The sequence below is a fragment of the Nyctereutes procyonoides genome, unplaced genomic scaffold, assembly GCF_905146905.1.
Source record: "Nyctereutes procyonoides isolate TBG_1078 unplaced genomic scaffold, NYPRO_anot_genome, whole genome shotgun sequence".
Taxonomy (NCBI): domain Eukaryota; kingdom Metazoa; phylum Chordata; class Mammalia; order Carnivora; family Canidae; genus Nyctereutes; species Nyctereutes procyonoides.
In genome coordinates this window covers 9,512,097-9,656,275 of record NW_026575141.1, presented here as the reverse complement: position 1 = coordinate 9,656,275, position 144,179 = coordinate 9,512,097, and the positions used below count along the sequence as shown (strand labels likewise).

General features: G+C 39.1%; 3 protein-coding genes across 14 annotated transcripts; 2 read left to right on the top strand and 1 right to left on the bottom strand.

The window, feature by feature from the left end:
• Positions 1-47,430: 47,430 nt before the first annotated feature.
• On the bottom strand, positions 47,431-60,850 carry NDUFA5 (NADH:ubiquinone oxidoreductase subunit A5). 2 transcript variants are annotated; one of them, XM_055307331.1, is made up of 5 exons: positions 60,766-60,850; positions 60,389-60,433; positions 57,412-57,528; positions 51,727-51,792; positions 47,431-48,636 (listed from the first exon to the last, which is right to left on the bottom strand). In XM_055307331.1, the coding sequence occupies exons 1-5, from the start codon at positions 60,784-60,786 to the stop codon at positions 48,535-48,537; spliced, it is 351 nt and encodes a 116-aa protein (XP_055163306.1). In that variant the 5' UTR covers positions 60,787-60,850; the 3' UTR covers positions 47,431-48,534. The 2 variants fall into 2 exon arrangements, with proteins under 2 accessions (XP_055163306.1, XP_055163307.1); XM_055307332.1 differs by lacking the exon at positions 57,412-57,528.
• Positions 60,851-60,999: 149 nt separating this feature from the next.
• On the top strand, positions 61,000-120,740 carry ASB15 (ankyrin repeat and SOCS box containing 15). Of its 11 annotated transcripts, none has more exons than XM_055307328.1 (15): positions 61,000-61,723; positions 69,293-69,385; positions 87,679-87,885; positions 89,598-89,689; positions 92,422-92,557; positions 94,693-94,765; positions 100,754-100,862; positions 102,467-102,519; positions 102,603-102,734; positions 104,180-104,338; positions 107,812-108,057; positions 109,957-110,128; positions 111,731-112,301; positions 112,821-112,974; positions 118,094-120,740. In XM_055307328.1, the coding sequence occupies exons 7-15, from the start codon at positions 100,756-100,758 to the stop codon at positions 118,264-118,266; spliced, it is 1,767 nt and encodes a 588-aa protein (XP_055163303.1). In that variant the 5' UTR covers positions 61,000-61,723; positions 69,293-69,385; positions 87,679-87,885; positions 89,598-89,689; positions 92,422-92,557; positions 94,693-94,765; positions 100,754-100,755; the 3' UTR covers positions 118,267-120,740. The 11 variants fall into 11 exon arrangements, with proteins under 11 accessions (XP_055163303.1, XP_055163296.1, XP_055163297.1 ...); XM_055307321.1 differs by having other exon boundaries at positions 100,726-100,862; XM_055307322.1 differs by lacking the exon at positions 92,422-92,557 and having other exon boundaries at positions 94,698-94,765; positions 100,726-100,862.
• A 12,739-nt stretch (positions 120,741-133,479) lies between these two features.
• LMOD2 (leiomodin 2) lies at positions 133,480-141,615 on the top strand. Its single transcript, XM_055307250.1, is given in 5 exon segments — positions 133,480-133,898; positions 139,090-139,286; positions 139,340-140,217; positions 140,220-140,500; positions 141,243-141,615. Coding segments are annotated over 5 exon segments (1,656 nt in total). The 5' UTR covers positions 133,480-133,625; the 3' UTR covers positions 141,270-141,615.
• Positions 141,616-144,179: the final 2,564 nt, after the last annotated feature.

The window sequence follows — 144,179 nt, the reverse complement described above, 5'->3', positions numbered from 1 at the left end:
AGGTTGTAGGTGTCTTTCTGTCTAAAATGAGTCTCTTGTAGACAGCAAATAGATGGGTCCTGTTTTTTTATCCAGTCTGAAACCCTGCGCCTTTTGATGGGGTCATTAAGCCCATTCACGTTCAGAGTTACTATTGACAGATATGAGTTTAGTGTCATCATGATATCTATTTAGTCCTTGTTTTTGTGGATTGTTCCACTGAACTTCTTCTTAAAGGGGGATTTTAAGAGTCCCCCTTAAAATTTCTTGCAGAGCTGGTTTGGAGGTCACATATTCTTTCAGTTCCTGCCTGTCTTGGAAGCTCTTTATCTCTCCTTCCATTTTGAATGAGAGCCTTGCTGGATAAAGTATTCTTGGTTGCATGTTCTTCTCATTTAGGACCCTGAATATATCCTGCCAGCCCTTTCTGGCCTGCCACGTCTCTGTGGAGAGGTCTGCTGTTACCCTAATACTCCTCCCCATGAAAGTCAGGGACTTCTTGTCTCTTGCTGCTTTAAGGATCTTCTCTTTATCTTTGGAATTTGCAAGCTTCACTATTAGATGTCGAGGTGTTGAACGGTTTTTATTGATTTTAGGGGGGGATCTCTCTATTTCCTGGATCTGAATGCCTGTTTCCCTTCCCAGATTGGGAAAGTTTTCAGCTAGGATTTGTTCAAATACATATTCTGGCCCTCTGGCCCTTTTGGCGCCCTCGGGAACCCCAATTAAACGTAGGTTTTTCTTCCTTAGACTGTCATTTATTTCCCTTAATCTGTCTTCATGGTTCTTTAATTGTTTATCTCTTTTTTCCTCAGTTTCCCTCTTTGCCATTAACTTGTCTTCTATGTCACTCACTTGTTCTTCCACCTCGTTAACCCTCGTCGTTAGGACTTCTAGTTTGGATTGCATCTCATTCAATTGATTTTTAATTTCTGCCTGATTGGATCTAAATTCTGCAGTCATGAAGTCTCGTGAGGCCTTAATGCTTTTTTCTAGAGCCACCAGTAGCTGTATAATGGTGCTTCTGAATTGGCTTTCTGACATTGAAGTGTAATCCAGATTTTGTAACTCTGTGGGAAAGAGGGCTGTTTCTGATTCTTTCTTTTGAAGTGAGGTTTTCCTTCTAGTCATTTTGCTCAGTGCAGAGTGGCCAAAAACAAGTTGTACTGGAACACGGGGGAGTATCACTGGTCCGTCCAGCTGGTCTTCTGGGGGAGGGGCCTGTTGCGCTGATTTTCAGGTGTTAGCACTTGGGGGAGCTGCTCTGCCCCTGCCTGCTGCAGGGCTCAGCGGGGCTTGTTTACCCCGTGGGGCCCCAGGAGGAACAGCCGCAGTTGCTATGGCAACTCTGGAAGCCTGGATTCAGCCTCCGCAGGAACTACGGGGCTCGGGGCTCTCGGCTCTCCGTCCGCAGGGCCTGGAGGCTCCGGGTCGGGGTCGCTGATCTGCTCAGCTCGGGGCAGGAGCGTCCTTGCTGTCCTGGGCCCTCCCGGCCTCTGCCTGTCCCGGGGGAGGCCGGATCCTGGGCTGTGTCCCGGCGCCCTGTGCTCCGGGGCCTGCGCTGTTGGATTCGAGCTCCCGCCCCGCAGCCCCCTCCGCGGAGCCGCCGCCCGAGCCCCTCCGAGCTGCTCCGGCCCCGCCGTGCGCGCTGCAGCCCTTAGGGAGCTCGGAGCACTCTCCCGGGCGCAGGTGTCTGTTAGTGTCCCCGGGAGCCCGAGGGCATCCCCGCCCTCCTGGGTCCTGCTCCAACTCCCTGCGAGCCCCTTTCCGCCCGCCCGGGAAGGTTGGTGCAGCTCCTGCTCCTCCGGGACGGGGCTCTCCTGTCCTGGGGACACTCGCCCCGGCCTCAGCCCGGCTCCTCGCGGGGCCCCTCCCCCTCGGAGGCCTTTTGTTCCTTTATTTCTTTTTCCCCGTCTTCCTACCTTGATAGAAGCGCGGACTCTTCTCACTGTATCATTCCAGCTGGTCTCTCTTTACATCTCAGGCCGAATTTGTAGATTTTCAGGATGGTTTGAAGGTTATCTAGGTAATTTGGTGGGGACAGGTGACTCGGGGACCCTGCTCTTCCGCCATCTTGCCCCTCCTCCCACAATAAAGCAATTTGACAAACTTTAGAGGAACATTGGGAAGGGGCTCTGGAGCCCAGATCTGCAGCTGCCAAGGGAGACAGGGCAGGGCAGGGCTCTCTGAGAAGCTGACATTTAATCTGAGATCTGACAGTTAAGTAAAAGCTGAAGTAACATGGTCAGATTTATGTTTTAGACAGATGACTCTGGCAGAAGGAAAAAAAAGGATCTCTCTCTCCATGGTCTCAGGAAACAAAGCTCATTAAATCAACTTGCTGACAAGGAAAGGAATTATACAGGGTTGCATACCAAGGTGACCTTGTCATCTTCAATCAGCCTTGACTTATTTGCATCTTAGAGCAATAAAAAATCAGCCTTTACCCATATAGCATTTTAGAGTTTATAATGCATTCTCAACTACAGTAACATATTTACCTTCTAAGCATTACTTTGAGAGGGTCAAAGCAGGAACTCTGTCACCATTTCACAAGATACTGGGGCTAACAGAGACTGTGTCATTTACCCCAATACATAGATGTAAGACTTTCTCCCCACTAGGCAACTCTATTATCAAGTGCATATAACTAAGTAGGAAACTGCCACATTTGTCCAAAATCATGGTTTTCCCCTGTGACTCTTGTTCCATGGAATCAGTAGGAATGTGAAGCTGGCTGCTTTTCTTTCAGTATGTCTCAGCTTAGCAATGGGACTCCAAAACCTTAATAATCTCTTCCCCCGAAAACCCATATGTTTGTCCAAATATTTTTTTGAATCTGTTAAGAAAAAAAAAAGACTTTTTTCTCCAGGGCAACAGATTCTGGAAGCTCATTCTATTTCAGGCATGTGTCTTAATGCATAAGAATGGCCTCCACACCCTCTCATTTCCTGCACATCTTGATTTGTGTACCAAATGTTACCTCAGAATCATTCAGGGAGTTTCTTGAAATTTCAGCTCACTGGACCTCTCCCCAGACCCAGGATTTGTGGATTTGTGGTCCTTTGTGGGAAAGGGAGACATATACAGAGTTCTTGTGCTGGGCTAAGCTGGCACCTAAGCTGCTCTGCTATGAAGACTGAAGATTGATATATTTATTTGAGCAATTCTCCACTAGATGACAGTAAAGTTCCATTTAACTTCTGAAAGGAGCCTCGTTCTTATAAAACCTGCATTATTACCACAGTTTTACAACAGGTAAAGGCAAAATGTGTCTGAGGAAGTGGCAACTTTTTTTTTTCTAATTTGCACTGTTATTTTATGAGCCAGTGGTTACCTCAGGCTTATGTCTTAGGACAAAGTGTTGGTGAAAAACTCCCACACCTACATTTCTAAGAATATGTTTGTTTTGAAGAACACAAGTTCCATAGGATGCTAATACGTTTATGAACAAAGTTTGTGTCATCAAATGTATTTCACTCTGAAGACTCCTGAAGCAAATATGACAAGTTGTGAGACTCAATTTGGCCAATGTGCTTCGTGCGGCAATCAGCATTTCCAGCTACCAGCCTGCTGCCCAGAATTCTCTTTGGGAAGCACTGTAAGAGTTTGATTCTATTGAACTGCTGGGAGGAAGTCGCTGTGGAACTATGTTGACTGCAGGGGGACTAATTTAAGACAGCGTCCTTTGCACTTCAGATCTCTTTAGTTCCCAAGTTCCAAGAGTGAGAATTTGGATAGCAAGTTCAAGTAGGAAAGCCTAGCACCTGACTGATCTGAGTCTGTTTGGTTCCTGAGTTTTCAGAGAGCGAGCTCATCTAGGGAGGGATATACCTGGTATGTTTGGCTCCCGAGTCGTGATGGTCAGAGGTGGCAGAGTGAGGGGAACCTGTATTCTGAAGGGAAAAGGAGCTGTGCTCCTCTAAGAACCTCATTTTGTGGATGTTCAAAACACAGTCTAGGAAGATGGAGAAAGCTGCTAATAAGAGGGCTTCCTTCCATCCTTCCCAAGGACAGCAAGCTTCCTTAGAAACAGAGGGAAGGAGAATGAACTATGTAGAAAGAATGAACTATGTAGAAAGCCCTGAGAGGAATGACCTAACATATTAGCAACCACCTTGCAGATGCCTCATCTGGGAAGAGGTCTGAGACACACAGGAGAGAGGCAGAGAGGGAGAGGGGAAGAAGGATGGAAGAAGAGGGAGGAACAGAGAAGGGGAGAGAGAGAGACTTCACAGCCCGAAGTATAAGCAGAAACAAAGCAGCAAGGGCTGAGGTCTTTAGTTCAGGCTTGGAAGACAGGGTGCTGGAGGAGAGTCATGATAAACAAGTTGGCCCCACGAAGGGGAGATCAGAGGCCCTGGTCTAAAGACAGCATCTAACAAGGAGGCCTGTGAGCACCCCCGCCCCATCTGTCTGTCTGGGCGGAGGGGTATTACCCTACAAGGAGCATCCATTAGTAAGCCCTCTTCCTTCTGAAGCTGACTATGAGTAGCTTGTCTGGCTCTCCCTCTGATTTCTTATGAATGACAAGCATACACAACATATTCGAACACATAACAGTGCAATTTTATTCACAGGACTGAATATAGAGGGGCCCGAGCCTACCACACGTGTTGCAAATGACCGCTTGTCATTTGTGAGGCGATTTTTAGGACAGGCAATTGTACAAAATTTAATAGTTGCAATATATTTTAATGTGAATTTAAAAGATCTGAGAACTTTGACTTTTTCCTTTTTCCTTTTTATCATAAAGCCTATCACTTTTTGAATTGAGTCAAATATTGAAGAAGTGGTTTGATTTAAAGTCAGTTAAATAATTTTTTCTAGGTAAGTGAGAGTAGAGAGTATACAAAGATATGGACAAAATTGTGAAGGTGGTTTGCAAGTGGATGTAGTTTGGGAAAAACCAGAGTGGGGGGAAGGCCTGGTCTCTGAAGCCTGATGAGTCTGACTTGCGTTACTTGTCAGCTATGTGACCTTGCACAAATTATTTAACTTCTCTGTCTCTGTTGCCATGTCTGGAAACACTAAAGGCTATTTGATATTGACTTCCTGCCAAGTAACAGGCCCTGTTATGTTTGGGGGTCCCCAGGGAATGTTTCAGATGTGCTTACAACTTGTCCTGTCTGGGGATTGCCCTTTAGGTTTTGATGGGGGAACAGGAGCAGAAGGCAGTGCCCTGGCCATGCTCTTGGCTACAGAGCTGCACTGCTGTTGTGCCATGCAGATCCCAGCCCCTTCAGACACAGCTTCTGAGGCACAGGTAGAAGTTAGCTCTATGGCTGCTACACATCCAGGTTCTACCTCTTGGAGGCTATCCCAGGGATGTGACTTCCCTACCTGGTGGTCTACCTTGGTGCATGACTGTGCTTGCTGTTCTTGTCTGTGAGAATGACTCATGTCACCTCCATGAAGAACATGGTTATATTGAGTGAGGCCGATTAGACTGACATTAGGAGATAGTGGTTTTATCATGTTTTAGTGTAGTTTTGGGTATGAAATACAGCCAGTCACTCAACAGCACTTAGTAGCTATATCACTTGAATAAGAGACCTACCTAAGGTTCATATATATATATATATATATATATATATATATATATATATATATACTTTTTTATTGGTGTTCAATTTGCCAACATATAGAATAACACCCAGTGCTCATCCCATCAAGTGCCCCCCTCAGTGCCCATCACCCAGTCACCCCCACCCCCCACCCACCTCCCTTTCTACCACCCCTAGTTCATTTCCCAGAGTTAGGAGTCTCTCATGTTCTGTTTCCCTTTCTGATATTTCCCACTTATTTTTCCTTCTTTCCCCTTTATTCCCTTCCACTATTTTTTATATTCCCCAAATGAATGAGACCATATAATGTTTGTCCTTCTCTGATTGACTTATTTCACTCAGCATAATACTCTCCAGTTCCATCCACGTTGAAGCAAATGGTGGGTATTTGTCGTTTCTAATGGCTGAGTAATATTGTGAAAATGTCAATGTTACCCAGGGCAATTTACACGTTTAATGCAATCCTTATCAAAATACCACGGACTTTCTTCAGAGAGTTGGAACAAATTATTTTAAGATTTGTGTGGAATCGGAAAAGACCCCGAATAGCCAGGGGAATATTAAAAAAGAAAACCGTATCTGGGGGCATCACAATGCTAGATTTCAGGTTGTACTACAAAGCTGTGGTCATCAAGACAGTGTGGTACTGGCACAAAAACAGACACATAGATCAATGGAACAGAATAGAGAACCCAGAAGTGGACCCTCAACTTTATGGTCAAATAATATTCGAGGAAAGAAGGAAAGACTATCCACTGGAAAAAAGACAGTCTAAGGTTCTTCTTAATGCCCATTGCCCACTTACCTTATCCCCCGCCCACTGCCCCTCCAGCAACCCTCAATTTGTTCCCTATAGTTAAGAGTCTCTTAGGAGAGCCCCTCTCTCTACTTTTATCTTACTTTATTTTTCCTTCCTTTTCCCCGTGTTCATCTGTTTAGTTTCTTAAATTCCACATATGAGTGAAATCATATGGTATTTTGTCTTTCTCTGACTATCACTTAGCTCTAGTTCCATACACATCATTGCAAATGGCAAGATTTCATTCTTTTTTTAAAAAAAAGATTGTATATATTTATTTGTAAAAGAAAAAGGGGCAAAGACATAGGCAGAGGGTGAAGCAGCCTCCCCATGGGGAGCCTGATGGTTCCCATGGGGAACTCCCGTTCAGCAGCAGTGAAGTTAATCACTTGAGTCCAAGAGAAGTCACCACGATGCTGCAGACCGACTCGATCCCAGGAGCCCAGGATCATGCCCTGAGCCAAAGGCAGACACTCAGTCACTGAGCCACCCAGGTATGTGCAAGATTTAATTCTTTTTGGTGGCTGAGTAGTATTCCACTATCTATATCTATCTATACCTGTATCTATATCTATATCTATATACCTCTATATATATATCACAATATCACATCATATATATTTTTATATATAAATATATATCACATCTCCTTTAGCCATCTATCCATTGATGGACATCTCAGCTCTTTCCATAGTTGGCTATTGTGGACACTGCTGTTATCAACATTAGCGTGCATTGTGCCCCCTTTGAATCACTGTTTGTAGGCTTTGGATAAAGACATAGTAGTGCAATTTCTGGGTTGTAGGGTAGCTCTATTTTTAACTTTTTGAGGAAACTCCATCCTCTTTTCCAGAGTGGTCTACCAGCTTGCATTCTCTTCAACAGTGTAAGAGGATTCCCCTTTTTCCTCATCTTCACCAACATCTGTATTTCCTGACTTGTTCATTTTAGCCATTTTGATAAGTGTGAGGTGGTATCTCATTGTGGTTTTAATTTGTACTTCTCTGATGCCACGTGATGTGGGGCATTTTTTCATGTGTCTGTTAGCCATTTGCATGTCTTCTTTGGAGAAATATCTCTTCATGTTTCCTGCCCATTTCTTGACTGCATTTTTTGGGGGGTGTTGAATTTGATAAGTTCTTTATAGATTTTGATACTAACCTTTTATCTGATATGTCATTTGTAAATATCTTCTCCCATTTTGTAGGTTGTCTTTTGGTTTTGTTGATTCTTTTTGCTGTGAAAAAGCTTTTTATCTTTAGCTAAAGTCCCAATAGTTCATTTTTGGCTTTGCTTCCTTTGCCTTTGGAGATACATCTTGCAAAATATTGTTGCAACTGAGGTCAAAGAGGTTGCTACCTGTGTTCTCATCTAGGATTTTGATGGATTCCTGTCTCACATTTAGGTCCTTCATCCATTTTGAGTTTATTTTTGTATATGGTTTAATAAAGTGGTCCAGTTTCATTCTTCTGCATGTGGCTGCCCTGTTTTCCCATCACCATTTGTTGAAGAGACTGTCCTTCTTCCATTGGATATCCTTTCCTTAGTCGAAGATTAGTTGATCATAGAGTTGAGGGTTCATTTGGGGTTCTTTATTCTGTTCCATTGATCTATAAATCTGTTTTTGAGCTAATACCATACTGTCTTGATGATTACAACTTTGAAATATAGCTTTAAATCCAGCTTTATGATGCCTCCAGTTTTGGTTTTCTTTTTCAATATTACTTTGGTTATTTGGAGTCTTTTGTGGTTCCACACAAATTTTAGGATTATTTGTTCCAGCTCTGTGAAAAACGCTAGTGTCATTTTGGTAGGGATGCATTGAATGTGTAGATTGCTTGGGTAGTATAGACATCTTAACAAGGTTTGTTCTTCCAATCCATGAGCATGAAATGTTTTTTGAATTCTTTGCATCATCTTCAATTTCTTTCATAGGTGTTCTATAGTTTCAGAGTACAGATCTTTTACCTCTTTAGTTAGGTTTATTCCTAGGTATCTTATGGTTTTTGGTACAGTTGTAAATGGAGAAATCGATTCCTTAATTTTTCTGTCTGCTGCTTCATTATTAGCACTATAGAAATGAAACAGACTTCTGTGTGTTGAGTTTATATCCTACGACTCAGCTGAATTTACGTATCAGTTCTAGCAATTTATGGCAGATTCTTTTGGGTTTTCTATGTAGACATCATGTCTGGGAAAAGTGAAAATTTGACTTTTTCTTTGCTGATTTGGATGCCTTTTATTTCTCTTCATTGTCTGCTAAGGCTAAGACTTCTAGTACTATGTTGTACAACAGTGGTGAGGGTGGACAATCCTGACCTTAGGGGAAAACTGTCAGTTTTTCCCCATTGATGATGATATTAGGTGTTCTGAGTTTTGTTTGCTTGTTTGTTTTGGTTTTGGTGTTGTTGGTGGTGTTTTTTTTTGTTTTGTTTTGTTTTTTGTTTTTTTGTATATGGCCTTTATGATGTTGAGGTATATTCCCTCTTTCCGTATACTGCAGAGAGTTTTTATCAAGAAAGGATGCTGCATTTTGTCAAATTCTTTTTCTGTATCTATTGAGAGGATCATATGGTTCTTATTCTTTCTTTTATTAATTTATTAATATGGTGTATGACACTGATTTGCAGATGTTGAACCACCCTTGCAGCTCAGGAATAAATCTCACTTGGTTGTGTGGAATGACCTTTTTGAAATACTAATGGATCCAATAGCAAGTATGTTGGTGAGAATTTTTGCATCCATGTTCATTAGGGTTACTGGTTGTTATTCTCCTTTTGAGTGGGGTCTTTGGTTTTGCGATCAAGGTAATACTGGCCTTATAGAATGAATCTGGAAGTTTTCCTTCCATTTCTATTTTTTTGGAACAGTTTCGGAAGAATAGATATGACTTCTTCTTAATTTTATTTTCTATTTTTTAAAAGATTTTATTTATTTATTCATGAGAGACATACAGAGAGAGGCAGAGACACAGGCAGAGGGAGAGGTAGGCTCCTCGGAGGAAGCTTGATGTGGTACTTGTTCCCTGGACCCGGGATCATGCCCTGAGCTGAATGCAGATACTCAACCAATGAGCCACCCGGATGTCCCTGAATTCTTCTTTATTTTTTTAAATAATAAATTTATTTTTTATTGGTGTTCAATTTGCCAACATACAGAATAACACTCAGTGCTTTAAATGTTTGGTAGAATTCCTCTGGGAAGCCATCTGGCCCAGAACTCTTGTTTGTTAGGAGATTTTTGATTACTGATTCTATTTCTTTGCTGCTTATGAGTCTGTACAGGTTTTATATTTCTTCCCACTTCAGTTTTGATAGTTTTTATGTTTCTAGGAATGTATCCATTTCTTCTAGATTGTCTAATATGTTGGCATGTAATTGCTCATAATATTCTCTTATAATTATTTGTATTTCTCGGGTGTTCATTGTGATCTCTCCTCCTTCATTCACAGTTATTTATTTGGGTCCCTTTTCTTTTCTTTTTGATAAGTCTTTCTAGGGGTTTATCAATCTTGTTAATTCTTTCAAAGAACCAGCTCTTAGTTTTGTTGATCTGTTCTTTTTTTAAATTTCTGTATTATTTATTTCTGCTCTAATATTTATCATTTCTCTTCTTCCGCTGTAGTTAGTTTTATTTGCTATTCTTTTTCCAGCTCCTTTAGGTGTAAGATTAGGTTGTGTATTTGAGACTTCTCGTGGAAGGCCTGTATTGCTATGTACTTCCCTCTTATGACCGCCTTTGCTGCATCCCAAAGGTTTTGATTTTTTTTTCACTTTCATTTGCTTCGATGTATTTTTAAAATTCTTTAATTTCCTGGTTGACCTATTGATTCTTCAGTAGGATGTTCCTTAACCTCTACCTATTTGTGGTTCTTCCAAATTTTTTATTCTGATTGTCTTGAAGGTTCATATCATTGTGATCTGAAAATATACAGGGTATGATCACAATCTTTTTGTACTGAGTTCTGGAGAATGTTCCATGTACACTCGAGAAGAAGATGTATTCTGTTGCTTTAGGATGAGATGCTCTGAATATATCCGTGAAGTCCATCTGGTCCAGCCTTCGTTTCCTTGTTGATCTTTTGCTAACATGATCTGTCCATTGCTGTAAGTGGTGTGTTAGAGTCCCCTGCTATTATTTTATTATTGTCAATGAGTTTCTTTAAGTTTGCTAATAATTGATTTATATATTTGGCTGCTCCCACATTAGGGGCATAAACATTTACAATTGTTAGCTCTTCTTGTTGGATAGACGACAAGTCTATTATGACATAGTGTCCTTCTTTATCTCTTATTACAGTCTTTAGCTCAAAATCTAGCTTATCTGATATAGGGATGGCTACTTCACCTTTCTTTTGATGTCCATCAGCATGATAAATTGTTCTCCACCCCCTCACTTTCAATCTGGACGTTTCTTTGCATCTGAAGTGAGTCTCTTATAAGAAGCATATTGATGAGTTTTGTTTTTTATTTTTAATCCATTTTGATACCCTTTGTCTTTGGATTGGAGCATGTATTCGATTTACATTCAGAGCAATTATTGAACAATATGAATTTAGTGGCATTGTAATACATTGTAAAGTTACTGTTCCTATATGGTGTCTTTGTTCCTTTCTAGTCATTGTTACATTTGGTCTCCCTTTCCACTCAAAGGGTCCCTTCAATATATATATTGCAGGGCTGATTTAGTGTTCATGAATGCTTTTAGTTTAGTTTAGTTTTGTTTTGTTTTTTGTCTTGGAAACTCTTTATCTCCTTCTATTCTGAATGACAGCCTTGTTGAGTAAAGTATTCTTGCCTGCATATTATTCCCATTTAGTACATTCATATTGTACAATATTCATATATTATTCCAGCCTTTTCTGGCCCCCTGGTCTCTTTGGATAAGTCTGCTGCCAGCCTTATGTGTCTACTCTTGTAGATTAAGGACCTACAAGGACCTTTCAGAATTCTCTCTTTATCTTTGTATTTTGTAAGTTTCATCATAATATGTCATGGTGCTGACCTGTTTTTGTTTATTTTGAGAGTTCTCTGTGCCTCTTGGACTTGGATGCCTGTTTCCTTCCCCAGATTAGAGAAGTTCTCAGCTATAATTTGTTCAAATAAATCTTCCCCCGTTCCCCACTTTTCTTCTTCTGGGACTCCTATGATACAGATATTAGTTGGCTTTGTGGAATTGCTGAGTTCCCTAAATATGCCTTCATGATATAATAGTTTTCTTTCTCTCTTCTTTTCAGTTACATTATTTTCCATAATTTTATGTTTTATATCACCTGTCCTCTCCTCTGTTCTTTCAGCCCTCATAGTGAATATATCCAGTCTGTTTTGCATCTCAGTTATAACATTTTTTATTTCAGCCTGACTAGTTTTTAGGTATTTTATCTCTGTAGCAGGATTTCTCTGGTATCTTCTATACTTCTTTCAAGTCTAGCTAGTATGCTTATAACTGTTGTTATAAATTCTTGTTCAGAAATATTGCTTATATCTGCTTTGAGCAAGTACCTGTGATATCTTCCTGACCTTTCTTTTGGGGAGAATTCCTCTATCTTGTCATTTTTGCTAAGTTTTTATCTTTTGTCTATTATAAAATCTTATTATGTTTCCTGCACCTCAGAATAATGCTATATTAAACAGAGGTCATATACTGTCCAGGGCCTGGCACTTCAGGAAGTGTTTTTGGTATATGCTCTGTGTACTGTTCTACTGTGTTTTGGCTGCTCTTTCCCACAGGTCAGTCTTCTGCAGAGTTCCTCCTCACTTGCAGTGGAAAATGTTTGGTCCTTTCAGTAGGTATGCTTTGATTTGTTTGTTGAAAAAAAAAAGCCAGTAGAAATAAAGAAAGAAAAGAGAGAGAAAAAGAAAAGGAAAACCCCCCACATCTGATCCAAAAATAAGGGAAGAGGGAAAAGAATTAAAAAACCCCAGACAATCGGAAAAAAACTATAAGCTTGATTCCAAAGAAAAAGTGAAGAAAATAATAAAGGAAGAGAAAAAAGAAAAGAAACCTGGGGTGCCTGGTTGTTTCACTTGGTTAAGTGTCAAACTCTTGGTTTTGGCTGAGGTCATGAGCTCATTCTCTGTGGGACTGAGCCCTGCATAGGGTTCTGTGCTCAGTGGGGAGTCTGCTTGAAGATTCTCTCCCTCTACACACCACCCCATTCAAAATAAATAAATAAATCTTTTTTTTTTAAAAAAAAAGGAAGTCTGATCCAGAAAGAGAGAGTGAGAGACAGATAAAAGAAGTGAAAAAGAAAACCCCTAACAAAGAGCTATAATTCTGATCCTAAAGAAAAAGAAAAGGAAAAAAAAAGAATAAAAGAAAAAAAATACAGTCTGGTCCTATTTCCACCAGAATTGAAGGGGCCATGGAACACTCTATAATCAGTAGACTCGGTGCATGAGGTGTGCTGCTGGTGTTGCTCTTCTAGGAAATAAACCTGCTGCACTGGCTCAGAGTCAGTCCTGCTCCAGTAGAAAAAGCATTTGCTAAGCAGAGGAGGATGTGATTTAATGTAAGTGGATTCCACCTCCGCTGGGGACCACTGTGTTGCTCTCCAATGTCGACAACTGTATTGGTAGTGAAGGTAAAATGGTGACAGCTCACTCTCTCATCCCTAGACAGGGGATCTCATACCCACACTGTTCAGGAAGCCCTCACAGATAGCGAGAGTCATCATTTCTGCTCCCACAACTCTCCTGCATTTAGCTCTGGCATGGCTGGGATTCAAAACTCCAAATCTTAACATAGCACCACTCAGATCCACTCCTTCCTTGGGTTAGAGGCCCCCTGAAATCTGACTAGTTCTCTTTCTCCCAGAAAAACAGTTCTCTGCTTGCATAATTCACAGATTCTATGCTTTGGCAACACGAAAAGCAGTGATCAGATTATCCAGCCTGTGGACACAACTTTGTTCACCGCTAATGAAAGGCTGTTTGCTGGTGCCTGCAGGATCTTTTGTCCTTGAAAAGGATATTTACCCTTTTCCAAATGTACTCAGAGGAGGAGAATTATATCTCCCTGTGCAACCCCTGAGATCCCTATACCACTTGTGTGTACTCCTTGGCCAGAGCTGCCTTTCTTTCCAGGAGTACATGGTATAGCAACTCTCCTGGGAAAGTCACACACTTCCAAAAGCTGAGTTTGAAGGACACTTGGGTGTCTTGGGGGTTGAAGATCTGCCTTTGATTAAGGTTGTGATCCCTGGGTCAGGAGAACAAGTCCCACATTGGGCTCTCTGCAGAGAACCTACTTCTCCCTCTGCCTGTGTCTCTGACTCTTAGTGTCTCTCATGAATAAACAAAACCATTTAAAAAAGCTCAGAGCTTGAACCACTCTATTTGCAAAAATCCTGCTCCACTCAATTGCGCAGCTCCCCAGTCTATGGTCCAAGAGGTTTCTTCTTGTGTGAACTGGATTTTTATTGGAGTTTGATTTGCCAACATATAGTATAACACCGAGTGCTCATCCCGTCAAGTGCCCTCCTCAGTGCCCGTCACCCAGTCACCCCAACCCTTTGCTCAACTCCCCTTCCACTACCCCTTCTTCATTTCCCAGTGTTAGGAGTGTCTTATGTTTTGTCACTCTCTCTAATTTGTTTTTAAGTTTGATTTGCAAACATATAGTATAACACCTAGTGCTCATCCCATTAGGTACCCTCCTCAGTGCCTGTCACCAGTTATCACAAACCCCTGACCAACTCCCCTTCGGCATTATTTTGTTTGTTTCCCAGAGTTAGGATTCCCCCTAATTTTTCCCACTCAGTTCCCATTCTTTTCCTTATAATCCCTTTCACTATGTCTTATATTCCCCATATGAGTGAAACCATATGATGATTGTCCTTCTCAGATTGACTTACTTCACTCAGCATAATACCCTCCTGTTCCATTCATGTCAAAGCAAATGGTGGGTATCATCTTTTCTAATGGCTGAGTAATATTCCATTGTATATATAGACCACATCTTCTTTACCCATTCATCTTTCAAAGGATACCGAGACTCCCTCCACAGTTTGGCTATTGTGGACATTGCTGATATGAACATTGAGGTGCAGGTGTACCGGTGTTTCACTACATCTGTATCTTTAGGGTAAATACCCAGCAGTGCAATTGCTGGGTTGTAGGGTAGCTCTATTTTTAACTCTTTGAGGAATGTCCACACTATTTTCCAGAATGGCTGTACCAGTCTGCATTCCCACCAACAGTGCAAGAGGGTTCTCTTTCCTCCACAACATCTTCAGCATTTGTTGTTTCCGGTCTTGTAAATTTTCATCATTCTCACTGGTGTGAGGTGATATCTCATTGTGGTCTTGATTTGTATTCCCCCGATGGCCAGTGATGCGGAGCATTTTCTCATGTGCTTGTTAGCCATGTGTATGTCTTCTTTGGTGAAATTATTGTTCATGTCTTCTGCCCATTTCACGATTGAATTTTTTCAATTGGGTGTTGAGTTTAATAAGTTCTTTATAGATCTTGGATACTAGCCCTTTATCTGATAGGTCATTTGCAAATATTTTCTCCCATTCTATAGGTTGTCTTTTAGTTTTGTTGACTGTTTCTTTTGTTGTACAGAAGCTTTTTACCTTAAGTCCCAATAATTCATTTTTGTTTTTGTTTCCCTTGCCTTCATAGATGTATCTTGCAAGAAATTGCTGTGGCCATGCTCAAAAAGGGTGTTGCCTGTGCTCTTCTCTAGGATTTTGACGGATTCTTATCTCACATTTAGATCTTTCATCCATTTTGAGTTTATCTTTGTGTATGGTATAAGAGAATGATCTAGTTTCATTCTTCTGCACATGGCTGTCCAATTTTCCCAGCACCATTTTTTGAAGACTCTGTCCTTTTACCAGTGGATAATCTTTCCTGCTTTATTGAATATTAGTTGACATAGAGTTGAGGGTTCATTTCTGTGTTCTCTATCCTGTTCCACTGATCTGTGTCTGTTTTTGTGCCAGTATCATACTGTCTTGATGATCACAGTTTTGTAATACAGCTTGAAATCCAGCATTGTGATGCCACCGGCATTGGTTTTCTTTTTCAATATTGCCATGGCTATTCGGGGTCTTTTCTGAGTCCATACAAATCTTAAGATTATTTATTCCAACTCTGTGAAGAAAGTCCATGGTATTTTATAGGGATTGCATCGAATGTGTAAATTGCCCTGGGTAGCATAGACATTTTCAAATATTTACTTTTCCAATCCATGAGCATGGCCATCCATGAGATATTTTTCCGTCTCTTTGTGTCTTTCTCAATTTCTTTCAGAAGTGTTCTGTAATTTTTAGGGTATAGATCTTTGACCTCTTTCGTTAGGTTTATTCCTAAGCATCTTAGTCTTTTGGGTGCAGCTGTAAATGGAATTGATTCCTTAATTTCTCTTTCTTCAGTCTCATTGTTAGTGTATAGAAATGCCACTCAATTCTGTGCATTGATTTTGTATCCTGCCACATGGCTGAATTGCTGTATGAGTTCTAGCAATCTTGGGGTGCAGTCTTTTGGGTTTTCTATGTACAGTATCATGTCAACTGCGAAGAGGGAGAGTTTGACTTCTTCTCTCCAAATTCGACTGCCATTTATTTCTTTTTGTTGTCTGATTGCTGGGGCTAGGACTTCTAGTAATATGCTGAATAACAGTGGAGTGAGTGAACATCCCTATTGTGTTCTTTACCTTTGGGGAAAGGCTCTCAGTGTTTCCCAATTGAGAATGATATTCGCTGTGGGCTTTTCATAAATGGCTTTTAAGATATTGAGAAATGTTCTCTCTATCCCTACACTTTGGATCAGGAATAGATGCTGTATATTGTCAAATACTTTCACTGTATTTATTGACAGGGTCATATTGTCATTTTTTTCTCTTATTGATGTGACCGATTATGTTGATTGTTTTACGAATGTTGAACCACCCTTGCATCCTGGGGATAAATCCCACTTGGTCGTGGTGAATAATCCTCCTAACGTACTGTTGGATCCTATTGGCTAGGATCTTGTTGAGAATTTTTGCATCATCTTCATCAGGGATATTGGTCTATAATTCTCCGTTTTGGTGGGATCTTTGTCTGGTTTTGGAATCAAGTTAATTCTGGCCTCATAAAAAAGAGTATGGATGTATTCCCTCCCTTTATATCCTTTGGAACAGCTTTAGTAGAATAGGTATTATTTCTTCTTTAAATGTTTGATAGAATTCCCCTGGGAAGCCACCTGGCCCTGGACTTTTGTGTCTTGGGAAGTTTTTGATGACTGCTTCAATTTCCTTACTGGTTATTGGCCTGTTCAGGTTTTCTATTTCTTCCTGTTCCAGTTTTGGTAATTTGTGGGTTTCCAGAAATGCATCCATTTCTTCTAGATTGCCTAGTTTGTTGGCATATAACTGCTCATTATATGTTTTTAAAATCATTTGTATTTCCTTTGTATTGGTTATGATCTCTCCTCTTTCATTCATGAATTTATTAATTTGAGTCTTTTCTCTTTTCTTTTTAATAAGGCTGGCTAGGGAGTTACCTATCTTATTAATTATTTCAAAGAACCAGTTCCTGGTTTTGCTGATCTTTTCTACACTTCTTCTGGTCTCTATTTCATTGAGTTCTGCTCTAATCTTTATTGTCTCTCTTCTTCCATTTGGTGTAGGCTTTATTTGCTGTTCTTTCTCCATTTCCTTTAGGTGCAAGGTTGGCTTGTATATTTGAGTTTTTTTTCCAATTTTTTGAGGGATGCTTGTATTGCGATGTATTTCCCTTTTAGGACTGCTTTTGCTGTATCCCAAAGATTTTGAATGGTTGTATCTTCATTTTCATTAGTTTCCATGAATCTTTTTAATTCTTTTCTGATTTCCTGGTTGACCCATTCATCTTTTAGTAGGATGCTCTTTAATCTTTATGTGTTTGAGTTTCTTTCAAATTTCTTCTTGTGACTGAATTCTAGTTTCAAAACACTGCCTGAAAATATACAGGGGATAATCTCAATCTTTTTGTATCGATTGAGACCTGATTTGTGACCCAATATATGGTCTTTTCTGGAGAAAATCTCATGTGCACTTGAGAAGAATGTGTATTCAGTTGCATTACCCCTTCATTTTCAGGCTGGAGGTGTCCTTAGGTCTAAAATTAGTCTCTTGTAGACAGCAAATATATGGGTCTTGCTTTTTTATCCAGTCTGAAACCCTGCATCTTTTGATGGGATCATTTAGCCCATTCACGTTCATAGTAACTATTGAAAGATATGAATGTAGTATCATCATATTATTCAGTCCCTGTTTTTGTGAACTGTTTCCTTGGGCCTCCTCTTTCTTTTACAGGGTCCCCCTTAATATTTCTTGCAGAGCTGGTTTGGTGGTCACATATTCTTTCAGTTTCTGCCTATCTTGGAAGCTCTTTATCTCTCCTTCTATTCTGAATGACAGCCTTGCTGGAAAAAGTATTCTTGACTGCATGTTCTTCTCATTCAGGACCCTGAATATATCCTGCCATCCCTTTCTGGCCTGCCAGGTCTGTGGAGAGGTCTGCTGTTAACCTGATATTTCTCCCCATGTAAGTTAGGGATCTCTTGTCTCACACTGCTTTAAATTTTTTTTCTTTATCTTTGAAATTTGCAAGTTTCACTATTGAATGACAAGTTGTTGAACCTTTTTTTTATTGATTTTTTGGTGTGTGTAGGGTCCTTTCTATCTCTTGAGTCTGAATGCCTATTTCCTTCTGCAGATTTGGGAAGTTCTCAGCTATGATTTGTTCAAATATACTTTGTGGTCCTCTCTCTTTCTCAGCCTCTTCTGGAATCCCAATTAGATGTATATTCTTCCTTCTCAAGCTATCATCTATTTCCCTAAGCCTTTTCTCATGGGCTCATAATTGTTTTTATCTTGTTTTGTGCCATCAACTTGTCTTCTATGTTACTCACTCTTTCTTCCACCTCATTAACCCTAGCAGTTAGAACATCCAGTTTGAATAGCATCTCATTTAATCTATTTTTAATTTCGACCTGATTAGATCTCAATTCTGGGTAACAAAATCTCTAGAGTCCTTTATACTTTTTTCCAGAGCCAACAGTAACTTTATAATTGTACTTCTGAATTGAACTTCTGACATTATATTTAAATCCATATTCTGTAACTCTGTGGCAGAGAGTATTATTTCTGGTTCTTTCTTTTGTGGTGAATACTTCCTTCTAGCCATTTTTTCCAGTGCAGAATGGTTTTATGGCAGACTGAGTCAAAAATATTAACCACGACTTAAGTAAAATACAGTGATTCTGAAGAGTTTGGAGACAGGAAAATAAAAGAAAAAGAACAGAATGAAATAAAACAAAAGGACCACTAAAGTGAAAAAAAATTTAAACAAAGTAGTAAAGGAAAACATCAAAAACCAAAAACAAAGAATGAGAAAATGAAAAAAAAAAAAAGGTTAAAAAAGAGAGAGAGAGAAAACGGGTGGGGGGGGATGGTGGTGTTGAGGAAGTGGTAGTGGAGAGAGAATGTAGTATACATGAGGGGGCCTAGAGGGTGATCCTCTTGGTTCTGAGTGTATTTTGTTCTGTATGTTAGAAGATGATCAATCCCAAATTTATATAAGCCAGCAATACTTATATAAAGCCCCAACATTGACCACAAAAAACATAAACAAGATAAAAGAGAGGGGGGCAAAAAGGGAATTAAGAGAGAATATAATCTCACAGAATGAATCAACATGGTGTTCTACTTGGTTCTGGGTGTATTTTGTGTTTTAGAGGGTACTAACTTCCATCAATATAAAACAAAACAAGGCATAAAAAACAAACAAAAAATACCCATATCTAGTCTATCTATCAAAATTAAATTGAATATGTTGAAGGGAATCCGGAAGTGAAAAATATATCTAGGACATGCAATTGTCAAAATATGAAAGTCAAAAAGGAAAAAAACTTATAAATGAAGAGTTGTTAAAATATTGTATTTAAGGTGAGAAAAGAGAAAAAATATTGGAAATTTTTAGTCTGTTATAAAAATAAGTCAGAATGGAAAAAGAAAAAAAGGGGGGCCCTCTAGTTCTATAGACTATTTTCCCTCAGTCCTGGAGCTTTCCAGTGCTGCTTCTTCAGTAAACTTGTTTTTCCCTTGTTCTTCTAGCAGTTCTTCTGTGGGGAGGGTCTGCTGTGCCGATTCTCAGGTGTCTGTACCTGGGCAGAGATGCCCCACCCCCTGCCAGGAGCTGGGCTTTGTTTGTTTATCCTGTGAGGCCTTTGTTCCCTAGAGGCCCTGCCCTTCCTGGGTACAAAGTGAAACAAAGAGGGAAAAAAATGGCAGTGGCCAGATTTCCAGCTCTGGAGTCGAGCTGCCTGAGAGTAACTAACCACAGTCTCCCGGTCTTCACTGGCCCAGATGCTCCTGGGGCCAGGCATGGGTGCACTGATCAGCACAGCTTGTGGGGCACCCAGCAGCAGGAGAGTTTTCCCTTTCATGTGCCCTCCCCACTTCCGCCTGTCCCAGGGGGAACAGAAGATTGCAGGCTTGGTCTATTTGGGCGCCCTGGGATCCGAGGCCCTGTGCTGCTTGACCCATGCTCCTGGGAACTGCCTCTTCCGAAGGGAACAGGGCACAGCCACCTCCATCTGTTGCCGGCCTCTAGGGTAAAGGCAACTCCAGAGCCAGCCCGCCTAACCAACTAGCTTCTCCCAAATGCCCCAGAGGGCTGCGGTGCTCCAACCCTTTACCGATCAGCCTGTGAGCTTTCCTCCAGGCGCCCTTCCTCCTGTAGTGACTCCCGAAATCTTGAGGTTTAGTGAAGAGGCTTATTGCCCCTCCTGCAGGTCTGCCCAATTTCCCTGCTAAGCACTTTCCCGTCAGGGAAAACTCAGGTGCAGATTTTTAAATTTCTCGCTTCTCCAGGGCTGGGCTTTCCTGCCCCAGAGTCTTTTTCTGTTCCAGTTTAGCCCTGCTAGTCATAGTTCCCCTCCCCCATTTTATTCTCTCTCTCTTTTTTTTTCACCTTCCTACTTTCTTAGAAGCAAAACTTTTCTCTCCGTAGCATTCCAGCTCTCTTTAAATCTCAGGCCAAATTCATAGGTGTTCAGGATTTTTTGAAAGTTATCTTGGTAAGTTGGTGGGGCCAGATGAGGTGAGGACCCCTACTCTTCCACCATCTTTTCCCTCCCTCTTGTTTATCTCTTCTTTCTTCTGAACATCTTCCTTAGATACCCATTCTTTGTTACTTTCTGGTTGTCTGTGATCAGTTCTCCCTTTATTTAGATCAGGGCTTGACAAACTTTTTCTGTAAATGGTGAGAGAGTAAATAATTAGGTCTTCGTGGGCCATACAGTCTTTGTTGAAACTATTCAACTCTGACCTGTAGCACAAAAGCAGCCACAGTCAATACCTGAATGAATGAGTGTGGCTGTGTTCTAGCTAAATTCATTTGCAAAAACATGGTGATATTTGGCTTGTGGGCTGGTAGTTTGTCAAGCCCCGATTCAGATGTCAACTAGTAGAAGCTTAGTTGCTATTTTTTCAGGTTATCCATTTGTCTCCTTCTGAGGTATTGGATAGATGAAGACTTGACCCAACAAACAGAAACTTTTCTAATGCTTGTGTTATCATGAATCAATAATGTATCTATTATCTATGTCTCATTTCTGTTATGGTGTTGCATTTTTTTTCTTTCTAGGCGGGAAAGTGCTTACTTTCTGGTTTACATGAAAATTGAGTCCTAGTGGATGTAAACCTTTAGAGACTTACAAAGTTTCATTTTCCTTTCTATCCCTGGATTTGCTGACTCTTTCAAGAGATTTTGCAGTGAGAATAAATCTCATTGTCAAATTGTGTAAACTTTATAATCAGGGGTGATTATCAAAATATTTAACAGTAACTTTGCATGGGTCTTGATCAACCAGAATAGAGACTTCCATTTGTGGACCCTGGCCATATGGCTGGAGCAGGGACCTGAATGCTGCCGTGGAAGACATTAATTCCTTAGTTAGGGAAGTGCAGGAGTCCACATCCTCCCAGAGGAAGAGGAACCAGGCCAACAATGGTACTGGGAGGCCTTAAGGTGACAAGGGGAAGTGATAGGGAAGTATTTCAGTATTTTACAGCTAGTGTGACTCTACTGGTAGGTACTAGAAGAATATTTCATTTGTTTATAATAATTTAACATAATTTTAGAACCCATATCAGCTCCATGAAAGTCAAGTGTTTTGTAATTGTTATTCATTTATTTGACAAATATGCATTGATCACCTACTCTCCATAAGATGGTGTGCTAGGCACCATAGTGAATAAAGTTCTTTTTCTCATAAGGAGTTTGCAGTTTAATGGGGGGGGAGGTTGATTACACTACATAAAATACTGAGGGTCTGTGCTACAGGAATTCAAAGCACAGTGAAATACTCCTACTGTGGGTGGAAAGAGAGACAGGATGGAAGATAATCCATTTACAATGGGTAAGCATACACAATGACATAGCTGAAAAAGGCAAGGATCAAGATTCAAAGATTATCCACAAACCTGGCTTCCCTCTACCAAGGAAGCAGTAGAGATTGCTAAGGCTGGTTGGTAGGTGGCATCCAAAATGGAGAACGTCTTGTCCTAGTAAGAAGTTTGGATCTAACGTAATAGGTAACAAGGAAATATTGAAGGGGTTCAAAAAGGAAAACATTTAGTGGTGTTTTGGTAAAATAAATCTGCTGGGGGCTGGTGACATGAATTAGAGACAGAGATGATAGTGTGAATGGAAAGGTGATAATAGTCACTAGAACTTTAGAGGAAAGATGGATGTGGACAGTGAGAGAAAAAGGGCCCGGTGCGGGGAGGGTTGGACTCTAGTACCAACCAGGAATGTGAGGAGGATAGATGTTACTATCCCTATTTCACAAAAGAAGGAACTGAAACATTCAAATGTTTAATGCTTGCTCAAGACTTCATACTTGATAAACGGCAGAGTCAAAACTTCCAACATAAAATGTGGATAATTTATTTTTATTGGCAAAAAGTTAGCCATGCAATAATAAGCTCTCACTGTAAGATGTTCAAGCATATAGAAATATGTAGAATCTCTTCCTTAGAGACAACCATTGTTAAACAGCTGTATAATTGGCTTCCTAGAACTACCATAACACATTATGACAAAATGAGTGGCTTAAAACAATAGGATTTTTTTTCTTTCACACAGTTCAGGAGGCCAGAAGTTCAAAGTGAGGTATTGGCAAAGTTGGTTCCTTGTGGTGCCTCTGAGGAAGAATCTGTTCCATGCTTCTCTCCTAGTTTCTGGTGGTTGCCAGCAGGCCTTGCCTTTCATTGACTGGAAGCTAATGTCACACTCTGTCTCCATATTCACATGGCCATTTCCCTGTATGTCTTCATATGACCTTTGTATACCAGGCATTGAATTGAGGGCCCACCCTAATTCACTGTGACCTCATTTTTACTTGTCTAACTATATCTGTGAAGACTATATTTCCATATAAGTTCACATTTTAGAGTTCTAAAAAGACATAATTTTTCTGGGAAACTATTCAATGCAGTACAAGATGTGTGTGTCACCAGGCTGTTTTCTATACATTAGCATACATATATCACTTATGATTTTTACATAATAAATTATTCAATAAACAGTGTCTTAGAAAATCCTCTTAGAAAATTTGTGTTTCATTCCATGGATAGATATATTTTTAGATTCCCATCCTTTGGGGAATGTTAAGGGCATTTCCATTTCTCCAGTATTTAAAAAATTGCAGAGTGAATGACCACTTTTAGACATTAATTGTGCATGTAAAAATATTTCTGTAGGTACCAAGAAGTGAAATTATTTAGGTCAGGGACATGAGCATCTAAAAATAGTAGACACCTCCAAATTGACTGCAATTAACATCAGTTATGTTTTTAGACTTATTTTTTAGAAGGTAGGCTCCAGCCCAGCAATGGAGCCCATTAGGGTGCTTGAACTCATAACACCGAGATCAAGAGCTGGGCTTAGAAAAGAGTCAGATGCTTAACCAACTGAGCCAAGCAGATGATGGTGAACATCTTTTTTTCAAAGCTTTTATTTAAAATTCAGTTAACATGAGGAGAAGCCCAATTGGTGAAACAGGAGGGGGGTCCTCATTTCACCTACTCCCCTTATTTTAGCTAGATAATTATCAAACCATCCTGTACACATATGAATTCAACCTGAGATGTAAGGAAAGAAAGGATGGAACTTTAAAAATAGAAAAGTGACCACTTTTCACAATATAGGAGGGAAAAGTAGATAAATGGGAATTGTATCAGAAAACATACAGTAAGGGGAAAGAGCCTTTGTATGCTGGTTACAAATTGATATAGCCCTGGAAAAAATTGGGACCTGAAGATTCTGCTCCTGTAACAGATACCTAGAAAAATAAAGGAATTACTAGAATGCAGCTTTTCACTAGCATATACAATAATGGAGCTATAGCCTATCTCAAAATGACACTTGAAGACACAAGGGAAATGACAGCTACTTCAATCTGAGAAACAAGTGTGGCAAGAATGCAGACTTCATATAGCAGCAAACATAAGGGTGTTAGACCCTGTCACAAAAGGTTGAGGGAAGGCACCAGGGCAATGAGGGCTACTAAAATTTGTGAAATAAGCATTGCTCGAATGTAGCTCTCAACTAGACTCTAACGCAAGGAAGTTAGCACCTATCTCCAAAGTATGTGTGATGGCACAATTGTTCTCTCTGAACGTAACTCTTAGAAGCTAGCCTTACTAGAACAAAGCTTACAACTGGCATCTTCTTTGTGCAAGTTAGAAGCTATTTCAAATGTTATGTGTGAAAGCATGTGGCACATGCCATTTACTTAACTCTGAGCAAAGAGCATTTCTGGAATGCAGCATTCAAATAGCAGCTACAGTAAGGCAAGTATAACCCATCTCAAAAGTGTGTGTGAAGGCCAAATGGTAAGGCTATATGGGCAACAATTAGAAACAAACATTCACTAGAATGCAGGTTACCCCCAAGATCTTCCTTGTGGATATTAAAACCTATTTGAAAAGTAGGCATGAGGGCATATGGCAAATGCCATTTACTTTCCTCTGAGAGACAGCATTGGTACACAAATGCAGCTTTCAAGTAGCATCTACTATTATATGGGTGTAACAACCTAGCTCCAAACTAGGTATGAGGGACTAAGCCAAAGGAACTACACTTCACTCTGAAAAACAAGTATTAGGCAAAAGCAGCTCCCAGTTGGCATCTTCTTTGGGGAAGTTAGACACTATGACATGTGGATGCATGTGGGCAGGTGGCAAATGCCAACTGCCCTGAAAAAAGCTTTAGTAGAATGTAGCTTTCAATTAGCATCTAGTAGTAGCGATTTATCGCTTTGCTCAACAGGATGTGCGGAGACACAAGGACGATGAGGTAGACTTCACTCTGAGAAACACGCATTGGTGCAATGCGCCTTCAAGTCGCAACCAACGTAAGGCAGTTAGAACCTACCACCAAAGGTTGTGTGAAGGCATCAGGGAAATGAGGTGTACCTACCTCGGAGAAAACAAGAATTACTAGGATGCAGTTTGCAAATAGCATCTGCTCTAGGGAAGTTAGAAGTTTTCTCAAAATTATGTGTGAAGGCCCAATGGAAATGCTACTTAATTATCACTGAGACACAAGCTTTACTTGAGTGCAGCTTTCAACTACTGACTACTATAAGGAGTAAGGAGCTTCATCAACAGTAGGTGTGCAAAAATAAAAAAAAAACAGGTGTGCAGAGCTAAACAAAATGACAACTACTTAATGCTGAGAATCAAGTGTTCCTCGGAGGCAGCTTTCAACCTGCATCTACTCTAATGAAGTTACAGGCTGGACCAAGAGTCCGTGTGACAGCATAAGGGAAATGCTACATACCTCACTCTGATTTACAAGTGTTCCAGGAATGTGGCCTATGACTAGCATGTTCATTGCGGAAGACAGACGCTATTACAAATGGATGTGTGAATGCATTCGGGAACTGTCATTTACTCTTCTCTGAGAAGACAGCATTTCTAGAATGCAGCTTTCTACTAGCATCTCCTATAAGGGAGCTCTAGCCTATCTCAGAAGGATGCGTGAAGACACAAGAGAAACATGACAGGTACTTCACTCTGAGAAACAAGTGTGGTGAGATTGCAGACTTCATGTAGCAGCCAACAGAAGGGAGTCAAACCCCGTCACACAAGGTTGTGGGAGGGCACCAGGGAAATGAGGGCTACTGAACTTTGCAGAACAAGCATTGCTCCAACGTAGCTTTCAGCTAGCATCTAACATAAGGAAGCTAGCACGTATCTCCAAAGTATGTGTGACGGCCCAGTGGCTCTCTCTGCACATAACTCTCAGAAGCTAGCCTTACTAGAACAAAGCTTACAACTGACATCTTCTTTGTGCAAGTTAGAAGCTATTTCAAATGTTATGTGTGAAAGCATGTGGCACATGCCATTTACTTAACTCTGAGCAAAGAGCATTTCTGGAATGCAGCGTTCAAATAGCACCTCCAGTAAGGCTTGTATAACCCATCTCTAAAGTACGTGTGAAGGCCCAATGGTAATGCTGTGCACTTCAATCTGAGAAACAAGCATCACTAGAAAGCAGCTTACAAAGCACACATTCTTTGAGGAAGTTAGAAGCTCTTTCAAGGGTATGTGTGAAGGCATAGGGCAATGGAATGTCAGTGCTGATCTCTGAGTCAAAGAGTTACTCAAATGCAGCTTCCAACCATCATTTTATATAATGAGCTTATAAACTCGACCAAGATTATGTGTGACAGCATAAGTAAAATGCTATATACTTAACTATGATTAACATGTGTTACAAGAATTTGGCTTACTAGTAGCATGTTTATTGGGGGAAGATAGAAGCTATTCTGAATGGATGTGTGAATGCTTTTGTGACATGTCATTTACTTAACTCTGAGAAGAAAGCATCACTATAACGTAGCTTTCCACTAGCATCTACTATACGGCAGTTACAGCCTACCTCAAAAGTAGTGTGAAGCCACAAGGGAAATCACATGTACTTCACCCTGATAAACAAGTGTCACATGAATGCAGACTTCAAGTAGCATCAAACATAAGTGAGTTAGAACCCATCACAAAAGGTTGTGGGACGACACCAGAGAAATGAGGGATACTGAACTTTGCGAAACAAGCATTACTGGAACGTAGCTTTCAACTAGCATCTATCATAAGGAATTTAGCACCTATCTCAAAAGTATGTGTGAAGGCTAGAAGGTTCTCAATACACATAACTCTTAGAAACTAGCCTTACTGGAACACAGCTTACTACTAGCACTTCTTTTATACAACTTAGAAGCTATTTCAAATGTATGTGAAAGCACATGGTACATGCCATTTACTTAAGTCTGAGCAAAGAGCATTACCAGAATGCAGCTTTCAAACAGCATCTGCAGCAAGGACATTATAACTGATCTCAAAAGTATATGTGAAGGCACAATGGTAATGCTGTACACTCCAATCTGAGAAACAAGCATTTCTAGAAAGCAGCTTACAAATTGCACGTTCTTTGTGGAAGTTAGAATGTATTTCAAGTGTATGTGTGAAAGCATATGGCAAAGGAATCCCATTACTTATCTCTGAGATAGAGTTTCTCAAATGTACCTTTCAACCAGCATCTGATAAAATGATGTTATAAGCCTGACCAAGAGTATGTGTGACAGCAGAAGGGAAATGCTACATACTTAACTATGATTTACAAGTGTTAGAAGAATGTTAAAAAAAAAAAAGACTTGAAGGAGGCAGTTAGCCTCGTAGATATTACGAGGAAGAGGATTTTAGGTGGACGCTGCACTAGTATAGGAGCGTACCTGTGTTCAAACAAGAAAGAGGGTGCCATGGGGTGAGCAAGGATTTTGAGATGTGGAAACCATTAGAGGGTTATGTCTCCAAAGGTTCACTCTGGCTACGGTGGAGTGAATAGACTGATGGGAGGCAAGTCTGGAAGCAGGAAGACCACTTAGGAGGCTGGATTTTCAAAGGGGTAAAGTGGAGAGGAGCACCAGGGCCTCGTGTTGGGGCACTTCCTTATTTACTTGGGAGAGGAAGAGTGGGCATGGAGTCTAAGGATTTAGTGACTAGAGGCAGGAAGAAAACAGAATGTCTCAGAAGCCACAGAAAGAACTAATGTAAAAGATTAGAGAGGAATCCAATGTGTCAAATAAAATGTGGACTAGGAAGTGACCATCAGAATTAACATAGATTACGTCTTGTTGGTAACCCTGACAAGTGGTTTTTGTGGAAGTAGGAGGAGGCACAGTAGTGTAGGAGAGTGAGCTTAGGAGCGAATGGGGAGTGAGTGTTGGAGATAGTGAGTTTGCTGCCAAATGTAGTGGGTCTTTGGTGGTGGGAGAAGTTACTGCCTGTTTACATGGCCATAGGAATCATCTGGAAAAGGAAAATCTGATTATGTAAAAGAAGGGAATTGGCAGAGCAATGCCTTTACAAAAATAGGAGAAGCCAGGATCCAATGTACAGTGGAAGGAAATGATTCGAGAGGCAGGACCATGGATAATTCCTCTGTATTAGCAGGTGGGAAGGCAGAATGTGTGGGTACATGTAGTGGTAAGAAGCTGGGGAGGTTGTCTTTTCAGTGCTCAGGGTCTCTCAGTTCAGTAGGAGCCATGACATCCACTCAGGGTAGAGGAGGAGTAGGGAGGTGTAAACGTCATGGGAGTGTGGGAGAATGAGAATGAGGGAAATAGTGGCCTGTCAGACAGCATCAGGAGTCCCACTTGAGGGATCATGGACTAAATCCATGATCATGATCATGGATTTAGTGTGATTGTGATGTTTCTCAAACCCCATTCAGCTACAGGGGTGCTGGCAAGGTACGAGGGGAGAGTTGGCTTTAACTAGGCTTGTGGTTTGATGAAAGCAGTGAGGGATAAGGCAGTTGAGGGTGTGTGATGATCGGCCACGGGATTTAAGTTAAGGAAGAGGTGAGGATAGCAGAGGGCAAGGGAGTGTGAGATGCGGTAGTATGAGTGGATTAGGGGCTTGGGTTGTGTCAAAGGATTACAGAGTTCATGTATTAAGGCAGATGACATGAGGGGTCATAGGTGATTCCAGGCTAGCAGGCTTTAGTAAGGGTGATCTGAGATAAGATTATAGAATTATAATCCCATTAATAAGAACACTTTATTAGTGATACCGTCCTTTTTTTATCCTGTTCAGTGGCTTCTAACCTTAAATTCTGCTTTATATGTTAGTATTGGTACCCTTGCTTTTTTGTATTTTGTATTTGCTTGTTATCCCCTTTTCCATCTCATTTACATTTTTCTTTATCATTTGTTTAGAAGGTTGCTAATAAATAGTATGTAGGTAGGTTTTACTTTTTTTTTTTTTTTAAGATTTTATCCATTTGAAAGAGAGTGTGCCAGCCCACACAAGTGGTGGTGGGGGAGGCAGTTGGGGGAGAAGCAAAAGAGGAGGGAGAGGGACGAGTTGATTCCATGCGGAGCATAGAACCTGATGTGGGGCTTGATCTCATGACTGATATCATGACCTGAGCCAAAATCAAGAGTTGGACACTCAACGGACTTAGCCACCCAAGACTCCATACGTTTTTACTTTTTAATGTAATCTGGTAGTCTGTTTTTTGGATGAACTAGTTAATCACTTAACACTTAATGTAATGGTTAATAGTCTTGATTTTTAAAATATTTACTTCATTTAATATTTACATTATTTTTATCATTTTCAAAAAATGTTTTAAAGATTTTATTTATTGAGAGAGACAGTGCCAGAGAGAGTGCATGAATGGAGAGGAGGGGTAGAGGCTGAAGCAGGCTCCTAACTAAGCAAGGAGCCTGATGCTGGCCTCTATCCCAGCACCCTGAGATCATGACCCGAGCAGAAAGAAGACCCTTAACCGACTAGGCCACCCAGGCGCCCCTTCAAAAAAATTTTTTAAGATTTTATTTATTTATTCATCAGAGATAGGGAGAGAGAGAGAGAGAGAGAGAGAGAGAGAGAGAGAGGCAAAGACACAGACAGAGAGAGAAGCAGGCTCCATGCAGGGAGCCCAATGTGGGACTCAATCCTGGGTCTCTAGGATCACACTCTGGGTTGAAGGCAGGCGCTAAACCGCTGAGCCACCCAGGCACCCCAAAGTTTTTATTGTACTATATATCCCTGCTCTCCCCATCTCCCTTCCGTCTTCCCTTCTTAAGCATTTGGAATTTCTTTGATTTTTTTAAAATTTATTATAAGATGAACATTTTTCGTATTTTAACACTTCTGAAATCAATATGTATCATAGTTACTATATATCATAGTTTAATGTTCTCTTTCTTAGTGGCACATAAAATAATGGTGTCTTAAAAATCAATGTTTAGATCCTATGAGGGATGCTGTTTTTCCATTATTTGGAGGGCATTTTTTCTCTTCCTTAATTCATTTTAAGACACGTTCTTCAGCCATTATTTGAGATGACATCGGCATGTTCCCACCAGGGTACTTTGTTGTCTTTTTGTTTCTCTTAGATGCCAGTAAGATGGGACTTTTAAATAATTTTTTAAATTTTTAAAAATATTTACGAGAGAGAGAGAGAGAGAGAAACAAGCATGAGGAGTTGCAGAGGGAGAAGGAGAAGCAGACTCTCTACTGACCAGGGAACCCAAGGTGGGGCTTGATCCCAGGACCCCGGGATCATGACCTGTGATGAAGGCAGATGGCTGAACCAACTGAGGCATCCAGTCGCTCTCAAATAATTTCATTATCTCCTTTTGAAACCCCACCTCCTAAGAGAACTTTGGGTTGCTTTTCCTTTTTCCTTTCTCCTCCCATTTCCTAACTCAAGTGTTGCTGGGAGAGTTACACTGTCAGAATTTAACAAAAACCTATTTTGTGTTTAGCTTTAAAAACTATCAAAGCAGTTGCATTTGTCTTTGTATTATTTATTATTATTGATTAGATCACAGCAAGGAAGCTCCTCTGCTATGGAGGGAACCCCAGCTCAGAAGCAGGTCATCTACGAAATGGTTAGTACCCAGTTTCCCAGGGACAGCGCATATGTGTGGGTTTGACAGGATGGCCTTTGAGGCTGAATGACAATGCGGGGACATGAGACCTCATGTCTCATGAAACCTCATGAGACCTCATGTCCCCGCATTGTCATTCAGCCTGGATGGGATTCTGACATAGAGGCTTGCAGTCATAATCCCACAGATGCTAGCTTGGCCCCACTGGCTCCTTAGCCAAGCACATAAAGGGTTCACTTGCATTCCATCAGTAAGCAAGGTGACTCTGGAGACTATCACCTGGCTGCATCCTTTATTCCATACTGTTTTAAGTAGCTTTACTGAGGACATAGCTAGTTGGCAGCATTCTGACATTTCTTTTTTATTTTTAAATTGAAGTATAGCAGATACACAAGATTATATTGATTTCAGGTGTACAACATAGTGATTCGACAATTATATATGTCATGATATGTTCACCTGATACTTGTAGTTGCCCTCTGTCGCCATACAAAGTTAGTACAATATTACTGTATCCTCTGTGCAGTACTTTTTACCCCTGTGACTTGCTTATTTTATAGCTGGAAGTCTGTACTTCTTAAACCCCTTCACCTGTTTTACCCAACATCCCTTTACCCTCTTCCCATCTGGCAATTACCAGTTTGTTCTCTGTATTTATGAGTCTGTTTCTATTTTATTCATTGGTTTTGTTTTTTAAATTCCATGAAGAAGTGAAATCATATGGTATTCGTCTTTTTCTGCGTGACTTATTTTACTCAGCACAATGCCCCCTGGATCCAATCATATTGTCACAAATGGCAAAGTCCTTCTTCTCTACAGCTGAGTAACAATCCTGTGTGTGCAAGTCTGTATGCCAAATCTTCATTATCCATTCATCTATTGATGGACACTTGAGTTGCTCCCATATCTTGGTTATTTTAAAAAATGCTGCAGTAAACATGGAGGGTGTATGTATCTTTTTGAATTAATATTTTAATTTTCTTTGAATAAATGCCCAGCATTGGGATGGCTGAATTGTATGGTATTTCTATTTTTAGTTTTTTGAGGAACTTTCATACTATTTTCCATAGGGCCTGCACCAATTTACATTCCCACCCAACAGTACACATGTATTCCCTTTTCTCCATATCCTCACCAACACTTGTTTCTTGTGTGTTTTTTTTTTTTATTTTAGCTATTCTGACGGGTATAAGGTGATGTCTCATTGTGGTTTTGATTTGCATTTCCCTAATGATGAATGATGTTGAGCACCTTTTCATGTGTCTGTTGACCATCTAGATGTTGTCTTTGGAGAAAATGTCTGTTCATGTCTTCTTCACATTTTTTACTGTTTGAGTTTTTTTACTGTTGAGTTTTATGAATTCTTTATATATTTTGGATATTAACACCTTTTGGATATATGACTTATTTATACTTTCACTTATTTAGTAGATTCCTTTTGCATTTTGTTGATGTTTTCCTTCACAGTGCAAAAGCCATTTAGTTTCATGTACTCCCAATTGTTTATTTTTGCTTTGATTTCCTTTGCCTAAGGAGATAGATCCAGAATAATACTGATAAGGCTAAAGTCTAAGAGATTATTGCTGATTTTTTCTTCTAGGAGTTTTATGCTTTCAGGACTTATATTTAGGTCTTTAATTTGTTTCGAGTTGATTTTTGTATATGGTGAAAGCAAGTGGTCCAATTTCATTCTTCTGTATGTAGCCATCCAGTTTTTTCTTTTTTTTTTATTTTTATTTATTTATGATAGTAACAGAGAGAGAGAGAGAGGCAGAGACACAGGCAGAGGGAGAAGCAGGCTCCATGCACCGGGAGCCCGACGTGGGATTCGATCCCGGGTCTCCCGGATCGCGCCCTGGGCCAAGGCAGGCGCTAAACCGCTGGGCCACCCAGGGATCCCCCCCATCCAGTTTTTTCTAACAGAGTTTACTGAAGAAATTGTTTTTCCCCATTGTATAGTCTTGCCTCTTTTGTCATTGATTAATTAACCATATAAGTGTGGGTTTATTTCTGGACTTCCTATTCTGTTCCATTGATCTCTGTGTTTATTTTTGTGCCAGTACCATAACTGTTCTTTTAAAAAAAATTTAAGATTTCATTTTTAAGTATTCTTGACACCTAATGTGGGGCTTGAACTCACAACCCAGAGATCCAGGGTCTCATGCTCTACTTGAGCTAGCTGGGTGCCCTGTAACTCTTTTGATTACTATGCTTTGTAGCATACTTTGACATCTGGTATGATGATACCTCCAGCATTGTTCTTTTTATTTATTGTTTTAATTTTAATTAAATTCAGTTAGTTAATATATAATGCATTATTAGTTTCAGAGATAGAGTTCAGTGACTTACCAGTCTTATACCCAGTGCTCATTACCTCACTTGCCCTCCTTAATGTCCATCACCCAGTTATCACATCCTGCCATGCCCCTCCCCTCAGTTTGTTTCCTATGGTTAAGTCTCTTATGGTTTGTCTCCATCTCTGATTTTGTCTTGTTTTATTTTTTCCTCTCTTCCCCTATGATCCTTTGTTTTGTTTCTTAAATTCCACATATGAGTGAGATCATATAATTATCTTTCTCTGATTGACTTATTTCACTCAGCATAATACCCTCTAGTTCCACACGTCTTTGCAAATGACAAGGTTTCTTTTTTTCTTTCTTTCTTTCTTTCTTTCTTTCTTTCTTTCTTTCTTTCTTTTTCTTTCTTCTTTCTTCTTTCTTTCTATGACTGAGTAGGAGTCCATTGTTTATATATACACGACTTCTTTATTCATCTGTCAATGGACATCTGGGCTCTTTGCATGTTTTGGCTATCGTGGACATTGCTGCCATAAACACTGGGATGCAGGTGTCCCTTCAGATCACTACATTTTTATCTTTGGTGTAAATACCTAGTAGTGCAATGGCTGTGTTATAGGGTAACTCTTTTCAACTTTTTGAGGAACTTCCATCCTGTTTTCCAGAGTGGCTGCATCAGACTGCATTCCCATCAACAGTGCAAGAGGGTTCCCTTTCTCCACATCTTCACCAAACCTCTGTCGTTTCCTGACTTGTTAATATTAGCCATTCTCACTGGTGTGAGGTGGTATCTCTTTGTGGTTTTGATTTGTATTTCCCGGATACTGAGTGATGTTGAGCATTCTTTCATGTGTTGGTCATTTGTCTGTCTGCTTTGGAGAAATGTCTGTTCATGTCTTCTGTCCATTTCTCAATTGGATTATTTGTTCTTTGGGTGTTGAGTTTGATAAGTTCTTTGTAGGTTTTGGATACTTGCCATTTATCTGATGTGTCATTTGCAAATATCTTCTCCCATTCTGTTGATTGTCTTTTGTTTTTGTCGATGTTTCCTTTGCTTTGCAAAAGCTTTTTATCTTAATGAAGTCCCAAAGTTTCATTTTTGCCTTTGTTTCCCTTGCCTTTGGAGACACGTGTCTAGCAAGAAGTTGCTGTGGCTGAGGTCACAAAAGTTGCTGCCGGTGTTCTCCTCTGGGATTTTGATGGATTCCTGTCTCACATTTAGATCTTTCATCCATTTCCAGCTTTGTTCTTTCTCATGATTGCTTTGGCTATTTGGAGTCTCTTGTGGTTCCATACAAATTTTAGGATTGTTTGTTCTAGTTCTGGGGAAAATATTATTGGCATTTTGATAGATCTTATATTAAATCTGTGGATTGCTTTGGGTAGTATGGAAATTTTAACAATATTATTCCAGTTCATGATTTATCTTTCCATTTTTCTAGGTTGTCTTCAGTTTCTTTCATCAGTGTCTTACAGTTTTCAAAGTATAGATCTTTTACTTCCTTGGTTAAATTTATTCCTTGGTATTTTATTCCTTTCTTTAAAAAAAAAAGATTTTATTTATTAATTCATGAGAGACAAACAGTGAGAGGCAGAGACACAGGCAGAGGGAGAAGCAGGCTCCCCGGGGGGAGCCTGATGTAGGACTCGATCCTGGTACTCCAGGATCATGCCCTGAGCCAAAGGCAGACACTCAACTGCTGAGTCACCCCAGCGTCCTGTATTCTATTCTTTTTGATGATATTGTAAATAGGACTTTTAAAAAATCTCTTTTTCTACTTCATTATTAGTGTATGGAAATATAACAAATTTCTGTATTTTAATTTTGTTTCCTGAAACTTTACTCAATTTATTAGTCTTAATAGTTTCTTGGTGGAATCTTAGAGTTTTCTATTTGTAGTAGTATGTGCTAGTAGCAACAGTTTTCCATCTCTTTTAATTTGGATGCCTTTTATTTCATTCTTGCCTAATTGCTGGGCTAGGCCTTCCAATACTATGTTGGATAAAAGCAGTGAGAATGGATAGCTTTGTCTTTTTCCTGATCTCAGAGGAAAAGGTTTCAGCTTTTCACCATTGGGTAGGATTCATTTGGGGGTTTGTCATTCATGGCCTTTATTATGTTGTGGTGTGTTCCCACTACACTCACTTTTGGAGTTGTTTTTTTTTTTTTTAATCATGAATGGATATTGAAATATGTAAAATATTTTTTCTGCATCTATTGAGATGATTGTATGATTTTTAGCCTTCATTTTGGTAATTACCTTGTTGATTGATTTATGAATATTGAAATATCCTTCCATACCTGGAATAAATCCCACCTGATCATGGTAGATGATCATTTTAATGTGTTGTTGAATATTGTTTGCTAATGTTTTGTTAGAGATTTTTCTACCCTTTTTTATCAGGGATATGGGTCTATAACTTTGGTGTCAGGTTAATGTTGATCTTGTGGAATGAATTTGGAAGCATTACTTCATCTAGTTTTTTGAAGTAGTTTAGGAAAAATAATTGTTAACTCTTCTTTAAGTGTTTGGTAGAATTCACCAATGAAGTCAACTGGTCTGTATTTTTGTTTGTTGGGAGTTATTTGATTAATGATTAATTTGTTAGTCTTCATCAGTCTACTTTGATTTTCTATTTCTTACTGATTCAGTCTTGGAAGATTGTATGTTTCTAGAAATGAATTCATTTCTTCCACGTTGTCCAAATTGTTGGTTTATAATTTTTCATAATATTCTCTTATAATCCATTGTATTTCTGTGGTGTGGGTTGTAACTACTTTCATTTCTGATTTTATTTATTTGATTCTCTCTTTATCTTGATAAGCTTCTCTAAAGATTTGCCAGTTTTGTTTATCTTTTCAGAGAACCAAATCGTAGTTTCATTTATCTTATCTATTGTTTGTTTAATCTCTATTTCACTCTGTTTTTTTTTTTAATTTTGCTGGCATTATGTGTCAAAAATAGATATCTGTTTTTAAATGGCATTTGTTTCCTTGTCTTTTTTCTTTTTGAATATTCAGACTTTAACTGTTGTTTTTTATAAACTTCTATGTCAAGAGGTATTTTGATTCTTACATATTTTATTTCTTTACTTATTTGGCACAAACTATAGATAATTATTTTCTCATACTTCTAGAAAAGTCTGAGATTAAAGTTTCAGCAGGGTTGGTTTCTCTTTGTGCTTCTCTCCTTGCTTTATGCATTTTGGGCTTTTTCTTTTTTTTTTTTTTTAAGGATTTTATTTATTTATTCATGAGAGACACAATGAGAGAGGCAGAGACATAGGCAGAAGGAGAAGCAGGCTCTCTGCAGGGAGCCTAATGTGGTACTTGATCCCGGGACCCTCGGATCACAGTCCTAGCCAAAGGCAACCATTGGGCCACCCAGGTGCCCTGCATTTTAGGTTTTAATGTTCGTATTTGTTTCTTAAGGGTGCTGGAACAAATTACAAAATTTGGTAACCTGCAATAATTGGAATTTATTCTCAAAGTTCTAGAAGTCAAAAGTTGGAAATTGACATATTGGAAGGGCTAAACTCCCTCCAAAGGCTCCTTTCTTACCTCTTTCAGCATCTGGTGCCTCCTGGTTTTCCTTAGCTTGTGGCAGTATCACTTGAATATTTGCCTCCATCTTCACATGGCCTTTTTCTCAGTGTCCCTGTGTCCTGCTGAATCTTTTTTCTCTTATGAGGACATTGCTTATTAGCTTAAAGGCCCATTCTAAATCCAGGATGATTTTATTTCAGATCCTTAACTTAGGTTTGCAAAGATACTTTTCCAAATAATTATGGTCACAATTTACAGGACCTGTAAATTTAAAACCAAGAAAATTTTAACCCACAGGAGTGTGATACATAGATGTTATTTATTAACATACTAAAACTATTCAACTGTATTTTCTCCCAGCACTTTTGCATCTAAATCTGTAAGCCATCTGGAATTGATTTTGATTTAAGATAGGATATAAGTTTGGATTTTTGTTTTGTTTTGTTTTTGTATAACATTATTGGAATACAAAATAAGTGCTGGCACTAGGATTTAAACCTGACCTTTTTTTTTTTTTTTTCAAAGTAAGCATCTTTTCTTTTATGTAGAACTACCTGATTTTAGTATTTTAACTTTAAAAAAACTTTGTCTGTTAGGTTGTTTTTGTCATCATACATCTCACAACAGAAAAGGCTACTCTTACAGAATTTATTGGTGCTTGAAATTATGATGGTACCTGACCGTTCAAAAAGAGTTTTGTAGGCACTTGGGCCCTTTTTCAGCAGTTGTTATTCTAGGAAAGAAGAAATGCCAATTGGGAAAGTATGTTGGAGACTATGGTTTGAGATGCTGGCTTAATTTCCTGTGTCTGACGTAGTTGTTATTGGACACCTCATGGGCATCTGTAGTATATGCTGTTTTACTCCCATTAAAAGGTATTTTGGAGTCTTTTTAAAAATTTTTATTTAAATTCTAGTTAGTTAACATAGAGTATAATTTGGTTTCAAGAGTAGAATGCAGTGATTCATCACTTACATATAACACCCGGTGCTCATCAGAACAAGTGCCCTTCTAATACCCATCACCCATTTAGTCCATCTGCCACCCACTTCCCTCCATCAACTCTGTTTTTTCATTAAGAGGCTTTTATGGTTTGCTTCCCTTTCTCTCTTTTCCCCCCTTCTCATCTGTTTGTCTGTTTTGTTTCCTAAATTCCACATATGCCTGAAGTTGTGTGGTGTTTTTCTTTCTCTGACTTATTTCACTTAGCGTAATACATTCTGGCTCCATCCACATCAGGCAAATGGCAAGATTTCATTCTTTTTGATAGCTTATTAATATTCTATTATGCATATATGCACAACTTCTTTATCCGTTCATCAGTAGATGGACACTTGAGCTCTTTCCATAGTCTGGCTACTGTTAATAGTGCTGCTATAAACATACAGTTGCTTGCAGATTCCTTTGGTAAATACCTAGTAGTGCAATTGCTGGGTTGTAGGGTAGTTCCACTCTTAACACTTTTTCTCAAAGATTATATTTATATTGAGTGGGGGAGGGGCAAGCAGGGTGGGAGGATGGGGGCAGAGGGTAATAGAGAAGCCAGGCTAAGTTGGGGGCGGGGGGAGCTTCGGGGTCGGAAAGCCCCGCCCGAGAGCAGCAGGAACTTTATCCGCACCGGATCCTTCCTGGAGGGAAGGCGCTCGCAGGGAATCGGGCGGGATCGCAGGAGGGGCAGTGGGGCCTCCAGGTTCCCCGGGTCACTAACGGAGGAGGTGCCCCCGGGGGAGAGCGCCCCACACCGCGGGCCGAGCTCGGTCAAGGGCTGGAGCGCGAGGCCGGTGGGGCCCCGGGAGCAGCTCAGGCAGCGGCTCAGGTGGTGGCTCCGCGCGGAGGGGGCTGCAGGCTCTGGGAGGAGCTCAAGGGGCACAGGCCCAGGAGCCCAGGGCATGGGGGAGGGACACAGCCGGGTTCCTGCGCTCCCCCCGGGACAGGCGGGGGCAGGGAGGGCCCAGGACAGCGAGGACGCTCCTGCCCCGGGCGCCCCCAGTTGTGCAGGTCACCTCACCCCCCACCCCCCTGAGCATCCAGGCCCCTGCGGACTGGGAAACTGCGGCGGTTACTGGGGGAGCTGACTCCAGGGCTGGGGACCTGGCCTCCGCCACTGTTGTCATTCCTCCTGGTGTCACCGTGTGCCTGGGAGGGAGGAGCCACCAGGGAACAGGGGCCTCACGGGGTCAACAGCTCCCACTGAGTTCAGCACCCGGCGGGGGGTGGGGCAGCTCCCCCAGGTGCACACACCTGAGAGTCAGCACAGCAGCCCCCCCCCCCCCAGAAGACGAGCTGGAAGGACAGCGGAAGAGCAAGTTCTTGACCCAGGAGCGCCAGAAAGCTCCAGGGGAAGTCGACGGACTTACAGTACATAGAACCAGAGGGTACCCCTATTTTAAATTTTTTTCTTTTTTCCATTACAATTCGTTTTTATATATCAGGCTAAAAAATTCCAATATTTTTTCTCTTTTCCCACCTTAACTACAATATTTTACCAGCTGTTCATTTTTAAGTTTCTTCCTTTTTGATTTTCATATTTCTACAATTACAGGTCTTGAATATATTTTTTGCTTCTGGATTTCCTTCAGCATACTCAATTTACTTTTGGGAGATATATGAGATAGGGTTTTTGTTTTGTGTTTTTTGTTTTCTCTGCTTCATTTTGTTCTACAATGGCAGAGTTAATACCTTCTTTTTATTGGAGTTCAATGTGCCAACATATAGTATAACACCCAGTGCTCATCCCGTCAAGTGCCCCCCTCAGTGCCCATCACCCAGTCACCCCAACCCCTGCCCACCTCCCCTTCCACCACCCCTTGTTCCTTTCCCAGAGTTAGGAGTCTCTCATGTTCCGTCTCCCTCACTGATATTTTCACTCCTTTCCTCTTTATTCCCTTTCACTAATTTTTATGTTCCCCAAACGAATGACCATATAATGTTTGTCCATCTCCAATGTCCTTCGACAGATGAATGGATCAAGAAGATGTGGTCTATACATACAATGGAATATTTCTCAGCCATCAGAAGGGATGATACCCACCATTTGCTTCGACGTGGATGGAGGGTATTATGCTGAGTGAATTAAGTCAATCGGAGGACAATCATCATATGGTTTCAGTCATATGGGGAATATAAGACATAATGAAAGAGATTATAGCAGAAAGTGGGGAAAGTGAGGTGGCAAAATTAGAGAGGGTGACAAAACATGAGAGACTCCTAACTCTGGGAAACTAACAAGGGGGAGTGAAAGGGGAGGCAGGTGCAGGGAGGAGTGACTGGATGACAGGCAGAGTGGGCACTTGACGGATGAGCACTGGTGTTATACTATATGTTGGCAAATCGAGGGTCAATAAATAAGTATATATATATTTTAAAAAAAGAAATGTATAAAATGTGTATACATTTTGAATAGAATATATTTTCAAATGGAACTTTCCTAATCTTTTGTATTAAGATATCAAATGTTTTTATGGATTAGAAATTGTATCTTTATTCACAGATCTAGTGGAAATGTACTACTCTAAATCTTAGTTTTATTTTCCTTTTTCCCCTGGTTCTCTATTATGGATTTTTACTGGGTTAAGGCTGGCTTCCCCACCAGGGGAGAACTTCTCTTTTGTGAGAATGCATTTTCTTTTTTCTAATTAGTTTTGGGCAGATTTTAGTACTGTTGATATCTAAGATAAGTCAACTAAGTAAAATTATTGAAGATTATATCATTTTGTTTCGTGTGTCATTGGATATTTTTGGAATTTTTTAAAAACAGATCTATCACTGAGTGTGGTCTATCAAAATGAAGAGGGCAGATAGGTCACTGGCTTGCCGTATTACACATCTTTTAATACAGAGCAAGTTTTACATATATCTGTAGCTCTCAAGATGAACGAAGACTTCATATCTGGTTGGAAGTGTATTGATAACCACTCTATTGTACCATTTTCATTGTTTTTGATGGTGTTGTGAGATTACTCTGTATATATTGGCTACCCACACCAAATTACTTTTGGAGTATATATTTGAATTTGAACAGTGTGGGGGGCTAAGGGACACCAACTCCTTGAGTATTTCAAAATCTGCATGTAACTTTTGACTCCCCAAAATCTTAACTACTGACCACCTACTGTTTATGTTATTGCTGAAGGCTTCTGGTAAACGGTCAATTAACACCTATTTTGTATGTTACATATATTATAAACTGAATTCTTCCAGTAGGGTAAGCTAGAGAGATCATAGAGAGAGCATAAGGGAGAGAAAATATATTTAGAACACTATACTATATTTATTTTTAAAAATGTGTGTAAGTGGACCTATGTAGTTCAAACCTCTGTTGTTCAAAGGTAAGCTCTAATACTGAGCTTATCAGTAGTCTTTATTAATTTCTTGCATTTTTATTACATTTTTTAATTTAAATTCAATTTGCCAACATATAGTATAACACCAAGGGCTCATCCCATCAAGTGCCCTCTTTAGTGCCTGTCACCCAGTTTGTCCATGCCCCCACCCAACTCGCCTTCCACACCCTTTGTTTGGTTTCCAGAGTTAGGACTCTCTTACGGTTTGTCTCCCTTTCTAATTTTTCCCACTCAGTTCCCCTCCTTTCCTTTACAATCCCTTTTACTATTTCTTATATTCCACATATGAGTGAAACCATATGATGTTTGTCCTTCTCCGATTGGCTTACTTGACTCAGCCTAATACCCTCCATCCATGTCAAAGCAAATGGTGGGTATTTGTCTCTTCTGATGGCTGAGGAATATTACATTCCCCTGATGGCAAGTGATGCAGAGCATTTTCTCATGTGCTTGTTAGCCATGTGTACGTCTTCTTTGGTGAAATTATTGTTCATGTCTTCTGACCATTTCATGATTGGATGGTTTTGTTTCTTTACCATTGAGTTTAATAAGTTCTTTATAGATCTAGGATACTAGCCCTTTATCTGATATGTCATTTGCAAATATCTTCTCCCATTCTGTAGGTTGTCTTTTGGTTTTGTTGACTGTTTCTTTTGCTGTGCAGAAGCTTTTTATCTTAAGCCCAATAGTTCATTTTTGCTTTTGTTTCCTTTGCCTTCATAGATGTATCTTGCAAGAAATTGCTGTGGCCAAGTTCAAAAAGGGTGTTGCCTATGTTCTGCTCTAGGATTTTGATGCATTCTTGTCTCACATTTAGATGTTTCAACCATTTTGAGTTTATCTTTGTGTATGGTGTAAGAGAATGGTACAGTTTCATTCTTCTGCATGTGGCTGTCCAATTTTCCCAACTCCACTCATTGAAGAGACTATACCTTTTAAGTCTATACCTTTTTAGTGGATATTCTTTCTTTGATTTGTCAAATATTGGTTTTCTTTTTCAATATTCTCCTGGCTATTTGGGGTCTTTTCCAATTCCATACAAATCTTAAGATTATTTCTTCCAACTCTGTGAAGAAAGTCCATGGTATTTGGATAGGGATTGCATTAAATGTGTAAATTTCCCTGGGTAATATTGACATTTTCACAATATTAATTCTGCCAATCCATAAGCATGGAATGTTTTTCCATTTCATTACATCTTCCACAATTACTTTCAGAAGTGTTCTGTAGTTTTCAGGGTATAGATCCTTTACCTCTTTGGTTAGGTTTCTTCCTAGGTATCTTATGCTTTTGGGTGCAATTGTAAATGGGATTGACTCCTTAATTTCTCTTTCTTCAGTCTCATTGTTAGTGTATAGAAATGCCACTCAATTCTGTGTATTAATTTTGTATCCTGCCACATTGCTGAATTGCTGTGTGAGTTCTAGCAATCTTGGGGTAGAGTCTTTTGGGTTTTCTATACACAGTATCATGTCATTTGCAGAGGGAGAGTTTGACTTCTTCTTTGCCAATTTGAATGCCTTTTATTTCTTTTTGTTGTCTGATTGCTGAGGCTGGGACTGCTAGTACTATTTTGAATAGCAGTGGTGAGAGTGGACATCCCTGTTGTGTTCCTGATCCTAGGGGAAAGGCTCTCAGTGTTTCCCCATTGAGAATGAAATTTGCTGTGGGCTTTTCATAGATGGCTTTTAAGATGCTGAGGAATGTTCCCTCTCTCCCTACACTCTGAGGAGTTTCGGTCAGGAATGGATGCCGTATTTTGTCAAATGCTTTCTCTGCATCTATTGAGAGGATTATATGGTTGTTGTTTTTTCTCTTGTTGATGTGATCTATCACATTGATTGTTTTACGAGTGTTGAACCACCCTTGCATCCGGGGATAAATCCCACTTGGTCATGGTGAATAATCTTCTAAAGTACTGTTGGATCTTATTGACTAATATGACACCCTTTGATATTTAAAAAGCATGTAAGATTGATTAAAAATTTTGTTGTATATAGTTACAAGTCTATTCTTCATAATACTCAATACCTTCATTCATTTATACTATTCTGCTGAAATTGCATTCTCATCTCCCCAATAACTTCCTAATATCCAGTGTCATTTTTTCAGTGTTAATTCCATTTTATGGCAGATGTCTTACCAGAACAATATAAAATATGCATTATATTTTCAAATATAACTGGCTTTAATAATGGTTTTTAATAAAAACAGATGTGTTTAAATCACTTCATGACTTCACACATTCATAAAGAGCAGAGAAAGAAGGGTGAAGCATTCATATAACTGCCAGTGTTAGTCCTTTATGGGTAAACCAAGTAAATCTTAAATTTTACTAGTAATGAGAATTTCATTGGTTTTAAACACCTTTCTGGGTCTCCTCTGTAAAATATGTTCATATTTTATTTATAGTTGGCTGTGGAGATGATCTTACACAACTCAATCTTACAATAGATGTGCCTAACTTAATTGGTAGGCTTCTGAGGTAGTGTCTGCAGGTGGGAATCGTTATTACATATCAAAATCTCTTTCTCTCACACACACACTCATATATAAACATACAAATATATAGTTGTTTGGTTATACAAAATAAATGTGAATGCAAACTGAAAATAACCAATAGGAAAAAGATTGAATTCTGAAAGTGGAAAATTAATTTTTAAATTTCATATTTTACCTTTCACAATAAACTTTTGCACTTTCTTAGGATTTATTGCCCAAAATGATTTATCTTTATTTCTCATGAAACATCTACCTCTATCTCAGTATTAACACAATAAACACGTCTCTTAACACGTACTTTTATTTTTACAAAGATGCCACCTAGTGGCTTTATGAAATCAAGCATCTCAAAGTATTCCCCATTGTTACTCTAAGCTAAAATGTATTTTGATATAAAAGAATGAATTAGAAAAATATTAGATTTTGGAAAACCTAAAAATGATGCTATTGGATTAAGTTTGTATCATACCTCTGTGAGGTATGATATAGTCTTTTGTTTAGAGACTATATAAATACAGATCCATAGTCCCTTTGCTGAAACCTTAAGGGACGGATGTGTCTGAATTCAGATTTTTCAGATTTTTGAAAGGTAAATATTGACCTATACTGTATATTCTACTGTCAGTAGGTCTGGGGAAGTAGTCCAGAATCAAATACATTAAGAATTCTGTGACAAAAATATACTCATATCATGTATTAAGTAAGATAAAGACCACAAATAACTTTATGTAAATTCAGGTCAGATTTTGCTTCTAAATGAGTTATGAAAAAAGTTTGGTTTTACTCTGATAAAAGGAATCAACATTCCAGTTATAGAAAAAGAGAGTAAAATGAAGTATTCTGTCATAAAATAGTAATGTTTATCTTAAAAATGCCTAAAATGTTCACCTGAAAAAAGACATATTTGAAGATCATGAGAAATCCGAAAAAAGAATCTCTATGCTTTTCATTTACAGAATCATATAAAGAAGCTAATCTGTCATAAGTTACATTTAAGCACACTACAAAAAATTAGCAAGTAACATAAACCTAAAGATTACTTTGAAAACTCATTATTAGCAATGCATGGCAAGCAAATTTATGAGTTCATGTCAAGTTCAAAAAATTTTTTTCCTTTTTGTTTCTATGTGTGATTGGTATGTTTCCTTCTCGCTGCCCTGGGTTATGGAAGCATGTGTTGAAGTGGTATCATCCTCAGCCCAGATCCCTGTGTGACTCTTTCGAGAACTGTCCCTCATTAGACATGTAAATGCCTCATTAGACATGTAATAAGAAACAAACTTCTGTCATGCGAAGATTAGGATTTAGGGACAGCCTATTCTAATTCACTATTTTCCTCACTACTTTCCTTCACTAACTAGTTTTGGCTTATTCTCTCTAAATAAAGATCTTTAAATAAATTTCTCCAGTTCCCATCAATAATTCAAAGCACACATCACATCCCCACTTTTTCTTTTGAATTCTATTAAAAATAAACCTCTTCATCCTCCTGCAAGCCAAACTGCTATCTTATTTACCTTTTTCTCAAAACATTACTATTATGGTAGCATAGGCCGAAATAACATTGGAAGTATGGAGTTTTAAAGGAAATTCTACCTCAGATGGAAAATGCTTAGATTATGTTTCATGATTTGCAACTTCATCCTAGATCCCAGAACACATGTGCATAGGTTTCTTTAATTTCTATTTGTTTATGTAATCATGGAACCTGGGAGGTAAAAGGCTGACATTAGCCAAGACATGGGCATTTTCTTATACAGAACATTGTTGACTTCCTCCGTTTGACAGAGAAAACATGAGGGTAGCATTTGTCTTCTGGTGATTGAGAGGCCTGATGTAGATAGTTGAAGTGACATACAGACTCTATAAAGTCTGCTCTGTAGTTGGAGCACATGTGAAGCAAGGTTCTGCAAGACCTGAAGATCTAGGCTTCTGAGAACAGTGAAACTGATCACTTTGACTTCATGGGAGAGTTCCTGGATAACAGAATATAGACTGTCTGGAATACCATCTTGGTGGTTAAAAGGAATTATAAGAACTGGCCCAAAGGGAATATTTGAAAAGCCTGCCAAAGCATCAGGTGAAGACTTAACTTCTGATGGCAACAGAGTAAGCCTTCCCATTATAGTAGATCCCAAAGTTAACTAAGAAAGAATATTAAATTCCATTTGACAGAAGACTGCTCTCACTTTTTTCAGTATCGTAATTCTTATTATAATAGCAGCAAAAAACCCTCAATTAGCTTCACTTCTCTAACTGCATTTTAGGATTAGAAAAGATGACAAAGATAAACTCCTTTTCTTCCATCCCCCAATTTTGAGAACCTGGAGGTTGGGGCTGGGGATCAGAGAGTAGAATAATAGAGAATAGAAAATGAAGGAACACAATGAAACCTGAGGCCTGGTGGCTCACAATAGTTGCCACTGCTGACATCACATCCTTTCTATTCAGATAGGACTACTTCCCCAACTTCTGGTGTAGAATGGATGGCAGGCCTCAACACTGAGCATTACTCCAGTGGATGCCACATACTCTGCTTGTCCATGGTACTCCTAGTTTATACCAGTTACCTTTATGAAATTAGTACTACTTCATTTTTCTCTCAAAACCAGGTTGAATGATAAATTGTATCATCATCCTAGATATAAATCATTTCCACTCCAAAGAAAAGAATGGGAGAAATTTGAATATTCTACACTCAGAATATATATCTTTGCTGCCATTTTCTTGTCTGCAAAGCTCAAATTGATTGCTTCTTTTTCTTTTGAAGTGTCTGGTGTATTTTCCTGATTGTTGAATCTGAATGAAACATGAGAAACCTAGGAGGAACTGAAATGGGCCATTTTGAAAGTTACTTAAATTAGTCTAGAAGCCTCTCAGCAATCCTGAAGATCTTTAAATGGAAGAATCATTTGTAAAGCAATCAGGAAAGCTTACTCTGGAAGTTAGAGGAAGCAACCAGAAAACATTTGAAAGAGTAAAAACTATCAGGTGTAAGTTTGTATGGGCAGTTGGGAATAGCAGTTAGTAAATGTAAAAACATGGACCACAGGGCAATGCCTTTTAAACGCCTATCCCGTTAACATTATCTACCTATAATCCATATGAAGATTTTTGCACAAAATGAAATCCAGTTTACTACCACTGTTCCTATTTTTTTATACTTATTTGGACAAAACAAATCAAGAAAGCAGGAAATAGGCTCTTTTGGTACAACCCAGATGGTACAGGCAGGAGTGACAGCAACCCAAGAATATTCATTAAAAAATAATATAATAGTTAGGAACGTGAGTTCTGGAGCAAGACTGTCCAGGTTCAAAATTTAGCTCCACATCTTACTAGCTATGAGACTTTGGTTATTATTATACCATTTCTTCGCCTATTTTTCCAAGGTGTTCACATTGCCTACAGGTGCCTACAGTTGTAGGAGACCACTACTCACACTGAATTCTGGTTTCCTTATCTGGAGAAATACAGATAATTTGCAGGATCACACTTTTATGAGGAGTGCAGATTTAAGAGTGAAATTAGTCAAGTAATTAGAAGAGTGCCTGGCAAACATAACAAATATTAGCTACTATTATTATATTATTATTATTCTACCACTAGCATTTCTAATGTAAACATCAATACGGTCCCTTTTTATTAACAGCTACAGGAGCTCTGGTGGTAAAACATATGACACCCAAGAATCGTGGAAGAAGTGGAGCTATAAAGTCTGATAAAGCCACATCAAGCTATCTTCCTGTTTTTATGTGCTCAAAGGACTAAAAAAAAAATGGTTAGGAAATTTGCTTGCAAGTATTTATGTTGATATGCTTTAGGATCATGTATTCTTTACATCTATAATGTATTATATTTAAAGCAAATGTCAGAACTGAAAAGGAAGTTATAAATCATAAGTTCTACTTTTACGAAGAAGGAAATAGGTCAATCTGAGAAGTTGACAATGTGCCTCCACTTAGTCAGAGTTCATGATGGCACTAGAAAGCCATGGGAGGGGCAGCCCCGGTGGCACAGCGGTTTAGCGCTGCCTGCAGCCTAGGGCATGATCATGGAGACCCGGGATTGAGTCCCACGTTGGGCTTCCTGCATGGAGCCTGCTTCTGCCACTGCCTGTGTCTCTGCCCCCCTCTCGCTCTCTCTCTGAATAAATAAATAAATCAGAAAAGAAAGAAAAGAAAAGAAAAGAAAAGAAAAGAGAAGAGAAAGAAGAGAAGAAAAGAAAAGAAAAGAGAAGAAAAGAGAAGAGAAAAGAAAGAAAAGAAAAGAAAAGAAAAGAGAAAAGAAAAGAAAAGAAAAGAAAAGAAAAGAAAAGAAAAGAAAAGAAAAGAAAAGAAAAGAAAAGAAAACCATGGGAATGAGAACCTGGGACTTCTGACTCCCTCTAAAGCTTTCCCACATCCCCCCCCAGAACCTTTCTCATGCATTCTGACTGCTGAAAAGTAACTCAAACCACTTCATTTAATATTTACTGACCATTGAATTTACAGGTAAGGGGAAAAACATATTGGAAAAAATAAAATTTTCTCATCCTGAGAATTCTGAATGATTCTGCTTTGCCACAGGGATAGGAAAACACACAAAAACATATATATGTACAAACATACATAAAAGTACTATCTTTGATGTTAAAAAAATACCAAATTTAAGTATTTAGAAATGATAGGGTCTAGGAAGAAAGGGTGAGGACACATGAAAAGTAATTTATGCCAACTCTTTCTTTCCTTGAATTAGCATTTATCTTCAGTTTGATAGCCAACTGCATTCATATTGGAACTTAGTGAAAACTTAATGATTCCACTTTGAAGTTATAACCCATGTATGACTGAAATGCTCTGGATATAAACTTATCCATAGGTCAGATAAAGAAACTCTTGGTGTCTCTCCTTTTACATAAATTCTATCTCTATCCTGATGTACTTTGGTTGATCAAGAAAACTAAAGGCTAAAGAACAGAAAGTTAACTTCTTTAAATGAGGCAGAAGGAAAAGTTTTTCCAATTCCCACTATCAATAAATCTTTCAAATACCAAATCAATTTCCTCAACTGTACAACTATAATTTGATGGTTTTTACTCTTACTTCTTCTCTTTAGTGACCTATAAATTTGTCTAAACAATAATTAAGTATCTCATCTTTTTTCAGGACAAAAACCATTAAATGATGTGTTGAAGATACTACTACTAATATTTCACATTATGATTATGGCCTCTGCATTGAAAATCTATGGGGAAAAAAAAAAAGAAAATCTATGGGAACTTTTCCAAGTAATTTTCAAATATTTACACAGCCTCTCTGAAATACATATTAAAACACAAAACCAAAAAAAAAAAAGATCTTTGAAATAATTTGAATGAATGTTTTACATGTCAAAACTGAATTCATAAGACCCTATTACCATAGTCATTAATTTTAAGAAGTCTCCTAAATATGTTCTGTATTAGTTTTCTTGATTGTAAGATGTCAATAATATGGAAATTTTTTTTAATATAACAGAACATTTAATTACATCCATTTCCCATCAACACACTAGTCATTTAATGATGATTATATTGGCCATTTCCATTGGTTGGCAGGAGGCTCTTCCACTAAAGGCTCCCATGGTTTCCACCGTATCATTTTTCTTGCCAGACTTAATTCATTTTCAGCCTGTTAATAAAAATTTTTAAAAGATCAGTTGATTACACTGATTAACAGATATTTATCATAGCTAATGACTGAAATATAATTAGAACTATTTTCATATCAATATCTAATAAGCTGTTCTACCATCAAATGTTGAACATTACTAATAAAATTACCTTAATTCTCATAGCTAGACAATCATGAGTTAGAAAGGATAGCTTTTGATCTTTTTCTATTTGATTAAAATTTGCTATTAGAATGTTCAAATGTTTACTTGGTGAAGTTTCAATCTTAATTGTCTGTTTTGCCATTAAACTATAAATTCTTTGGGAATAAGAAGTATCTATGTCAATGGCTTTCAAACTATTTTATCATGGCCCACAGTAAAACACAACAAACAAATTCTAAGGGATCTAAAATACACACATTATGAATAAAACAAAACTAAAAATATCATTACCTTTACTAGCTATGACACATTATTTTCTATTATATTTTTTAAATGCTAGGCACAACCCATCTAACTGATTTCTTGACCGATAATCACTTGAGACCCACAGTTTGTAAAACAGTGATCTATGGAATGCAGAATATCATAGGCGCACAAAAATTACTGATTGAATTAATTTCCTTACATTAAGTTACATTTACCTTTTTTCTTCAAACAAATTTATAAATATTTAACATTTTTATCTTTTTATTTCACATTTTTTATACAACAAAAAGACCTAAGACAACTCTGGCCAATTTAGAAGAACACTTGTCAGGATGTCAGAGAAGGAATTCAAATACAGAGTAAGTGCCAGAGTCTGTCACAGGCTGTAATTCTTTTCTTTCTTTTTTTTTTTTTAAGATTTTTATTTATTTATTTATTCACGAGAGACAGAGAGAGAGGCAGACACACAGGCAGAGGGAGCAGCAGGCTCCATGCAGGAAGCCTGATGTGGGACTCAATCCCAGGACTCCAGGATCATGCCCTGGGCTGAAGGTAGCACTAAACTGCTGAGCCATCCAGGGATCCCACAAGCTGTAATTCTACAGAAAAGGCAATGCTTCATCTAATGCCAGTGGTGCCAAATAGCCCTTCTATGTTTCCAGGAACAGTCTAAAATAAACAGTGTGTTAAAAAGTACATTAACAGAAATCTGAGGGTAGAGGGATTTACTGATGCTGAGATGAGAAAAGAGCAAAATATTGATTAAAAATATCCCTAAAGATGGCTGTTTCCGTGACTGCTCTTTGGCTTGGGTCTCTTGACCATTCATGCTTTCTTTAAGCCTCCAAGGCATTGTGTAGTGTAGGGAGGGTACCTGACCCTGAATATCACTAAGGTCAATCCATTTCAGGTAGCTGGACCCAGGTGCACATGACCCATTACCTATTCCTTCCTTCTTCCTGGGCTTCTAACATAGTACCTTTACCTTATTTACTATCCCTCTAGAAATGGGCTGTCCAAAATGGTAGCTACTACCTACATATGACTATTCAGTAAGCATTTGAGATGCAGCTAGTTCAAATTCAGATCTGCTGGGTAGCCCCAGTGGCGCAGCGGTTTAGTGCCGCCTGCAGCCCAGGGTGTGATCCTGGAGACCCTGGATCGAGTCCCACATCAGGCTCTCTGCACGGAGCCTGCTTCTCCCTCTGCCTGTGTTTCTGCCTCTCATTCTCTCTCTCTGTGTCTCTATGAATAAATAAATAAAATCTTTAAAAAAAAAAATTCAGATCTGCTGCAAGTATAAAACATACAGAAGATTTTAAAGACTTAGAATAAAAAGAGAATGTGAGATATATCAATATTTTTATATGTTTCAAAATATTTTAAATATATTAGGTGAAATAAAACATTATTAAAATTTAACCTTAATACTGTCTATGAAAATGTGGAGAACTGCACAGCTGACTTAAAAATACCTAACTGTACCCTGAGTCTATAACTGCATGATAAATTAGTGTATCAGTTAAACTAAAGTCATGATCAAAGTAAAATCTGACAGAAAAGAAAGAGGAACAGGAAAAGGACAATAATAAGTTAGCAGCAAGTTCCCACATGGTACAACAGCTGGCAAATGAATAGAAGGCCTTTGAATGATTGAGTCTACATTCAAAAAAACTGTCTAAATGCCCTATTCCTCTTTTTAACAGAGCCATCTAACAATTCTTCTGAATTTATATATCATGTCTGTTGGTGATATACCTCCCTAATCACCTTTCATTTGTCCTTTAATAAAACTCAAAAAATAACTGCATTTTTTAAAATACACAATGTACAAATTAAATGAAACAACTGATTATCAATCAGATGGCTTATAAGGGTAGACATCTAAACCTATAATATGGGAGGGGGAGCTGAAGTGGTGAGGCAAAGGGGGAGAGTGATTTGATCAAGTAAAAATTTTAAAAATCTATATATGAAAGAAAATATTCAGTTGAAGTCAAAAGGCAAAGAAAAGACTAAAAAATGTTCAAATAATATTGCAAGAGTTTAAAGTTAATCTCTCTTATTTTAAAAAACACTCAAAAGAAATATAGAAGAAAAACATTAAAAACAAATGATACAATAAAAAGATTAATTACAGAATTTATAAAACACAAAATACAGGAACATATTTTAAATTTAACCTTACTTATAACTGGGGGGAAAAATGCATGACTTAAAAAAAAAAGGCATAGATATTTTAATCTAACAGTCAAAAATACATTTTAATTTTATGATTTTATGGTTCAAAATATCTGTATTTCTCCATATTAAAAATATGCTAAGCCCTTAATATATAAAAGTATTTCTATCTAAAAAGATAAAATTATTCAAATAATAGTAATATTGTGTTACTCCTTTGAACTAAAGGCTAACAAAAACACACTGATGAAATTCAAGGTGTATTAAACTCCAAATTTCCAACAGAAGCCTCATAAATTCAAGTTAAAATGACTGACATTTAATTGACATGTTCATAATTGAAGTATTTCCTATATGTAATTATTCTTGTATAGAGAGCTGACATAAAGAAAGAAACTTAGTTTTCCTTTTTTTCTGAGATGTCAGTTTTGTGTCTCTTAAGCACAGTGCCTCTGACCATTTAAAGCCAAACATCTAAACAGTTAACTTTTTCTTACCTGAAGAATCACCTCTTCTAGTTGGCCACCCTGAAGTTGGTCTTCTAATTTCTTAACATCTGGCTCCTATAGTTTAAGGGAAAAAAAAAGAATTAAAAAAAGGAACACAATATCTGAATGTTTCAACATCCTAATTAAAAAGATGCAAATATAAAATAGCAATTATAGCAAACATAATTAGTTTTTCTTTCATTATACCCTTACTAATGTTTGCCAACTATCTGGTGGAAAGTCTAATCTCTCTATTTTTATTGCTTTTCTGTCTTAATATTAACTGCTGATCAAGAGTAAGAAATATGGTAACCATTTAGTCTTTCTAAAATACAGATTTTAAAATACTACTTTATTTTCTTTTCTTAGTATTTCCTCTATTTCCTCTGAGAGCATTAGTATTTGAGGTAAATGCTACCCTGTGACACAGAATTCCATTCCTAGGTATATACCAAACAGAAATTTATAATACATTAACCAAATGGCATGTTTAAGAATATTCACAGCAGGGGACGCCTGGATGGCTCAGCAGTTGAGCGCCTGCCTTCTGGCCCAGGGCGTAATCCTGGGGTCCCAGGATCGAGTCCCACGTGGGGCTCCCTGCATGGAGCCTGCTTCTCTCTCTGCCTATGTCTCTGCCTCTCTCTGTGTGTCTCTCATGAATAAATTAATAAAATCTTAAAAAAAAAAATTCACAGCAGCACAAATTATAACCTCAAATTAGAATCCAAATGTTAGAGAATTAATGAATAAATCATAGTATTTGGATATAACAGAATACTATATAGCAGTAAGAATATATAAATTACAACTATATGCAAGAACAGAGATGATTCTTTCAAACATAATATTAAGTGAACGAAACAACACACAAAAGAACACAGACTGATAATTCCATTTATAAAAAGCTAAAAAAAAAAAAGTTAAAAAACCAGGCAAAATGAATCTGTGGTGTTAGAGGTCAGAAGAGTAGTTATCTTTAAGAGGGGAAATAGCAGGTTTGGACATTCTGGAAATGTCCTCTTTTTTGATTTGGCGTTAATATGGGTGTGACTTGTGGAAATTTATCAAGCTCTACATTTATGATTTCTGCTCCTTTCCTTTGTACATTGTTCTTCAATACAAGGTGTGTTTTTTTTTTTAAAGTAATGCTAAAAAGGTACTAGAAAAATACAATGACATGTATTTATTGCTAGTAAACTGAGCTTTGTGAGAGCCAGAAACCATGTTCTATATTCTATACATACTTACAAACATGTAAGTAAAGTATAAAGAGGATGATTTTTTTGGCCCACAGACAGAATGAAAAGAAGGGGAAAAAAAAATTTTTTTCTACAGGAATTGGCATGTTCCTGCTTCAGGGCATCTGCTGGCTGACCAGGGATAACTGCATGGCTTATTCCTTCATTTCCATCCAAGTCTTTGTTCATGTATCACCTTCTTAGTGAGAACCACTTTGATAATTTATATTGTGGTAGGCTAAATAATGTCCCACAAAATGTACATGACCTAATCCCTAAAACCTATGAATGTTAGCTTGTGTGGCAAATACTTTGTGATTAAGAATCTTGAAACAGAGAGATTATCCTAAATCAGCCAAGTGGGCCCTAAATACAATTTCAGGTGTCCTTATAAAACAGAGGCAGAGAGAAATTATGCATAGATGAGAAAGGAATGTGACTACAGAGGCAGAGATTACAGTGATGTGGCCATAAGCCAAGAAATGCTGAAAGCCACCAGAGCTAGAAGAGTCAAGGAACAGATTCTACCCTAGAACCTCTAAAGGGAATGCAGCCTTGTCAACACCTTGATTTGAGCCTTTGATACTAATTTTAGAATTCTGGCTTCCAGAAATGTAAAAGAATAAATTTCTATTGTTTTAAGCCACCAAGTTTATTAGAACAGGCACAGGAAACAAATATATACTGTAATATCCCTCATCATTTGATACATACCACTCTCTTTTCATTTTCCTTCACTGTTTTTAACTATCTTCTATACGCTATGTAATGTACTTCTTTATTTACTTACTTCTTTGCCTCCCACCATGAATGTGTAATCTCCAAGAAGGCAGGGATTTTAATCTGTTTTGTTCATTGTCATAGAGGCACTAGCTTCCATGCCTACAGGCATACAAGGCATAGAACGGCATTCAGTGTTCCTTGAATAAGTAAAAATAGTTGGAAAAGAAGGAAGGGGAAGCAGATGAACATGTCTGAGAAAGACTGTTTACCTCAGAATTAACTGAGTCTTGAGGCGAAAATTTGAAAACAAAACAGGGAAGCTGGTCATTGTTAAGAGATCTAGGAGACTGAAGAAAAGAAGGCAAGGAATGTTCAACAGTAATTTCAACTCAAGAGAATCCTGTGCTAGGAAGACAATTCAAAATTTGTCTTATTGAAGCTAAGTCAATACGATGACTTCTATTTACCAATGGCAGAATGTCATTAAGCTTAATAAGCTACCATGTACTGATCACGTATGTTAAGCGTGATCAGTATATGGTTTACATATATTTTACATATATTATCTCATTCAGTTCTAACGAGTGTTCAGGTAGGTATTATTATACCCCAAGTATTAGATGAGGAAACTAAGAGAAATGGACAATATGCCAACAGTCACTCAGCAAATAAGTATTAGAGCTGAGAAGAAAATTTTGGACAGGCCACAAACCAATACTTTTCACCAATATTCTATCTCCCTAGTGTAATCTGAAAAAATATTTACTTTTATTTCCATTTTAGACTCAGTAAGTAGATGTTTTATAATCATAACAAGATTTACTAAAAACTTTGTCTGTGACTCTATTGAGGGTTAAAAATCTGTAATCATTTTACCAAAAACAGGAATTGGTGATACAACTATCATGCAGTACTTGAGGTTGTTAAAAACTATTTGTATTTATTAGCCTTTTGTATAAACAAACATTTCTATGGGACCTTATATAAGCACTAGGTACTATGCTAGACTCTTGGGATACAAAGATGAATGCAATCATCAATCAAAAGTAATTTATAGACCAGAATATAAAACATAAGTAAAATACAGTGTGACGGGTACAATGGAAGAGAATCAAGGAAGTTCTCAACCTCTATTTAGGAGAGTAAGAAAAGGCTTCACAGAGGAAGTAACAGATCTTGAGGACTGAGTAAGAAGTGCCAGAAAGACAAGGTAAGGGGATTCCAGTTAGAGGGAAGAGAAAATACAAAGAAACACAAAATCAAATTGCATGTAATTCACATAACTATCAGAAGTACAGGGTATAAAATAGGAAATGACAAGGTAAGACTGAGAAGATAACCCAGAGTCAGATCTTGGGGCACCTTCCATACATGCTAAGGACTTTATCCTGTAAGCCAGTGTTTCCCAAACCTGGCTGTACATCAGAGCCATGCAGATGGAAGTAGTGAGGTGAGTTTCATACAACTAACTCAGCAAACATTCTTAAATTCAGCCTCTGAGAAACACTAACCAGGAAACTACAAGAATGTTTTTAAGCAGGAAGAATCTGGATCAGATTTATACATTGGGGGAAAAAAATCACTCTATTCACAGTGTGGGGCATGTAATGAAGTACAATGGAACTATATACAGACCACTAAGCAACAAGGCAACTGAAAGAGCCCAGTCAGAGAAAACTATTTTAGAACTAGTAAGTGAAAATAATGACAGTAAGCTATTCTTTGGTTGACAATGGCTAAGAGAGAAATGAAAAATAGGGCAGAAGTAAAAAAAGATATAAATATAACAGTTGTATTTTTAAGATAGGAATAAGCTAAATACATTTTGAGGCTATCTGGAAGATAATAAAATGAAAGGCTAAAACAAGAAAAAATGATAGAGCAGAATAAGGTTATAGAGAAGGAAAGTAGGGAAAGATTCAAAATGTTGTAAGAGCTTTACTTCGTGAAAAGAAAAAAGGAAATTTCTTACTCAGTGATGGGAAAATATGCACCAGTCCGTTTTCCTTAAGGAAAACATGAAATCGGGCAGCCCTGATGGCCCAGTGGTTTGGCGCCGCCTTCAGCCCAGGGTACCATCCTGGAGACCCGGGATCGAGTCCCATGTCTGGCTCCCTGCGTGGAGCCTGCTTCTCTCTCTGCCTGTGTCTCTGCCTCTCTCTTTCTCTGTGTCTGTCATGAATAAATAAATAAGATCCTTAAAAAAAAAAAAAGAACGAAAACATGAAATCAAAAAAATGTTGAACCTTCCCCTAGAGACTTTGTAAGTTACTTTCAGAACTGCCAAGCTAAGAATAAAAGTTCCAAATCAAATTTCATTGTTTCGCCATATCCCTAAGGAAAAATAATTATTCACTTTGGTAAACTAATAAGAAAAATATAATAGGGCCACTTATACTTTCAGAACTGCCAAGCTAAGAATAAAAGTTCCAAATCAAATTTCATTGTTTTGCCATATCCCTAAGGAAAAATAATTATTCACTTTGGTAACCTAATAAGAAAAATATAATAGGGCCACTTATTACATATATGTAAATTACTTTTAGAGTTTATGAACACTTTTGGATAATTACAGAAGTCCATGAATAATTGCTAGTGTGAAAATGTAATACTTTAAAATTTTAATTGCACAAAAGTGCAATACAGTTTGGCATAAAAGAACTAGCAGCAGTCTATGGTATGTCTAGCTAGGGACTTTGATTTAGACCTGTAAAATGCTTGTATTAGTCTGCTAGGGCTGCCAATAAAATACCAAAGACTGTGCGGCTTCAACAACAAAAAATTATTTTCTCACAGCTCTGGAGACTGCTAGTCCAAGATTAAGGTCCAAAAGGGTCAGTTTCTGATGAGAGCTCTCTTTCTGGCTTGCAGACAGCTACCTTCTTTCTTGTGTTCTCATATGGCAAAGAGAGCTGTCTCTTATAAGGACACTAATCTCATTGAATCAGGGCCAATCTTATGACCTCATCAACCTTAATTACCTCTATAGATGTTCCAGCCACCCTGGGGGTTTAGGGCTTCAACATATAATTTGGCAGGGAACACAGTCACTCCATAACAATGATAGTTTTTTTTATAAAGTAATTATGTTTTTTTTAATATTTTATTTATTTATTCACGAGAGATACACAGAGAGAGAGAGAGAGGGAGAGAGAGAAAGAGGCAGAGACACAGGCAGAGGGAGAAGCAGGCTCCATGCAGGGAGCCTGATGTGAGACTGGATCCCGGGTCTCCAGGATCACGCCCTGGGCGGAAGGCGGCACTAAAACGCTGAGCCACCAGGGCTGCCCAACAATGATATAATTTTTGGTAATTAAGAGACTAACTTGGCCCTCTCTGTAATAAGCATTTTGCAAAAGTTTTTTCTAACAGTTTTGTTTAAACACAACATACATTTTTTGTGTTCTACTTTCATTTTTCTCTACTCTGAAACTACAAAAAGATTGATGTATCTATAGATAAGTCAACAATCAACAAAGGACTTGATAAAGAAGAGATGTACTACAATGTTAACCTAGAGAAGAGACATGAGATTATTCTTTCACTCCAGTATTTAATAGTGGCTTACATATGGAAAGCATTAGTAAACAGGAATTTGCTGAAAGGGAAAAAGGATGGAAGACAAGCACAGAAGAATAGAAGAGCAGGGGGAAAAAAGCAACTGAACTTTTTTTAATGGTGTATTGGAAACCATAAATCCAAGAAAACAAAAATCAAGTCAGCTACTTACCGCTTTAACCATACTCAGCTTCTCATTTGTAATCTGTTCTGTATACTTTCTATATGCTGCGTTTTTAGGAATTTGCTCAAGAACATCAAGAATCTTTGTGTACAATATTCTTAGCCTCTGAAAAGACAAATCATATACATTTCCAGTTTAAAGTATCATCAAAGATTCAACAGAACATTTTAAAAAGTCTCACAAATTACAGAAAGATTCACATCTGTTTTTTAAAAAGCATTTAAATCTTCCTTGTTACAATTTCTTCATGTCTTCGCCTTATTACCTTTATAATTGAAGGAAAATGTGAATACAGTTGACCCTTGAACAATGCTGAGGTTAGAGAGCCTATCACTGGCATGGCTGAAAATCCACATATAACTTAGGACTCCCCCAAAACCTGACCAATAACAAATATGCCTGACCAATAACATAAACAGTTAACACATACTTTTTATGTTGTATGTTATCACATATTATATTCTTACAATAAAGTAAGCTAGGGAAAAGATGTTATTATGAAAATCATGAGGAACAGCTAGGTGGCTCAGTGGTTGAGCACCTGCCTTAGGCTCACAGTGTGATCCTGGGGTCCTGGGATGTAGTCCTGAATCAGGCTCCCTGCAGGGAGCCTCCTTTTCCCTCTGCCTCTGCCTCTGTCTCTCTAAGTCTCTAATGAATAAATAAATAAAATCTTTAAAAAAAAATAAAAAGCAGATCATTTAAGGAAAATACATTTACAGTACTGTACTGTATTTACTGAAAAATACATGTACATAAGTGGACCCAAGCAGTTCAAACCTGTTATTCAAGGGTCAAGTGTATAAAATGGATACTTTTTATGTTGCATTAACAACATAGGTTGTATATAAGCCAAAGATATGGTAACAAGTAAAAATAAAACTGCATTCTAACTTATTGCTAATGATCTATTTGAAAATCAACTCATTTACTAAATCATTATTTCTCAAATTGCAATCCTAAGCACTACAAATTGATTTTTTTCCATTTTTCTCATTTGAATTTCTGAAGAAATAAAAGAATATATAAAAGCAATGATTATCAGAATGATCAAATTTAACTTAATGTAGTCATAATACTTCAGCTTATGGTGACTGGGTTGGTCATGAAAATGAAGGTTTCACGCAGGCTTAACAGAAAAGGAACAAGAGAACTGATGAACTTCAAGTTCACATACAGCAGTTAGTAGTAAAGCTACATGGTAAGAAACTGTTACACCAGATCGTAATTCACAAGAGTTCATAAACAGTAAATATAATCACAAATATACATACATTATATAAAGAATTCTTTGTATTTAATTGTACAAAATCCATAGGTACTAACACCTAGTTTCATTCATATATATTCACAATATACATATGAATAAGTAAGAAATTAGACGTGATTTCAAGGTTTTTGAACTCAGTCAACACAAGAATGAAACTGCCATTCATTGAGGTGAGCAAGCCTGAGAGAAAAGCTTTTTTTAGGGAGAAGAATAGGAACACAATTTTGGGTGTTTAGTTTGGGTTGCCTGTCTGGCATTCAAGTGGAGATATCCACTCAGCAATTAAATATACAAGACTCTCAGAGGTCAGTGCTCAATACAGAAACTTAACAGTTATCAGTGTATAGGTAGTATTTAAAACCACTAAACTGAGTCCAGGCAAGGAGACAAATATAAATAGAGAAAAGTTCCAAGAACTAAGTCTAAGAACTCCAAAATTCCTAAGTGGGGATATGAGAAATAACCAGAAAAGTCAATGAGAGTAAAGGGGGGGGGGGGGGACAAAAAACAGAAGACTAGGTGAATTCCCAAGCACAGAAGCGCTTGATGGAGACGGTGCCAAATGTCGCCAGTGCGGCTACTGAGTCAATTAAGATGAGAAACGTGAGCTGACCATTCGATTCAGCAGGACAGAAATCATGGTGACCTTGAAAAGAGCGGTTCTAGCCAAGTCTGGGTGGAGTGAATTGAAAAGGGAGTAAGAGAAATTGGAGACAGTTAAATCCAAATAACTCTTTGGAGTTGCCTGTAAAAGGAAGGAGAGAGATGGTGTGATTACTGAAAGGAAGAAAAGGAGCGAGGGAGGTCTTTAAAGTCTTTTCAGATGGAAGCATTCTGAAGACCCACTGGAAGGGGACACTGATGACGCAAGGGGTTAACTGCTAGAGCGATAGACGCGGTAAGGCAAGGTGTACAGGAATCCAAGGCACCGAGGCAGAAAAGGTAAGGCGGGCGTGGGGGGGCGGTGGAACATGGAGATACAGGTATGGGAGGGTACTCATAACGGGACAGGTGAAGGCACGAGAAGCCTCCGGAAAACTCAGCAAGTAAAGGGACTTAAGAACGAGGTCATGGGGATCCCTGGGTGGCGCAGCGGTTTGGCGCCTGCCTTTGGCCCAGGGCGCGATCCTGGAGACCCGGGATCGAATCCCACGTCGGGCTCCCGGTGCATGGAGCCTGCTTCTCCCTCTGCCTGTGTCTCTGCCTCTGCCTCTCTCTCTCTGTGACTATCATAAATAAAAATTTAAAAAAAAAAAAAAAAAAAGAACGAGGTCATGGGGCGGTCCCGGTGGCACAGCGGCTTAGCGCCGCCTGCAGCCTGAGGTGTGATCCTGGAGTCCCACGTCGAGCTCCCTGCTTGGAGTCTTTTTTTTTTTTTTTCCTGCTTGGAGTCTGCTTCTCCCTCTGCCTGTGTCTCTGCCTCTCTTTCTCTCTGTGTCTCTCATGAATAAATAAATAAAATATTAAAAAAAAAAAAAAAAAAAAGAACGAGGTCATGGAACGCGCAGGCGCAGACGCACGCGCACGGGACCCATCGACAAAGGAGAGAGAAGACCCCGTTCCGGTCTCAAGGCGGCTCTCAGGCCGGCCTGTAATTTGGGGCTTGGAGTATCCGCACCCCGCTGCCCTTTCAACCAGGATCACAGGGTTCTCGTCGTCCGGGGGAATCCGGGAATGGAGCAGCGCGGAACGTACCTCGTGTGGACTCTCACATACAGCCAATCCCACAAGGCCGGTGGTCTGTTCAAAAACAAAACACGATTCAAGCTGTTTACAATTCCGCGCGCCCGCCACGCTAAGGAAGGAGAGACCTACCACCCCCCCAACCCCCCCGTCCCCGCCCCGGCTACACCCGACCTAAAAACAGCTATCGGTCCCTCTCTCCAAACAACCACTAGTTTGGAGAGAACGGGGCTACGGAGTGCGTCATCCCTGAGGCCACAGCAGAACGAGTCCGCCCAACAGCCTCGGCCATCCCGCGCCAGTTCCCGCCACCACCGCGGGGTGAGGGGCTTTCGGGCTGACTCTACCCCCACGGTCTAAAATCCAGCAGTGACCTCCATTCGCCTTACCTTCTTCAGCACAGCCGCCATGACAGCGCCGACGGGCCGGGGACGCGCAGCCCTCTGGGAACCCGGCTCAGACCCGCTCAATCCACCGCCGAGCCGCCACACTATCACCTTGGAAACAGCTCCCGCCCCCTTCGCGATCTCCGCCCGGCGGAGGCTGTGCCCCGCCCATTCCGGGGGTGGGGGGGGGAATCGACGCCTGCGCAATGAGTACACCGGAGTCCGGAGCAGGCGCTGCAGGAAGGAGCTGTCGGACGGCTTCGGTCGTGTGAGCGGGTTCCTGCCTTTACGACCGCTGGCGGCTTGCGCGGGGGCTGAGGGAAACGCTCCAGATTTCCAGAAACCTACGACCGGATGTGCACCTGGCTTGTCCTCTGGCGAATTCCTCAACCTCCCTTGCACGGTGCAGCGTGTAGTAACATGAGCGTGGTCCCCTGGAGCTGTCACCCCCGTGATCTCGTCGCAGCCAAGGTTGATTCCCGGGACCAGGATATCGGTATTTTCCGCCTACTGTGCCAGTGCAGTTCACAGTGTGAAGCCATTTCCCGTCTCAACCCTTTTCCATTTCACTTTCGGAAGCGTGTCGTCCACCTTCGCATGTCCCCAGGGGAAGTGGTAACAGATCACAGCACTTCTCCCCACTTACCTCTGCAAACATTTATCGAGTACGCGTTATGTGTCAGTTACCGGGACGTGATTTTTTTTTTTTGAATTTTTATTTATCCATGATAGTCACACAGAGAAAGAGAGAGAGACAGAGACACAGGCAGAGGGAGAAGCAGGCTCCATGCACCGGGAGCCCGACGTGGGACTCGATCCCGGGTCTCCAGGATCGCGCCCTGGGCCAAAGGCAGGCGCCAAACCGCTGCGCCACCCAGGGATCCCCGGGACGTGATTTTTAAGGCAGGATCCCACATCCTGGAATTTACTGAACGGTGATGAAAACACGCATTAGCAGTTGGTAAGTGTTCTCCTAAAAGAGGTTTGCACCTCTTTTAGAGTGCAGTGGTAGCAGGGAAGAGGAAGTAAATAACCAAAAATGGTTAGTTAACCAGTTACAAAAAAGTGACATATATTTATACATATGTATATGTGTCACTGTTTCTAGAATATAAACCATATATGGGTGGAAATTTTTTCCTGCCATATCTGAAAGGGCTAAAATAGTACCTGGTACATAAGAAGCACCCAATGACTATATTTTTTAATGAATACGATAGAAAAATAAGCAAAAGGAAGTAAATAAACAGTTGAAAAAAATGGAACCAGGAAAAGTCAGTAAACATCAAAAGGACTCAGCCTCCCTAATAATCAAGAAAATGCAAATTAACTATAATTTTACTGCCATCTTACAAAAATTAAAGAATGACAATACCAAGTGTTAGCAAGGATGGAGAACAACAGGAGGACTCCTATACTGCTGGTGGGAGTGAATTAGTATAATCACTTTAGGGAATAATTTCACAAGAGTTACTTGAAGACATGCAAAACCTATAGCTGAGTTGTATGGGATGAAATAGGTCCCCCAAATTCATATACTGAAGTCATAAACCCCTCTATCTCAAAATGTGACCTTATATAAAAATAGGACCATTAAAAATGTAATTAGTTAAAATGGGCTCATTAAAGTAAGCCCTTCTCTAATACTGATATCCTAATTAAAAGGAAATATTTGGACACAGAGAAATGTACACAGGGAGAATATAAAATGTAATGCAAAGATGAGGGCAGAGGTAGGGATGATGCTTCTACAAGCCAAGGACCAACAAAGATTTCTAGAAAATCACTAGAAGTTAGGGGAGAGCCATGGAACAAATTCTCTGAGCCCTTAGAAGAAACCAAACACTGACTTGATCTCTGACTTCCAGCCTCCAGACAGAGGAGCCAATACTTTTAATGATGTTTAAATCACTGAGTGTGTGGTATTTTGTTACAGCAACCCTATAAACTAACACTGAGTAACATATCTTCCTCTCTTACATTTGGATAGCTGTCCCTAGAAAGATGAGCCATAGGGGTATAATTTTCCCAGCTCAGATTACTCAAGAATTAGGCTTCCCCATAACTTCCATCATAATTTCTAACTTCTAGTATTTCAGTCATTCGCAATTACAATTCAGGACAGAGGAAATATATATTAATATGTGTGCATATATGCATTTTAAAGATACAAGCAGGAATGTGTATGGTTGTATACACATAAAAAAATACAAACAACTGAACTGGAACAAACTGATGCATCAATTTGCTCCTGCCATGGTGACATTTATATCTGGACACACTAGATTAGATTCAGGAAACCATAGTGGGATTGAGAGGAAATGTCCTTATTTTTCAAACCAGGTAATGCTGAAATAATCACCAGAACTTGGATGAATGGAAGTTTATGAGGTCACAAACTTTATTCCCTGTACCTCCAGATTCTAAGAATTTTTGTCGTTGTGGATGTGTTCTAGAATGTAGAATCATGTGATTATAAAAGATACATGTGTTTTCATTTGTTGTAACTTTAGGAGTTCAGGCTTCTGACGTACCATATTTTTAAAAGACACCACGGCTAGACACATCTAGCTGATCCGGGCTAAGGTATACTGCATAGCTAACCATTTCTATGTAGTGGGAAAATGTGTAGGTTTTCTGAACCAGTCCATTTGCAGAAGTGTGAGGCTATGTATGGAGTGGGCTTAATAGCTTGATAGTCACCACCACCTATGGCTGGTGACAGTAGAATCTATAAAGAGAAATCAACTTTGGCATCTGTGATACCGAAAAGGGATTTGGGAATATCTTAATGTAAATAGCAAGGACATTAAATGCATTATATTCTCTCAGCTGGGAGAGAGTTCCCAGAGGGTGTTAGAACTCTGCTAAGGAAGCAGACAGATGTTAGGAAGTTCTTCTGTAAACAAAATTAGCAAGGCCAGGTGACTTAGAGCTAAAATCTGGATCTCATGTTTTATACAATTTTCTGTGGAGGACCCCTAGCCTATCCAATAAGGGAGGTCTTTTTCTCCAAAATTAAGTAACTGGAAGAGTTAGGACCTCCTACACTGCTTCTTAATGATAGATACTCTTCTGCAAAGGGTTGAATCTTACCAAAGTCAGGAAGTTAAAGTGTTTCTCTAGAATCTAAGGCTCTGGAGCTATGCTTCCCAGCCAATTACTTGAGGGAGACATGAAACTAAAAGGCTGAAAAGGAAGAAAGCATCTCAATTTTCAGGGCATGAGAGGCTCGTTCCTAATTATCTAAAGGGGACAAAGTACTATGTTGGCTGGTTTACTATTAGTTTTCCTGGTCAGGGAACAAGGGTGAAAATAATGTCCCCTCAGGGAGTATTTTTCCCCTCTCCCAAACTTGACAAGAAAGAAAATCATATTTTTTCAAATTAGTTCTTAGACCAAAATGTTAAAATTCAAATTGTTTAGACATTACCCATCTTTTGTGCCTCCATTCATATCAGGCATATCAAAATATCTTAGTTCTTTACAGTCTTTTCTATCTGTGCTATGAATATTTCTAACAAGTGACTACAACCAGATAATTTTTGGTATGTTTTCTATATGGTGGTTTTTAGAACCTCACTCTAAATTGGGCTATAACTTAGATAAAAGCCATTACCAACTTTTATCTTAGTGGTTATCAGTTTCCACTTATTTGAGTTATCTGGTGTGTGAAAATGGGGATATCCAACACTGCTACCCAGATTTGGAATAAGTTTAACATTGAGGTTAAACACAGGTATCTCTATTGAAAAAGAGAACCTATAGAAGAATGGAGTAATAAAGATTTCTAGCCACTTCACCCTTGCCAATAGGGGGCATGTCTAGCACCACTTCTGTGTACCAAAAGCTACTGCTCTCCACTTAAAAGCAGAGAAGAAAAAAAGTGCTGAAAGTCAGGAATGTTTTTTAAGCAGTTGGAAACCATCTTTTGAGATTAAAATAAATAAGCATTTATTAACATAAATGGTAGTAATAATAATATACTAATAAAATAGTAATAAAACAATAATTATTTTTTTAAAAATACCATAACAGAATTTAGAAATAAGATCTGTCATTTTATGTCAATGAGAGTAGTTAAAAATAGTTACTACACTTATATCTTTTCACCAGTTTCAACTTTTTATTACACTTCATTTTACCTTATTTGAAAAGCTGAGTAAATATTTTAATTGTGGAAACTTTTAAAAAAATATTTATTCATGAGACACACAGAGAGAGAGGCAGAGGGAGAAGCAGGCTCCCTGCGGGGACCCAGATGCGGACTCGATCCCAGGACCCTACGATCACGACCAGAACCAAAGGTAGATGCTCTACCGCTGAACCACCCAGATGCTCTAATTGTGGAAACTTTTAATCTAAATTTCATGGTCCATTTAGATTTAATTCCCAAGAGCTCCATTATTTGCAATATATATTATGCAGTTTATAATATATAACATAAAATGTAGTAAAAAATAGTCTCAGGGGTCTTCTTATACATTCAGGCAACTTGCCTCTCTCCATTACAAAGTAATTCTGTTATGTTAGAGGTATTATAAAATATCCCAAACTGCCTTTGTTTTCAGTAGAAAGCCAGTTGACTTCATAAGTCATGCAGTCAGTTCTCCAGGAGGTGGTGATAAAGAGACAGATTTTGTAAATGGCAGTCTGCGATCTTATATACCATTGAGGGGATGAAGAATCTTTTTTTTTTTTTTAGATTTTTCTGGCAATTTCACTTGGTAAAAAAACATAATAAGCAGTACAACATAAAGGAATTTGGTCTAAAATATCTCAGATTCCTTAGTGGCTCGGCGGTTTGGTGCCTGCCTTCGGCTCAGAGCGTGATCCAGGATTGAGTCTCATGTCAGGCTCCCTGCATGGAGCCTGCTTCTTTCTCTCTGCCTGTGTCTCTGCCTCTCTCTCTCTCTCTCTCTGTATCTCTCATGAATAAATAAAATCTTTTAAAAAATATGTCTCAGATATATATCAACATTAAGAAAAAGAAAATCTGGGGATCCCTGGGTGGCACAGTGGTTTGGCGCCTGCCTTTGGCCCAGGGCGCAATCCTGGAGACCCAGGATCAAATCCCACGTCAGGCTCCCGGTGCATGGAGCCTGCTTCTCGTCAGGCTCCCGGTGCATGGAGCCTGCTTCTCCCCCTGCCTGTGTCTCTGCCTCTCTCTCTCTCTCTCTCTGTATCTCTCATGAATAAATAAAATCTTTTAAAAAATATGTCTCAGATATATATCAACATTAAGAAAAAGAAAATCTGAGGATCCCTGGGTGGCACAGTGGTTTGGCGCCTGCCTTTGGCCCAGGGCGCAATCCTGGAGACCCGGGATCAAATCCCACGTCAGGCTCCCGGTGCATGGAGCCTGCTTCTCCCTCTGCCTGTGTCTCTGCCTCTCTCTCTCTCTCTCTCTCTCTCTCTCTCTCTCTCTCTGTGACTATCATAAATAAATAAAAAAATTTTAAAAAAATTTAAAAAAATATTAAAAAAAAAGAAAAAGAAAATCTGGTCTAGGAGTGGCTAGGACCCAAAAAGAGCCAATATGCCACTTACAAAGTCATGGTTAAGAACAGTGACTAGCGGATAAGCAGAACTTGATTATATGCCCTCATATGACATTAGAACACTATTGTATGCATTTTTAATAGTTGGAGAATGAATGAGGCTGACAAGGGGCAGTAAAAGAAAAGAAGGAGGGGGATAGCCAAAATGTTGCTATCAGTGCCTGGAGGAGGGAGGGTAGCAGGGTAAAGAAGCAGGCTTTCCCTGCTACCTGCTAAGAAGAATGGTAGATACTGGTCCTAAAAATCCAGCTGACCAAGTCGGAGAACAGCACACCCACAGTAACTCAGGGCCAGTAAACAAGGTGTAAAGGGAAGCTAAACAGAATTAATGTAATATCCTAAAAGCACAGCTGTAGCTGTGATGGTTGGAGAGGACATGGTGGGGAGACTCTCAAAGAAACAGAGAAGCAAGCACATTAAATATCACTTATTTCTTTATCTAATTACAAGAAAGAGGATGCAGAAGAGGAGTGTGATGTAACTGTCTTACTATGGATAACTTACACAAGTAGAAATTGGAAGCAAATATTGATTACCGTTATCATGCCTTTGAGAAAAACTGCATTATGACGAACTATGATTAAATCCTTGTCAAGAATACAGAAAGCATATAGCTACTGCCATTGTCATGGGTGGTAGCACTTTTCTTCAGCCCACCCCACCACGCTCGCAAGTCTCAGACTGTCCCTTCCAAGAAAGTTGCAGGGACACTGCGCTAGTCCACGGTCATGTGATGCCTTCTTGACTGGCCTTTATTTCTGGGATATTCTAACATGAGCAAGGAAAGCTGAATACAGTAAGAAATTGACTCCCTATGTCCTCACTCCAGCACATATACCTGCTTACGTCTAGTCCGAGGCTTGCTCCCATCCACCTTGACAGATTATGGTCTGAGCAGATACTAGTTCTGCAAGGGACACGCTGCAAAGGAGATACCAAGCAACTTCTCCCTCCTTATTCTTAATTTGCAATTCAAGTGGGCTTATATATCTTTACTTTTTCAGCCCTGCCCCATTTCCCATTCCCACAATCATTTATATATTCTTTTTTCTCATATGTATACCTCTCCCCTGTGAACTGGAAAGGATTCTAAGCAGGAACATAGCTCTGCAATTTACCAGCTTTATGGCTTGGGCAGGTCCTTCAGCTTCTCTGGATCGTGGCCAATATCTCCATCTGTGAAGCTCACAATGGTTGGATTAGGACGTCATTTCCTGACAGGCAGCTCAAGAACCCCCTAGCTGTTCAAGACTGCATACCAGGGCATTCAGGTCAATATAAGTTGTAAAGTTGTAATGGTATTTGTTTTGATTTCTATTTTTAGATAATAAATAAACATCTTTAACATTTTCCTATTAAAATAAGAGTATCTGAAAGCCTCCAAGTGCACAGCAGATATATATATATATATATATATATATATATATATATATATGCTCCATTATGCTTAGTGGAGGTCAGATGACATTTGGGAGCAATTTATCACACTTGCACATAGAAAGCCTCAACAGTTTTGACTTATTTAGAATTAAGTTGCTTTTAATTTTGGTCAGATATTAACATTTATATAGTAAAGGTACAGAATACTTCCCTTACCATAAGGACCTCTCATGTTGCCTTTTTTTTTTTTTTTAAACACAGGGCTTCAATTCACAACCCTGAGATCAAGACCTGAGTTGAGATCAAGAGTCAGATGCTTGACCTGACTGAACCACCCAGGCACCCCTCTCATGTTGCCTTTTTATAGCTACTCCACATTCCTCTCCTTCATGTCCCCTTTACCCTTGGCAACCACCAGTCTGTTCACCATCTCAAGAATATTCTAGAAACAGTATATAACCATTTGAGATTCACTGTTTTCACTCAGAATAATTCTCTGGAGATGCATCTGGATTGTTAGATGTATCAATAGTTTGTTCCTTTGTATTGATGGGTAGTGTTTCATTGTATGGATATACCACAGTTTGTTTAACCACTCACCTGTCAAAGGACAGGTGAACACTCATGGTCAGATTTCTGAGCAAACATAAGTTTTCATTTCTCTGGTATAACTATGCAGGAGTGCAATTGCTGGGCCTATTATAATTTCATGTGTAAATTTTTAAGAAACTATCAAACTGTTTTCCAGAGTGGCTATATCATTTTACATTCCTGCCAGAAATGCACAAATAATCCAGTTTTCCACATCCTTGTCAGCATTTAGTGTTGTCACTATTTTAAATTTTAGTCATTCTGGTGTCATATTTCAGACTTAAAGATCACTGAAGGAAAACATTGAAGAAGGCTCTGAAGACATGCTCAGAGATTGTGTACAAGCTATTCTCTTTAAACCTATTTTTTTAGGGGCATCCGGGTAGCTCAGTGGTTGAGTGTGTGCCTTTGGCTCAGGTCGTGATCCTGGGGTTCTGAAATTGAGTCCTGCATCAGGCTTTCCATAGGAAGCCTGCTTCTCCTTCTGCCTATGTCTCTGCCTCTCTCTGTGTGTCTCTCATGAATAAATAAAAATCTTTTAAAATATATAAAATAAAATAAACCTATTTTTTAAAGTTTACTTTCCCCTTTAATCCTAAATGGCCTGAGGCTATACTATTTAATGTCTATTATTTTAGTAATCTCTATTTACTCTAGCAGTTCATTCTTACAGCAAAGCAGTTAATTTCTTAACCCACTCTACTTTGTTCAAAAGAATTTGTATCTAGGGACGCCTGAGTGGCTCAGTGGGTTCCAGTCCCACCTCGGACTCCCTGAAGGGAGCCTGCTTCTCCCTCTGCCTATGTCTCTGCTTCTCTCTGTGTGTCTCTCATAAATAAATAATAAATAAAATCTTGAAAAAAAAAAAGAATTTGTATCTAATATCTTCTCTTGAAGAATGGAGTCATGTTTATCCAGTAATAGGCAGTTCATATTAGTTTAAGTACTTCCGGTCTGATTTTCCTTCACACCTTCTTTATTTTATTTTTCTATTTCAGTCTTGTATACTTTACTGGATTCACATCCTACTCCATTAACTTCTAACTCCCTTGGCTCTACAACACAAATGGGAGAAAGACATGGAGAGAAAGGTAAAAATCACCATGAATGTGTGAAATTGATCCTTTTCTTTAATCAAGTTAGGCTCATTTACGTATAATGATATAACAGATGTATTTGCTCTGATTTTTGTAGTTTTTAAAATTACTTTTTCCTACACAGCTTTTATCTTTTATGTAATTCTTCACAGGTTTGAAAAACATATATTTTTAATTTATTAGTTAACTTTATATTTATAATATTGCATAATTCTCTTGGTTTCCATTTTTTTTTAACAGTTGCTATTAGTTCCCTACTAGGAAAAAAATTAATGAAGTAGTCATGCTCCTCCTTCCACCCCACCCATCCCCCTGCCTCTCTGCATTTTTTCTACCCCTCAATCTTAGTAAAAAATATTGCTTTTCTCAGTGTTCACCCTGATAGTTTAAATATTTTTATACTTCCATGATTTGGTAGGTCAGATTTACTTTTTATCATTTTTTTCCTAGCCACACCAACTGAGGCAATCAATACTGCACTTACCTTCCTATCCCAAATTTATGTTAGCTGTATCATTTCCATGTTGTGAGGCTAGGTAATGTCAACATTCTGTTCTGTAACCCTTATTCCTACATTGCTTTTGTACTAGTTCTATAGTAAATTTTTTTTTCAATATTCTCTGCTAATCCATATGTCTTAGCTACCCCAGTCATTTATTGTTTGGCTGAATTAATCCTCTACCAGTTTCTTTAAGAAGGTCTCATGCAAACAATATACAGTATATTTTAGTCTTACAAGTGGATCCTTGAATGACAGCATGACCGGATATAAAATTATTGGCTCATGGTTTCTTCCCTTGAGGATCTTTAGGTGCTGCTCTGGAGAAATATTATGTCAGATTGCTGTTCCCTTTATAAATGATTTTATCTTTTTTTTTTAACCCTGGCAAAATAAGTTTTCTTTATCTTTAAAATCCAATGGCATTAGTAGATTACATCTCTGTATTAAATTTTTAGGTCATTTTCCCCCGGATGCACAGTGCATCCTGTACCTACTTAGACTTAAATCTTTTATTTCAGGAAGTTCTTATTATTTATGTCTTTCAATTCTTGTTTGCTTCTCTCTCTTTTTTTTAAACTTCCTTCCTTAGGGTCTCCAACTATGCATTTGTTGAACCTTGACTGTCTTAAACATAAAAATATATAGATATGTACTCTACTATCCTTTCTAATGCTTTTAAATTTGTAATTCTATTTTGTTTTCTCTTCTCACTTTTTTCCCCTATATTTCATACTGTGTTGTCTTCGGGGTCTATACCCCTAGAGAAGTCTTCCAAATTTGATTTTAAAAAGCTTGTTTTTTTTTTCTTTCTGAATTTGGCCAAATTTTTGTTCCCTTTCTGCTTTTCTATTTCCACCTGTTCACTTAGTTGTCACATTTCTACTTTGTAGTCTTTTCATTGATGAAATTGTGTCATTGTTATTCCACTTAATGATAAAAGAGATGACCATAATTTTCATCTACTCAATGGCAACACTTTCCATATGAGTGTAATTTATCTGTTGCAAAGTTCTGCTACTCTCCTCCTTATCTTTCTTTGTATTTACATCTGTCCTATAAGACATCCATATTTATTAATCGTTTTAAAATAAGTTGGATTTTCCTGGGCCAAGTATGTTCAGAAAAGAACAGAGAGACTTCTTCCTGCAGCTATCACTCATCCCTGTTTTTCTTGGTGTAGCTGCCTCTTTCTGGTTCTCTGAACCAAACCAGATACAAGAGGGTTTGTGTCACTACCTTCCTCTCTTTAGTTGCTGCTGTAACTTTTACTGCAGAACTCACTCTGAACATAAGTGCTTCACCTTTAGGAAGTGTATATGTGCTGGTGTTTTTAAGATCTGCTGTCACCTGCCTTCTCACTGTTCTTTACTTCTTTTTACATCCTCCTGCAAAGATTTCTTTCTAATCTTTATGCTTGTAGCAGCCCTTACTTTTTGTGAAGTCTACTGATTATTTTAGTCTGATTTTGCTGAGAATGACATTTACATTTGTTTTGTTGTCATTCTCCTTGTTGCTTTTGCATCAATTTCCAGAAAAAAAATAGAAAAATACAAACTTATTATCCGTGTTCAAACCAGAAAACTTATTATGATCTATTTTGATTGGAAAACTGTTCCTCTATTAATATCAGGTAAGATTATGATTGTAGTTCTAAAAATAGCTTTTGCATAACTCACTCATACTTAATTTAATTAAGACCTTAATTTAACAATTGAGGTATCTGGGTTTTTTTTTTAATATTATTGTCTTTTAAACCAGGTTTTTACCTCACAAACCTATGTGACTAATATTTTGAACTTCAATGTATGGCTTTAATATGTCCTTGATAAATTCCATTGTTGGATTTTCCCCATTTTTCTAGCATGTTAAGATAATTTTGTATTTTGACAAAAACATGAGCACTTGTGTTCTATTATTTCCAGGGATGTGTTTCACTATTACTTTGATACTAATACTGCCACCCTGCTAGGACCAAGCACTATGTTTTACATTAAATAGTTCTATAAATGATCTGGTTTCCTTTAACAGCTTTTAGAAAGATTAAGGCCAATTTTTGGTTCATTTAAGACAGGTGAACCCATCATAATGATATGCACTTTTATTTTAGCATAAGTTTTTTACTCAGATCCATTTTAATTCATGAAATGTTGTCATACTTTATTTATTGTGATAAGTCAACTCAAATTCTTTCTGCAATAATTCTTTCCTTCCCAGGTTTTGCAAACCCCCAAATTTGGTGGGTTTTAGTTATAGTTATATAACTTAAAGGGTTAATCAATTTACAATTGTACCCAAAAGCATAAGATACCTAGGAATAAACCTAACCAAAGAAGTAAAGGATCTATACCCTAAAAACTACAGAACACTTCTGAAAGAAATTGAGGAAGACCCAAAGAGATGGAAAAATATTCCATGCTCATGGATTGGAAGAATTAATATTTTGAAAATGTCAATGGTACCCAGGGCAATTTACACATTTAATGCAATCCCTATCAAAATACCATGGACTTTCTTCAGAGAGTTGGAACAAATCATCTTAAGATTTGTGTGGAATCAGGGATCCCTGGGTGGCGCAGCGGTTTAGCGCCTGCCTTTGGCCCAGGGTGCGATCCTGGAGACCCTGGATCAAATCCCACGTCGGGCTCCCGGTGCATGGAGCCTGCTTCTCCCTCTGCCTGTGTCTCTGCCTCTCTCTCTCTCTCTCTCTCTCTCTCTCTGTGTGTGTGTGTGTGTGTGTGAATATCATAAATAAATTTTAAAAATTACAAAAAGATTTGTGTGGAATCAGAAAAGACCCTGAATAGCCGGAGGAATATTAAAAAAGAAAACCATAGCTGGGGGCATCACAATGCCAGATTTCAGGTTGTACTACAAAGCTGTGGTCATCAAGACAGTGTGGTACTGGCACAAAAATAAACACATAGATCAATGGAACAGAATAGAGAATCCAGAAATGACCCCTCAACTCTATGGTCAACTAATATTCGACAAAGCAGGAAAGACTATCCATTGGAAGAAAGACAGTCTCTTCAATAAATGGTGCTGGAAAAATTGGACATCCACATGCAGAAGAATGAAACTAGACCATTCTCTTACACCATACACAAAGATAAACTCAAAATGGATGAAAGATCTAAATGTGAGACAAGATTCCATCAAAATCCTAGAGAAGAACACAGGCAACACCCTTTTTGAACTTGGCCACAGCAACTTCTTGCAAGATACATCCATGAAGGCAAGAGAAACAAAAGCAAAAATGAATATTTGGGACTTCATCAAGATAAGAAGCTTCTGCACAGCAAAAGAAACAGTCAACAAAACTAAAAGACAACCTACAGAATGGGAGAAGATATTTGCAAATGACATATCAGATAACGGGCTAGTATCCACAATCTATAAAGAACTTATCTAACTCAACACCCAAGAAACAAACAATCCAATCATGAAATAGGCAAAAGACATGAACAGAAATTTCACAGAGGAAGACATAGACATGGCCAACAAGCACATGAGTAAATACTACACACCACTTGCCATCAGGGAAATACAAATCAAAACCACAATGAAATACCACCTCACACCAGGGAGAATGGTGAAAATTAACAGGACAGGAAACAACAAATGTTGGAGAGGATGTGGAGAAAGGGGAACCCTCTTGCACTGTTGGTGGAATGTGAACTGGTGCAGCCACTCTGGAAAACAGTGTGGGGGATCCCTGGGTGGCGCAGCGGTTTGGCGCCTGCCTTTGGCCCAGGGCGCGATCCTGGAGACCCAGGATCGAATCCCACATCGGGCTCCCGGTGCATGGAGCCTGCTTCTCCCTCTGCCTGTGTCTCTGCGCCTCTCTCTCTCTCTCTCTCTCTCTCTCTCTCTCTCTGTGACTATCATAAATAAAAATTAAAAAAAATATTTAAGAAAAAAAAAAAAAAAGAAAACAGTGTGGATGTTCCTCAAAGAGTTAAAAATAGAACGCCCTATGACCCAGCAATTGCACTGCTGGGGATTTATCCCAAAGACACTGATGCAATGAAACGCCGGGACACCTGCACCCCGATGTCTGTAGCAGCAATGTCCACAATAGCCAAAGTGCGGAAGGAGCCTCGGTGTCCATCGAAAGATAAATGGATAAAGAAGATGTGGTCTATGTATACAATGGAATATTACTCAGCCATTAGAGATGACAAATACCCACCATTTGCTTCAACATGGATGGAACTGTAAGGTATTATGCTGAGTGAAATAAGTCAATCGAAGAAGGACAAACATTATATGGTGTCATTCACTTGAGGAATATTAAAAATAGTGAAAAGGAATAAAGGGGAAAGGAGAGAAAATGAGTGAAAATAGCAGTGAGGATGACTGAATTGGAGAGACTCCACTCCTAACTCTGAGAAACGAACAAGGGGTAGTGGAAAGGGAGGTGGGTGGGGGGTTGGGGTGACTGGGTGACGGGCACTGAGGCGGGCACTTGACATATGCTGGGTGATATGCTATATGGGTGATATGCTATATGTTGGCAAATGGAACTCCAATAAAAAAAATAGACCAGGAATAAAACAGAATTGGATGGATTTAAAGTGGGGGAAAAAAAGGCTGATAAAGGCATGGAACTTCTTGAACACAGTCAAATCATATCAGCATTTTGTTAAAGATTTTCCTTGGGTATGGTTATTCAGTCTTGACCCACTTAACCTTTTCTTCATGCATGTTTCTTTATTTTATCCCTGGGGTTCCTTAAGTGAGTTTCTGTCAAAGGCCTTGTAGAAATTTTATGACCTTTACCAATTAGTGTTCCTTGTGGAAAAAAATGCCAAGCATAGTACCTTACACATAGAAATTACTTTTACAATGAATAAACGAAAGGGTACATGAATGGTAAAATAAAGTTCCAATGATAGAAGTTATTCACAATCCATACTGGATTATCTATTTCTGTCCTAACTGCTCATAAATTACCCGCTTATATTTTACATCAGTTAAAAAAAAAATCATCACAACATTTAGCCATTCAAAGCCTCCTGATACCTTTTTCATTCTGTCTTGCTCCAATTTTTTTTGATAATTTTTAAAAATATTTTATTTATTTATTTATTTATTTATTTATTTATTTATTTATTTATTTATTTAATTTATGAGAGAGAGAGAAAGCAGGGGAGCAGCAGAGAGAGAGGGAGAAGCAAATTCCCCACTGAGCAGGGAACCTGATATGGGCTCAATCCCAGGACCCTGAGATCATGATCTGAGCCAAAGACAGATCTTAACTACACGTGCCACCCAGGCACCCCCGTCTTGCTCCAACTTTATCAGCAATATTTCTGTAATCAGAACTGGATGTTTTTCAGTGTCCAGCAAATAACCTGCCTTGACCTAGATACATGTTATTTTAATAGTCTGAGGCTTTAATTTTCCTAACATTGTTACTACTAATCTTTATATTTATCTGCCTTATAGGGACCTTGGCCATCTGTTGTATATGCCCTTTTATTTATTTTTTTAATAATAAATTTATTTTTTATTGGTGTTCAATTTGCCAACATACAGAACAACACCCAGTGTTCATCCCGTCAAGTGCCCACCTCAGTGCCCGCCACCCAGTCACCCCCACCCCCCGCCCTCCTCCCCTTCCACCACCCGTAATTCATTTCCTAGAGTTAGGAGTCTTCCATGTTCTGTCTCCCTTTCTGATATTTCCTATCTATTTCTTCTCCCTTCCCCTCTATTCCCTTTCACTATTATTTATATTCCCCAAATGAATGAGACCATATAATGTTTGTCCTTCTCCAATTGACTTATTTCACTCAGCATAATACCTTCCAGATCCATCCACGTTGAAGCAAATGGTGGGTATTTGTCATCTCTAATGGCTGAGTAATATTCCATTGTATACATAAACCACATCTTCTTTATCCATTCATCTTTTGATGGACACCAAGGCTCCTTCCACAGTTTGGCTATTGTGGACATTGCTGCTATAAACATCGGGGTGCAGGTGTCCCAGCGTTTCATTGCATCTGTATCTTTGGGGTAAATCCCCAGCAGTGCAATTGCTGGGTCGTAGGGCAGATCTATTTTTAACTCTTTGAGGAAGCTCCACACAGTTTTCCAGAGTGGCTGCACCAGTTCACATTCCCTCCAACAGTGTAAGAGGGTGTATATGCCCTTTTAATATTAGAGCTTATGGGAGAGATTGCTATGAACTACAGAAATTTCATTCAATGCCTCACCCTTTCCTTTCTCAATGATACTCATGTGTGCTTGGTTAGAATTTTCCATCCTATAGTCCACCCTCCCTCTTGTAGATCTTCAGGCAACTGAACCATTGCCATCAGTAAACTTTGTGAAGTCTTATTTCTCCTATTTCCTATCTGACATGTCCTGTTTTGTCTTTCTTAATACAAATCTATGATAACACAGTTTAAATACAAGATACTTTATATGCAAAGGTAAGAAACAAGAAACAGTATTAATAGCGTTATCCAATATATAAAAATGGGGGTCATGTTCACACACACATACACTCACACTGCTGGGAGGTATCTTAGCATATAGTTATATAATTTACCAATTATATTTGAATACATTGATTCCATTATAATATGTTTTCCTTAATAATTGCAAACCTTAATTGGGAAAAAAATCTTAGATAAAAATATCTTGTTAGAATTATAGAAGAAGAATCCTAAATTTATTTTTTAAATGACTATTGTTAAATTTCTACATTGCTATAGACTCACTGCAGAGGTTATAATAGTTCTGTTTGTTTCCCAAAGTTTTTTTTTTAATTCCCAATTCACTTCTATGCAAAATACATTCTCTAGAAATATTCTCAGAAATATTCTGAATGACTTTTCTGTTTCTTTCTTTGACTTAATTTTTGCTTATCTTTAGCCTGAGGTTCTAATAGACAATCATAGCCAAAGTGAAAGTTAAAAATTAACTCTGAACTAGTTTGCAATCTGCCTGTTACCAAGAGATTTGCAAAGTTATAACTTGCTCAGCTCCTGGGAGCTGAGTTAATTATGGCAAATCACACTAATTAAATTATTCACTAGGTCTTTATTAAAAACAAATCTATTATGTTATGCAATACATTGTGGATTTGCCTTCAGACTCCCAGCCTGTTATTCCCTGTGTTATGAAATGCCTATTTAGACATTTAGTTTAAGTAAGAACATGAAACCTATGGTGAAGCTGCAGGTTTCTCTTGCTCTTGTTTAGGTCCCCAGGCCTTTCATTCAATTCCCATTTACTGCACTCCTGCTTTGTGCAAATCCCATGCGTTACATCCTGTGTCCTCAGATTAACCTGTTTACAGATTAAAACCCAATGTATGCACATATAGTACAAGGCAAACAAATATATAATCGGAAAATAAAGAAGAAAAGGAGATGAATTATGATTGGGAAAATTTCGTAGAGGTAGAGAAGGAAGAGTGAATCTGAGTCTTTTTTTTAAGATTTTATTTATTTAAAAAAAAGATTTTATTTATTTATTCATGGAAGACACACAGAGACAGAGACATAGGCAGAGGGAGAAGAAGCAGGCTTCCTGCAGGGAACCTGATGCGGGACTTGCCCCTAGGACCCCAGGATGATGACCTGAGCCAAAGGCAGATGCTCAACCACTGAGCCACCCAGGTGCTGGGTCTTAAAGGAGCAAGACTTCTGTACGCAGAGATGGGGAGTGGCAACAAAGGGCATTTGAAATGGGTTACAGGGTGAATAAGATACGGGGAAAGAATGTGCAAAGTCTGTTCAGAGAGCATACAAGTTAAGCAAAGGTAGCAAGTGAAGGCTTGAGGTATATGGTAACCCTAGGTTCTCTAATGCAATGCTTGATGTCGTTTTGGTTTAGCTACTTGTTGAGTTGCTTAAATCATTGAGCAGAGCAGACATTCAATCACACTTGCCAGACCCTGGAGCAGCTCTGAGCTTGCCTCTGCTCTGGGCCACTTAAGTGGAGCTCCTCTGTAGTGAGAAGACACTACACTACCTCTCTCATTCCAGCATGGGGATGGAGACGGTGATTGACACAGAAGCACCTGTGTGTGCATGTGCACACACACACACACACTGCTGGGAGGTATCTTAGCATATGATCAAGTCTGTCAGCTGTACCCCCTCACTGGTTCTGGGAACCTGGGCAATTTACTTAACCTTTCCTAAGGCTTACTTCCTCCTTGAGAAAGGACCATGATAATGTAACACTTTGCAGGAGTGTTGTGAGGATTAAATGTGAGTTAATGGACAGATGACAGGATTGCATTAGACATCACCTTTGTGCAATTTAGAAAATCTCAACTCTCTCTCCAGGCAGGCACAGCCCTTCGCCAGGCCACTCATATCAATGACTGGAGATGAAGATGATTTCATTCCCTTGGTGCCTTCACCCAAGGCATCCCTATGCAGGGCACAACCTGTACAACTGTACACAGAAACTCTGGGGAAAGGATTTAGCATAATACTTTGTTATAATAAGACCTCAAAAAAACATTGGCCATCATTATAATTACTAGGCAGCAAACCACTGCAAAACACAGTGTTGAGGCTCAGTCGGAGGCTATCTGGTTAAGCCGGTTATGAAAAGAGACTGCTGTATTCACAATGCATCCCTAAGTCTTAGAAAAGTGTTCAAAATGCAGAATGGGAAAGCATACCAATGGGCATCCATTCCTGTGTGTCTCCTACCATTAGGTGGTGCTGTCCCTCAACGCAGCCACAGCTTCAGAGTGTTTTGGTTCAACTGATCTCTGTTTAGAAATGGCCTTTATTTACCAATAACACAGTCGATAGCCAGGTGGTAATTGTCTCCCACAGGCTTCCTTCAGCTCTTTGTGGAGGAGGAGATGTTATTTCTCTCTCAGCGCATCCGTGTTCCACAATATACTTAAACACTGCTCTAAGAAAAGGACTCTCCCTAGATGGTAGAAAGCTGCAGTAGGGCTGTGGGCCACTATGAAGAAAGCCCATGAACTTCCTGACTCTTTGAATTCAAAACCAGAATATCATCAATAATTAAGTGACCATGTAACCGCCTCACTTTACTGTTTGACCACCTTTTGCATTGTTATAATAAGAGTGGAGGCAGGACAAGATCGTTCAACCACATGGTTATAGAAAGCTCTTCTCCAGACACCTAGGCTCCAAACTGAGGGAGGAGGATCCTGCCCCACTTAAGTCCTAAGGATGTATTTTCATTATTTCTAGCTTCCTCTTTTTTAATTTATCTCATTCAGAGGAATCTGTGAGCTTCACTATCCCAAAGATAGGTTTCAGAGAAGACCTTTAGTTGAACTCATGTACATCACGTTACGAGGATAACTTGCTACTTAAGAAACTATTTAATTATTTTGTAAAATGAAATTTTTCTTTTATTATTGTTTAAGCGCCCTTGGGAACCACATGTTTGCATATTTTCCCCCTTTTTTTGTCACTCATAAGTCTGACAGATTTTGAGGAAAAAATGTGAGATTTTGAGGATATTTTCAAAAGATTCTATACTATTTAAAGACAATCTAAATGAGCTTTGTAGGTAAAGCAAGTGGATTCATTAACAACCTGAAAAAAGCCTTCTGACTGCTCCAGTCACACATTCTGGGCAACGCTGGGTGCAGACGTTGTGCTGTTCTTTTCCACATACATCTGTGGAATATAATCTGCATCTCAATTTTAATGGTAAGATATCTGCAAAAAAAGATGAGGGAATAGAAATTATCAAATGAAATCAAGACATTTTCCTGTGGAAAACACTCCTATGGGTGCTTCTCGCCTTCTGCAGTGGTTCTCAAACTCAGAACACTTGGACAAACTCATTCCACAGCATTTGAGGGTTATGGCTTTTTGGAAGGGAGGATGTGGGGGGGGGGGAGGTGGGGTTATATTGGAACACCCAAAGGGAGTGCATGTTGAATGTTCACCCTATACACATACCTTGGAGATTCTGGTGAATAATATCATATGCCCCAGTGAATGCCAGGGAGTAAGTCCTTTGTCAATTCCGCTGCCCCAGAAGAAAAAAATAAAATAAAACCATAACTTGCCTAGTTCAGTATATAATGTTCTCCATATTCCACCTCCTGCTAAAAACTCAGGCTCATTAACTGCAGGCTCCTCAGTGCATTCTGTGACCTTCCTCCCACATATGCCATTTTCCCTCAGAGTTATGTGCATTTTCTCTGCCTGGGATGCCTGTCTGTTTTTAGATTACATATATAAAGTCTTTCTCATCCTTCTCACCTGAAGCCCTTTTCTTCTCTGTGATACATTCTTTGTCCTCTCCTGGAAACCAAATATCACCTTCTTTTGGCCATCTCTTTATCTCCTCCAACTGAGAGTAAGAACTGCCTTGCTAGAGATTACTGTTGTACCTGACACATAGCTACTAAATCCTACCTACTGAATAAATGAATGTGATACTATTCAAGGGGAAACACATCACATTTTGGTTACTCAGAAATTGGAATGTAGGATGATGAAATAAACCAGTGTAAATCTCATTTAAGGGCTAACCTATTGGCCTTTTTAAAAAAGATTTATTCATTTATTTACTTATTTATTTGAAAAAGAGAGAGGGGAGGGGCAGAGGGAGAAGGAGAATCTTCAGTAGATTCAGTGCTGAGCACGGAGCTGGACTCACAACCCTGAGATCATGATCTGATTTGAAACCAGTAGTCAAACACTTCACTCACTGAGCCACCCAGGCACCACCACCCCCATTAGCCTGTTTCAAAATCTAAGTCAGGTAGAAGGCAAAGGAATGGCCAGCATTGCACACAGAAATATTTTAGCCCAATCAGAAACTTTAAAAGTAAGGACTGTTCAAGCTATAGAACATGAAATGGTTATTTCATATTTAAGAATTATAGATCCTTAAAATTGAAAGAGAAATAGCTCATCTAATTTGAGGTCTCATTTTATTATTCTAGCTGGGAAAGGGAAGATCCAGAAAGGTGAGAGATGGGCCCATTTCCAAGTGTCCTGACCAGTTCTGATCTCAGGTAATGGGAGGAGCTATCATGGAAAGATTTCTGAGAAGAAGCTGGAAGTGAGGGCCATGAAGTGTAGCAAAACTCCAAACAGTTCCAGAAGTCCTCACCAGCAGTGCTTATCACACCCAGTCCTGCCGTCTACCTCACCCACTTGCTCATTCTGTGTTGGGTGATTTTCTAAGGAATTAGTAGAATTGTAAATTCTACTTACATGTCTGTGATATGACATGGTTTCATGATAAAGCAATTGCTAGTATAAACTTTAAATGAACTGATTTTTACAAATCTATGTGCCTTATTCATCACAGGCTAACAAAATGAGCTGAGAGAGATTTTTCAGAGAGAAGAAGTATAAGAAAAGGAAGCGATATTTCCAGATCTAGGGGGCTACCCCTGAGCCCTACAATCTCCCAAACATAAGAACACTATCTCTCTCTTCCCCATACCGAGAAGCAGGGCAGAGGGGGAGAGAGATGGGAAATCACAAAAGGAAGCCTGGATGGTTACTGAGATGATTTTGGAATAGAAAACAAACCTAAAGGTTGCTGAGTCCAATGGTCAGTTCCTAGTCCTCATCTTATTTGACCTAGCAGCAGAATTTGATACAGTCGGTCACTCCCTCATGCTGCAAATATTTTTCTTCTCTTGGCTTGCATTCTATCTTGAAGCTTCAGTTAACCTCAGGCCTCATCCCTTGAATGTATTTATTTTTATATCTATGGGTATTCATTTGGTGAGCTCATCTAGCCTCATGGCTTTAAATATCACTAATTTATTTCTGCAGCTCAGCCTTTCCCTGCCCCCAAGCATGGATGCACATTCACCTGCCTATTTAACTCCTTTTGGACTTTAATAGGTATTTCAAACAGGTATTACATGATCCAAACTGAACTCCTATTCCTCCTCTTTAAACCTGTTCCTTCTGGAACATTTTCCATCATAGTCAATGGTAATTCTATCCTTCCGGCTGCTTAGTCTCTATCCTGGTCTCTTACAAATCCAAAATCCAACTCAAGCCAGTACTCAAACAGATAAAAATCCCTGCATGTCAGAGGGTAATGTGTTTTATTCATTCCTATACCCTGAACAGATGTCTGGAATGTAACACTGCTCCAAAAAAGACTTGGTGAATAAGGGAAGATATGATTTTGAGACTGAGTATATGTTTAAAAAATATTTTTTCCTTTAAAATCAAGAGTTAGATGTGTCAAAACACAATGTTAATAATCAGGAAGGAAAGAGAGATTTTTGTATGACAATGAAATTGTTATTTTAAGTCACCTATAAATATGTGTTAGAATCACCTGCAGAGTTTTTCTATCCCGATGCTTAGGAATTACAGCAGAGCATCTGGGGGAGGCACCCAGCCATCAGGATTTTCTAAAGCTCTTCAGGTGATTCCAATGGAAGCCAAGCCTGAGAACCACTGCTCTATGGGAATCATACTAATTTAGTGTTAAAGTTAGTGTTTACATACTAATTACTTCTAAATGTTTCATAGTGGAATCTCTTTTTCTTCCCCTTCAAGCTAGTGCCTTATTTTTTTCATAAGGTTTCCAATACCTCAGCATGTTGGCACTGTGTACAAAAAATAGAGAATGCAGGAAAAAACCTAAAATTATAGAACAAATAAGAGTTCTGAAAGGCAGCTAAATCAAAATAAAAATACAAAGAGGGCTAGCTTTCTATGTGCCAGAAATAACCAATTCAAATATACTGAGGAAAAACAATTCTATTCACAAAGAAATAAAAATTGCAAAATACTAAGGAATACTTAAGAAACAAGACTTAAGAAAAAATCACACTTTATATATGTTTAAAAGAAAAGTTTTCGGGGACCTGGGTGGGTCAGTATTTGAGCATCTGCCTTTGGCTCAGGTCATGATCCTGGGATCCTGGGATGGAGTCCCACATCGGGGTCCCCAAAGGGAGCCTGCTTCTCCCTCTGCCTATGTCTCTGCCTCTCTCTGTGGGTCTCTCATGAATAAAAAAAAATACAATCTTTAGAAACGTTTTGAATAAATTGAAACATACTATATTCCTGCATGGAGATATCAAATATTTTAGACGTGTCAACTTTTCCCAAAGGAATTTAATCTTAGTGTATTCCCAGTCACAATTCCATCTTGATGACTTAAAAAGTGACCTAACAGATACTAATATGTGAAATAACAAAAATATTTTTAAAAGAAAAATGATGAGGGATGACTTGCCCTCCCAAATATCACCCCATTCTATATAGCCGTAATAATCTAGTGTGGTCCCAGTGAAGGAATAGTTGGATATAGGAATGTGGTAGCATTTCCTTGTGTTTTTCAGTTGTAGGATATAATTATCTCAGTAAAGGGCTCAAATAATCTTGCACTTGACTTAGGGTACCAATTCCCCCTCTTAGAGATTCATTTTTTCTGGTTAAATTTTCTGAAAAATAAACTGGTTAACCTTGTTAACCTTGTTAACAATTGTTGTTAAGTGACAATTTTTTTTGAAACAGGAAACTCCTGATTCCCCATTTTGGAAGCACTAGAATTAAGTCCCCAAACTGATCCATTACTTGTGGGGATTCATATATGACATATTTGTTACCAAGTATTGTCACGCTTATTTTCTTCATAAAGTTTACTCAATTTATTTTCTTGTTTAATATTTACTAATGTAAAAGTAAATTCTTCAAGAACAGAGACCTGGCAGGTCATTGGTGGCCTAGGGCAGAACCTGGCATAGTACATGCTCAACAAATATTTGCCAAATACAGCACAGGTGAGAATCCTGCATTCATCTACATCTATGGGTCCTACCATTCATGACATTGTAAGATGCTCCATAGCCCTTGAATTGGTTCACTGTTATATCCCACCCAAAGTCCCCTTGAAAGTATTTGCTTACACTGAGACTGAATGGTTCAGATCTTCAGGATTGGGAGGTTACCCAAAGCATTCCAAGCTGCATAAAAATACCTTAACAAACCTCAAAACTCAACTTGATATTTTTGATGTTATAGGACCCATGAATAAAATGAAAAATGCCTTATTTGTATGGTAATTGCATATTAGATCTTCAAATCAAGTCACAACTAAACCAAATATTTAGTAGAAATACCATTTTGGGAAATCCAGAGTTATCTGCTGTCTTACCAAATCTGCATGGAGATATCAAAGATATTTATTTCTATTTTTATCTTTATTTATTAAAGATAAATCTAAGCCTAGCAGAAATAATCACATTTTTCTAGTTTCCTCAAAGAATCACTAAGCTTACTTTTCATATTGAAATCATTTGAACATACCACAAAACAGCGGGTCAAAGTTGAAATATAAAAAATAAAGATCTGGGGATGCCTGGGTAACTCAGTAGTTTAGTGCCTGCCTTTGGCCCTGGGCATGATCCTGGAGTCCCGGGATCGAGTCCCACATCGGGCTCCCTGCATGGAGCCTGCTTCTCCCTCTGCGTCTCTGTCTCTGTCTCTATCTCTGTCTCTCCCTGTCTCTCATGAATAAATAAATAAAATCTTTAAAAAAAATAAAGATCTGAATGCAAGAGCTGCAAGAGGAAGGTCTTTTAATAGTAGAAAGGATGGATTTACATTGAGATTGTGGAGTTTTAACATGGTGAGTTTTCTTTACCAACTTCATATAAATTTTATATGACAATATCAAAATGTTCCTTTCATAACCAAGTACTAGTTGGTAGAATTTCATGCATTAGCAGCTTCAAAAACATTGAAACATAATAGGCACACATGAAAAACATCAACCTTTTCATAAAGAAGAGTATAAAATACTGAATTTTCAGTAACTCAAATTTTACTTAGGTTGTTGCCAATATAAAGTTCTATTATATAGCCTTGATTATGATTATGTTTAGTTTATATTAAATAAGATACTAAGAATAGTGAAAGTCTCTTTGCCTTAGTACTATCAATTTGGGGTATGTAAGAAATCAATATTACAAAAGACAAGAAGAAAAAGAAGATCTCAAAGTACTTTGATGATTTATTAATGTAAAACCATTTTCCCTTTTTATTTTTTTTTTTAAGATTTTATTTATTTATTCATGAGAGACACACACAGAGAGGCAGAGACACAGGCAGAGGGAAAAGCAGGCTCCACACAGGGAGCCCGACGTGGGACTCCATCCTGGGACTCCAGGATCACGCCCTAGGCCAAAGGCAGGCACTAAACCGCTCAGCCACCCAGTGATCCCCCATTTTCCCTTTTTAAAACTCAAATGTGTATATGTCTTTGTTCTCTGACCTTCCCCTCCAGGGCTACTTATGCCTTAGCTCTCACCAAATTCTGGCTTCTTTTCTACTTATTTGTTCTCTACCCAATGGTAAACTTCTTTTTCAATTTTTTTTTTTTTTGAGAGAGAGAGCACGTGTGAGAACATGTGGGGGAGGGCTGAGAGAGAAAATCCCAAGCAGACTCCATGCTCAGTGTAGAGCCTGAGATGGGGTTTGATCTGATGACCCTGAGATCATGACCTGAGTTGAAATCAAGAGTCGGATGCTTAACTGACAGAGCCACTCCCACAACTGGTAAACTTCTTAAGGACCAGAACTGTCTCCCACCTATCTTAGCATGTATGTCCTGAAGTGATCTAGCACCCCTGGACCATTCTGCACATACTAAAATATGTGTGTGCAAGTATTAGAATAGGCAGCCAAATGGGATATTTCTTTAATGTCCATTTTAGGTCCCAGAGATATAATACAGCTGACCCTTGAACAACACAGAGATTGGGGATGCCAGCACCCAGGCAGTCAAAAATCTGTGTATGATTTTTTACTTCCTCAAATTTTAACTACTAATAGCCTACTGTTGACCAGAGGCCTGACCAATAACATAAGCAGTTAACAGACATTTTGTATGTTACATGTGTTTTCTATTGTATCCTTAAAGTGAGCTAAAAAAAAGTATTAAGAAAATCATAAGAGAAAATACATTTACAGAACCATATCAAAAAAAGTCCACGTATAAGTGATTCATACAGTTCAAACATTCAAGGATCAACTGAACTAGAATAGTAACTATCTGTAGAGTGATTACTATTTTTTCAAAGAACTTCCATAAGTATGCTCTTGTTTTACTCTCATATCAATAATGTGAAATAACAAGAACAGAATTACTAGATAGGTGGAAACCAGGGCATAGACATTCAAATTATTTACCTTAATTCACAAAAACATGGACATATCTGAAACTAAAATCCAAATTCCCTGCCTTCTTTTAATCCAGGTTTCTTTCTCTTTGATACTCCTGAAATGTCTTTCATGGTAGTGAAAATTAATTACATCAACCTGCTTTCTTGAAATTTACTATGACTCAGTTTTCAGTGAATTAACGTTTAGTCAAAATAAATAAGGAATAACTGCTGGGGTACCTGGGTGACACAGCTGGTTGAGCTTCTGACTCCTAGTTTTGGCTTAGGTCATGGTCTCAGGATTGTGGGATCAGGCCCTGCCTTGGGCTCACGCTTTGCACAGAGTCTGCTTGAGATTCTCCCTCTGCCCCTTCCACTGCTCTCTCACTCTCTCTCTCTCTTAAATATATAAATCTTAAAAAAGAAAGGCAGTAACTGCTAACCCATATGAACAAGTTACAGTGTTTAGAAAACAATTAGCTTATACTTCATGTGTGCTTCCTACAGGGCAAGCACTTTACCAGACACTGGTGATAAAGTGGTACATGTAACTAAGTGCCAAGACAGAATTCTTCATACTTTTTTTGCTCACCATTGCTTTAGCGTGCTATCTACGGTGGTACCTTACTAAAAACGACTTTCTTGTCGCTTGCCTTTGTGCTGCTGTATGGAAACAAGGTGTCAGGAGTGATGTAGAGGAGGAAGGTTCCCCAGAGGCCTGTGATGTCAGCACCCTGATGGAGTGTGGTGCTGATACATTTTATTCACAGTGTCAGTTTGATTTTAAGTCAGAAACAAAACAAAACAGCAGAGAGCCCAGCAAAAGCAAACAACCAATTATCAAAATCCTCAGAACACCAGAAATAACGGATTTCTTCTCTTTCTCGCATTTTCCTTCTGTTTTATATACAATTGAAATAAAATATGCATTTTTAAATCACAACCCCCCACGACAAAAATAATGAACAAGCACATGAAAGGGAGGAAGGTGGAGGGGATAATTGGAAATACTGTATTTCAAAGTAAAAATGAAACCAAGTGACATGTACATAGAAATTGCTCGCTAAACTACAAAATCATGGGACAAAACAAAGCAGGATTCTCCAAGGAGTCTGGACCATAGCATTTTGCCCAGAAGGCAAAGATAAAGCTGCAGTGTGATAAGGCTTTTATAAAGAACGGGCTGGATCAGAAAGGAATCTGAAAAACGGCTTTGTCAGGGGTGGATGTCATTGTTTGGCTAATCTTAGCAAGATCTGTATTTTTAACTCATGGTCAAAGCCCTACAAACCCCACGTTTTCAGGAACACAGAGTACCTGTGAGCAAGTAAGGAATGTGTTAGCAGCAGGTGCCTTAAACAGGAAGGCCAGGGCCACGTGCTTTCTGGAAGTTAACGTACCCAAATCCTTTGTTCCCTAATAAGAATGGTGCTTCCAGGGACAGTCCTTCTAACACTGTGCTTCAACCATTTCAACCTAAGACTCCTCATTGCTGTAATTACCATTGTGAAACAGGACATGGATTTCTTGCCATATATCGATACAAGGACATGTATTTGGCTGTCAGTATCATTATATGTGCCTGCCTCAGAACAAAAAGTTGCATTCAAAAGTTCACTGCTTGATCACACCCCTTTCTTGTAAAACCCTTTCCAGGCACACCTGAAGTCCACTGTTCAAAAATCTGATTCACTTTGTTTCCATTTTGAGAAGATCAACAGGAAAAGCCAACTTCCAAAACAGGCAACTATGGAAATGATTATGAGCATATGAACAGATCATTCTTTTAAATATTTGAATTACTCAAAACATGCTTTATTGTGTGTGTAGAGATGACTAACTTTGAGGAATAGACCTCTATAGGTGGGTGTCATGGTCTTTGTATTATTATTTTCATTATTATGGTTATTATTATTCCTCCTTACAGATGAATAAATTGAGTCTTAGATAATTTAGGTGACAGAGACAATAAGTGGTAAGGCAAGACTTGTTCATAGGCCTATATCATCAGCAACATATTTTCATTTATTTGCCACATGGTCTCTCTTGTTTGTCCTTTCTGTTATTTTAAGCATTGTTTTATCTTAAAAAAAAGCATTGTTTTAAATATTGTGTGATCTAAGGAGATCTATAGTAACTATTATATAAATGGATAAAACAGGCATAAATTGATGGACACAAGAGCAGAAATGTCCCTGAAATGTGCCAAACCACATTTTTAAATGTTGGGTATAGATTTTATCCATAAATTGCATTATACCCTAAGCCTTCATATGAATTTTTAATATTGTTAGTTTGAAAAAGTATCAAATAAAAACTAGAGTTTCACAATGCTGTTTGTTTTTTGGAAGAATTTTTATTGAAAAATTCCACATTAAAGTAACAATTATAAAAATGCACAATGTACTAACCCTCAACCTTGACTATTTCAAGACACAGTTAGCAGTGGCATAAATATATAATATTTCTCAGGGTTTGCTCTGAGAATGACTCAAGTACAGCCTCTTTTATCACCAAGAGGAGCTAGGACCTCTAATTTCATGTTTATGGTAGTCCAAGTTTTGAAATAAAACTGGTAAATTTACTATAATCAATGTGTTTATTCATTGACACCAAGTCCAAAAAATAGGTCCAAGAGATAGAAGAAAAACAAAAGCATATTGTGCTCCCAGAAGCCTAGGAGTAGATAGTTCAGGAAAAAGGGAGGGACTAACAGCAGAAATCTAACAGAGGGTCTGAACAGTAATAAATGCAAAGTCTTTAGACACTAGGACGTCATTGAAGCCCTTAAGAAGAGTTTAGTGGAGTGGTGGGGACAGAAGCCAGATGGCTTTGTGAATGCTGACAGTGGCCTGAGTTAATCCAAGGATAGCCATGTCAAAACAAACTTAAGGCAGATAGTTTTCATTAGAAAATCAGTAAGATACTCAACTATATTGTTTTTTTGTTAAATAGAAAATGAACATTCCTCCCCAATCAAAATCCTGATTTTTCTGCTTGCTTTATATCTGGGGCTCACTTATTTTAGACTCTGTATGTTTTATAACTTGACCTAAAAAATTCTTCATTAGATTAGATGTCACTGAATGTCTTACCGTCATCAGTGTATCAGACTGGCAGGTACTAAACAAATCAAATAAAAGACGGTAAATTTCTGTACCAAGAAGATTGTATTTAATGAGATTTGACATGAGTCTAAAAGATGAAGAATGAGAAATAATGTGTGTTAAAATTGATTACAATTGGATTTGGATCTGCAGATACACAGACTTACAGTTTTGTCTCTTGAACAACTAATTTTAAAATACATAAAAATTCTATTGAAGTGGTTTTGCTTAGTTCCCTCATCAGGAACCCTCACTGCAGCAGGGTTGGCAGATCGTTTGTTTTCATGAGTGCTCTTTGAACCAATCAGGACACAGATAATCTTGTTATACCTCTGTGGGCTTATGTTTCTTTTGATGAGAGTCTAGAGAAGTCATGGGTAATACTTTATTGTGTGCCAGGAACTGCTTATGTTTCAGTTGTACAAGGTCAGATCTTAATTTAACCACCAACTGGTTACTTAATTTTAGATACACAGAGGAACACATTGGCTCCAAAGCACTTCCTCTGGTTTAGGAAGGCAAGGCCCTGGATAAGAATGACAAGACGATCATTCCAAAAGGTGAGATTATGAAATATTTGATCTGTACCTCACCAACTAGCTTATTAAGTAGCTTAGTATTGGGAATATTTTAAACAGATGGAAATACGTATTGTGGTAGATTCTCATTACTTTCTTTTCCATTGATCATCCATGGGTTTGCCTTTCTAAGGCCTTTTAAATCACAGAATAAAGGCAGAGTTGTTTTTGTTTGTTTATAGAATATTAACTCCATAGCAGGGTTATGAAGCATAGTAATGCCATGAGAAAAACAGATCAAGAATGCATATGCTTTTAGGAAGTGTCAATATACACACCATAGAATTCCAGAAGGGTTTTAGCTGGTCCTCGTTTCTGAGGAAAAAAATTAAATGATTTTTGTGATTAAAATAAATTTCTATTGAGGCTTTTTCACCATTTACAGCAAAAGATGGATGCTTTATGTTCAGATCAAAAAATTCCTTTCAGTTCATTTAAATCAGATGAAAAAAAGGAACTCTCAGTAGGATTGGAAATTTGTTTCTGCAAAATAAATCATGGAATCTTGAGGTTAGAAAGCCCTTAGAATTTACCTGAGCCAATCACCCATCTGGTTCATAAGTGAACACATAACATCTAAATAACCTTCTACATCTAAAATGAAATGATTTCTTTGAAATATTAGTGATGTGGACAAGGAAGTTCTAACTCTGTATTGTGCTGAGAACATTATATTATTGTTGTGAAATATCATAATTTTACACTTCTGTTGTTTCTGTGGGAATAGTTTGTTTTCAAATGGAAATTAGTGGAAATATAAGCATTTTAGGTGAGAGTTGTTTGATAGGTTTGCTGATTGTTTGCTTAAACTCTTAGAAAACTTGTGAATATTTGGATTATGAAATGAGACCGTCTTTTCATTAATTTCATTACAGTAGATGGGTCATCAGTTATAGTGTAGTGGGTAAGCCTGTGTGGCCTCTAATGCCAAACAACTGGGTTTATAACCACATCTCCACCACTTACTAGATGTGTAAGCTTGGGCAAATTACCTACCAACTCTGTGCCTCAGTTTCCTTGTCTGTAAAAGGGGGGAAAGTGTGTTACAGAAATTAAAGGTCATTATCGACTAAGGTACTTAACATGTCACAGGAAAGTGCTCAGTAGATGTTACTTATAATACCTATTAAATTCAATAAAACATATATTTGTTGAGGACATGCTGTGTGCTTAACTCTTTGCCAAACCTTGGACAGGAGGGGAGTGACAGTGGTGTTTCTGGGGAAAAGTCTAGAATGCATTACTTAAGGCAGCAAACTCCCCAAGGGAGGGATCCTATTGTCTTGTGTCTAGCACTATGCCTGGAACATAGCAGATACTGAACACATATTTTTGAATGAATGAATAGAATGGTCTGAAAATCCTTAGGAAAAAAATAATAATCCTGAGAACTGCTGAGTCAATATTCCTCCTTTATCTTTTTGATTTAGTAGAGAAAGGAAATTTACACCATGCATCTGTATTTCAACAAAGTATTTGACAGTATTTCTTGATGATGTTCTTGTTATCAAAAAGAAGACATTAATACTGGATGGTGGTGTGTTTGGGAGGATTTGTAACTGGATAAACAGCTTTTCTTGAAGGGTGCTAAATAATAGATCAATGTCAACCTGAAGACCTTTCTGTCCCGTGCCAATTTCTGTTCAACATTTATCATTATTAACAGAGCAGATGGACATATAGAGGACATGCAAATAGACCTGCAAATAGAACAATACTTGGAGGATAGAAAATGAATTAGATCTTAGCAGACTTGAATAAAGATCAAATCTTTAAAAAAATGATAAGAAATGTAATAGGTTTACATAAAGAGTCCTGCACAGAAATGCATAGTGATAATGTAAGAAAAAATAAGGGATGTAGAGTTTAGGCCAGGAGGGGTCCAAATCAAGTGTGTGACATGGTAGCCCCCAATTCATCGGAGCTTAAGCTAAATTAACAGATCGATAGTGTCTAGGAAAAGGGAGGCGGTCATGCTTGCTTAGTGTTGTGTTGATCTGACTATATAGCTGTTGTGCTGCCATTGGAGCCTATGGTCCAGAGCCACTTTTAGAAAGAAATGGATAAACAAGTATGTTTATAGGAAAGCAGTCAAGATGGTGGATGGAGGTGAACCTATGGCACAGGAAGAAAAGTTGTCCAACCTCTGGAGGAGAAGCCTCACTAGAAATTTAACAGCTTTCCTGGGGAATGATTAAAGGGCTGTCATGTAGCAGAGGAACAACATTTTATCTGTGTGACTCAGAGGAATAGAACTGGGATCACAGAATAATGATTTGAGGAGATGGATTCAACTTCACTTTTTTCCTAATTGTTAAAGCTGACCAAAGATGAAAAGCTCTGTGGGGATATAGTGAACTTCCTGTCACTTTGCTGGTAAGGGCTGAGGGGAGATAATTATTTGTTGGACATGTTGTAAATGGAATTTACAGGTGGAGTAACCTAATGGTCAACTCCGAAGTCTGGTGCTTCTAGAGAAAAGGAAGAAGGAAATAATGAGTATGTCAGAGTGCCTGGTCAAGGGTAAGGGATAGAGCTAAAACTGCCAAACAACCCCTAGAATTCTAGTTCCTCATTCCAGAAGAGTTCAACTACAGAAAAATTACAGGTAATGTTTGCTGAGTACTCACATCAAACAGAGTTAATGAGGCAGCTAATCCAGAGGGCAGGATTTGAACAAAATTTCAACTGTAATACCCAACTGTCTCCCCCAGAAAGAAATCAATAGCCTGTGTGTGATTTCAAAAGAAAATATGAAGAAATGCAGTGGCTCATTATTGCTTGAGTTTTGAATGGGAAAAGATTTGACTTGAGCCTCAGACAGAAACTTCTGTCGTGTCAAATAAACACGTACGTATAGTAGTATATGCATATGCCATATAAATAGTATAGACATACTACAGTGTTGTGTTCATATACATATATAGTACATAACGCTTTTATTAATGTCTAGAGACATCATTTCATTTTTAGAGTTATTGTAGCTAATTAATGTAGTCGAAACATTTTTTACTTACCCTATAACTCAGTTATGTAAATAAATGTGGCTTTTTTTTTTTTTTGGTCTATAACTGGCCTCACCTTCCTCAGAAACTGCCATTCACTAATTAGTGGGAAATGAACTTTTGGTCTCATGCAGACTGGTAGAATAACTTAGGTAACAAAGCTTTTACTTTTGGGTGATTCAAGTAGATGGATCAGTCTTCCAGATTTCTGTTTTTCCACAAGCCAAGAAACTCTCTCCATCAGTTTTCACCTGCTTACCTATAAATTTGTGCAAATTTCTCTCTTCTCAAAGTCACCAAGGTCCCTGTCAAGAAGTGGCCTATTTCATCACCTGTAAGGTTCAGCCTGTGAGCCAGCTGCCAGGCCAGTTTTCTGGAAGGCTTTGTAAGCTTTGGCTTCATAAAGTCAATTTTAGTTCCTTCCAAGTGGCTGATCATATCTGATTAAATGAACATCATTCTCATAGATGACACTTTATCCATGGCAATAAATATTCTTCAAGGATATGAATTTTAGTTGATGTATAGTTTTCCATTACTTAGGTATACAATAATGTCTCACACAAATTTCCTCTTGTTGGATATTTTATTATTTCTAATGTCTTGGGAGTTAAATATGACTGAGAGGAACCTTTTCACATGCAATTTTTTGTCCACATCTCTGATCACTTCTGCAAGATAGATCCCCAGATTTAGAATGATAAAGGGTAGGGCTTTTAAAAAATCATATTATCACTCAAGCTTGTTATAAGGGCACATCCATTAATAAGTTACCTTTTCATGGGCCATGCTTGCTCTGTTCTTTTTTTTTTAATTTTTTTTATTTATTTATGATAGTCACAGAGAGAGAGAGAGAGAGAGAGAGAGGCAGAGACACAGGCAGAGAGAGAAGCAGGCTCCATGCACCGGGAGCCCGACGTGGTATTCGATCCCGGGTCTCCAGGATCGTGCCCTGGGCCAAAGGCAGGCGCCAAACCGCTGCGCCACCCAGGGATTCCCCACTCTGTTCTTTTCTATTCTGTTTATATTCCTCTAGAGATCCACCTATTTGTGAATCTAGAGTTCCTTCCTGTTCTGTGCATCATTTGCACAAACTAGTACACATCTTCCCATATCTCTGTTGTAATTGAATTTGACATAGAAACCAATAGTAGAGAGTAAAAATATCTAATTTTGTAATATGAAACTAGAGATAAGCAAAACTAATATGACAGGTCTTATCAACAGTATATTTACCTAGAAACTAAGCCTCAGTTAATGCAGCTCCAAAGCCGGAAATGAACTTGTAAAAACATATGACACAAAAAACGCAGGGTGAGTATATTAATTTGCTAATTTTATGAGTAGTATATATTTGATTATTCAATCACTCATTTATTCAGGCAATAGTGTATTTTGCCTCTGTATGTTTTCTAAAATGTCGAGTTGTATCTCTTTGAGGCAACATAAAAGTAACATTCAGTTTTTGAACTGTGTGTGTGTGTGTGTGTGTGTGTGTGTGTGTGTGTTCAATTTATCAGCAGAGTGAGTTGTGCTACTGAGGAAGGAAGAAATGGTCTAGGTCTCCCTGTCATGTATAAAATTACACCATGAGGAGGGAGTTGCTGTAACATTACTTATAAATAAAAGTTACCTGTGTCTATGGACTGGACCCCAGTTCTGACAGAATTTTAGCTCTCTCTGAAATCTCTTAGTTGACTGGTTGATTTTGCTAAAATCAGTCCAATGAAGCCACTGATCTGATTAGACACTTTGTTTCACAGGATTCTGAAATAGCAAAAGTCCATAGCCACCGAGTAAATACCAAAGTTATAACGAAGTTTTATTTATATTGATTTTAATATATAGTTAAGATTACAAATAGAAGTGGTCAAAATGCAGGAAAGTGACAATGAATGCTGTTTTGGATATAATAACTGTATTTTCTTAGCAAAACCAACACATGAAACTCCTGTTTCATTATTGCTATTCCTCTGATAGTACAGATGCTGATGATTTTCTCTGGGACCTCCAGTAGATGAACACATCACTCAAAAACTGTAGCAGTTTGAGGGTAAGAAAAAACTGCCTCAGGGTATGAGGGTCCCCCATTCCACACAGCAGAACCTCTGGGTTTGGATTTGAGTTGTGTGTAAAACTGTAAAGAAATTTAAATTTTACTGTATGTTCCTTTACTTGTTCCCCCTTAGTACCTCCCACTAGACTCTGTCTTAGACACGCTGCCATCTTCTCCACCCCATGCCATCTTCAGTAACTATTTCAAAAAATCCTAGTCCTACACTGGGAACCAGTATAGTGCTGCTGGTATTTTAAAAGGGACACTGGAAGATGGAACAATAAACCCTAAAGAAAAGAATCTTTCACTGATGCAACTGAATGACACTCAGGTGACAGGTGCCAGGGGCAATGTGATATTTGTGGACACAAAGGCCTTCCTTACATGGAAGTGATTGTACACTCTGGAAACTGCTACAGCCAGCCCTGCTTAGGACCCCCAAACTTATTAACAGTACAGTGTTAACATGGAACATGGACTGGAGGTAGTTTAGAGAATCTGATGCTGGAGAGAGGTGTCATGTACTCGTGTTCAATCCTGCATCATCCCTTGCAACATCATCCCAACCTCCTGACCACTTCAGTCAGGCACCAACTGGTATACGGATCCTTTTTTTTAAAGACAGTAATGTTTAGATTCCAAGACAAAAAGTACAGAATGAAGACAAGCCTAGGACACCGCAGACCACCCCCAGCAACACAAAGCCTTATTGCAGGGAGCCAAATATAAAGATTTATTTGTCCCTGTAAGCTATTTTTTATTTTTGGAAGTTATTGTCATTTAGAGCTGGCTGTTAAGAGCAAGATCAAAGTGTTTTCTTTAAAGGGCAACAGACTGTGGGTTGTTTTCCTGCTGCTTCGGAAAGACCTTAAAAATGAAGTTACCTTGCTCTCTCCAGACTCAATAGCTCTGAGACATTGAGTGGGTCAGTTTCCACTTACACACAGTGAATCTGTAATACTGACAAAGTAGAATTGGGTAGTTTAAAGCAAGGCAATGTACACAAAGTGGGTTTATAATCACTGAGGGTTTTTTAGTACTGAAGATATTCTAAAGCTTACATGACCACCACTTACCCTTTTCCCACTATCTAAATTTAGGATTTTACTCAGCCCGCCTATGAAGTAAACTAATAATTACTGATACATGAATAATACATTTAGCACTTGGAAATCATTAATTTGGTGGGTTTTTACTGGGATATGTGACAGGGCTTCCAAGGACCCATGAATTCTCCAAAATTTTATGCAGAATTTCGAGTAGGTATGCATCTCTCTGGAGAGAGAATCCAGTGCTTTCATCGAATGTGTTCTTGACACATTAAGGAAGGTTAACCAGCATTTTATTTTTATTTTACATTTAAATATTTTTAATTTGAGTATAGTTGGCACACAGTGTTACATCAGTTTCAGGGGTACAGCCCAGTGTTTCAGCAATTCCCTATGTTATGCTATGCTCCCTGCGAGTGTAGCTACCATTGCCACCACACAGCACTATTACAATATCACTATCTTCCTTATGCTGTGCCTTTATTCCAATGACTTATTCATCCCTAACCAGAAGCCTGTACCTCCTTCTCCACTTCACCCATTTTTATCATCCCCCTCTGGTGACCATCAGTTTGTTCTCTATGTTTATAGGCCTGATCCTGCTTTTTGTTTTTTCATTTGTTTTTCTCAACTCCACATATGAATGAAATCATGGTGTTTATTGTTCTCAGTCTGACAGATTTCCTTCAGCATAAACTCTCTAGGTCCATCCGTGTTGTGGCAAATGGCAAGATCTCATCCTCTTGTGGCTATATAATATTCCATTATACGTATCCATTCATCTCTCCATTCTTTATCCATTCATCTCTTAATGATTAACCCATGCTTTAAATGAAAATGTTAATTGTCCAATATAATTGTTCTAGGTATTTGGCAAGCAGCTACTTATCAGTAATAAATAAATCTCACTAGTGGGCATCTCCAGAATAAGACTGGCAAACCATTATTTAGAAAGGGTCAGGTACTTTCTCTAGACTGAGAAGTAGAGTCCCTGTGAAGAGGTCTTAAAGGAGGTCAAAATATTATTTGGCCTTTCCTCAAATTCCTGGTTGCTTTATCTAAACAATTTTACATAAAGGTGGCCAATAGATTACTGCCAGCCTTCAGTGGGGATCGAGTCCTGGTCATTTTAAATTTGAGATACAGATAAATAACTCTCCTCTGATGCTCTTCTTGCATCTCAACATCTCTGGGTTCATTCCAGTGATGTTCTCTGACTGTCTGCCTGACACTTCAGTGCACCTGCACACAGATCTTCATTTCGTCCCAAGCTTTCAGTAAAAGGTTGGAGACAGCTTGTGTTAGGTAGGGGTTGTACCATGTGCTAAGAGTTTCCTAACTATTTCTACCCAGCAGTTGTTAGGGATACAAAACAGTTAAAAGCCTTAGATAATTCTGTTCTGGATGGAAGTTAAAATGACATTTTAAAACCAACAACAACAACAAAACTTTCCACAGATCAACTCAGTTCTCTAAGGAGTCTATGGTACTGGAAGTCCAAATTTCAAGCAGGGTTAGAACTGGGCTGATGATTTAAATAGGTTAAAGGCTCTGGATTCCATTACTAATCCCAGAGCCATGCAATCCCCCTATCACCACAGTGATACCAGTGAGAAAGGCGGCAGGCAATACCACAGGTTGAACTTCATGATCTAATTGTGCTGTCTGAAGGACCCAGTGCTCACCTGCTAGTAATGAGTCAACAACTTTTTTGCACTGAGAACACCCATTTGCTCCCAGTTGACTAGGAGTAGAAGCAGAGAGAAAAGATAGAAAAGAAAAAGAAAGTAAGGTACTTCCTTCCCCCAGAAAACTAATAATCCAAGTACAAACACAAAACACAAATATGTGAAGAACTTGCCAGGCAAATACAAAAGGAGTATAAATCCAGATATTAGAAAAATATCATGTGGGAGGAGATGCTTACAGATAAGGAAGGCCAGAGGGGAACTGGAACATTTCAGCAAGGCTTCCACGGGAGGAACATTGTGAACCAGGCCTGAGGTAGTATGGGCCATGATTGTGGAACTGCTGGAGGGACTTGTGCATGAGGAAGAATAAAATGTGAAAGCACAGAAGTGAGAAAAATGAAGCCAAGCGCAGAGTGGGCCATCAGATTTGTTTTGTTGGAAGAAATACTCCATACCTGAGTACCATGGTCAGTTGTATGAATAAAGCAGGGCCTAGCTTATGTTAGTGGGTCCTTAACTAACTCATTCATTCATTCACTCATTAATTCAACACACATTTAGAGACTACGGGCCTTAAGATGGTACTTCTCTAGATACAGACTAATTTTCTGGTCTTATTGGGTTACGTCCTAGGGAGAGGAGATAGAAAATGAACCAATGAATAATTAATAAAAAATAAAACACTACTTGAATCTATTTTGTGAATAAGACCCTGAGGGCACATGTTGGCTTCTTGAGTAGACTGAGATATCATGGTATGAGGCAATGTGCTTAGGGGATGCTGCTACTCTCATGGGCAGTCTTCCAACATTATTACTATTCTCTCTTTTATGTTCCACGATAATAGTAGGCCCTGGTGCAGAGCAATGAAAATACAATCAAAATGATGCCATCGAGTTCACGTGCAGTGTGTTCCCAGGTCAGGTACGCTAGCTAGCAGCATGTGTAGAACTGTCCTTAAAGTTTGAGCTTAGCTAAATTTGAACAATGAAAGTTGGTAAAGCATATATCAGCTGTGTTTTGAAAATTGCCCATGGAAAACTGCTTTTGTTTTTTCTCCTTGGAAAGACACACTACCACGTAAAATTTCAAATAGGTCATACATTTTGGCTCATAAAGTACCACCAATCAAAAATAATTTCATACTGATCATTAAACCTAGTCATAGAATTATTTTGACTTCTACACTTACTAAATTTCCTTCCAAAGTAAGAGAGAGTAGTTGATCCAATAGTAATGACAGACACTCCTTTAATTTGATATTTGGAATACATAAGCCAATGAGAAATAATTTACATTTTTGTGTTTATCTTCAGGGAAGTGGCTTGTAATGGACAGAGCTATGCAGGGAGAGGAATGGAGACTCTCTTGGAGGGTTGGTCTCTGGTCTGAGGATGGAGTTAAGATGGTTCTTATTTCAGTTGTTCAAATGATGCTCTGAGACTGCTAGACCAGCCAGAAAACAAAACATGGGGACCAAACAATAGTCATATGAAGGTTCAAGTCAAGAAGCATCATGAACATCACTACCACAATATTCTTATCTTTTCTGAAGGAGGGTAACCAAATCCTAAGACCCTTCCACTTTGGGAAAAGACTGGAAAACGAGCTGCTAAAAGATAGCTCTCCTCATTTATTATCCAAAACACTAAATAATTAGCCTTTGTTGTTGTTGTTTAACTTCCTTTTGTTGGAAAAATGCTCAACTCAGTTCAGGAATTTCATGGGCCTTAGTACTTTGGTGCAAATAAGAAGATACTGCTTCCTTGGAGGCATGCATAGCACTCTGCCAGATTGTACAATATGACCGGGTAGATTTGGCTGAATTTCCTTGGCCAGGAACACTTGTATAGTACACATCCTGTATAACCTCTCGTGGTGGCTCTGACTTAGTTGAAACAAGTGAGTGCATTAGAGAGAGCCACTAGTATTATGTAAATCAGCCCACAAGACTCTCTGGTTTTTTGCGCTTCTTCAAAAGCACAAATTCATTTTTATTCTGCCTATTGTTTGCCAGGTTTATTTACCTGCTGGAAGCTCCCACAACTAAGCCTCTCTTAATAAAGTCAGTCTTTACCACATCTACCCCTGTAGTAGTAGTTCCAGCATCCCTAACTGCAATAAGGATGCAAGGTGTCAGAAAGGATCTTTCCATGGCCAGGAATGCAGGTAGCACAAGTCCATAGAAGTGGATTTCCTGGAGTACCCAGAGAATCATGTGGTCTATCACACTGAACAGAGCCAGTCAATAAGAAAGTTCTCTAAGAACTTATAGCTGGTTTTATCAGATTAACCCTTTCCTGTTTACTTTAAAGTTCTGGAATTTTGAAACTTGTTCACTCCATATGTGAGACTAGACAGTAGTGACTCAGGAAGAATAACTTGAAAGTGCTTGAAAGATCAGTTCCTTTTTTTTCCCCCTTAATAGGCTCCACTTTGAGCATGGAGCCCAATGTAGGGCCTGAACTCATGATCCCCAGAACTTATGACCCTGAGATTAAGAATTGAGCTGAGATTGAGTTGGATCCTTAACCAACTGAGCTGCCCAGGTGCCCCAGTTCTCATTTCTTTCTACTCAAAGTTTCCTTCATGTCTTCTCTGTTTTGTTTAATTCATTAAGAAGCTTCTCTGGGCCAAGCTCCTTCTAGAGTCCTAAAAGGCACAGAGATAAGTAATGTAAAGCCCTTACCTCAAAGAGCATAGAGTCTGTTAGAGGAAGTTGGACACAAAGACCGAATAACTGCAGTTCAAGGCAGCCAGTTAAAACCATTACTGATGTGAGGAAAGGAATAAATTAGTAAATAAGCAGACACAGCATTAAAAGTTAAGAATGTGAAAGGCTCACTGTTCTCTATTCCTGTCTCTTACTTCTTCTTGGTTTGAGTTTTAAACTTCTAATGTGCTATGTAGAGCAGTATCTTCAGACAACTGGTAGGCTGAGATTAGTGTAAGTCAGAAGCATGGGAAAATGAGTTCTTACAAGCCTAACTACAGTTATTAACGAAAAAAAAAAGTCCCAAATTAGAAAATGCAGACGTGCAAAGGGCAAGTAATTAAAGGTTTCAAAAGTTAGGTTGGGCTTCATATATAATACTGATGAATATGTTAACTGCATTTATATTTGTTCAATGGGGAAAGATGAATGCATTTTAGTCCTTCATTTTGCATTTTTCACATTAACTGTATGTACTGTTCTATGTCGTTTGCTGATAATAAGAAACTGCCTCTTTCAAAATTATACCCAGTCATGGATACTAATGATGACCCTGATGACGACCATCTTACAAGTTATGATATTCAGCTCAGTATTCAAGAATCCATTGAAGCCAGCAAGTCTGTATTTTATTCTGAAAGGTAACATTCAAATTGTCCTCAACAAAATTTCTTTATGGCATTCATTTTGTTGTCAGATCAAATGAAAGACACTTCCTGACTCTTCCTCTAGGAAAATGATTATTCTTCTTTTCTAGCAGAGAATCAATAGCTTTACAAGAGCCACTGTGTATAGGTTTGGCAATATGACCTTCCACAAATCCCCACCTTCTGTGGAAGATGTGAATAACCTAAATAGGAAATTCTAAATAGGAAATTCAACCTAAATGGTTGAATTTGGTTGCATAGGATGGCCTATTTTTAAAAATTAATATAGAATAAAAAGGACAAGAAGTCATTTGAACAAATTTGCAAGTACAATTTATACAACTAAAATATAGATAGGTATACAGAAGTCTGTTCTGAACATTTTAGAGCCCATTCTGCTACTGACTCAGACAACCATTATAAGTAATGTACTTCATTTTTAGATCATCACACTGTGAAAAATAATATGGGGTAGCCCCTAAGTTTAGCCCCAAAGAATGAGAAAGAGTTGAGGGCTTTTATTGAAAACCAGCATTATGTAAACCACAGTCTCTTTAATTACCTACTATCCAAATGACAGATGTTAGTAAATTAAATACAAAATTAATGCTTTATGTTAGCAGGAGTTATAGAGTATGAAACTGAAAAGGTAGATTTCTACCTTGAACAACATACATTATACTTCTGACAAAGATAAACCTTAGTTTGCATTCTGTTATAGTATTGAGAATCTTGTATTTTGGAATTTTTTAGTGCTTTTGAATAGGGCTATAAAATTATTGCTTTTAATAAATAAAAAATAAATAATAAATGTTTATTTATTCTTAAAAATGGACATAGTACCTTTACATTGGGTCTCTTTAATTTTTCCTTTATCTCCAACAGAGCTCCTAAGAAGGCTTTCATGACCCTATAATGCCAACAGATGTTTCTACTTAATAGAGTTTGATTTGTTAAGAAATACCTTGTTTCTTTTGAATAAACACACACACCAGAGAATTGCCATGAGGGTTGAAATCACAGCCTGTTGGGTCGATGACTAGAAGTTTGTTTAGTAAATGCTCAGCCTATTTTCTTGTAAATCAGTGGATTAAAGACTCTAACAGGCAGAAGCTCCCAATTAAAAAACTATGAATTAGCAGTTATTAACTTCAAGGCAACAAACCTTACTGAGCATAGTTTTTAAAATTGGAAGAATCCTTAGAGATCTATTTAATCTCATCATTTTAGAGATGAAAAAACCACTACCCGGAGAGGCTAACTGGCCTCCCCAGGATCACAAAATCATGAAATCTGAGCCCAGCTCTTCTGACTCTGATTACAATTGTTTACTCTGCTTCCATTGCTTAGAACTAATTTCAGAGATAGCATGATGATCTTGTATTCCGTCATCCGTACTAACGTGCCTAGGTCTACTGTATCATAAATATACTCTGTATCTGATTCTTAAACATTTGCATTTTTAAAGTAGATAGAATCAGTTATGTGCACTTCTTGTAGATCTTGATTATTAAAATCATGTACAAAAAGTCAGTATAAGTTAAGTGTTTAAAGTACACCACTGGGATAAATATGGCTTATTTTTCTTTCTCTGGTAGATTTGCACCACTAAGTGATCAAAACAGAAAACTTGTGGAAGCCATAAAACAAGGTAAATGGGTGTATTTCCTATAATAGGACAGGTTGGAGAGTTCACTTTGCTGAGACAGACATGTTACCGTGCATTTAATTTAGGTCACATTCTTGAGCTCCAGGAATATGTGAAATATAAATATGCATTGGATGAAGCTGATGAAAAAGGATGGTTTCCGCTGCACGAAGCTGTTGTTCAACCCATTCAACAAATACTTGAAATTGTTCTGGATGGTAAGAGAACATAAAATCCCTTTGACCAAACCGAAGCAAAAATGTAGAAGTTATGAGTGTTCCCAACAAACACAAGTGAAAAGAAAAAGAGTAAAAGATTATTTGGAATATGGGAAAGAGAATATCCATGTTTTATACTCAGAGTATAAAAATCAGCACATTTTATGGGGTGCCTTGATCAGTTAAGTGTCCGACTCTTGATTTTGGCTCAGGTCATGATCTCATTGTGAGATTGAGCCCCACGTGGGGCCCCACACTGGGCATGAGGCCTGCTTAAGATTTTGCCTCTCCCTCACCCCCACACCCATACTCTCCCTCTAAAAAAAAGTAGCACATTTTGTGGGGTTCAGAGTTCACCATTTGCATCCTTCTAAGAATGTGGCTGAAGATGGCTCAAAGAGGTGGTTAAAACCTAAAAATAATAAAAGTTTATACATATCATGAATTGATTGATTTGAATACAAAGCTGTTTTGCTTTTGGGAGTCAGCTTTTAATTTTTCATCTTGAATTATCTCTTAACAGTTTCCAGCAGATTGTTATCATGTAATAAGTACATTTGCAATATTTTGTGCTTGTGTTACATTAATTTTTTCATAATGCAAACAGTAAATATCGTGGTAAATTGACCCAGGGTTAAGTATTACTAATAATGTTTATAATCCTGATGTTCTAGCACAATATTTGTCATATCTTGGCGACTTTTTAAAAAAATATTTTCATTTATTTATTCATGAGATTCCCAGAGAGAGAGAGAGGCAGAGACAGAGGCAGAGGGAGAAGCAGGCTCCATGCAGGGAGCCCGATGTGGGACTCGATTCTGGGACACCAGGATCACACCCTGAGCTGAAAGTAGATGCTCAACCACTGAGTCACCCAGGTGTCCCAATCTTGGCAACTTTTAAAACATCTTGTGAGTGTGCTTTCAATAAACTTCAATGTTACTCTGTCATTCTACACTCCAGGAGACAGTCATAGCTACTTGATAATTTACTATCCAGCCAGCAAGCAAAAAAAAGATAACTAAATAATCAGACAAACAGATACAGAAGATGATGTTAAGTATGGTATTTTCTAACATATTCTGACAGTATTCAAATATGTTCCTATTCCCACACTCACAGATTTCATTTGACACAAGCCAATTTCAAGTGCAATTTAAATAACGCTACAAAGGATTGAGGAGTTGTTACAATTTATCAAAAAATAAGAGCTTGTAATCCATTTAAAAAAATCACCTTGAAACATAGAGTTTAGTTTTCTGTCAAGTTCATGCCTATCTTTTTATACTCACCATCATTTGATAAAATTGGATCATGTCTTTTAATCTTTCCTTTTCATCAATTGACTTTGTTCAATCTAGAATACATAATATTGGATTATTCTGATCTCTGTGATATCCTTTAAGTAAAGATTTTTAACTTTATACAATATTTTTACATTTCAGCATCCTACCAGACACTCTGGGAGTTCAAGACCTCTGATGGAGAAACACCCTTGACTTTGGCAGTCAAAGCTGGTCTGGTGGAAAACGTAAGAACTTTACTAGAAAAGGGAGTGTGGCCAAACACCAAAAATGACAAAGGAGAGACGCCCCTTCTGATTGGTAAATGCCCTTTTTTTTCTAGAAATTTTATAGTTTGAGACAAAGAAATATTTAATAAGTATTTATTGGAAACCACTATGCATAAAGTTATGTGACCTCATCTCCTTCTATTCCCTGAGCTCCTCCCCTAACACCTAGCTCATCTGCCTTATAATTTTGGGTTTTTAATCCTACAAAGAGGTCAAATGTGAAAGATCCTCCATCACCAGCTAACTAGGAGAGATCCAACCTTGGAGCTTTGTGAGGCCAGAAGTACCTGTTCTGAAGGAATATTCTCTAGGTAGGTTCTGATTGAAGGTAGAGTCGCATGTGCAGTATGTAGCCAGAAGAAAGAGAAAGGAAGTTCAAAACAGAGATACCAGGTTCACATCAGAACAATGAGGTGCCAGGAAATTCGGACCACATAGATTCAGCACTGGGCACCTACAATGGGGTTTACAACTATGATACAAGGAATGATGGTAAACCTAAGGGTAACGTTTATCAGTTCCGTCTCAGTCTGTGTGTCCTACTATTTTTGTTGACCAATAAAAATTGGCAAGTCTGCTTGTAAGAGTAAGGTGATATTAACTACAAAGGACTAGAGATGACATTTCCTGTCATTTATGGATGTAGAGTAGTGAAATTTGTCACAATAACATTGTGCTTATTATAAGTAAACCAGAACTCTTATCCTGAGCAGGTTCTATACATACAAAATGGAATATTCATCTATGGTTGCATCACCACTATTAATGTGATCTGTATTATTTTTAAAGGCAAATACCATGGGGTATTTGCAATGACATCCAGGTATGTGTAGTTGTTTCTATAGATAATTCTGTAGATATTTATAGATGTTTGATTTCTGCAAAAAACAAACACATATACACTTTTCCAGAGTTTGTATACCATCTCATTTTGCAAATGCAGAATTATTCTCTACTTGCTATTCTCAATTCACTAAGTTAGGGACAACTAAGTCATGATTTATCACTCATTTGATTTATTTTTGCTTTATTTGCTTCTGTTTTTCTTTAATGCCTAATGCTTACAACAAAGCATTAGGCATTTATGTGCATTTCTTTTTTTTGTATATTTTTTATTGGAGTTCAATTTGCCAACATATAGTATAACACCTATGTGCATTTTGGAGTTGCATATGTTGGTTTCTCTGCTCTAGCAATATCTGAAGTGTGGGAAAGGAAGTTGGTCACTGAGTTATCAGAGTCAAAACAGAATATCTGGAAATAATATTTTTTAAAAGCTACACAGTAATATCAGGAAAAGAAAAAAGTCTCATGAAGGACATTTTCTGAAAGGGTTTGTTTATGTTTCCATCATCCACATAACTGGAGAATGGGGATTTTCTTGGATTATCTTCTCTTTGTGGAGCCCAGGTCAAGTATTTTTAGGTTCTGTAGGAAAATGGATCATCCATGGCACTTTCCTAATTTTCTTCTTGGCGATTTATTTATTGATTTATTAAGAATATCTTCATGGGCTAGCTAGGGAGAGGTCCCCCAGGATTTGCAGTATTATTTTTATGGGAAATAAATATATTCTTAGCTCTAAAACAATTAAATTGCAAGTAAGGCTTTATTTTTAAAATGATTTTAAGTTGTGGCCTATACATGATATTTTCGTGAGGAAAGACTAATATCTCTAATCAACATATTTTCTGAGTGAAAAGGAAAATAGATCACAATAGAAGAGATTCATTAGTTTAATACTTTAAAAAATGCAACAGGAACAAGAAGATAAACGAGGACACATACCTTTTAGTTCATTTCACTTATTGATGTTTTTCTCTGCAATGACACCAGCTAGGATGAGGCAATTCACTATAATTAGAGCTGCCAGTGGCAGGTGGGCAATCCAGGGAAAGGCATTTGTCAACAGGCTCCTACTTAGTGAGCAGGAGAAAAAGTGAAATCTCACCATAGTAATGGTTTCCCTGCTCCAAATGAATTAGGCAGAGTTTGTCTTCATCTTCCGGTGGGAGCTCTTTCTCTTGCCTTCACCTTCAAAGCTTTTTGTATTCTGCCTCCAGAGTGTTCTGTGTGGCTCTTCATCTCCTCCTGCCTTTCCCAGTGAAGACCTTAACTCTGAGTCTCTCTTCAAATAGAAGACACTATAGGCTTCTTCTCTAGACTATAAATTGCATAAGTGAGAACCAGTCCATGTTTTTCCTGTTGTCCACAGTGTCTGACACTGTGCCTTTCATATAGCCTGAGTGCCTGAACTGAATGAGTGAATGAATGAATAAAACTCTATTTACCTCTATTAGCAAGGAGTATCACTCATCCTTCTCTGTTTCTTATTAAGATCTTACTTCCTGGGGCACCTTACTTACTGGGTGGCTCAGTCAGTTGAATGTCTGACTCTTGGTTTCAGCTCAGGTCATTCGTTATCTCGTTGTGACATGGAGCCCTGCATCAGGAGTGAATCTGCTTGAAGATTCTCTCCCTCTACCTCTTCCTTCACTTGTGCGCACACGTTTTCACTCACTCTCTCTCAAATAATTAAATTTAAAAAAGAAAAAAGATTTTACTTACTGATAAGAGAAACATCATATATTCCAGAGTTATTTATCTCTAAACTAAGACAATCTCTTAACTCAAATGGGGGGGGGGGGTTGCTTTTAACTGTAATTCAATCTATTAGAAATAGCAGAAGGGGAGAGAGACCACTGATCCAGTGAGTCTTTTGCACTGTATTACATTAGCTGTCATATGCTTCACCTGTTTACAACAGATTCTAAACTACCTAGATTCTAAACATTCTCATTGCTGGGTTGCCTGGGTAACTCAGTTAAGCCACCAATTCTTGATTTCAGCTCAGGTCATGATGATGAGCCCCACATGGGGCTCCATGCTGGGCATGGGGTCCACTTAGGAGTCCCCTTGCTCACGTGCTCTCTCCAAAAAAACTAAAAACATTCTCATTTCTAACCTCCCATTAAGATCACAGGGAAAGGGAAGTTCATTTAATACTCAATGCTATGTTTGGTGGAGGAAAACAAAAAAAAAATATTTCTGGGGGGTGGGGAGGGGGCTTGATAGGCATTATTTACACATGTGGCCCCAGGATCCTAGAAATATTATATTAATAATAACAGCTATAATTTATTGAGCTCCTAGTATACACTAAGCATTTCCATACATTAAGTTCTACAACCCAATAGTGGATGTTTTTTTTTTTCATTTATTTTAATTTCCTAAAGTTTAGAAAGAGTATATACAACATCCTATTTTAGGGAAGTATATTCCATGAGACTCTCACCCCACCTCAGGCCAGGATCTTAAAAAAAAGGCAACATCATTTTGGGTATGAGAAATAGAAGGAAACAAAAACTACAATATCCTCTTGTAGAAGAGAAGGGAATAGTGACTATCTATTTTCATATTAAATTTCGTAATTAAGTTCATACCATCTAAAGGATCCGTGTTATATACCTACTATTGATATTCTTTTTAAAAATCACCCTCTAGCTGTAAAAAATGGCTCCTATGATATGGTGTTCACACTGCTTAAACACAACACCAGCCTTGACCAGCCCTGCATCAAGCGATGGTCAGCAATGCATGAAGCAGCCAAACTAGGCCGCAAAGATATCATAGCTCTGCTACTAAATCACGGAGGCAATGTCCACCTGAGAGATGGATTTGGGGTTACACCATTAGGCGTTGCTGCTGAGCATGGTCACTGTGATGTGTTGGAACACCTGATCCACAGAGGTACGTGAAAAGGAATTGCACATTCTTGATGATTCTTCTGTCTCTTGATTTCCCTTTCTCCAATCCCTCATTGGCTGCCTGTCCTCTCCTGAGTGTAACTGGGCATTAGGCTTTTATATCCAGCCTCTTCAGAGCCCCCTTGAAAGCCCTCTCTTCCATAAATTGGTTACACCCAAATGTCATGACCCACAAATTTGTGCAGTCAGCCCTGCCTGTTCTCACTAGAGGTGGCCCAGTCTCACTGAGATGGCTCACTGGGGCCTCACATTTGGCTTCTCCAAAACTGAATTCCTCTTCTTTCACACTTTTGACATAATAATTGCTCTCAACCAAGACAGAATACTTAGATTTGCTTCTACATCCATCACCTTCCTTTCCAAATCCAGTCAATTGTCAAGTCCCATAGTGTCTCTCTCACCTGTTCTCACTGACATCCCGGGCAGGCTCTTCACATCCTTCCTGGACCAGAGCAGCTATTGCCTAACCATTCTGCTGGTTTCCAGGTTCCCTGTCAGATAATCCATACAACATGCTGCCACTCAGCTGTTCTCCCTGAAGGTGGATTCAGAAAACTCTCAGCAGCTCCCCACTGTCTGAGTCACGCACAGGTCCCCACTGTGTCATCCCAAGTTGTTTTTCCAGATCTATCCCTCACTGCTCCTGCTCTCAACATGGATCCTGTACTCCAGCTCAATGAGACTAGCAACCTTCCAGAATATACCCTGCATTCCCTCTTTCTGGGCTTACTCCAGGCCATGGCCCTCATCTGGAATACATTCCAGCATAACTCACTCTCTTGAGACACCCCCCCCCCCCACTAAAGACTTTTTTGATTCTCCCAACAGGTTGTGATGTTGCCCTCCTTTGAGCCCTCCAAGTGCAGAACCAAGAATTAAGAGACCAAATTCTTAAGCTGGCTTCTATCACCATCTCTTTGCTGTCCGACCCTAGCCTTGCTAAAACTCGCAGTCCTCAGCTTCTCCATCTGTAAATAAAGCCTGGGACCACATGCTCCCTCGAGGATCCTCTCTGGAGAGACTAACATTTTTGAAGCCCCTCCCCCCACTGCAACATCATTTAATTATCATGAGCTCTATGAAATAAGCAGCATTACTCTAGTTTACAGATGAGGAGATTGATATTCATAGACGTAGCTTGCCCAGACTCTTGCTGTCTGCGGCAGAGCCAGACCACCTTCTATATCACCATTCCTGATCCTGATGTCACTTGAATGTTACACAGCTTGTGTTCTTTGATGAGATTTTGTTTCATTTCCCCTCTGAGCTGCTTCCAGTAGTCATATTTATTCATTTTAGGATCTTCTGCTGGCTCACACACAGCACCTAGAGGGCAGTTGTTGAAATAGAGTGTTAACACTGTCTTTCAATTTGAAAAGCTAACTATCCCTTTCCTGGGAACACTTGTCTACAATGTAAAAGTAAACTTTGTTTACTTTTGTAAACAAAGCACTTGTGTAAACTGACCTGTTGATTTCTCAGACACTGTTGTGAGGCAAATATTTTATAATAAAACAAAACATGCACATGTAATTGTTTATTGAAAATACTGGGGGGGGGGCACCTAGGTGGCCCAATGGTTGAGCATCTGCCTTTGGCTCAGGTCGTGGTCCCAGGGTCCTGGGATCGAGTCCTGCATCAGGCTCCCCTGCAGGGAGCCTGCTTCTCCCTCTGCCTATGTCTCTGCCTCTTTCTGTGTGTCTCTCATGAATAAATAAATACAATCTTAAAAAAAAAAATACTGGGAACACAGATGTTCTATACAGATTCCTATACTAAGTCCTAGCTGGAAGGGAAAACAATAGGTTATTTTTAAGGGGACTATCTTGACAATTTCAAGATAAGCCCAGTTATCACTATGCCATATGTTTTATATTGCCAGGTGGTGATGTGTTTGCTTTGGCGGATGATGGGGCATCAGTGTTGTTTGAGGCAGCAGGAGGGGGCAATCCTGACTGCATTTCCCTCCTGCTGGAATACGGAGGAAGTGGAAATGTACCCAACAGAGCAGGGCATCTTCCAATACACCGAGCTGCCTATGAGGGACATTATCTGTGAGTAATAAATCGTAAGATGATCATTTTAAATTGAAAAATACAAAATTGAATATACAGTAGAATCTCAAGTTTACCTATATATACTGAAAAGAAATCTGAAAAGAAAAAGACAAATATACATATTTGTTTGATTTTTCCCCTTTCTTTTTATATTCCTTGTGAAATTTCCACATTGAACTTACACTACTTTTATAATAAAATTTTTTTTTCTTTTAGAAGGAAAGAAGTTATAACAGCATTCTGCACAAGCCTCCCAAACATGCCTTTCTCTTTTGTTTTGGGTTTTTATCAATGTGCTTAACAAAAGGCTATAGGTTTCTAAAACTTTTGCCTTTGGCAAAGGATTTTATGACAATATTACCAGTATTATTCCAATTTTTAGTAATACCTACAGATATTATGATACAATGTCAAATTTTTTCTTCAATAGAAAAGTTTCATTATAAGCTCAGATTTCTTTATTCAAAAAAAATGGTAGGATAGATTTTTAAATCACGAGATGTGCTATAATCACATCAATAGAAGTCTATAATCACTATATTAAATACCCACCATAAGAGGATTGTTTTAGGCAATTAAATATATTTTATAAGTTCAAAAACTTTTAAATCATTAGGCTTTATCACTTTCAGTAGCCACATTAGCTAAGTTAAGTGGCCAATGACACGTAATTGATGCTAAGTGACATGTTGTTAAAGTTTACCTGGATTTACTCCCAGCGTTCATAAATTCACACATGGTAGCTCTGAATTAGGCACAAGAGATCAAGTTCTCCTTGCGTGTGGCTCTCATGTGTGTCTAGTTGTTTTGTCAAGTGTGAAATTCACAACTGTTTATCACAGGTTCTTAGAAACATAAGCTTGTGGTTAATTATACCCATTGGACTAATATAGGTTGATAGAATAGTAAAGACTCTTTTGGTGGCTGATAATTTAATTGCAAGTTATATGGAATCAGGCCACTACTGAAGCATAGACTACTCAAGAAGCAGTGAAAAAGAAGGAATGGGAATTCAAAAGGCCTAAACTTTAGTCCTTGCTCCACATCCAACTGTGTGACCTTGGACAAGTCATTTCACCTCTGCAGACATCCTGTTGCTCTTCTGTTAAATGAGGAGTTGGATTGAGCACTGTCCATGGTCACTTTCTGTGACTCCATGATTCTCATGGTCAAGGCTATGAAGTGTTCTTCTATGTGCCTATCTTCCTTTTATATTTTTTCCATTAAACAACTTTGGTTGTTTATAAGTATTATATTATCCCAAAAAGAATTGGAAGATGGGAAGATTCCTGAGGACCTACAATTCTAGGACCAAACATAGGACCTCCAGCATGTTGCCTGGGAATATTTAGAATGGGAAACTCAAAACAAAACTAAACTAAACTAAGTAGTCAGCCAATGGACAAAGGTTAGTTTGAAATGTTTTTGTAGGAGGTTATCTAGAGAAAATAAAGAAAGTTAACAAACTATTCACTTGTCTGGTAAGGAAGCTGATCTATTTAAATTCTTCATTGTCTTCATGCCATGTGTATAAATATATATTTATATTTATATTTATATTATATTTATATTTATATTTATATTTATTTATTTTTTTAGTGCTCTGAAGTATCTTATCCCAGTAACATCCAAAAATGCAATCCAGAAAAGTGGCCTAACACCAATTCACTCTGCAGCAGATGGACAAAATGTGCAATGCCTAGAACTGCTTATTGAAAATGGCTTTGATGTCAATACCCTGCTTGCTGACCACATTTCCGAGAGCTATGATGACGAGCGGAAGACGGCGCTGTATTTTGCCGTTTCTAACAATGACATCCAGTGCACAGAAGTCCTTCTGGCTGCAGGTGCAGACCCAAACCTAGATCCCCTCAACTGTCTACTTGTGGCAGTGAGGGCCAATAACCATGAAATTGTCCGGCTGCTTCTCTCCCATGGAGCTAACGTCAATTGTTATTTTATGCACGTGAATGACACGCGTTTCCCCAGTGCCATTCAGTATGCCCTCAATGACGAGGTAATGCTGAGGCTGTTGCTGAATAATGGCTATCGAGTGGAGATGTGCTTTGACTGCATGCATGGGAACATCTTTGGAAATACATTTGTGTGGTCAGAGATAGAAGAAGAGGTACTACCAGGGTGGACATCTTGTGTAATAAAAGATAACCCGGTGAGTTACAGACTTTTCTTCTTCCTGGTGGGTCATCATCCTAACTTTTGCCCATTTAGGGATGCTATAAGAAAAGAAAAATCAACTCTTATATTTTTCTTATTCTTGAATTTTTCTTTGCAATAATATGGGGGTATAAGCATAAAAATATGCAAACAAGATTATTTCTTTTTCTTGAATTGGAAACTGAATGTAGAGGCATATGAAAATGTTTTCGATTAATAATTTATGCCTATTTTGTGGAATACTGGGGATGGAAACATGGAAAAAAGAATCATGGAAAGAAACCTGATTCTTCCATGTTATGTTGACTGCAATCACATCAGAGTCAGGCATAAAGCTTCAGAGCTCGTGGTTTCGCAGATACAAGCAATTTATTTTTCTTTTTTGTTCATTACAAGAGCATGCTTTTATTTCCTGTAAAATAAGAAAGACAGTAATTTTTCATAACAAAATTGAGTGCTTATGCATATAGCATATTAAATGTATTACTAAATTAAATTTTATGAATTCTCTCAGTTTTGTGAGTTTATTACAGTTCCTTGGATGAAACACTTGGTAGGCAGCGTTATTCGTGTATTAATTGATTACATGGATTATATTCCTCTGTGTGCTAAGCTGAAGTCTGCACTAGAAGTACAGAGAGAATGGCCAGAAATCCGTCAAATACTAGGTAAAAAAAAAAAAAAAAAGTTTTGTCTATGAATTATTTTTATGAAGACTGTATATAGGGGAACTTTCTTAATGGTCATCATTGATACTTTTTCAGTGCTACTTTATTCTTAGAATTATCTGGATTTTTAAAATCATCCTTAACACTCTCTCTGATATAAGATGCTAATTTTTTGCTTTTCTTGATACTTTCCAACTCTTTAATTGTATAATGAATTATACTATAACAATATTAATATTTTCACTAGAAATCATTTTTTAAAAGGTAACTTCTATAATACCATAAGATACTTAACTTAGGCTGTAATCTCCATGTGAACATCCATCTATTTGGTTTATTTTTGTATTTTCAGGGCTTTGCATGATACCTAGTGATAATAAATACAGAGTAAATGAGTGAATGGAATGAATTAATTATCCTTTTTGATATGTTCTCTCTCAAGTCTTGGCAAATTGTCAAAAATCTGTCTTATAGGTAGGCCATTTTGTATTCTTTAGTTTAAAATGTAGTTATCATAAAAGTGAATCATATGATAAATACAAAGGCTAGGGGCAATAACAAAACAAACTGAAGCCTATAAATCCTTTTTCTTTTTAAGACTGTAAGTGGTTCTGAAGCTCACTGATGTTTCAGAACCAATCTTTTATTTTTTTATTAAGTAAACTCTGTGCCCAAAGTGGTGCTTGAATTTACAATCCCAAAATCAAGAGTCACGTGCTCTACTAACTGAGCCAGCCAGGTGCCCTTGGACTCTACGAATTCTTGAAATTGACTTGTCAAGACTCCCTTTCTGGACCCTCATTGGGAATAAAATCAAAATCACAGGATAGAGTCATAAGAAAGTCCACACAAGAAGACCAGCAGCAAACAGAACAAGAAAACCTCAAGGAACAAGCCACTATTTTTGGTCATTTCAAGAAGACAACAGAATAGGGAGTTCTCTAAAGTCAGAAGAGCTGTATTGGACCAAGCATTCTTCTAAAGCTTCAAGAAAACTAATGTCACATCAAAATGAGCAACAGAAAATTAGTCAATTCTCATGTAAATTTCTTATAAGAAAATATAAAAAGAGGAACAGAATAATATCCCCACAGACAAGAAAGCACACAGAAAAGCACAGCCTTAGAATAGATGAAAACTAAAAACTTCACTTCAAAACTAGATAAGCAGCATAAGGAAGATGATCTCAGACATGAAAAAAGCATTCAAATTCAGAATTACAAAAATTCAGAAATGAGTTAATAGAATTGAGGGAAGAATTAGACATAAAAAGAAAAATTAATTTCAAATATAAAGACTGAACTAGGAGGAAAGCAAGAACTAATAATGCAACAGATGGGGGATCCCTGGGTGGCTGAGTGGTTTAGCACCTGCCTTTGGCCCTGGGCATGATTCTGGAGTCCTGGGATCAAGTCCCACATCGGGCTCCCTGGATGGAGCCTGCTTCTCCCTCTGCCTGTGTCTCTGCCTCTCTCTCTCTGTGTGTGTGTGTGTCACTCATGAATAAATAAATAAATCTTTAAAGAAAAGTAATGCAACAGATAATACCTTCAGAAGCTAAAATGGAAGGAAAATGTTTAAATAAAATAGAAATGAAAGAATAGATCAAAAGATCTGAAAGACAGTGACATCTATTGAAGATAGGCAATAAAGAATGAACAAATGAACAATAGGATTCCTTGAAAGGGAAAACCAAATAGAGGAAACCAAAAGATACAAAAACCTATATATAAAAAAAAAAACTATAATAAAAAAGACAAAATTGCAAATTACAAATTACTATATCCTCTGGTCATGTAAGCAAAAAGAACAAATGACTTAGAGGGAAAAAAATCAAATTCTCTCAGGAAATATTGGTCCTCATCTTCTGAAGAATCCACAAAGAAATGAGCTTCAGACAAACCAAAATAACTGGAGAAGTAATGACATACGGACTAGTACTGAGCAGGAGACAGAATATCAAGACCAAGTGTGAGCTAAAAGGGAGAAGATATAATATGTAGGGTTGTATGGTCAGAGATGACACAACTATTTTGAAATGGAGACCCGGGATCGAGTCCTGCATCAGGCTCCCTGTATGGAGCCTGCTTCTCCCTCTGCCTGTGTCTCTGTCTGTCTCTCTCTCTCTCTCTCTCTCTCATGAATAAATAAAATCTGAAAAAATAAAAATAAAAAATAAAATGGAGAGAGCACACATGAAAACATTTTTTAAATATCAAATTATATGGTGATGGCTTAATATTAATATTGTTATCTGAGAATGAGAGATGCATTCAGTAAGTGAGTGATTGTGGGATATTCTAACTATTATTCTTTGTATCCTTGAGGAGACAAAGGATTGTCAGTGTGGAAGAAAGGAAATACAGATGTAACAGCTTAAGAAAAAGCTTATAGTCCTGAACTGGAAGTAGCAATATGAACTCCAGCTATTTTACCTGGAGTCTGTCTATCTACAGTAAAAGCTTAGAAATAATGGCAAACCGAGTAGCGATGAATATCCCTAGACTGTGGTCTTGAATTACCATTTCCTGGGGGGGGGGGAAAGGATGATTTCAGGTCTCAGAAAGGAATGTGCAAGATGAGCCTGGAATATCTGTCATTCTACATTGAGAAGAAACTCTCAAAGACTACCAGAGCATGCCAAAAGAATTCAGGAGCCAACTTGAAGAGGCTCCTAGTGGCCAAAGATGGGATAATTAAGCTTCCAAAGGGTAATTATTTCAGTGAATTGAAACCAATTAAATATGCTTAAATACGGTATTTTAAAAATCATTCAGCTCTAGAGAATAAGAAAATCAATTTGTTATCTTGAAATTGATAAAGGAGGAGATTTAATCATTTATTCTACTTTACCTATATGATTTGTGTCACTTATAACCAAAGAGTAGATGAGCAAAAGCATCCCTTTATAAAAGTATTCCAAATAATAAATGAAAAAAATGATATTATTATATGTCATAATTTTGCAGCTACCAGTCAGATAATGATGTAGTCATTGAGCATCAGATGCTCCTAATATCTCATTATGTGGTCCTTGATGAAAGAACACGGCACTAGCTATAGTTTTGCAAAAGAGATCAAACTTGAGTCTGCAAGTCTTTGGATCTAGCTATCAATTTGCAAGAAATAGAAATGGCAGTGAAACGTGGAACTACACCATGAAAAGGCAATCAGTAAAATTTAGGCTATGGAAAACTGCAGGGCTTTTTGGTTATTTAAAGATTAACTGAAAGAAAGAGAAGGGGATGAAGAGATGAACCAAAAGAAAGAGAAGAGGATGAAGAGACGAACCTGTGGATCAAGAGACTTAAAGAGCCTATCAAATTTTTTAGAAATATTGTCAGCACAATGGTGGAGGGATAGCACACTTAGATGTTGAAGCTCTAAAGGAAGTGATTACTTGGGGCACTGGCCTAGTTCAGTCAGTAGAGCCTGCAACTCTTGATCTAGGGTTGTAAGTTCGAGCCCGGTGCTCGGTGTAGAGATTACTTAAAAAAAAAAATCTTAAAAAATTAATAAAAAATAAAGGAAGTGATTATCATAAAAGTCAGAATAGTGGTAACTTATAGGGGAGGAAGGAAGGAAGATTGCAATAGATTATGGAGGGAATTCTGGGACGGCTGGGAAAATTCATCTATTTACAGCCTGGGAGGTGATTACAGATGTTCATCTCATAATCACTAATATGAGATTCACTCATGAAGCCATAGATGTGTGTAGCTGTGTTACAGTAAAAATATTAAAACATTTTGGAGATTGTAAGAGGAAAAACAAACCCCAAGATCTTAAAGATGTGAATTGCCCAAAGTTCTGTAACTAGAAAACAACAAGGCACAAATTTGAAACCCCTGTCTTACTTCAAACCACTCTCTCCAATACCACTGTGATTCCTGTCCATAGGCAGAACAGAGGTTGCTTCTAACTGGTGATTAGTCATCCATATGTTTTTATCACAAAAGAATCACCAATTGTGATGACTGTAGCAAGGCAAATCTAAGGAAGAAGAAGACCAGGAAGGTGTTTTGTTGTTTGAATCATCCATTCATGCATCTGGAATGGAAGTCAGTTGAATGCTGTGAGCATGGTTAACCACTGGATGTCAGGATTCCTCCAGACATATGTAAGACAATATAGTTTTAAAGAAAATAAATGTAATTTTTTAAAGATGGTCTTATTTGACTATTTCAATAACAATAATTTTGCCTCCGTAGTTTTTAAAAAACGTTGCTTTACTTTTTTAAGAAGATAATTTGTTTATAATCACAAAGGCAATGGAAATATGATATTTTTTATTACTGAGTTGAGTGATAGTTCACGATTGAGGGGTTACAAAGTGCCAACCAGGTTTCTAATACTTCACATAAGTTAGTTTATTTTATCTTCAAACAACTCTACAAGGTAGGTCCCATTGTTATCCACATTTCACAGGTGAGAACACTGAGATCCAGAGGTTAAGTTCAAGATCACACAGATACTAACTGGCAGAGCCAGGATTTAAATCCATGCCAACAGTCCAAAGCCCACAGCTAAAACCCTGTCCTCTGCTGCCTTTTCACTAGCTCATACTACGAGATAATATATCAGTGTTGTAATATAGATAAAGAGTTGTGAATAAATCCAATATCAGATATTTAAGTAATGTTAGATTTTTTTTTTTGAAAATATAAAATGTTTAGGTGTCAGGTGCTGAAATAAACCTAAGATTGAATAATTTCCATCACATTTCCTAGATAATTATGCATCAGAAAGATTGGTAGACGAGAGGGAAGTAAATAAATAAAACTCTATAGTACTCAATTCTAAAAAATAAATAGAAGTGAGCAGTTGCTTTCTTAAGTCAAATTCCATTCATTCATTTAACATATCCGGCTGAACACCAGGATGAGCCAGGCTCTTCCTGACACTGGGAAAAGCAAAATGTTTGTCTTCATGGAGACTGCATTTTGGAGGAGAGGTCTGGGATGCTTAATTTGCACCTTGAATTTCTTTTAAAATTGCCAGTTGCTAATACTTGTTTTTTTTTTTTTTCAGAATGACACTTTTAAAACAGTCTGTATCTTACAAGTCAATCTACTAATATTGTCTTTATTTTTTGCTTATTTTTTTCCCAACATTTTAGAGAATCCTTGCTCACTGAAGCATTTGTGCCGGTTAAAAATTCGAAGGCTTATGGGACTCCAGCGACTCTGCCAGCCAGCCTCAATGGAGAAGCTCCGTCTACCACCAACCATCCAAAGATACATATTATTTAAAGAGTATGATCTCTATGGACAAGAGCTAAATTTGCCGTGAGTTTAAAAATAATATTTTTAATGTGATTTAAAAGATATTTTAAAATGGGATTCATTCAGAATTTTGTGGAATCGTTTTACATCCTTAAGGGTGTTTAAATCCATTAACAATTTTATAACAATACATCTTTAAAGAAGTTGGTCAATATTTGGTATGTGAATTTCTATTAATTATCTTCACTTCCAGCAAGTCTTCAAATTCTTCCTATCAGGTGTCTCCTACAATATCCATCTCTCCTGTGTTTATAAAACCAAGAACCACTTTCTCAAAACCACATCTCCAAGCAGTTTGCGGGTTCTTTCCCTTCTTTTCCACCCACACTGCATGAAAGCGCTCCTTCCTGCCTACAGATGCACACACTATCCTCTGGCTTCAGCTCCCTCCACAGCCTCTCAAGGTCTTTGACAACTGCCTCGTTGCTAATTTCAATGAGCTTTCTTTCCTCTGTCCTTTCAGCTGATTTCTGCAGCATCTGGCACTGCTGTCTGCTCCCTCCTTGAAATGGTTTTGCCTTTGTTTTCAGGACACCTTGCTCTCTTGGCTCTCTTCCCACCTCCCGGACCGACTGCGTGTCTCTGGCTTCTTTCTGTGTTGCTTATCTCCTGCCAACCCGTCAGTATATGCCTTAAGCCCTGTTTTCTTCTTATGCTATGTTATCTGAGAGAAATGTCATCCATGTCTATGGTTTCAAAATTTATTGGCTAGAAAATTTATATCTGAAGTTCAACTCTTTCTCTCATCCTATGTAAACAAGTATTGTAATGGACTTTTAAACACAAAGGCACCTCAAACTCAACATGTCCTCAAATGAACTCACTACCTTCCTCCACAATAAGGCTCCTTTCTAGCTTAGCTCACTAGTTAAGCCCAAGTATTGTCAGTTTCCTAAGGAAAAACCTGGACGTCAGCCCTGACCATCCTATTTTTCTTATCCAATGTAACAAATCACCACATCCTGGTTAAGTTTGTCCCTTGAAGACATTTTCTATTCAATCTTACTGATTTCGCCCTAATTCTAGCTATTATCTTCTTTTTTCCTGGGGTACTATAGCGCTGCCTAACTGGCCTGCCTTCTTGCTCTCTTGTTCCATTTAACACACATTCTACACACAACATCCCAAAGTGATCTTTTAGAAATCTAAGTAGGGATTCACTCCCCTGCTCAAAATCATTCCCATTGCTCTTAGGATAAAGTCCAAAGTTCTTCCTGGCCTTTCCAGATCTAAATCCCTGCCTTCCTCCTTAGCTCTATCTCTTGACCTCTCCCTCACCCCGCTCCTTTAACCATATAAAACACCTGCTAGAAGTTCTGTTCTTCAAAGAGTGATTCCTAGGTTTACAGATTTTATACACCTGTAGTTGTAGTTTTGTTTTTCTAATTTAAAAATAGGTTCATCTATTTTTTTTAAAATCTATCACCTACTGTCACTGTCATTTCATAAAAGAGGGGCCAGTTGGTCCCCCCAGAAAACCAGTTGGTCCTGAACCCAATTATTAAAATTGAATGACTTTAGCTTTGAAAAGATCTACCATACTGTCTTCATTTCCCCATTAATGGGTGAAAATTTCACTCTGGCCCAACAAATATCTGAGGTCCTTTGTTTGGGAGCCACTGTTGTAGAAATAGACCGTATTCTCTTATACCTTAGGATCTTTGCATTTTTTTTCTCTCTGTGCCTGGAATCCTCTTTCCATCTCCTTCTTCCCCTCCCACCCCTTCTCCATGTCTCAGCTTAGATGATCCTTCCCATAGAATGGGAGGCCCCACCACAGACTTCTCAGGCTGTATTACAGGTGCCCATGTTCTCATCTGCCTGCCCCAGTAGACTATTAGCTCTACGAGGTCAGGGGCTAGGTCTGTTTTCCAATGTTTTCTTGGAGCCAAACACATTCCCTAGAGCACAGAGAAAGTTTCAATAATTATTTGTTGAATATACTGAATGAGAAATTTTGTGTAAGACCCAGACAAAAATAATCAGTAACCTCATCACTATCATGGTAAACTGATAGTTCTGAATCTGTGAATTGGTTACGTAACCTTAATCATGTAATTATTTAGATTTGCTTTTCTTCAATTTTAGTAATGTGTTTTCCTTACATTTATTTTTATCATTAGAGTTACTTTATTTTTCCAATGGTGATACCTGATTGGTTTGTGAATGTTTCAAATTGTATTATTTAGCTTTAGTTATCTTTAAAAGATAAATAAGCATGAAAAAAAAAACCTGTACAACTAGAGCTATAGTGTCAACTTCCTGAATTCCCTAGAGGATAATATTTTTATATAAATTGAACTGTAAGTATTTAATTCAAACTATAATGTTTTGTGTATAGCATTGCACGATTCCTCTATTGTTCTCCTAATTGTGGCTAAAAGGCATTGTTATCTGTAAGTGTTGCTCTAAGTAAATACAAACCTTAATACTGGGGATGTAAGTCTGCTATGTGATATTTCAGATATTAAATAAACTAAAGCATTGGCATTTTCTTTAATGGATTTTTGTGTAAGTACATTCAAAGTGCTTCGGATATTAAATTAAATCTAGTACACTGAAGCTGTGACATTTTTAATGTATTTTATGTAAATATATTCATGAAATATTTGTATGTAAAGGTACAAGTTCATGGTGTATGTTATCAGTTTTATAAGTCATTCTTCTGATACTTGTGAAGCAGGAGATACACAATCACTATATCTGAAATGGATTTAATCTTTTTTCTTATATTTTGAAGTTTCCTAATAGTGCTTTTGCTTTTGAGTGGGCTGAGTGGTAAGGGGAACTAATTTCTATCTAATCAGGACTTTTTCTCCTAGAATATGTCATTTTATCTGGGAAAGGGCAACAGATGCTTCTCCCCACTGAGGCTTATGAAAAGCCAGCCATTGTACAGTGGTACGCGTTGAGCCACTGTGGTGGAATCACCATGATAGAGTTTTGATGACGTTGCCCCATGCTGCCAAGATAGATGTGCATGAGGTCACTGTGGATTTTTTTTTTTTTGTATCCTACGGAGAGCCTGAAAGGAAAGAAGTAGCTCTGTCCTCTCATCTGAGTGTGATTTGTTTAGTTTTTCCGTAGGCAATCTTTAAAGAGTATTTCTGTTTCTGACTTAAATTTTATGAGCACATGAAAATCAAGTGCCACCTGAAGAACATGGTTCAGTCATTTCAGTCGGTCACAGGACATGTTTCTAGGCAATAGGATGACAGTGCAAAAGATGTGAGGAGTGTGCTAAGCAAACATTCATGGTTAACACTGCCTTTGATACAGGCTTTTGAAAAATCAGTACGTGTGGGTCAGACAGCATGGAAACTACAAAAAAAGATGGAGTCTTTTATGACACAGTGAGCACACGTAAGCCTTGTCATTGACCTTTTGCCACACATTACTACCCAAATGTTGGTTTCAAGTCACATTATTCTCATGTATATAGTCACCTTCCAAGTCAGAAATTATTTAGAACATATAAAAACTCTAAGCTGCTTCAAGTTTTTTATAAGCCAAAAATGAAACACTATATGCATATCAGTACTTCCATACACACAGAGAGCATATACATGACATATATACATATATTACACATACATTGGTGCACTGTAGTATAGCATTTTAGCAGTGCCATATAGTGCAGGAGGTGAAAATACATACTTTGTAGCCAAGTAGACCTGAGTTTGAACCAATTATTAGCTGCCTGATCTTGAACCCATGAGATAATTATATAAACACTGTATCTAATGTGGAGCGAGTGCATGTGAAACCAGTGTTCTCACCATTATCACGACATAGCGGTGGTGCCCCTGCCAGAATTGCAAAAGCAAAGAAACTTGGTTTTATGATGTCTGCAGATTGTCATGCTTATGTGTGAAAATACGAAAAATAATGTTAGAATGTATACGGCATCTCATTATCATTTATAAATACTTTGAGAAAATTCACGGAATGAGAAGAGCAGAGGATTGTCCCAAGCACATAAAACCCCACCTCTGCTTTTGCTAGTAAATCCCTCATCACCAATTGTTGAAAAAGGAAGGCTTCTCAGGGGAGAAGATGTGTAGAAGGAATACTTATTTGACCTCAGTGGCCTGTGTTTTGCAACCTCAGGGAGTGCTAGAGATGTCTGGGGATTTGCTGTTTTTGGAAGGGGACAGTCTAGTAATTTGAATCTGGGCACTGGGAGCGACTGAGTTCTAATATCAGATTGGCTAGTGATTCTACCAGAGGCACTTGACGGGTACTCACATTCTGTGCTTGAGATTCCAGTAAACTGGGAACAGCCATTTCTCTGGCCTTGGATGTCTTCCATCCCAGATCTCGCAATGAGATTTAAGATAAAACTTCTTGGAGGCAGCCCACAGTGTTGAATAAGGTAGAAGGTGTGGAGGGCGCTAAATGTGGTACTTACCTTGGGATTGAGTGGGTGTGAGATACCAGTATCCGGTTCTCTCTGTTTGAAGTAAAGTCGGCACTGGCTTCTCAGGGAAAGTATTTTCTTCATGTTTTGTAGAAGTCAAATAACTAGACATGACATTCAGTGGTCAACAATCTACATTCCTGAATGTCTGAATGCCTGTAAAGATATAGTTACCCCAATTGGTTTAATATTGTTTCAGTGATAGTTACCCCAATTGGTTTAATATTGTTTCAGTGAAGTGACAATTCTAATCCCCTTTGACTGGAGGATGGTAACATTTGCTTAGGTTTGACTCCTGGCAAGGCCCTCAACCCAGCTCAGCTCTGCCCCCAGACCCTTCATCAGGGTTCTGCTCTGCACAGTTACCTGAAGTACCCAAGAAGCTATATTGAATTATGGATTGGAGGCTTCCCTGATTAAACCTGAACTTCTGTTTTACTGAGTTCAACTTCTACAGTGATTCTAGCATAGCTGCAGATTTTCTCTTCAACAAGAAACAAAACCTTTTGTTTGACAATCAAAAGTAAGGTTTAGAATGCAAGTAAATTTAAGAGAAGTGGAATGATATTTAAAACCTTTCTCAACAACAGGCTTTAGTAAGGAAAAGATGGTGAGAATCCCAAGTCTATAGAAGGAAACACTAAATATTTCCTATAGCTCAAAAGTTTAATCATTCATTCTATGAATGTGGAAAGACTCTTGAGAAACAGCTCATTTATTTTAATACATTCTAGAAAGATGACTTTAATAACAACAGCTTTCACTTGTTCTGTGTTTTACAGCTCACAAAGCATTCCACATACAGCATCTTGCTTGATTCTTACAATGATTTCAGGAGCAGGAAAGGGATGGTATTAACCATTTGCACAAAGGAAAACAATCTTACAGTTAACTAAGGTAGTAAACACCAGAGCTGAGACTCACCTGAAACTCCTGTCCAAATCCCAAGCTCTTACCACCCCATCATTTTTAGTTCAGATTAGGAGAGCATTGTCCAAAACAGCCAAAAAGTGCAATCTAAATGTCCATAAACTGATGAATGAATAAATACAATATGGTATATGCTAAACCTATACAATGGGATACTATTTAGCAACACGCTACAACATGGATGAATCTGAAAAACATTAGGTTAGGTGAAAGAAGTCAGACACAAAAGAACACTATTGTATGATTCCAAGTGTATACAATGCCCCGACAAAACAAATATATTGAGACAGAAAACAGATCAGTGGTTGCCTGGGGTTGGAGGTGGGAACAAAAGTTGACTGCACATGGGATCTTTGTGGGATACTGGAAATGTTCTAACTGTACAACTTGGTAAATTTACTGAAAACCATCATTGAACTTTATGCTTACAGTGAGTGAATTTTATGGCATATAAAAGAAACTGAATAAATTGCTTTTTAAAAACAAGAGGCGCACATCTCTCCCTGACAGGCGATGCCGTGTTTACAATCTCACTGAGGTATCTCAGCTAAACAATGGAATCATCTGGCTCAGAGGGAAGCACTTGGTTCTTGTGCTAGCAGCACATGATTTATTAGTTTTGTTCTGCTGATAAGACCATTAAAAGCAGATGACACAGCATTCAAGGGCAGTGCCATGCTTGCTACCTTCCTTCACCAGTCTGACTGGCCTCAACCCAGGCAAATGTAGCCTTTCTGCCAACCTCTGACATTGCATGCTGATCATAATACGACTTTCCCATCTCTTATTATTGTTGTTGTTGTAGTTGTTGTTGTTGCTACTTATAAAACATATAGAAACATACAGATTGGAGAGCTAAAGATGAAGGTTTCCTATTCTGCTGGGGGCATGAATTGGCCAGGAAACATGTTGCCATTGGGCTGGGTCTTTTGTAACACCCTTGAAAACCAGCTCTGATTCTCTGGGGAGCCACAGTGGAAAGGGGAACAGGGAAAAGGGGCTGTGGCATTTGGCAATGAGAGAAGACAAATTTTCAAAACGTGGTGATTCTCAAGAACACAGGGCGATCTCTGGAGGTAAAAGTCACTGAGGAACTGTGAGTCTGTGAAAGGACAGTGCCTTTGGGTTTCATGATAAAATTGCACATGAAACAGCTCAGTAGCCAGATAGCAGCTCTCCAGCATTAACTGTGCTGTTACAGGGTACACCGAGTCCCCATATTCCTGGACTTTCACTCTGAATTTATCCTTTAGCCCCTCTTCATAGCAGGATGTCAGCTTTTCTACCCTTTAAGACACCACTACCCTGCAGGACTCAGAGTCCAGGATCAGGACAGTGGGCTTGAACCTGAGCCGGAAGCCATCCCAAGGGAAAGATCCATGTCTTGAGAGCAGGCCCTCCATGCACATCCTTCTTCCTGATATCACAGTGAACAAATTTGTCCAAAACGGTAATGTAAACACTCGAGGTAACAAATAACTAATTGCTGGAATGAATGGGAGCTTCAGACCTTCCAGGACACCCCAAGTTCAAATTCCTTTATCAGAACTTTATATAATATATAGCCAATCTGCTCTTGTTTCACAAGGAATTCCACACTCACGATCTGCAGCTTAAAATTAAAGACCTGACAAAGTTCAGCTCCTCATTCCTCACTTCGGAATTTTTTCTGGAAATCAGTTTTTATCTTCACGGTTTTCACATTATCCATGCATCTGTCCATCTGCTTGCATGGGACACATTTTTACATGTCTGAATTAGTTCAACAAACGAAAACTGAACCTCCTCTACATAAGGCAAAGCATCAGATGCGCTATTAAAAATTTCTGTCTTTCATCCCATCTGTCTTTCATTTGGGTACATTTTAAAATGACAAATGAGTAAATCTCAAAATGAGAAGCAGCTTGGACTTCTGGTACATAATCACAATTACCACCCACTGGCTGGGTATGCCTCAAGATCAAGAGATTTTTGGAACCTCTCAGGGCCTCAGAACCCACTTCCACCCTTTGTAAAGTGGTAGTGATAGTATCTATTTCACCAAGCGCTGCATTACACACAGTAAGTGGTAGCTACACACAATGATGACATGGAGATCATAGTAGTACATAAGACTGCCTGGCACAGTGTATGTGAAAGCATTCTGCGAACAACAAATGTTATACAGTTGCAAGACAACATTTTTATAAATAGCACTAATAATTTTCAATTTGATTCATGGTTACTACCATAGGCAGGCACAGCTTGGAGATTTGCTTAGCTGCCAGGCCTCAGAGCGAAGACTTGATAAGGGTAGCACCAGTTCTCATCTGAACCCTGTGGCCCGTTTGGTTGTTGTGTGTCCAGAGCCTGACCTTTGCCTGACATTCCCCCAGGAGCTATATGAGACGCTTCTAACACACAGGCGGTAAAGTCGGATGCTCCACTTTCTTAGGGTTCATTACACATTAGTTCAGCAGCTTTGTGACAAACTGTCTGCAGGAAATGTTGAAAACCACAATCCTTCTGTGTAAGTGGGAAATATGTTAGATCTCATACAGAAACGAATCTTGCACCTGTACATTGGAAAGAATTAGATAAGCCTTTAGAAGTTGGGGGGAGGCAGGGGTAGAGGAAGGGTAAAAGTGAGGAAACATTTGTTAGCAGTAGATAGATCCTTGACATTTGCAAGAATAAGAGAATGTCCAGTTTCCCAATTTTGCAAATGACACTAACACATAGGATTTCCAGGTTTCCTCATCAGCAAATTGAAGACAATTTAAACAGGAAAGGTACTCATGAAATGAGCAAGAATGCCATCATGAAATACAAACACTTCTGTGTCCAGCTGGGCTTGTTCATTGGTTGGAGACCAAACTCAGGAGATGACTGACCATAAAGCAGGAGCTTCTGGGCCCATGTGAGTATTGGGGTTTACAGGAGTAGCAGGGTGCTGTGGGGGCGGGGCAGGGGAGCTGAGAAGCTGGGTTACAATTAGGCCACCCATCTCTATAAGCATTTTTGGTAAACTGCCTAAGGGACCTCAGAAGAAAGAAGCTTAAATCACCTAAGACCTAGTAGCTTGTCATGATTCTATTATTGTTTTAAATATAGCTTCACTTTGATAACTAATTCTGTAGTTACAGTTTTAAAATATCATTCTTAAAGAGGCTCTTAAAGAGTCTTAACACTGTATAATCTTCAGGCTCTGTAAGACTCAAATCTGCTCCTGCTTATACAGTAATTCATCTGGCTTGTTTTTTTGTACATACTTCTCGAACACCTTATAACTATGCTAAGCCTTGGTGACAGTGAATGGGGTAGGCATGGCCTTCAGAACATGCCTTCAGGGCAAAGACCAATTTGAAAGGAGCCATCCCAAGTGGGATGCCGCATGGAATGCAGTTTGTGGGAGCTGGGAAAACTAAACTGGCCTCTGGCATCATCAGAAGCCTCTCCTTGGCAGTATTAGGTAAGACCAGAGCCTGGTAGAAGAAGTAAAGGCATTCCAGGCACAGCAGGCAGCATGGACAATGCTTGGGGACAATGGAGCAAATGTGGGTGAGCTCAGAAGCACAATGTGAGTGTTGTAGGAAGTGACCCCAATGGCAAGTTGTGATGTAAGCAGGGCCTGGTCCTGGAGGAGACACAGGGCACATTAAAGATCTCAAGGACAGTGGGAGCCAGTCAAGGATTTTAAGCAGAGAATGACCCAAGGAGATTTGTGTTTTTAAAAAGTTACTCTGGGGGTTCCTGGGTGGCTCAGTGGTCTGCCTTTGGCTCAGGTCATGATCCCAGGGTCCTAGGATTGAGTCCCACATTGGGCACACCATAGGAAGCCTGCTTCTCCCTCTGACGGTCTGTGTGTGTGTGCGTGTGTGTGTGTGTCTCAGGAATAAAGAAATAAAATCTAAAAATAAATAAATAAAAAAGTTACTCTGTTAAGAGTAGACTAATCTTGATGAGCACAAAGAGTAATGTTCAGAATTACTGAATCACTATATTGTATACCTGAAACTAATATAACACTATAAGTGAACTAAACTGGAATTTTTTTTAAAAAAATTACTCTATATTGTGAAAAATGGGAAAATGTCAGTCTTCCAAGAAAATGAGGACAGCAAGACTCAAGTTCAGACAGAGGAGAATAGTCAGAAATGAAGCAGGGGACTCAAGGGTTGTTTAAAGTCCAAGAGTCCAGGCTTGTGATTGAACATACCCATGGTGGCAAGAGAGGGAGCCAAAAGGTAACACACAGGCTCCAGCAATTGAGGGGGTAGAGATGCCACTCACAGAAATGTGGAAGTCTGCATGTGGGGTAGGGGAAGCCGAAAGAGGGAAATCAAAGTATTAATTTGGGGCAGGTTGAGGGTTAGGTGCAGGCAAGGCATCTAAATGCAGATCGGTTTTAGCTCAATAGAATAATACGTCATTGTAAAGCTGGACCTTTCATATCACTGAAACTACTCATATTAAATCTGAGACTGAACAGGGCCTCTTGCAGAATAAAACAAAGGACCTGGAGATATGAGATTTTTCTTAAAAAGGAGGTTCATATAATACATTCATTTAACTCTGTTGTGTGGTTATAAATAGAAATACCTATATATTTTGAAATACAAACAATTCCTGAAATTACCAAATTCTTCCTGAAATTTGGAAGGTTTTTTTTTTTAAGATTTTATTTATTTATTTGAGAAAGAGAGAGTGTGGGAGCACCAGCAGGAGGAGGGGCAGAGGGAGAAGTAGAAGCAGACTCCCCTCTGAGCAGGGAGCCCAATGCAGGGCTCAATCCCAGGACCCTGAGATCATGACCCGAGCTGAAGGCAGACGCTTAACCAACTGAGCCACCCAGGCACCCCTGAAACTTGGAGGTTATTAAAACAGAAATAATTGGTAGAGCCTCACAACACTTCCAAACATTGAGAGCCAAAAGCACATAAACCACAGGCAAAGTAATTAATTCCAGCCACGCAGAGTGTTAGACTGATAGTTATTACTCACGAGAGGAGGTAGGAGGTCTCCGATGACTGCCTATAAACACTATTTACTCAAATACCAGGTCTGCCGGCAGGGCGGGTATTACAGAGTTTTGAAGGTGCTGAGGAGTTTTACTTCTGTTGAGTTTCCGTTAATATCAAGATACTTGCTGGGATTAACTGTTGCCTGTATTGAAGAGGTCCAACTATAGCTAGGGAAACATTGAAGTTTTCCATTTAACAGTAGATGATAACAAAGTCCAAAACTCCTTGACATGGCCTTTGAAGTAAAAAGTGTTCAACATCTATATGCATCTACCATGATGCTGGTGGCTGTTAAAAACAAGAAGAGGAGGAAGAGGAGGAGGAAGAGGAGGAGGAGGAGGAGGAAGAGGAGGAGGAGGAGGAGGAGGAGATTGAGGGGCAAGATACCAAGGCATTCTATTGGAAATAGTACATGAGCCAGAGTCCATTTCTGCCCTTCCCTACCTCCTCCCCACCCCTATGTGGAATACCGCCCCAGGTTTTATTTTTCTGTTTGCTTTCCTACCCCTGTGCGTTTGCTTAGAGGCTATCTCTGCCTGGAAAGCTCTCTATCAGCTTCTGTGCCTTCTCCAACTCCACCCACGTGGCTGCGTTGCTTCTTCATCTGTACTCCATGTCTCTCCTTTTACTGGCACAGTGACTGAGCTGTCACTGCACTGTGTTACTGTCAGCTGTGTGCCTCTCTCCCAGGAGTGTGAACTCCTGAGGGTAGGGACCAGATCAATTTCTATTTTTCTGTGTGTATTCCTGGCTTCCAGTGGACAGTACCTATCCACACAGTATTGTGTATTCAATACACATTATTGAATAAACAAACAAACAAACAAACGATAGCATTTTCAAGAGGAAACCAAAAGAGAGAAAAGATTGAAAGAGGAAACTGTTTTCACTAAAAGGAATTTGCCAATATAATGTGAAAACGTGTATATCTGATTGTGAATCGAGAACCATAAAAATAATTCTTCCCAAAATAGGTATTTTTTTTTAACAAAAGATGCTAATCGTCAAAGGGCTTGGATATTATTGACTCTAAAAGCAATTCTACCCCAAAACACAATGTAATCAAGCAGGAAAAAGTCCTGAAATAGAAAATGCTGATGCCTAGAACACATTTGATTGGATTTTTTTTTCCTCAAGGGAAAAGGTATTTTTTCCTCAAGGTGGATAAAGTTGCAAAGAAATTTAAATTTCTCATCATACTTAAGTCTGGCCAGGCCCAGTGGCCATGTTTAATTGCTCAGCAGAGTTTCATCCAATGGATTTCAAGTTTGTGGAGAATACTTAGAGAGGGGTCCAGTGAACTAATATTACCCATGAGTTGTAATTATGATGGCAATCAGAGTGATTTGTAACATATGTACTAGGATATCTAAGGACCATTGTTCTGAAGGTACTGTCCTTGAGAGGCCATAATTTTTTTTCCATTGATGCTGTTACAGGGCAAAACTCTTCCAGATTCATTTCCAAAGTCATGTGTCAGCCATCCAAGATTTGAGAGAAGAAACTCACATAAGACTAAATGTATTCTGGGTTGTTCCAATGAGAACACTAAACTATCTGGGGTGATTTTTCAAGAGATCAGTTTCAACGCAATAGAAAAGAATTTTTTTTAAAGATTTGACCAATCCAACAATGAAATGGATATTTCCTAATGTATAATTTTCACTGCAAGTGTTCAAGTAAACCCTCGATAACCACTTAAAGAAGTGATGAAGAGAGGATTAATGTATTTCAAAGCCCCTTTGAAAGCTGAGAACCTGTGATTCAAAGAATATCTGGGTAATTATTTTATAGTCACACTAAATGTATATTACAGTCTGCATGCATCAAGCCAGGTGTGTGCTCAAACATCACCTTGTTACAGCGATCTTTATCTATATGAACTATCACACACACACCCCGTCTCCTTTCTTCTCTCTTTCTTTCTCACCTTCTCTCTTTCTTTCTTTCTCTCTTTCTCCTTCTATTTCTCTCCATAGAGCCTTGGTCTGATATGTTTTTGTATTTATTTATTTATTTGTATATTGTTTCCCCTGACTAAAGAATGTAAGCTCCACGAAGGAAGGGATTTGGTTTGTTTTCTTCACTGCTCTAACCCCAGCACCTAAACTGGAATCTGTCATAAAGTGTGTGTTTAATAGATTATCAAATTAAAATACTACTAAAATGTTACAGAAAAATTACACACGTGAGAGAGACAGTGAGAGGAAGGAAGGAAGAGAGCAAAAGCCATAATTCCACTATTTTGAGGTACATAATTATAGGCTCTTTGTAGTTTCTTCTCATCTCTTTGCTTTCAAAGAAGTTTTTATATAGTTGTAATCATCATTCATCGTTTTACCTAAAACATTTTATACAGCTGAAAAATTCTCATCTCATTCACCAAATGTGACTTATAGTGATTTGATGTCATTTCCAAAAACTAAACCCATTTTCACATTTAAAAAAGATATGTAGGGATCCCTGGGTGGCACAGCGGTTTGGTGCCTGCCTTTGGCCCAGGGCGCGATCCTGGAGACCCAGGATCGAATCTGATGTGGGGCTTCCTGCATGGAGCCTGCTTCTCCCTCTGCCTATGTCTCTGCCTCTCTCTCTGTGTGTGACTATCATGAATAAATAAATTTTAAAAATCTTAAAAAAAAAAAAGATAGTGACCAGTAAGGCTACACAAAAGACATATGCCACAGCCCAAAGAAAACCAACAAGCTCACTATTTCTAATTTCATAATCATCTCATCAGTATCATTGAAAAGAGTCATAGTTATTTTTGGAAGCAGAATAGCATCATGAGCTAAGATCATCATAGCCAAAACACTCTTGAAAAAAAAAAAAAAGAAGTTGGAGGACTTATACCTCCTGATTTCAACATGGACTACAAAGCTATAGCAATTAAGACAATGTGGTATCAGCATAAAAAATAAACACATAGATCCACAGAACACAAGTGACTCTCCTGAAACAAGCCCTTACATTATGGCCAATTAATTTTCCACAAAGGCAGCCACGCACTTCAGTAGGGGAAAGTATAGCCTTTTTCCCAAAGAGATGCTAAGCCAATCGGATGCCTGTATGCAAAAAGATGAATTTAGGCCCCTACGTTACACATATGCAAATATAAGGTGATATGGGTAACAGACTTAATTATGAACACCTAAAACTGTAGAACTCTCAGAAGGAAAACATAGGAATGACTTGGATTAGGAAAATATGTCTTAGCTGTAACACCAAGAATTCAAGTGGTAAATGAAGAAAATTGATAAATTGGACTTCATCAAAGTTAAAAACATTCACTCTTCAAAAGACACCAGTAGACAACTCAAAATTGCAGAATGGAAGAAAATACCTGCAAAGCATATACTTGCTACAGTCCAGAATATATTCTAGAACTCTTACAGGCCAAGAAGAAGAAGATGATTGAATTTAAAATGAGTGTAAGATTTGTTCCAAAAAAATTTCATCAAAGGAGAGACGGACACATGAAATGATGCCCAACATCACTAGTTACGGGAGGAATGAAAATTAAAACTGCAGTGAGATATATTTCACACCCACTAAAATTATAATCAGAAAGACGGGCAGGAACAAATTAGGATGTGGACAGTCCGGAACTGATGTCATTGCTGATAGGAACGTAAATGGGACAGCCATTTTGGAAAACAGTTTGGCAACTTCTTGAAGAGTTAGATTTAAATGTGCCCTTTAACGAAGCAGTTCCTCCATTATGTAGCTACCCAAGAGAAATGAAAACATACGGCTACACAAAGACTTGCATGTAAATGTTCACAGCATTATCTGTAACAACCCAAACCTGGAAACAACCCCAATATTCACCAACTCCTGAATGTAATAAACAAAATATGGTATATTGCACGTGTTAAGTGTATACTTTTATGCACACACATCTGAACAGCTCTTATCTATCGGTATGCTAAGATGATATATGGATGAAAACCTGTAAATCATTTATTTATTTTTCACACTCAAAAGAATACAGACATATATATAATCGCATGTTAGAATCTCTTCAGTTTTCAGCCCAGATACAAATCTGGGTTCAAATTCTAGTTCCACCACTTTTTTAGCTCTGTGGCCGTGGGCTAGTTACTTGTGCTAATAAAATAAGGATGATGGTATACACCTCACAGGACTGTGGCATTAAATGAAATAAAATATATAAAATGCTTAGCACTAACAAGCCATACCCAGTATTATTATTTGTCTTTTTGGAGTTTTATTTTCAAATCTAATTGTTTACTAATACTTTCAGCTGAGGAGAAGGAAGCCATTTCATTGAGTGGAGAAAGCCACTTCTGTACGTCTAGCTGTCTGACTTCAAAGTTTTCACTTAAACTCTCAGAGCTTCAGTTTCCAAAATCTGTAAAGGAGGACAATCACCTCGCAGGACTTGTTATGATTGGTGCCTTGTAAACTGCAAAATACAATAAAAGTTTAAAGGTGCTGTATTATTACAGCCTTCTGCTACCATCACTGCCACCCACAGTATGTTTCTGGAAGAACCCGAATAACCACTCATAACAGAGTGATGTATAGTCATTTCTCAACCTCTGAGACTATAATCAAAAGATCTTTTCATGGCCCTGGTGGTGGTAGCGAGTCCTTTTCAAAATAAGTCTTATGCCCCTGTTGTTTGAATACAAAGTGAGGACTGTGTTACTCCCTATCTGAAGCACTCTCTGCCTGTCCTCATGAGCTATCGGGCTCAGCTAAATATGTCCCTGGCCAGTATGTTAATAATCCCCACTGGTTCTGAGACCTCCATCCACCGCCGATGTGACATTCTTTGTGTTCAAATGTCTAGCTGACGTCTGCTGCTTAAAACAGCCCATGCTTTCACCCCCTCTCTGCATTGTCACGGCCCTGTCTCACCGCTCTTAAAAGGCCACTCCTGGCTCCAGTTGCCGACCAGCCTGCCCACTTGCCTCCCGGCCTGCCTGCCGGCTGCCTCGGATGCCTGCCTCTTCCAGTTCCGTGGGGGTCTAACAAGGCAGGACCATGTCTACCTTTGGCTACAGGAGAGGACTTAGCAAATATGAATCCATCGACGAGGATGAACTTCTGGCTTCCCTGTCAGCTGAGGAGCTGAAGGAGCTAGAGAGGGAGCTGGAAGACATTGAACCCGATCACAGCCTGCCCGTGGGGCTAAGGCAAAAGAGTCTGACCGAGAAAACCCCCACGGGGACGTTCAGCAGAGAGGCACTGATGGCCTATTGGGAAAAGGAGTCCCAAAAACTCCTGGAGAAGGAGAGGCTGGGGGAGTGTGGAAAGGTAGGCTCTCGGGTTTTTACTTAGTGGCTCCCACCCTCGGCCCCCACCCCCAACCCAGGAACCCGTTTTCCCTAACTTTACAGCCTGCTTCACTCGTAACCTTTTCTCGTAACCCATTTGCACCTGCTACTGAAAGATTCCTCAGGAATCCCCCACCCCCACCCCAGTGGATCAAAGTATGTAAAACTCTTAGCTGGGATCCTTTGAGTGACTTTAATCAATCAGGATGGAAAATAATCCATGGGTTTAGATATATTGCCAAACATAAGTCTAATTTAGGCTGTAAGTTGCTAATGCAGCATAGTGTCTGTGACTGTATATATAGAGAGAGAAAGAAAGAGGGAGAAAGAGAGAGACATATGTATACATATATGTGTGTAAAGACAGAAGTGAGTATTCTCTGGTTGCTTTGACTGTGATGGTGGCTACAGTAAAAATAATTCTTTGACTTCCAACACCAAGAAGTAAGCGGAGGTGGAAAGGACATGGCAATGAGAGCCGGTTGTTAGGCCTTGAACAGGGAGTCATCTCTGCAGAGTTCTCTTTTCCATCCATCCATGGAGGGAGTTGAATCCAGGGTTTCTTTTGTAAATCAAGAACCCCTTTGAGATTTTGATAAGTTAGGGGCCTTCTCCTTAAGAACGGTGTGCTTGTGCATACATACACAAACTTTTACATGGAATTTCAAAATGGCAACACACATCCTGACGCCCACCTGAAGACCCATGTTAGGCACACCTGGTAGGTGACCGCTAAGATTCGTTTCTACTTTATAATGGTGACTCTGAGACCAGGAAATGTTCTTCTACTAAAGCTCAGGTCTGTTAAGTTTTGTTTTCTGCCCAGGAAACAGTTCCTTTGAATTTTAGGTTACTTAAAGTTACTTTGAATTTGCCTAATAAGTCATTATCAGAAGAAAGTTCAAAAGACTATGTTCTGGGAAAATAGTAACGGCAATAACACTGTTAATAGTGTATAATAAAGTCCTGAATTTCAGGTCAGGAGCAACGGTTTAAAACCTCTGGGCTCCACTAGCATCATCTAAAATCAAAATGGCCCAAAGCCAATGGCAAGACTTCCACAGTACTAATCTAGGCACTGTTAGATGATCTTGATGATAGGGTGTGTGGGCTACATTTGTAGCAAGATATGTGTGAGCCTTGTTCATGTCAATCATCACGGGAAGGGCCACTGGGATCAGGCCAGGGTCTGCCAAGGCCACGGTGGCTGTCTGCACTGGGGGCAGGAGGGTGGTGGGGAGGCCGGAATTGGGCTGGTCAGTTCCTCCACAACCATGATTCTTAGAGGTCTTTTTTAAAATTTTTCCTGATGTGAGAATATGTGTCAAAAGTCTGACAAAATTTGTAAAATATAACATTTTTGTTATGGTCCTTAAAGAATTTCCTTGATAAAAAGATGAAAATTGCCACAGAATATTCAGGAGAGACTGCCATCGTAGCAGTAACCCAGCAAAGGCATTTTCATGTCTTAGTGTCTTGAGATCAGTGGGAGATCAAGGGCAAAGCTTGTTGTCAGTTATGACGGGATGCATCCTGATCCTGCCAAAGGTTTTGCTGATCCCTGCCAATGTCTTATCAGCTCAATTAGAGAGGCTGTGTGTTGATGAACTTTGATTCCTTTCTCCGGAGTTAACTTTTCTCCCACTGCACTCTCCCAGCTGGCCAGCTGTCTCTGTAGTCACAAGGAGTCCTGAGCAGAAGCCTGGGGATGGAGGGTGTAAACTCATCCCCACCACAGGACAAAGCTCAAGACAGCTGGCGGGTGGGTGGGGGCTGGAGTGGCCATATAAGGAAGAGCAGTGCAGAACGGACCAGGAGAAGGAAATGAGGGTCTTTGTTATAAGGCTATCGGCTCTGTAAAGACTTACAAAAATCATGTTCAGTGCCTATTGAATGACGGACTGTGCCCTTGTGGGTCCACGCAGATTATGCTCCCTTAAGCTCCAAGGGGCCTTGGAGACCAGAGGGTCTGGCTCCCCTAACTTGAGTATCTGCTGGGTGACAGGCAGAGGGGCCAGTGAGTTCACTCACAAGATTACAGGGAATTGTCACCTTCTGCGCATGAGAACTGAGATGAGGGGAGGTTAAGAAATTGAGTTGAAGCGAACAGCTTATAAGGAGAGCAGACATTCAAATGGAGGTCTGCTGGTGCCGAGATTGCCATTCTCAAAATGTGGGTGCCCAACCCTTCAGCATCACCTGGGAATTTCTCAGACGTACTCATTCTCGGGCTCCCCCAGGCCTCCTGGGAGTGGGGCCCAGCCTTCTGTGGTCTCAATAGCCCCCAGGGGTGATTATGACACACACTACAGTTAAGGACCACGCAACTGTACCATGGCTTCTCTGAGACTTCTCAGAGCTTTACCGACTTGACTACACAGTCAGCCAGCTCTTCCGGGGTAGACTCAGAACCAGAACTAAAAATCAAGCACTCTCCCCTCCTTGTTTATGTGATGATGCCAGGGAGGTGATCAGGAGACACGGTTGGCCACCCCTTCTTGTTGCCTTATATATTCCCTAAGAGTGTCAACATTTGCCTTCTCTATACTCACCCCTCAGGCCGCACCCCATCCCCGCCCTCCCACCCCCATTCTCACAAGGATCAAGGCTAACTCCAGAGCAGTGGCAGATAGCAGACCTGAAGCAGTGCAGTCAGTCCAAATGCCAGATAATACAGGAAGTAGGCAAAGCCTGCTTTTTCACATCCTCTTATTTCCCTCTCTAGATATTCTGGTATCCTCCTAGATGTCCCCCACCTGGGGCAGCTAGCCATCCCAGATTGTCTGGGACTATTCAGGCTTAAGAACTACAAATCCTGCACCCTGGGAAACCCCACAGTCCCAGGCAAGCCAGCACAGTCACCCACCTAGCCCTGGCCTTGTCCTGACTCTCAGTGGCTGGTAGACAATGTCCATTTAGATCCATTCAGTCAACAAATATTTATAGAACCCCTACCACATGTTCAACACTGTGCTAGGTGAACAAACCAGACATGATCCTTGTCCTCACCCAAATAACAATCTTTTGGGAAAATGACAAACAAGTAATTAAAATAGGTACCTATTTAGTGGGGGAAGTAGAATGCCACATATGACGAAGAATATGAGGAGATAACGTGAGGAGGCATCAAAGAAGGCTTTCTGGAAAAAGTGTCATTTGGATGTTACATGACAACTCATCGCTGGATAACAGTTGCAGATATTGTCTCTCTCAGACACGTTTTGAGGGAAAAACATCTCTTGAAACCGAAGCCCAGAGGTCTTTTAAAAAGCAAAGGGGATAAAATTTAATAGTGGCATGAAAGGCAATATATCTTAGATTTTGAGACAGGTAGGTCTCTTTTCTCCAAATGTTGAAACAGCTAGAACTTCACACAAACACAACATGCACGCACTATCCCCCTTCCTCCTGCTCCTGAAGAAGTGAGTAAACAGAGACCAGCCAACCATCCCAGGAGCGGCTGACCCCTGCCCCAGGCCATCACTTGGTGCCTGCCACTCCAAACAAGTGGATAACTGGAGGCTGTTTTGTGGTAGCAACTGGGCAAACAAACCCGGAGACACTGTACAGTGTTTTCCAAAGCTCATTCCACATGTCTCAGGCAGCAGAAGCCCTGGGGGTTAAAAAAAAAAAAAAGTTGCCAATGTAGAGGGAATGACCTAGGCTTTGGGGAAAAGGGAAGGATTGAGGCTTTAGAGGAGATAAAAGAAAGGACTAAACAGATGGCATTAGGGGAAATTCGACTCTATCAGCAATTTCCAGAATTCTTTTTTTATCAGAAAAGATAGTAAAAGAAAGAAAGAAAGAAAGAAAGAAAGAAAGAAAGAAAGAAAGAAAGAAAGAAAGAAAAGAAAGAAAGAGAAAGAAAGGAAAGAAAGAAAGAAAGAAAGAAAGAAAGAAAGAAAGAAAGAAAGAAAGAGAGAAAGAGGAAGGAAGGAAGGAAGGAAGGAAGGAAGGAAGGAAGGAAGGAAGGAAGGAAGGAAGAAGGAAGAAAGAAGAGGTCACTCGGCATCTTAGTACAAAGTCTCATAAGCAGGAAAAAAGACAGAATTAAGGCTGTGTATGCCCGAAAGTCTTTCATAATTGATACATGGTAAATAATTGAAGACCATCAGGCCGGGGCAATGGCTTGCCTCAAGATTTCCTACTGGTCTCTGCTGTTTCATGCTATGGTTAGAATCTGGCTAGTGCCAGCGGCGATTATCGTTCCCACCCCGTGTCTCCTGCAGTCCGTCTCATTTAACCCTGCGCTAGCTAGCGTGAGATCTCGAGTCAATGTGCAGCAAAGGGTGACCCGAATGTTTTTCTGCGGAGCTAGGTTGTGACCTGCTGCTGCCATGAGCAAATGGCCCCCCTGCCCCCTGGGCTTCCCTTGCCACAGCAGCAACAGAGACAGCCGCAGGTCTCAGCTGGTGGTGGTGGTGGGGGGGGGTGTCTCTGAGACCCCGAGCCAGGCTCTACCCCAGAGGCACATTAATGTTGGAGAAACGAAGGACGCCCACACAAGCCATCGACCAAGGGCACAGAGCACTCGGCGACTGTCCCAGCTGCTACGAGAGGCAAATTTGAGGCAGAATTTCTGAACTTTACAAAAGGGAATCCATTTCCATGTTGTGTATTTTTGTTGCCATTTGTTCATTAGAGATGGAGAAATAGGGAAGGACAGAGGAGGGATTCCAGAAGCGGGGGCTGGATTTGCTCAGTTCTAAGCAGACAGGGAGTCAGGGAGTTCTGAACAAGTGGTTGAGAGAATGGGAAACGGACCAAGGGTTTTCCAAAGCTGAAGTTCCCACTCGTTTGTTCAAATTGGCAAAAACGATTGCAAATGTTGACATAATACGCAGAATCCTGGATATTTATTCCTCAGGGAAGAAAAATGTTTGCCTGCAAACAACCGTTGAAAGTTCTGCAGTGAAGGGTTTACCCTGCCGGCCCCAACCAGGGAGCTCAGAGGCGAGAGCCCAACCTTTGCCTCACCTGCTTTTGTGTCATTTGCCACGCGTCATTTCCCTTTTTTATTTTCCAGGGATACAGTCGGCGTAGAAACACTGTTTGGGTTGTAGGTGTGGAAAGTAGTGATTCCACATGTCGCAAAAAATCACGCGTTACTTTTGTAAGTCTAAAAACCTGGTGCTTAGAAATGACCGAGTTGACGCTGTCGTGCTCTCCAGGTGGCCGAGGAAGAGGACAAAGATGAGAGCGAGGAGGAGCTGATGTTCACGGAGACGAACAGCGAGGTTTCCGAGGAGGCGTACACCGAGGAGGAGGAGGACGAGGAGGACGAGGAGGACGAGGAGGACGAGGAGCGCGAGGAGCGCGAGGAGCGCGAGGAGCGCGAGCACGCGGCGGAGCGGGGAACAGCGGGAAAGCAGAAAAGCATCAACGGAACAGCCAGTCCCGGAAGCGGAAGCGGAAGCGAAGCGGAAGCGGCGGTCCTGACAGCGCCGCGCCGCAGACGTTTCGAAGCCAAATAGAGGACGTCCATCTGACCAACGGCCACGGTGGGAGGAACGCGGAGCCCCCGGCTGCCGCTCACCCCTGCGGGAACCCCACGGCCATCGAGGAGACCCTGGAGAAGATCAGGAGCAACGACCCCGACACCACGGAGGTCAACCTGAACAACATCGAGAACATCGCGCCGCAGACCCTCGCCCGCTTCGCCGCCGCGCTCGCGGCCAACACGGCGGTGAGGACCTTCAGCCTCGCCAACACGCGCGCCGACGACAGCGCCGCCGCCGCCATCGCCGAGATGCTCCGCGTCAACCGGCACATCACCAGCGTCAACGTGGAGTCCAACTTCCTCACGGGCAAGGGCGTCCTGGCCCTCATGAGGGCCCTGCAGCACAACACGGTGCTCACCGAGCTGCGCTTCCACAACCAGCGCCACCTCATGGGCAGCCAGGTGGAGATGGAGATCGTCAAGCTGCTCAGGGACAACACCACGCTGCTGAGGCTGGGCTACCACTTCGAGCTCCCGGGACCAAGAATGAGCATGACGAGCCTCCTCACGAGAAATATGGATAAACAGAGGCAGAAACGGAGGCAGGAGCAAAAACAGCAAGAGGGCTGCGACGGGGGAGCCAACCTGAGGACCAAAGTCTGGCAAAGGGGAACCCCTGGCTCCTCGCCCTATGCGTCTCCCAGGGACTCTCCCTGGTCATCCCCCAAACTGCCCGCGAAAGGCCACTCGGCGGCGGCGGCGGCGAGGCGGCCTGCGTCCCCCGCGGCGCCCCCCGCGCCCCCGCCGCCGCCCCCGCAGAAGCTGCCGCCGCCGCCGCCCCCGCCCCCGCCGCCGCCGCCCCCCCGCCGCCCCCGGAGAAGAAACTGATCACGCGAAACATCGCAGAAGTCATCAGACAACAGGAGAGCGCCCAGCGGGCGTTACAGAATGGACAGAAAAAGAAAAAAGGGAAGAAGGTTAAGAAGCAACCAAACAATATCCTAAAGGAGATCAAAAATTCCCTGAGGTCAGTGCAAGAAAAGAAAGCGGAAGAGAGTTCCCGCCCTTCTACGCCCCTGAGGTCAGCTCACGAGAACCTCATGGAAGCTATTCGGGGAAGCAGCATCAAGCAGCTGAGGCGGGTAAGTCAGCCCCAGGGCAGCTTGGGGGCGCACGTGCAGTAAGTGACTGAGCCTCGGTGGCTCGAGGGCACGGGGGGGGGGGGGCGGGGAGCTCTAGAAATGTTGAGCGATGAATGTTTAAGATATTTTGGTATGCAGGAGCAAGCCTCCAGGCCTGGAGCCGAGGAGCAGGTCAGCAGGGAGGGAGGGAGCACGTTTCCAACGTCTGACAAGGGCGCCTGGGCCACCTTCTCAGCACCTCGGTTCTGGAAGGGCCAGGCCGATTTTAAGACACTCCGGCATGTAAACATCCTGATTTCCTTAATAAGAAAATTGGGGAATAGGATTTACATTCCGAAACAGAGTCATCACTTGGCAAAAATTTTACCGCAGAAGTTGCAAGTGATTTACAACCTCATTTTTTTTTTAAGGATTTTTATCTATTTATTCATGATAGACGTAGAGAGAGAGAGGCAGAGACACAAGCAGGCTCCACGCAGGGAGCCCGATGCGGGACTGGATCCCGGGACTCCAGGATCGTGCCCTGGGCCAAAAGCAGGCGCCAAACCGCTGAGCCACCCAGGGGTCCCTACAACCTCTTTATGTTACACAGTCTGAGTATCGAGTATCACACGATACGGCAGTGATCGGTCTATGCGATCCGAGTTTGTCTCAGAGGACCCTGCCAGAGACATGCCCTACAGATATTTTTCACTTTCTCATTTGTGTTGTTTTATTGAAAGAAAATCCCCTATTTTTATAGGTGGAAGTTCCAGAAGCTCTGCGATAAAAACATGATCTTTAGAAGAGGATGAAGAACCATTCGGTGGTATTAAATAAGATGCATTGTGAGATGTTTCTATGATCCCTTCTTCAATTTGAAATGTTTCCTGACTTTAATAATAGCCTTACCCGTTAATCCCAAAAAAAAGAATTTTAAGAAACAATCGGCATGTTTCTTCTGTAAATATGAAAATAAACTACTTTTTTTTTATGTTATGAGATTTCTGTTGGCAAAAAGCGGTTTATTTAAAGATGCGCTTATATCTCTGGATATGTTGATAACTCCGAGCTGTAATGAGCTAATGAAATGTGCTGTTATTTTTGTAATCCCAATAAATTTGGATTGAAGTTTTTGGGTTTTTTTTTTTTTTTTAAGAACAAACCAGTTTTTGTGTGTGTGAGTTGATACATCCGTCAAGTATGTATGTAACATTGCCAAATATTAAAACTATTACATTCTCACCCTAAAAGGGTTTGGATCCTTAGCATTTTCCTTTCTTCGTTGTTTTCATGTCTAAGAAAATTCGATCAGAGCTCTTTCTAAAAAGTCTGAAATAAAAATTTTCCTAAAAGTCTTCTTGGCAGTGAGGTAAAAGCTCTAGAAGATCCCAAAGTGGCCGCTATCATCGTGGATGCATTGATACTAGACCCAGGGTGTCAGCTGACACCCCCACATTCCCCGAAAGGCTGATTTGTACCCAGGAGTCAACTGAATATTTACAACTATTTCTGGAAGAAAAAAAAAAATAAAGGAAAGCTTCTTGGTAGAGGAAATAGTGTTCGGGGAATTCCTAGAACATAAGCCCTGAATTCAGAGCTATCTTGTGGCTGATACTAAAGGCTCACTGCTCAAGTCTCCCTTTGAACTCTCCTGGTGGGCCTCTGCCGTCTTCTGCCCTACACAGGTGGTGATGCGGACATCCCTGACACACATCCTTGACACACATCCCAGGACAAAGGCACATGCGTTTCTAATCCCCGAATATCATTGGATTCCCACCACCTCTCTCTCAAGGAAGGTCTGAATTCAAATAACGCCCGAGATTACCCTCATCCCACCCCCGTGCTCCACTCCAGTTTATGAAAGCTATAAATCTCTTCCAAAGTCCTTTGTATTAACTAAGATTAGCAATGTTTCCCCTGTGACCTGCAGAGTCTAACAGTGCTCCTGGCAAAGCTCTCTGGGCCACCCATTCAATAATTGTTTGTTCTACTTACAAAGCTCTGGATTATCTCCAATCAAGAGGATTGTATGTCACTAGGAAATTTGTCCAAAAGTTCTTGGCTTTGTTTCTTTTAGTCTGTTTCTATCATTCTGCCATTCTCTTACTCTGTGAGCACCACCTATGTAATGTCTTACGGAGGGTGCCAGAGGCCTGTGAGCTGAGTCAGGACTCTGGCTCCACGTGAAGAGTGATTGACACTTTCTGAACTATCTGAATTTTCTCATGTATACTTTTCCCCAAAATGTGAAAAGGTGAAAAACCAAACATAATATATAAATAGTCCGTGATAAGACAGGTAAGATGTGATCAGATACTAAGTGGGTACATTAATCATTCAGGAAAGACTTTGCTAGAATGTTATTTCAGAATACAGCACTGTAAACATTTGAGGTGCTATGACTCCATTCAGCACAGGACAGGGATTCTTAGTTCATCCTTCCTGCAAACTCAGAGATTAGTTCATTCTCTATAAAGAGCTTTCAGCTCACTGGGAGAAGAGTGTACAAGGGCAGATGAAGTGTTTAGGCTGTGATTTATATTTGCACATTAATCTCCTGAAGTACACATCATCCTGATTTGAAACGGGGCCAGGATGCTAAGTCTCACTCTGCGTCGGGAGCCCTGCCGCCCGAGGCATTTATAAGTCAGTGTCAGCACGACGTTGATTTAATACCTGCCCTGACGTAGTTGTTCCGAACCAGAGAAGGGAAGGGGGTAATAACAGGCTACTAGGCCTACGCTGAGATGCACCTACTGAGTAGGGCAAATCCATAGGTTCTGGAAAAGACCTCCTACCCACTGCCTTTCATGACAGAGTTAACACTATCTTTTCTTTAGTCCTCTGAGGCTTGGAACGTGGAGTTTTATTTTCATTAATCATCAAAGAGCTTGACCTAAGAGACTAAGAATTGAGGTAAGGATTACAGAACTCAGAAATATGGTACCAACGTGAATGCACCTGACAACTCCCACAAAGATTTTCTAAATGCCTACCGTGTTCCAGGAGCTTTTCTGGGTGCTGAGGATACACAGGGAACGAAGGAGATAAAAATCTCTCCTCATGTAACTGACATTCTCATCGAGGAAGCTTCCACCATTCCTGCCAGGATCATGCCCTTACTTATCAAGTTCCTGTGTATGAGACACTCTGCTTGGTGCTGGGGGAGACCAAGTCACATTAGAAAGTGTCCCCTACCTCAAAGCAGTGGGAATCCCGAGAGAACCATCCCTTCCCGAATACGTGATAAGAACTGACTTAGAGACAGGTTAGGGTCCTCTGTGGACACGGAGGAAGCCTAATCACGTAAAGTTAGTGTAAGCAAGCTTTTTCTGTAAAGAACTAAGGAGTAAATATTTTAGAGTTTGTGGGCTGTTTGGTTTCTGCCAGAACTAGTTAATTTTGCCCCTGCAGGGCAAAAACAGCCATTGGCAATCTGTAAATGAGAAAGCATGTGTGTGTCCTAATAAACTTTATTTATAGACATTCAAATTTAACATTCCAGAGTTAACGTTCCTCTTTTGATTTTTTTCTGACCATTTAAAAATGTAAATGCTTTTCTTAGTTCACAGGCTCTACAAAAAATAGGTGTTGGATGGATTTGATTTGTGAGCCACAGTTTTCCCTGTGGACCCTTGACCAAAAGCAGATAAGGACTCAAGAAAAGTTTCTCAGGGGAGGTGCCTGGGTAGCT

Coding starts and splice junctions, on each gene's coding strand:
- NDUFA5 (XM_055307331.1), bottom strand. CDS start 60,786: ATGGCGGCTGTGCTGAAGAAG. Junction 60,434..60,765: donor TGGCGGCTGTGCTGAAGAAG/GTAAGGCGAATG, acceptor GTTTTTGAACAG/ACCACCGGCCTTGTGGGATT. Junction 51,793..57,411: donor AGCTGAGTATGGTTAAAGCG/GTAAGTAGCTGA, acceptor CTTAAACTATAG/GAGCCAGATGTTAAGAAATT.
- ASB15 (XM_055307319.1), top strand. CDS start 100,651: ATGCATTTTAGTCCTTCATTTTGCATTTTTCACATTAACTGTATGTAC. Junction 102,520..102,602: donor TGTGGAAGCCATAAAACAAG/GTAAATGGGTGT, acceptor CATTTAATTTAG/GTCACATTCTTGAGCTCCAG. Junction 110,129..111,730: donor GCCTATGAGGGACATTATCT/GTGAGTAATAAA, acceptor TTATTTTTTTAG/TGCTCTGAAGTATCTTATCC.